We start from the raw sequence: 141,788 nt of genomic DNA, 5'->3' as shown, positions 1-141,788 counted from the left end.
TGTACTGTTCGTACGCTTCGCTGACCCGAGACGGGGCGTTTGGGTCAGATAAAAGACCATCGGCAAGGCCGTCGTTGTAGCGTGTACGTGACTGTGGAGAAGAAGTGGCATTCGTCTGCTCCGCGTGCCGAATGGACCAGACAAACGAGGAAGTTGCCCACTGAGGCAGTAGAATGGCAACGTCGCATTGAATACCGTAATGTGGTTATGACGGCGAATTATACGCCTAACACAAGCTGACAAAGATGAAAACTCTTTAATAGGCTAGCGTGTGCCCACGTGAAGGATAAAGCTCTAAAGTGTGTTAATACTCGCTGTACGTGAGAGCGAAGAGATTGAAGTCGAAGGGTTGACTCTGCTCATCTGTGAAAGTCTGTCACTTTCAAAGATTCCACAATAAACTATAGGCTTCTTGTGTCGAGCGCCAAGTCTGATCAGGCACTCTCAATAAATCGAAAGGGTTCCAGTGCGGCTTGCACCGATTGGTTGTCACAAGAGTAACAAAAAGAAAGCATGTGTGAATACACCTATGCATCATACGGTGCATACAAGTCCGATGTGAGCTTTCTAAGACAGGAGAAAACTTTTGATCGATGGCTTTGGCCGAATCTAGTTGTCACTATAGCAGCGATTCAGCTTAGCATTGGCGGAAGAGCTTACAAGTTCTAGACTGTCTACGCATTCTGAGTAAATGGATGACGTTGCACGAGGCTCCAACACACGTGAATATGCGGCTGCGACGTCCACTTACCTCAGAAAACGTCTCGTTGGGCCATGAAGGCTTAACTGATCATTGCTCAGTGTTTAGTGGGTGATGTTTGCAAGGAAGATGTTTGCAATGAATCACTTGCGGTAACTCGTAGGTTGTTGCGAGTCCTTCGCCCTGCGGCACAAATTAAAATTAAGTTCACATTCACGCTGTCGTTCACATGTCTAGTAAAACGAGTTAGTTTAAGGTCTGTATGGTGAACCTTTAACCACTTGAAAATGGTACCCACACATTGAAAATTGGCTTGCGCAACTGTTACGATGGCGATGGTCATCAATCAGTTGTTGCATATGGCGTGTACCACGCATCAACTGTAAAGTGAGAAAACATTAGAATAAACAGAGTTTTTATCAATAGAATCAACAGTCTTCACAGCATAGATAAAAAACCCATCACGGAGACAAAGATATGCGGAAAATATCATGGAACGCGTGACCGGAACCTCAGTATATGCTCACGCGCACGACGCCACAAATTCCGTGAACGTAACACATACGGTCGTATAACGAAAATTGTTGGGGCTCTAAACCCCAGAAACATTATGTGATTATGAAAGACGCCTATAGTGGAGGCTCCTGGAATCTCCGCCACCTGGGGCTGTTTAACGTTCACCTAAACTTACCTACACCTGCAGCCTCAAGCATTTTTCCTCGATCTAAAATACGGTCACCACGGCCACGATCCCATCCTGCGACCTGCAGGTCAGCAGTCAAGAAGCATAACTGCTGATCCCCTACGTCAGGCATGCAGACGCTCCTTGACTGTCAGCAACTGTTATGTGCGTCTGTCTGTTGTTTTTTTCTGTATTTTGTTTTATTCATTTCAGTACTCCCCTTCTCTCCCCAACTAGACGTTCCAACCGATTGCAAAAGCTTCTTTTTGATCACCTATTAGCTGTGGCGCATACCCACTCCAGGCGAAATTCCTCATCGTCGTAAGCTACTGCATGAACGATTGGCATGAAATTCCTTGCAAGTGTTTGGCGTATACAACGCTTCTCAGAAGAATAACAAAAATAGCACAGCGAATGCTGATCTACTACCCAGAAATCATTATTAATACCATAGTAGGTACCCAGCAAGTGTACTTGCAGCAGTTACCCGATGAGTGTTTAGAAAAGACTCTGAAAGGCCGCCCTTCTAGCTTTCGCTGTGACTGTGCTGTGCCTTCCGCGCAGACCTGGCGTGTTTTATTCTTTCGCTTATTATATTTGTTTTAGGGGCGAAGCTCCTTAGGCCATGGGTCGTTCCCTTCTCTGCTGTAGTAGTAGTAGTAGTAATAGTAGTAGTAGTATGTAGCCACTTCTAGTTTATAAGTTACTAGCCACCGCCCGATCTAAAGGGCACAGCCATATCTATCCATCCATCCATCCTTGGGAATGATATAACTAGATGGCATTAGTGGTTTTCACAGCATATTTACGGAGTGAAAGATGATGAGTGGGGCGAATCTTCCGTCCGTCCATCCTTGTGTCCATACGTCCGTTCGTTCGCCCGTACATCCACCCATCCATCCGTACTTCAATGCGTCCGTCCGTGCGTGAGTCCGTCCTTCCGTCTGTCCGTCCAAGCTTCCATCGCTTCATCCGTGCCTCTGTCCATCCGTCCATCTGGTCGCATAGACGGACAGACGGACGCATAGACGGATGGACACACGGACGGACGGACAGACGCTTCGCCCCACCCATCATCATTCACTCCGTGGATATGCTCTGATTTTTTAACTAACAATGTTCTCTAATTCTACTTTCTTCAGCATTGGTAAACAGTGCAATGGCGCCAACTTACGGATACTGGGACCTGCGCGGGCTTGGCCAGCCGATCCGCAACCTGCTCGTCTACAAGGGCGTGCAGTTCGACGACAAGCGTTACAAGTTCGGCGCCGCGCCCGACTACGACCGTGAAGAGTGGCTCAAGGAGAAGTTCACGCTGGGACTCCAATTCCCCAACCTGCCTTACTACATAGACGGTGACGTGAAGATGACGCAGAGCATGGCCATCATCCGTTACCTGGCCAGAAAGCATGACCTCGCGGGAAGGTAAGACGCACAGAAACGAGCACAAAAGAAGTGCAGCTCGTACCGAGTCGCTGAAGGCACAAATAACAGGGATTGACAGTAGAAAGCATAAGACATGCAACATAAGAAGCACTTTATCGAATGGGTCATTATTTCTTACTTTACAGTACACTAAACTTCACAGTCCTTAATGTGGGCACTGCAGAGCTGGTGGGCCCTTAGCTGGTCCTGGGTTGGCTAGGCTTTTACCTTCCCACCTGTCCCTTTCCCACCCTATGCATAGATATGCCTGATCTTTTATTTTTCGGTCTCTGTTTATTTTCATTTATTCATATTTCTCCCCGTGTAGTCGTTCTCCCGCGTTCTATCTTTGCCTTTATTTTTCTCAATTTCTCTTTATTTACATCTTTTTTTCGTCTCTCTCCTGCGCATGTTATTCTGCCCCTCTCTCAGTCACTTCCATTTCCCACCTCCTTGCTCTACTACTGCACTTAGGGCTCCGTGCATTTGGATAAATCCGAAAAGTTCGATAAACATTCAACTGTAAAAATTTTGGCCATTCGGATTGTCAGTTCGGACACGGGAATCTTTGCTCTAGCGTTGAAACAATCGACCGTGTATGGACGCGCTACTCTGAGGCTTATTGTCATGGAAGCTCGGTGCACGAAGTATTCGTGTGCTTCATATTTCAAGCCTCGCACGTGACACTGTACTTCACTAATGTACAAGTTCTCCCGCAGGAACGAGAAAGAGACCCAAGAGCTGGACATGCTCGAACAGCAGGCGCGCGACCTCGCCTGGAACCTGGTGATGGCCGTGCTTTCGCCAACCTACCCCGAGTCTCGTCGCAAGTACGAGGAGAACATGGAGAACGTGCTGAGACCCTGGGACGAACTGCTGCAGGGGAAACTGTGGGTGCTGGGAGACCGGCTCACGTACGTCGACTTCCTGGCGTACGAGGCGCTCGACTGGAACTACGAGCTGAACGCCAGCGTGTTCCAAGGTTTCCCCATACTGGTCGCGTACCTGAAGCGCTTCGAGGAGCTGCCCAACATACGGCAGTACTTCTCGTCCGGAAAGTACAGCAAGTACCCAATGCTGGGGCCCATGGTCAAGTGGGGATTCAAGAAACACTAGCTGTGCCACGCAGTTCCAGCTATGCATGCACTCTCGGCATCCACAGCTTGTACAGTACAGTTCACTGTTAAAGAGAACACTCGAGTGAGCACCCTTCATAGTGCCCGCCCCAGCGGCAAGTTGACGTGAGAACATTCTTGGTACAAGACATTATTCTGTTAAAAAGAGTCGTAACTGTCAATCATCAGTTGTATTATGCTAATCTAAGCCACTGTGCTTGTGCAAGAGAGCAATACCGGGACATGCCTTGCACACAAGTGCTCCCTTTAACGGTGAACCCATCTGTACACCTTGGCACACTGAAGAAGGGCATAAAGCGAACCTTCAAGAGAACCGCTACCCGACATGAACAACTACCGAAGTACTGCCGTCCATGGAACAGGCACAACGAAAGTGAAAATGTCCCCCAACTTCGCTCACCTTCGACGTTCTGCAGGAAAGTCGAAATAATGATACGGAAATCGTCATCACTTTTTTTATCCTCTAATGTATATCAACTCACCTGGCTCGGGCTTTGCGTCTACATTATTTGTATTCATGAGTAATGTTCAAAATAAAGTTATACATTTTAAGTACAAAAAAGGGGGCTATATCAGCCCTCAGAACGCAGTAGCAAGGAAAGCGGCAGCTTATGGGACCATTTTCTTTTGCTGCAGGAGAATATACAGTGGCTGCACCAATCTAACACGTCCAGAGCATGCGACAAGCCAAAGATGACGCACTTCGCCGCAAAGAGCCAGACGAATTTGCAGGGTGCGTGATCGGCTATATATATATATTGTGGTGTACACGTATCCCGAAGGAGTACGGCCACCAGCGTGGGTCCGGTCTTAGCGAGCCGCAGGGCACGCGTTAACCGTCGCCGTGGCGGGAAACACGATACTGCTCAAGTCGCAACACTTTATTGTGGCAACACCAAACGCAGTACAGCCCGTTGCAAAAAGGCGCGGCGGGAAAGCAAGTAGGCTTATCCACGCCACGGGCACAAAGTACTACACAGGGTGCCACGAGCACGTCTCCGCGGTAAAGGTGATCCACGGAGACACCGGGGCAAAGGGCCCGGTTGCTCGAGCGAGGGCAAAGGCGCTCGCGTTGGCTTCGGAGGGAGACGGGTCGGCGTAGCTAGGCCACGCACTAGGACACCGTACTGCCCTTCGGCCGTGAGTACGCAGCGGGGCAACAAAAGGTGAGCGTTCGCATCGGGCGCGAGGCGCCGTCAGCGAAGTCCGACGAGCCCCGAGCGACGGGACTCGACGGACGGAAAAGAATGCGTGGCTGACCGTTTGAAGTCCCGGACTGTACTCACCGCTCCCGACGCAGCGCGCGAAAACCTCTCGGGAGGCTCCCCGCGCGCGGCGCCACAGTCAACATCCGCTACCGGGTGAGGGAGTTAAACGTCACTCCGCCCTTCCCAGCGCGGCTGACGACAAAGGAGGGCAGACATGTCGGGACATGAGAATGGCAGAAAAGGCGGGAAAGCCCGCGCAAAGGCAGCGGGCCAGCCTCAATTCCCACATCCCTCCCTCCTAAATTTGCCCTTTACCGGTCTGCAAAAGGCAGCCGGGCGTCACCCATGCAGTTAAAATGACACTGCTATGAGCGACAGCTAACCTCAGTCCAGCCCTGCTACTGCTGCTAAAAAAATGATTACAAAGGAGAAACATAAACATAAATAACAAAATAAACACATAACACTATAAAACAGTTGCGAAAGGGAGCACAGAAAAGTGGGATTAGTGTTCGTGGTGCTGAAGCGGGAATAGCGTCCACTGCGCGGAGGGGCGGAAAAGGGCGTAACAGTGTCCGCTGGGTGCGATGCCCGAGTGCGAGGTCAGAGGTACGGGAGGAGGCTCACTGATGGCTCGTTGCGGGTTTTGATAAGCAGCGAGTCCGACGAACGCTGCGTCGGCTGTGCTTCGGAGGCCCCGCATTTCTGGCTCGATGATGGAGCTGGGACGTTGCACGAAGCCGGGCCTCTCCAGTGGTCAGGGAGGCCGAACCACAAGTGGCTGCGAGGCGCCCTGGCGTTGGCCGGCAGCATATAGCTGCTTTCAGCTGGCCTCGCGCAGGAGCCATGGTGGGAAAAGGCAGCGTGGCTTCTCCGGCGACGGCCGAGAGCAGAGCACCGCCAGACGGTCTGACGTCAGTGGGTCAATGACCCCCCAGCACCTCCAGCGTCCTCATTGATGGGGGAAGCCATCACGCACTCTTCGCGGGCTCGCACTGAAGCGTCACGCACTTACACACGCACGGAAGCACGCACGCACACACACCGCCGACAGCTGCGCGAGCGTAGGCGCAAAGCGTCCTTCGTCTCTCTCTCTCTCCCGGCAAGCACCGACACTCAAGGTCACACACAGCTCCCTTCGCGGTAGACGAAACGAACGCGAGAAAAAAAGTAAAAACAGAGCAAAATGACACTCAAGATCTGGCAAAAAAAAACACAAAACACAGATAACACTCAATATTAGAAAAAGAAACAAAATACACATGAACACTTGAAAAAAAAAAACACTGGCAGCAGACACGGCGGGGTCAACTTCTTTACGAGAAAAGGCCGTAAAGAAGCTAACCTATACTGAGGCTAGACAGTAATCTGAGGGCCTTCGGTTGCGGAGAAGTCCGCCGTCCGGCGCGAAATCACAAAGGTGACCGCTTCCTCAGATTATACCGGCGTGGGGTCCGAATGCGGTCCGTCGCTCCGGGTGTGCCCGTTGCTTGCGCGAAGTGCCGCAGGGCACTGGCGCGAGCTCGTCAGACCGTGACAAAGGGCTTCAGGTCTGCGATGTGGGCACGGCTGAGTTTTCCCAAAGGGGATCTTTCAGCTAGTACGCGCCACGGACGCTCACTGACAATCGGTTCATAAGACCGGGCGGCTTTCCAACCCTTGGCTCAACCGTTTGTCAGACGTGGCAGGCACGGAATAGCGATAAAAGCCACGCTTCGTGCCGGGCCAGGTCACAACATTGCTCAGTTTGCAAAAACTTTCCAGCCACTCAGGTGACCGGCCATGGATTCGTCGTGAGAGGATCGCAACAGTGCGGCTCTCAGACTTTTGGGCATAACCACCTTAAACGGGTCTATGGACTCGTCGTCAGTGGCTATATACTTCAGCAGGAGCCCGTCATGGTCCAGCAAAATGAATCCGCCGGGGACTCAGCGACACACGCTGTTTCAGCCCCCTAATCGCGCCCGCCGCAGAACAAGCAGCGTAACGGCGCTCCGCGCCTCGTCAAGACGGTTTAACGGCGCCCGCCGCAAAGCAAGCAGCGTATACGGCGCTCCGTCCCTCCGAGACTCGAAACGGATCACTCTGCTGAGCCTTCAGTAGCTCTTCGCTGCCGAAAGCAATTCCCATTCTCCCAAATGGGGGAGTCTGGTATCGCGCCCACTCAGGACCGCAGCAACCGCCGCGCGAGTCGGCGTTACGGGTTCGCTCTCGGCCTCGTGGCCTTCGGAAAGCTCCCCCGCTTCGCGGAGCGCCGCTTACCTGGTTAGCAGCCAAGGTTTGTCCGCATGGGGACTCACCCTTCTCGCCGAATGGCGGCGAAGCTGCTGTTTCGCCCCCGACGCTTGCATGTGCTAAGGCACCGCGAGCGGCCGTCGCACCGAAATCCAGGTTCTCGGCAGACAACAAGGGGCACGAGATAGCGCGTCAGCTACCACGTAGGAGTGTATTCACCACAAAAAAGGGTGACGACACAGGCGAGCGCCGAAGGGCGCCCGTCGATAGAGGCGGTGGCCTCTTGGTGCAACGCGGCATGCCACGAAGCAGACATAACGTTCGGGTAGGGCAAGAGGCCCATTCCGAAGCGACGCGCCATCTCCAAAGGGAGCGGCTAGGCGCCTCGTGTCGTCACCGCAATAGGGGGTGCCGACACGGACGGGTGCAGAAGGGTTCCCGTTCATAGAGGCAATGGCCTCCGTGTGCAACGCGGCATCCGCTAAAAGGGACAGCGGACAAAAGTCCCGCGAAGCAGCCATGTTGCGACGAGCCCGAATCGCGCAGGCGAACTGACTCGCTAAGAGCAGTCAAAAGCTAGAGCTTTTGATACCGCGTTGGGCGCCAGTGTGGTGTACACGTATCCCGAAGGAGTACGGCCACCAGCGTGGGTCCGGTCTTAGCGAGCCGCAGGGCACGCGTCAACCGTCGCCGTGGCGGGAAACACGATACTGCTCAAGTCGCAACACTTTATTGTGGCAACACCAAACGCAGTACAGCCCGTTGCAAAAAAGGCGCGGCGGGAAAGCAAGTAGGCTTATCCACGCCACGGGCACAAAGTACTACACAGGGTGCCACGAGCACGTCTCCGCGGTAAAGGTGATCCACGGAGACACCGGGGCAAAGGGCCCGGTTGCTCGAGCGAGGGCAAAGGCGCTCGCGTTGGCTTCGGAGGGAGACGGGTCGGCGTAGCTAGGCCACGCACTAGGACACCGTACTGCCCTTCAGCCGTGAGTACGCAGCGGGGCAACAAAAGGTGAGCGTTCGCATCGGGCGCGAGGCGCCGTCAGCGAAGTCCGACGAGCCCCGAGCGACGGGACTCGACGGACGGAAAAGAATGCGTGGCTGACCGTTTGAAGTCCCGGACTGTACTCACCGCTCCCGACGCAGCGCGCGAAAACCTCTCGGGAGGCTCCCCGCGCGCGGCGCCACAGTCAACATCCGCTACCGGGTGAGGGAGTTAAACGTCACTCCGCCCTTCCCAGCGCGGCTGACGGCAAAGGAGGGCAGACATGTCGGGACATGAGAATGGCAGAAAAGGCGGGAAAGCCCGCGCAAAGGCAGCGGGCCAGCCTCAATTCCCACAATATATATATATATATATATATATATATATATATATATATATATATATATATATATATATATATATATATATATATATATATATATATATATATATATATATATATATATATATATATATATATACTGCAGTGTATACGCTTAGGGACGTTGCTAAAAACGATGATAGTTGAGGAGCTAATTCATACTTTGAAGGGGAATGACCAGTGGAGCAGTTTCAGTACACGTCACCGAAGTGGAACAGCATCTCGAACGTATATATATATATATATATATATATATATATATATATATATATAAATTAGCTCTTCAACTATCATCGTTTTTACCAACGTCCCTAAGCGTATACACTCGTGTAGAAAGAGCCGCATGACATAAATACCTTATTTCTAGTTATGACGCGCGCCAGAACCGTGACCGATGGCGACAGATGATTGATTTAACGTCCAAAAACCACCATATAATTATGAGAAACGCCGTATAGGAGGGCTCCGGAAATTTCGACCACCTGGGGTTCTTTAACGTGCACTCAAATCTGAGTACACGGGCCTACAACATTCCCGCCTCCATCGAAAATGCAGCCGCCACAACCGGGATTTGATCCCGCGACCTGCATGCGGGTCAGCAGCCGAGTACCTTAGCCACTAGACCACCGTATCGTGTAGTGCATGCATACATTCATTTCCTTTTGGTGTGGTCGGGTTTCACCGGCAAAGACTGTTAGCAACGTTCGGCGCAGACCACGTGCCAGTGTTTTCGAAGCTTCGCGATTCCTTGAAATTATTTGGTTAGCCCTTTAATTCCCACAGGAAATATGCGCAGCGTCCTCAACCTAAAATGATTTCACGGCACTTATTGTTCAAACTAGCGCCCATAAAAAAAAAACTTACGTCACTACGCGCACATTTGATACGTATATATTTTATTACTGCCACATTTGATGCAACAGTAATGAGACGTTGAACAGTTGAAAAGAGGAAGCCACACATAGAATTCTTGAAACTGTACAAGATACATGAAAAAATATAAAAGCATTTCACTTTTTTCCGTGTCAACGCACAGGTAATTAAACTGAACAATTCTAGCATAAAAATCGCCTTCAAGGTGCATGACTGCCACTTGAATTTTTTTTTATAGCTATTGCCACTGGCCAGTAGCCAACCTTGTCATAACTAATACCAAGATACTACACTATGGGCTCGTTCCATTGACTTCGCCTTAAGGGGTATAAGCATTTATAACTGGATATTACAAGCAATAGGCCAGGAGAAGCATGAACAAGTCAGGAACTCACCATGCACGCTGCTTGCCTGCCGCACATGTTCATGTTATCAATGAAAGAAACGCCCCCATGGGCAACCCATAGTGCCATCTACCAAGCGTAAGTGGTAGATGCCCGTAGTGCCATCTTCTTCTCCTCAGATTTTCACTAAGAATTTTTGAGGGGACAAATTTTGAACAACACTGATGCAAATATGCAAACGCATGTAACAATGGCTGGCCGAAATATTACCAGTAGTTTTACGATCGATTGCCGATTTGAGAGCTCGTAGGATGATGACTCAAAGTTGGATTGCATTGGCTGGTGATGGCAATAATAATCATAAAATTGATGGTGAAGCTTGACTATATCGAACTTGTGTAAATCGCATTATCCTTTACATCAAACAATCTTCGAACACGACAACGCTTGCCATGCATTGACGTGAACGTTAATGCATGTCAAATTTTGTGGGTATATCAGGCAAAAAGAAAAAGAATGAACATTCGGAACCATGCATGCTCTCTGTTTTTCTTTTTTTTTATTCACCTAGACGTGGTTATCGCTTACAAAAGCTGCTACGTAACCAATATCAATCCAGTTCCTCACCACTCATACAAAAGTTTAGCCTGTTCTCGTTTCCTGGCGTCTGTATTGGTGCAGTGAATCGAGTCTTGTCGGTAGCATTCCTGTCAGCTCTAGAGTTCTTCTATCCCGGTGAGGATTTTTTTCTTTCTTTTTTTTTTTTTTGCTGCGTGTGAAGCTTACGTTGACGCGACAGCTTCGCCCGCAGGTGCCTTGCAGTCAGCCTTGTGATTGCATGCCTCTCGCGACTCCTCGAGTCAATTACATGTTTCTTTTCTTTTTACTTGATCAATAAATAAGTGAACGAATGAATAGTGACGATGACTTAAATTCTACAGTAAAAAAGTAGATAGAAAAAATGACGTTACGGACGTTGAGAGCTATAGTAGATATGCAATAAGCTTCTTTACAAACCGATTCGCACTTGACTATAGTTACATGAAGCACAAAACACAGCAGGAGAGAGAGAATGGCGCAGACATAACATGAGCCCTGCCTGAACGTCTCTCTCTCTCTCAATCTTTCACACTCTGCGCTGCACGTTACTAATTCAGTAAGAACATCCAACGAGAATTTGTCGAGTTTACGAATCACTGAACGACCCCTATCATCACCATTCGTACTACTGCTTAACCGTCGCTTGCTCTCTCCGCAAGACTAGAGTACCATTATATAGCTTTTTTTAAGGTATCACATACGATAGGAACAGTGGAGAGAGAAAGAGCGGAGATTCGTGAAAATTAGATTCTGTTTCAAATACTTGTACGTTAACGTGATCTTAGCGCGTGAAGAAAAGGTGGCGGCGCGGTGGTAAGGCGTTGCACACGAGAGGCGCGGGCGACTCTAGCTTGTCGAGATGAACGGGACAGGCAGGTGGCCTTGGTCTCCCAGGGCGCGCAGGGTGACCCGTCCAGTGGGCGCGATCTTCACCACGGAGATGCTGCAGTTACCGAGACTCATGCGGGACCAGGCTTCGGGGTGAATCTGCAGAGCCCTGCGACAAAGCGTTTGCGTTTTAGAACGAGAGATTAAGAACTTCGAGTACCTTATGTACTCCTCTATCGGAGAGCAGGCGATGCCTCCCGGTACCATGGTAACATAGTACGTAGGTAATACAAGGAAGCTAATGGGGTGCACCAATGCATGTAGTACCTGAGACGACTGGAAGGTGAAAGGCATCTTCTTGTTCCCAGTCGATATACAAAGAATCCCCCCGCCTCCCTCCGAGAAACACTCAGACCTCTTTATAACCACAATGAAATACATATTCGGGTTGCGAGAGAAAACACGGACGAAAGAGAGTACACAGTACTAAAGTGCGCTGTTTTTCGTTTTGTTGAGAGTACTCGGGACGGTCGCAAACTTCAACTGTGAAACGGAAGGACAAAGTGCCCGAATATGAATGGACATCAGCCTAACACGTGCTTATACATCAAAACAAACAAATAAAGAACCATACCGCACGTATAAAAAAACTACACTGAAAGCGCCAAACAAACAGTAGATAGTGGTATAAAATCAACAAAGATCGGCAAGGACATGCGCACTGACGTGCACGACGTGTGTCAGTGTGCATGTCCTGCACTGACACACAAAACGACTGGGTAGTACAATAAAAAAGAGTCAAAGTTTCATTTATTTGGTGTGCACAGAAAGCTAAGGCATGCACCGCGCAATCGGGATGTCAATGAAGATGCTGTAAGTGGCACCAACGAGCTCGCAAGTTTTCCCAGCCATCAGCGGGACTGCATGGCCTAAATGAGGTGCGCGAAAGGTGGACGGCGTGGCGTACGTACCTGCAAATGCAGTATCGGATGACGTTGGCGTGGCAGACGATGATCTCGTGGGAGTCCTGCTTCTGGTCCGGTAGAGCGCGGTGGAAGAACTTCCGGAAGCCAGCCTCTATGCGGTATCCATCGGTCAGGAACTGCAACGAAGACCGATGCGCACCTTCGAGTTCGTTGATCTCGTGCGCTCTCGATTTTACCCGTAAGGTTACGGGATAAACAAGAAAAAAAAAGAGAAAAGGCCGTTTATTCTGAGACACTTGCAGGCGAAAGCTTGCTTCAGACTTGGTTATGGATCGAGTAGTACGACCAGCAGACAGAAGAGTCTTGCAAGCCATTACGAGCGGTGTTGTGAGAGACGCATTAATCTTTGTCGACATGCTCAACCAATCACATATTCCCACGTGAAGTCATGGCATGACGTCACAAACTTCGTAGTGTTTGTCTGTCCAAAACCGTACAAGCCTCGTTCTTTTTCTTTTGCTGCTTCTTTGTTCCTACCAACGTTGGTAAACAGGACACGAAAACAATCTCGAAGTGTAAGTTGGTATACTATACCGATTACACTTCGAGTATGCCTTCATACTGGTCACTATTTAGCTGTATGCACTCAAGCCACTATATATCGAACACGGATATAACAAAATACTGGTTATAACGAAGTAAACGAAAAATAGTCTTACAATAGATAGTGTTAAGAATAACTTTTACAACACATTTTCTGGTATAACGAACTTATTTTCTTGAAGTATTCGACATTTGGTATAATGTGGTTTGAGTGTATAGCGAAGTAGTGACCAGCGGTGATATAGAGGTGGATCAAAACGTCAACACATCCTCGCACACTCGTGGACTGTTGCTCGTAGTGTAATATGGGTATAAGGTATATACGCATACCTTGGCTTGCGGCTTCCAAATTCCATACGGTGGCTCAGGAGGAATGGGTTCTCCTTCCCGGATGAGTTCGCACTGGTAGACCGGTACATGGGGCATGTACTGGTGGATGATGTCGGCCGTCTCGACTGCACGCGTCATGTTCGAGTGAGTGATCTGGCAGAAAGGGATGCCCAGCTGCTGCAGCCGTGCGCCAGTGAGGTTGGCCTGTCTGCGTCCTGCACACATTCGAACACAAACCAGCTGTAAAACAACCTTCTTCGACCCGTCCTTGAACCGCGTTGATCGACAGCGTATACGGATGGGCAAATATTCGGGCGCTTCGAGTATTCGAACGAATATTAAAGAATTCGAATTCACTAGGACACCGAACTTCGACTATTCGAAATTTAGAAGTATTCGAAATGACATTGACCTTGTGTAACCGCTTGGAAAGGTGGTTTCACTGCAGCAATAAACAACCTTGTTCGACCTGTCCTGAACCACGTTATTCGACAGAGTATGAATGGCCAAGTCTTCGGGCGCTTCGAATAATCGAATGATTATTACAGTGTTCGAATTGCATTCGACACCGAACTTACATTATTCGAAATTTCGAAGTATTCTAAACGATATTCACCTTGTGTAACTATCCGAGAAGGTGGTTTCACGTCAGCATATAACTATTATGCAATGAAACACGTTTTCAAACAACAAAAACAAATTACAAATTCGCACTACCGCGTAGTCACAGTGTAGAGAGAGAGAAACGAGAAAAAAGGAAGGCAAGGAGGTTAAACAAATGCTAGTATCCGGTATGCTACACTGGGGTTGGGGAATAGGGGGTTGAAAGAGAAAGGGAGAGTTAAAAAATAAATAAGAGAATGTTACAAGCTGCCACTCTAGCGTCGCCAGCGCGATGTCGGCGACGGGAATGACAGCAGGTTGGTTCGTTCCGTACGCAAGCAGAGACAGTGAAGAGATCAGAGACGTGAGAAAACAAAACAACTTTACTGTAGTGATATTGCCGCAACACCGGATCTAATACAACACTTCAATACAACTAACAAAATACATCGACACTTGGTACAACTAAAGAAATATATAACAGAAACAATAAATCAGCTTACGAGAGAGAACTATTACAAACTACACAAACTAACTAAAATAGAACGACGGAGGAGAAAGTTCGAAGATATAAACAGGTGAAGGCACACGTGTGATGACCGGCAGCGTTGTGTCCCCGACGATCGGATGCGAGAAGTCGAAGAGAGTTCTGGCACGACTGCGATGTCGGCGGTGTTGCAACGCTGGTGGCTCCGGGAGGTTAGTGCTTGCAGGTGACTTCGAGCAGGTTGAGCTAACTCGAGGCGAAGTCCCGATGTCTACGTTGCAGACGTTAATATCGCGTCACAACTAGACGAACGGCTAAGTTTAGGTGGCCAGCCGATACAGAGCCACACTAAAAACTTCTAGAAGAGATGCTTGTTGATCTGTTTCTACACCATCTTGGTCAGCGACTAGTCTGCCTAGCAGGGCAAAATCCTGCGCTTAAATCCCCCTCGTGTCTCCTCGCTCTCTTCCTTGGGGACAAGAGACCTCTACCTGGGTCCAATCATGCGCGTTTAATTGAGGGGAAACTCCGCCCCAAAAATATTTTGACCCCACCCCTTTTAATAGGGAGAGGGCCCGCACTAGCGAGAGTGACAACCTGTCGGGTTGTTGTCATACGGCTTGGCCACCAGAGCGTTTCCCACGCTTTTCTCCGTGGGAACGGTCAACCACTTAGCTCTCAGCCGGGCGTCTTGTAGTCTAATCCTTGTACGGGGTATACCGCGGCCTTCTACGACCTTGCAGACGTCGCCACGGTTACAAAAGGATTAACTGTCGGCGGCGGCGTTCTAAGGAGAGCACCCCATTTTGCACTTATCGGTTCCCTTTCATGTGCCGCCGTTTCTCACGGTCAGTCGGGGAGTACGGCGCCCGTTAATTGCCGTGACGCGGTGTCGCCAAAAATAGCCGTCCGAGACAGAGAAAAACACCGACACACACGCACACACAAAATCAGTCCACTCAGAGGCGTTCCGACAGGCCAGTAGTTCGTAAGAAGCCCAGTAGCGCTTGCACGGCTTTCTTCTGTGACGATGAGTCATGACGATGGCGCAGTATACTTTCTTCTGACAGCGGCTGGTCATCTAACCTGTTTAGTTTATTAGAAAGGTGTTGTCTTTCCAGGTTGTATTTCGGGCAGTCACACAGGATATGTCGAATTGTTTCTTCATCTCCGCAGTGTGCACAGTCGGCGGTGTCGGCCATACCTATGCGGAACGCGTACGCACGGGTGAACGCGACTCCCAACCATAGTCTGAACAGAGCAGTAGCGTCGCCTCGTCGAATTTTTGTTGGAAGCTGCATGCTTAACGTTGGATCAAGGGATCGTAATCTTGCATGCGTAAAGAGAGGCTCATTCCAAAGAGCCATGGAGCGTTGGCGAGCAAGAATGCCGAGCCTCCTAGCAGCGTCCGTCCTTGAGAGAGGTATTGACTGGTCGTTGTCTTCTGTATGGGATGAACGGGCAGCTTGATCAGCTCGTTCGTTACCGATAATTCCACAGTGGCTTGGCAACCACTGAAATATAACGTGGTGTCCTTTATCTGTTATATGGTGTAGCATTTCTGCTGTTTCAAATACCAACTGCTCGTGTGGTGTAAATTTTCATGGAAGGGAACACGGCGACGCGTGGCCTGCGCGCTCCGGCGGCTGCTGGCAGCGCGTTGAAGCGGAAGCGAGAGCAACCACAGTCTCTTTTCGCGTCATCTCGCGACGAGCAAAACATGTCAGTGCTGATGTGGAACTGCTGGCAAGGTTGCGACCCCCTCCCCTTTAAGGTGATTACGCGAGAGCCGGTAATCGCCTTGAAGGGGGAGGGGTTGCAATCTAGCCGTTCTATATCAGCAACGAATCGTTGTTTTGCTCACCACAAAATGACGCGTAAAGAGAATGTGGTTGCTCTCGCTTCCGCTTGAACGCGCTGCCAGCAGCCGCCGGAGCGCGCAGGCCACGCGTCGCCGTGTTCCCTTCCATGAAAATTGAGACTGTACATATTGCCTGCACATCGATTCATTTTTATTTTATCCTCTTTTAGTGAAAAGCGCGTCAAGAGGACTACATGCGCTAAGCGTGCTGAATTTTAGAACTCGATACCCTTTACTGCGGGTAACTTGGACCCTGTCACTATTCAAATCCAACCTTTATGAAAGTAGACTTCGAATCCCACCAAATCAAATACCACCTTCTATTCGAATCCCACCACTATTCAAAAAGCTGCCTCCAAGCCGAGTGGATGCTGTGCATGGAGGCAGCTGTCCAGCTGCTGTACCAGTTGTCACGTGATCATAGAGGGCGGGGGCGAGCTGGGCTTACGTAAAGGGCGCGGAATTTTTCAAAGCATTGGAGTTTAGAGACAATGAAGGCAAAACATACCTTAAACGAGTAGAGGTAATCCGGAGGAAGCTCGCTGATTGGTGGCAACAATCAAGGCGCGAGCGGAATTCAATCTTCTAACCCATAGTGGTAGTACTTAAGTTTACGGCTTGGTGACGTGCGCCGTCGCCCGATCTAAAGGGCACAGCCGGATACATCCATCCATCCTACGCCCCGCGACGTCGCTACAAGCACCTCTGTATGTCAACGGCATCTACCGGGTGTTCTGGGATCTACCCCCGTATACAAACACGGAATAGGTCTGTATAAAATCACGAGATCCACCGGCTTCGCTGCGTTCTGGCCTTGCGTAATCTAGCAGAAACTTGCGCATTTTAATTTTGTTTTTTTTTCTGTTTCACGGTGGTAAAAAAACACGACTTACAGCAGCGTTGCGGTACGAACAACTTACCAAGCGCTGTGAGCTTGCGTTCGCTGTCCTCGGGCTCGTACAGGTTGAAATCTCCGTGACGAATGAGGTAGAGATAGCGCGTTGCGGTAGACTTCGCCGTCTGTACGTCTTCCAAGAAACGACGCCTCTCTTCTTCAGACGAATCCAGCGGAGGCCTCGTACCGCTCTGAGGCTCCATTCTGGGCAAAAAACGCACAAAGATCGCCACCATGAGACGCCTCCTGTAAAACGTGAAAGTATATTTTTATTCGACTTCACACTTGGTAATGCATTTAAAGGCACCTAAACAACCCAGAGGTGGTGATGCTGAAGGTGTGGGAGCGGGATGGCTAGCATTCCATAATGTTATAGCTGAATCGCAAAAAAGGTGGACGGCGCACAAAAGAGACAACGAGGATAAGCGCTTGTCCTCATTGTCCCCTTTGTCCACTGTCTTCCCTTTTTGCGCTTTGGGTGTAATAAATTGGTGCTAAAGTTGGGCACGAGACCTCGACAAACACGCAGCAGCGAGAATTTTTCGAAACAGTGCTGAGTTACACGTTCTTGGTAATTCAAAAGCGGTCCCAGTCCACTTCGTCCTTTTCTTGGGGTCTTCGGTTGAGCTTTGGTAGAGACCAAGAAAACAGGTATACATACATATGCAAAAAACGAATGCCTCCTAGGTCAAGATGCATGCGTCATGGCATCGTGAAGACAAGATGAAGTGATGAAGTGCTCAATTGACGCCACTGATCTCTCGGAGAAGGTCACGGCCGTTGTTAAATGTAGCTATTTTCTCCTCAAGTTTATTCTAGTTACGTTGTAAAAAACCAACGGCATGTTGAACGGACAAGCCACTTTTTTTAGGCTGTGTGTCACATTGTGCATGTACGGGACCACAGCTGGCCTCCACCAGGAACTTAGCGGGAACTCTTGAGTCGACATGCTTCATGTTCTTGAGAAGTGTCTCAGCAACAGACCCGATGACCGACCCAGGGAAACCAGCACAAGCCTCTCTAATTTCAGATCATAATGATCTGAAATTCATAATGATCATAATGATCTGACCGCCGCCGGTCAGGGCGAGACCGGCGGCGGTCTCGCCCTGACCGCCGCCGAGTCCCAAGGGATTCCGGCCGATGGTTAAGGGGATGATTGGGGGCAGAGGCCGAAGCCTCCTCCCCCGTCATTCTAGACGGGTGCAATAAACGTTATTTCTCTCTCTCTCACCAACCTAACTGTTTTCATGCGCGTGCGTCTACCTTTTTGATGTTAAAATCGGTATGCAAGGCACAAAGGTTACCCGTCCGTGAAATAGTCTAAATCGATGAGACAGGAGCGCCAGAACACACAGCCTAGTGAGCAGAAGCAGCAAAATGGCGTCGGGCAGCGTGTTGTTTGAAAGGTTATTTGCAACAACCCATAGTGCACCACACCTATAGGGAGTTTTCATTGAAAAGATGGTGCATAGAAGGAACACACTTAAGTGCAACTATATGTGTTCCACGGTGAACGTCTGATATTCCCGCTATCCCCGGCGGCTGATACCAGTGACACTGATAAGTTGAAATAAGAGCTCCGCGGCGCACCACTTGGACAACCGGCCCCGACCTGACGATTATGGACGGTATATTACATATTTATGCACACACTTAACTCTCCAGGCGGCTTCAGCGAGTACTGTCTGCGTCAAATGAAACCCGAACAGTGGCAAGCATTCACGATGGTATATAGGACTGGCTCGCTGGATTCGGTGCTGACTGGTTGTGCCCTCGTGATCTCCGACGATAGTGCAGCTCTGGCCGACTGTCCTGACGCCGGTCCCCGACGACGACGACGACAGCGTAGCTCTGGCCGACTGGATTAGCCCTACGCCATCTCCTGTTGCCAACAAGCGCTCTCGCCAGTGGTGCCCTGTCCTCGGAACTCCTGCGACCGTGTTCACTTTTCCTATCTTAACTTCCGTCGCTCCCAGTCCCTGCGCCTCTCTCTCTTTCTATATATATATATATATATATTGTTACGGGGAGAAGGCGTCTGAAAAATGCCTTTACTTTCGGTAAACAGGCAGGCATACAATATGGAGCCCGGTCTGCACGCGCTCGCGCTAAACATCGTCCTCTTTTCTAGAATGTTCATTTGTGGCGCCCCGTAGCATCACCCCCGGCGGCGAAGGCACCGTCTCGGTGCTTGGTTGGTCTGAGTTAAATCGTTTCAGCCGAGTGACGTGAACAATGTCAGAACACGATCGCGCGCTGGTGGCGTTAAGAGGTTCAATTTCATATGTCACGTCGGTGACTTGGCGCACCACACGGTACGGACCCGAGTACGGTGAAGTCAGCTTTTCGCACAGGCCAACTCGCCGCGACGGCGTCCAGAGAAGGACTGTGTCACCTTGACTGAAGTGGACATCACGATGGCACGCGTTGTAGACCTGTCGTTGTCGTTCCTGCGAATCGCTCAGACGCCGGCGAGCAATCTCACGTGCCTCTAGAGCTCTAGAAATCACATCGCGGGCATATTCAGACGTGTGGCCAACGGCAGGAAGGAGCGTGTCGAAAGGCAACGTAGGTTCTCGTCCGTACAGGAGGAAAAATGGCGAGAAACCTGCAGTGTCATGCCGAGACGTATTATAGGCAAAAGTTACAAATGGAAGGGCGAAGTCCCAGTCACGATGGTCGGAAGAAACGTACATGGCGAGCATGTCCGTGATGGTTCTATTTAGCCGCTCCGTGAGCCCGTTGGTTTGAGGATGATACGCTGTTGTGAACTTGTGCTTTGTAGCGCAAGAGTGCAATATGTCTTGGATAACTTGTGATAAAAAGTAGCGACCCCGATCGGTAAGCAGTTGCCGAGGAGCGCCGTGGTGTAATATGACGTCTTCTAGAAGAAAGTCAGCGACGTCGGTCGCACAACTGGTAGGAAGGGCCCGTGTGATTGCATACCGAGTGGTGTAATCCGTGGCGACTGCTATCCACTTGTTTCCGCTCGCCGATAAAGGAAACGGTCCTAGTAAGTCAACACCTACCCTATAAAATGGTTCGGATGGGATCTGAATGGGTTGAAGGCGTCCCGCTTTAAGGGTTGCTGGTTTTTTGCGGTGTTGACAGGATTTGCATGAGGCGACGTAACGGCAGACGGATCGGTAAATACCGGGCCAAAAGAAGCGACGTCGAACGCGGTCATAAGTTCTTGAAACTCCCAGGTGACCAGCTGTCGGAATATCATGCAACTGTGCAAGGACAGTCTGACGCATATGTTGTGGTATGACCAACAGCAGCTCAGGTCCGTCAGGATGCATGCTGTAGCGATATAAGACGCCATCTTGGAGCAGGAACATACGGAGAGAAGGAGGAGTTGTGGGACCACTAAGCCGAAGGATTATATCTCTGAGGTGAGGATCACGGCGTTGCTGATCTCCGATGTTGCTAAAAGCGGAAAGTGCCAAAACGCAAGTAGACTCATCGCTCTCAGAAAGGTCTGCTGGGTCTACTGGATGACGCGACAAGCAATCAGCATCCTCATGGTGGCGACCTGATTTGTAGACAACCGTGTAGGAATATTCCTGTAGCCGTAGAGCCCACCGGCCGAGACGTCCACTAGGATCTTTTAAGGACGACAACCAGCATAAGGCGTGGTGATCAGTGACAACCATGAACGGGCGTCCATACAAATAAGGCCGAAATTTAGCCACTGCCCAGACGAGTGCGAGGCATTCGCGTTCTGTGATGGAGTAATTTCGCTCTGCTGGCGATAAAAGACGGCTAGCGTATGCAATAACGCGCTCGCAGCCATGCTGTCGTTGTGCCAAAACGGCTCCGATGCCGTGGCCGCTGGCGTCGGTACGCACTTCCGTTGGAGCGCATATATCAAAGTGGCCGAGAATCGGTGGCGTCGTAAGTCTACTCGTCAGTTCAACGAATGCTCTGGTTTGTTCAGGTCCCCACACAAAAGTCACATTTTTTTTAGTAGTTCCGTGAGTGGTCGTGCGACGTCAGCAAAATTCCGCACAAATCTACGAAAGTAAGAACAAAGGCCCACAAAGCTTCGAACATCGTTCGCAGAGGTCGACACAGGGAAATCTTTGACGGCTCGGATTTTCTCAGGATCGGGACGAACACCAGAAGAATCGATAAGGTGTCCAAGGACAGTAAGCTGCCGGCGGCCGAAGTGACATTTCGACGAGTTTAGTTGGAGCCCTGCTTTGCGGAAAACCGAAAGAATTATTGAGAGACGCTCGAGGTGTGTTTCGAAAGTTGGCGAAAAAACAATGACGTCATCAAGGTAGCATAAGCAGATTGACCACTTGAAACCGTGAAGAAGAGCGTCCATCATTCGTTCGAATGTAGCCGGGGCATTGCATAAACCGAACGGCATTACTTTGAACTGATAGAGCCCGTCGGGAGTTATAAATGCCGTCTTTTCACGGTCCAGGTCATCAACTGATATCTGCCAGTATCCGGAACGAAGGTCGATGGAAGAGAAATAATTTGCGCCACTAAGGCAGTCAAGAGCGTCGTCTATCCGCGGCAGAGGATACACGTCTTTTTTCGTAACCTTGTTAAGATTTCTGTAGTCGACACAGAAGCGCCAGCTGTTATCCTTCTTTCTCACAAGCACAACGGGCGAAGCCCAAGGACTTGAAGAAGGTTCAATGATGTCTCGGGCAAGCATCTTGTCGACTTCTTGCTGGATCACGTGGCGCTCGGTGGAGGAAACTCGATAGGGTCGCCGGTGTACTGGATTTGCATCACCGGTGTTTATCCTATGTTTTACGACGGTCGTTTGACCTAGGGGTCGGTCGCAGAGATCAAATACGTCTTCATACGACGCAAGAAGGCCACGAAGCGCAGACACATGCTCGGCCGGGAGATCAGAGGCAATCATTCCAGTTATGCAGTCTAATGTACTGCGCGACTGAATACTTGTAGATGGCGGTGTATCCTCTGTTAAGGCCGATATGTGGAAATCGCCGGCCGTGGCAAGGGTTGCAAGGGATATGCCTCGTGGCAGCACTTCAGAGCAAAGTCCAAAATTCACAATAGGGAGACATGCCACGTTGTTCTTCATTGTGATGATGGTGTGAGGGAACGCAACATTGAGCGAACAGAGTAGTGTAGGATTAGGTGAAATGACATAATCGCCGTCAGCCACAGGTGGATCAGAAGAGACGTCGATATACGTCACAGCTCGACAAGATAGGCGAACAAAGTCGGCGGAGCATAGCTTTGGCGGCGCAGGATCAGGAGGGTCAACGGCGTGTGGTAGGACGAGCTGAACAACACCAGCAGAACAGTCAATTAGGGCGGAATGTTCCGACAGAAAATCGAGTCCCAATATGATGTCATGTGGGCAGTGGTCCAGTACGTAAAACAGAACAGTGGTGTGACGTCCAGCAACAGTGACACGGGCGGCACACATCCCGGTGACCGCTGGTGTTGCACCATCAGCTACTCGGACAAGAGTGATCGGAGCAGGAGTGAGCACTTTCTTGAGTCGAGCACAAAGGCTGGAGTTCATGACTGAGATGTGAGCGCCGGTGTCAATGAGTGCTGCCACAGAAGTACCGTCAACATTTACTTTAATCAAGTTGTTGTGTCCGGGTATCGTGTGTAGAGGAATTTTGGGTCGGGTCGTCGAAGCAGGCTCACCTCTAGGAGCTGCGCCCGTCAGTTTTCCGAGGACTGGTGGTAGGAGGGCGAGGGGGAGCGACGTCGGTTAGTTGAGCGGGACATGCGTCCAGAGGGCGACGGAGAGCGGCTTGGTTGGGCGGGCCTGGATGGCGAAGCATCATCTTGTGCCGTGTAGATCGGCATCCGAGAGCCAGCAAGTGGGCGTCGGGTGTTGGCATAATGCGACCATGGCTGCCAACCCCAGGAAGTGCGGCAATGACGTGAAATATGGCCCACTCGTCCACAGTTGAAGCAGATCGGTCTGTCGTCGGAAGTTCGCCATTCTGCCGGGTTCCGGTAACGTGGGCGGTTGTTCGGTCCGCGGGACATATTAGGTGTACTGGGCAGTCGGTAGTCAGGTCGGTTAACGGGGCATAGCGTCTGAAGTCCGGCGTTGGCTAGTTCCTGGCGTACGACACTCTTGATTAAGGAAATCGTGGCGCGAGAGTCGTCAGGGGCCTGGACTTGGTCAGACAGAGGAGATGCTGCTTCGATTTCGTGGCGCACGATGCGCACGATATTGTCGGATGCAGCATGGGCTTGTGCCAAACAGGCGTCCTCGCAGGTTGATGTTGCAGCCGTGTTGGGAAGACGCGAAAAGTGCGGAGTGATGCGGCGACTTTTCGCGTCTTCGAAGCGTCGGCATTCATTAATAACGTCCTCTACGGTCGATGAGTTTCGATATACGAGGAGATTGAAAGCGTCATCGGCGATTCCTTTGAGGATGTGCGCGACTTTTTCAGATTCCGGCATCTTGTCATCAACCTTCCGGCAGAGGGCGAGCACATGCTGTATGTATGTGACGTACGACTCGGTGCCGGACTGGAGTCGGGACGCTAGTTCTTTCTGCGCAGCACGACGACGCCCGATGGGCTTGCCGAAGAGATCGATGAGTTTTTGCTTACAGATGTCCCAACTCGTGATATCTTCCTCGTGGTTGGAAAACCAAAGTTTAGCTGTACCATCAAGGTACAAAATAATATTGGCCAACATGAGCGTCGGATCCCAGTTGTAAAGAGCGCTCACCCTTTCGTACAGCTGAAGCCATTCCTCCACGTCAGTACTGTCACTGCCCGAAAATGTGCCTGGGTCACGCGGTTGAGTCAGGACGATGGTGCGGTTAGTTGCAGCTGGATGCGGTGCTGTTGGTGGCTGCGTAGTTGGACGAAGCACGCTTGGGGTAGTCTCCGAAGAATCCTCGTGTTCGTCTTGATCAGGCATCGCACAGGCAGCCAAGGAACGTCCGCTGCGTAGAATCGTCGTGGTGTTGACTGTGGGAAGACCCGCACTCTTCACCAAAATGTTACGGGGAGAAGGCGTCTGAAAAATGCCTTTACTTTCGGTAAACAGGCAGGCATACAATATGGAGCCCGGTCTGCACGAGCTCGCGCTAAACATCGTCCTCTTTTCTAGAATGTTCATTTGTGGCGCCCCGTAGCAATATATATATATATATATATATATATATATATATATATATATATATATATATATATATATATATATATATATATATATATATATATATATATATATATATATATATATATATATATATATATATATATATATATATATATATATATATATATATATATAATAAGGGAAAGAAGTGTATACCTAAGGGCTCGTTTTTCCGTGTTTTTAACACAATAATAATGAGATATAACAGACAGTAATGCCAAGGAATGTACAGGGGAAGTTATTAACATTAATGGAATGTAAATAAGAAGAAAGAAAAGTGGATGAAAAATTTACCAACTGTAAGCAGGAATCGAACCTACGACCTTCGAATTACGCGTTCGATATATATATATATATATATATATATATATATATATATATATATATATATATATATATATATATATATATATATATATATATATATATATATATATATATATATATATATATATATATATATATATATATATCATATCCTTTTAATCCCTCCTTACCCCCATCCCTTCTGAGCTACTGTTGAGGTGTCGCACCAGATGCAGACAGTTACGGGGCTCACTTTTTTCTTCTTTTCCCTTTTATAATCACATAAAAATATAGCGCGCGTCCGGGCGTCCAGCTATCACTGTTCACAGGCACTCGCATCCTGTTCGGCAGCTCTGCGCATACACACCTGTCTGTCAATGGCGATAAGCGGACGGCGCACACCACATCATCGCCAAGTCTTGCCGCTGTTCGGGTTTCATCCGGATGCAGATGGTACGTACAGCCAGCCACCATATCAGTGGTCGTTCAGCGATACGGCGTACGACAGTTTTACGTCACGCCTCCTGTATCAAAAAATACTCTTTTCTGCGCGATCCTGCCGAGCAGTGGCGTTGGACTGTTTTAGAAGGAGCATTTCGTACCGTGCATTCAAGTGGCCTACTCGGTACATCTTGAAAGGCCGGTTTTCCGAGTGACGAGGGACGACAAGAACACAAGACAGACACACAGGACACATGGGCGCTACTCACAATAATACTGTCACGGGAGTGAGAATATCCAAAACAAACAAGAAAAAGTATTACAGAATGTATACGGGGCGTCCTTCAGTCAAGGTGATTGGTTGATTGCCCCTTTTATTCTGGCGCAACCCACCATGGCAAACCGGACATGAAACGAGTGGTACCTTGCTAAATGAAAGGATTTGTTTATTATCTCAAAATGTCAAGCAATAAGTAGTTTTGAAATCATTAGTAAGATTATGTTACATTTGTTAAAAAACAAATAATTTTGTAGAATATGCTTGACTTTGATAACCTTAGAGATCAAATCATGTTGATAAATAAAAAAAAGTCAATGGAGCGGAACACCAACAACAGCGCGAGCCCTATCACAGTCATCGTCTTCATCGCCTCTATGAAGTATTCCTTCATGTTTGTCGCGACTTGTAAAAATAAGCCTAAATGTTTGACGTATGAAACAAATGTATACATTGCACAGCACGTCACAAAACGTGTGATTTTGCCACTTTGGGCTACCGTAGTACAAGATAAGCCCGAGCTTTAAAAAATAATAATATTAATAATGAAAGTGGAGGGGGGATGCGAACAGAATTCCCCACTGGTTCAAACAGAGTAAAAGAAGACTTAATAACACATTTGTCAAAATCAATGAGCTTAACTTCCGGGCTATACCAGACTTACCGGTCCCAGTTGAAGTCCCACTGCGAGGAGGGCTGGAGGTCGGCCGTCCAAAAGGAGCGCACCTGGTTCCTCTTGGCTTTCTCGCGGTACACCATGAGACCAGCCACGCTGCCGCAGAGCATGCCCGCTGCTTTGGCGATGTTTTCCACCATCTCGGCCTCTCGCACGCGCGCGCAGGCGGGTCGAGACAGCTTGCCGACGACCAAGTCGCCACCAAGGGTCGCGGCTCTCTGCTGGTGCTGCGGACGTCTCGCGACGACACGACGGCTAGAAGCGTCAATTCTTCTTCTTTCTGCAGTTGACAGATTTGCAGACATGTTCCTGCTCAAGAACGAGCTCGCACATTTTTTTTTTTTTTTCAAACAGATGTCCTCGTCCCCATCAAAGAACCAGGCTTCTTGTCAACGAAGGCTCCCCGAGTGCTGCCATAATCCTCTCTAACGTGTTAGCACGCTTGACCCCCCCCCCCCCCCCCCCGAAAATGTACTGCAGAGGCTGTGCCAGCCCCTAACAGCAGCCCAGTGAGGCTACCATCCTCTCCACAGCCTTTCTTTTTGTTCGTTGCCCCCTTTTTTTTCTATCCACTCGGCAGGTGCCTTCAGGGAGTATCATCGCAGTAATTTTTCGGACAGCTCTTGCAATGCTCGTACAACTGCGGAGTGCAGGTATGCGCGAGCACCTTCTTAGAACGGCATTCCGTGAACTAGAGCTTTCTCTCGCAGGAAAAACACGTTTCGGCGAACCGTTCATGAACTTTTGGCGAAAATCTGCAAAACAACTTTCGTTATTTTTTGTTTGTTATTGTTGTTGATTGAACCAAGCACTCCCAATTCACACTGCCTCCCTCCGTCTTGCTTACGTTCGTGCGCAGGCTGAGAGGTAAGAGTGGTGTGTGCACACTTTTTTAAGCATTTGTGGTATTTCCACACCTTCACTGGAATCGAGGGTGAGCGAGAAAAGCAGTACATGTACGAACGAGGGTGCTTGCTGCCGGACTGCTGTTGACTGCTGTTCGTGTTGAAGATGACTGTGCCACTGCTTACTCAATCCTTTTCTCTTCTTTCCACTTTTCTCCCATTTCCGGCCCTTCCCCGCAGGCACTGCGCCGTGCTCCCTACCGGGCTGCAGAAATTAGGTGTTTTTTACCTCTTCTAACCACCACCACCACCACGGCCACTGGACGAAAAAGCGCACTTTTTTATCCAGCGGCCGTGGCTTGACTAAAAAAAAAAGAGAGAGAGATAGATAGAGAAAAGAAGTAAAATGGTATCGTTGTTTTTTTTTTCAAACCATTCATTTCAGAAACCCATGTTGAAATAGCTGATTTATGGATCCCTTTAACGCTTCTTTTTATTAATTTTTTATTCTTTTACGGGACCGTCTCACTTGCAGCTCGAACTGTGGAACATGCTGTATAGAGGCCCGTGTGCTCAGATTTGGGTGCACGTTAATGTACCCCAGACGGTCCGAATTTTCGGAGCCCTCCACAACAGCGTCTCTCGTAATCATATGGAGGTTTTGTAGGACATTAAACCTCACATATCAAGCAATCACTCACTTTCAGCTGCCAGGTTGCTTCCTAGACATGATACACAAAAAAAATGCACCGCCAATGCTCCAGCCTTTACACTCCCTCGTACATAGACGCTGCGCCATGCTCCCCAACGGGCTGCAGAAATTAGGCGTCTTTTCTTTCCTCTAATCACAATCACCACCACCAACACCCTCGCACAGCCCAATGTAGCGGCGTGATTTTCTCTCCTGTGAAAAGGTCTGTATTATCTCTGTGCGTGTATGAATGAACAGCAACTGGCTTTAACAAGAACAACGGCATCACGCACACCGCATCAGTGCATTTTTTGTGATACGCATGTCGTGATAACGGCGGCTACATATTATCAACACTTCTCTGCCGTAATGCGGAAACTTACGTGGTAGAAACACCGCACGTCTTCCGCGACTACCACGTGTTTCATCCTGAACGCCGTTTTCTTTTAAACCCGAGAAGGTGAACGATCGAGTGAGTCGGAGCAAACTTGTCATGTTCATTTAGGGCACACACAGGAACCGAGATGGCGTTAATAGATAACGTGGATCATACCCAACGCTAAAAAACGTGTCCCTTATTGAGATGGGATAACCTCTTTTTTTATCTTGAACATTTTGAAAAGATAACAGCAGCAGGATCCATTATCAAATGTTCATGAACAAAAAATACAAGAGGAAGGTTACTAAAACGAATGAGAAATCGCAGTAACTGAAAAAAAAATGATGAAAGTAGTGTCCTATTCGGATAGACCAAAGTCGGTATTATTAAATAATTGGAATTTTGATCTCTTTGAAATAAACTTTGAAAAGAATTGCGAACAAAATTTCGCTAAGCAGATAAACATTTTACTGACTTAACTGGTACGTGCGTCCACTGCTAAGCGAACTTCGCGAAATAGAATCTGCGGATTGTACATTACTTGCTGGGAAGTTGTAGTCACGTAGATGAAGGACATAATAGCAGAGAAACAAAAAAAAAAAAAGACACTCACGTGCAATTTTCAAGGCCACGGCTTTCAGCTGCGGTAAGGATGACATCGCACGCGCGATGCTTCAACTGAGTGGGCTAAACGCTGATCAAACACAACACGACACCGTCCTCGCAAACAGTCGAACTACACTATCTGCAGAGTTCAGGCAAAAAAAAAAACCGGGGGAGGGGGTGAGTGACGTCATCGTCACGTGTTCGCGTTTGGGAGGAAAGGGAAAGGCAGAATAGGCACGAGAAGAATGAGACGGTCGGGGTACCAGAAAAAAAAAAAAAAACTCACGACGGCCATGGTTCGTCGAAAATTATCGCCAAAGATGGCCTTTCAAGCTTTGAGACGTCATGGCGATAGGGAAATGACAACACTAATGCCCCGTTTTTTTTTTGTATACTGACTCATAGGCTGTTAAGGCTCGAGCAGTAGAATTGGTGACCATTGTATGATGAGAGCATATGTCAATTTCGTTAACTATACCAAGCTCGACAATATTTCTTGGTGGAGCAGGGATGTGCATGGTGCGCACAGCGATAACAAGTAACAGGAGAAAAAAAATCTTTTGCGATAGCCATAGTCGTTGTATGAATGTTCTCTCGTTATGTGTACCGTCTTTATATGCAGCCTTTTCAGAGTTGTTTTGTTTGACATTACAGAAGCTAACCTATTTTTTTATTTTTGTATCTATTACAATGTTTTCGATAACACATTTGAGAACTATATTGTTCGAACGCATCTATATTGTTTTTGGTTGCAATTAAGCAATGGTTGCTCATGTGTGGTTCGAAGCTGCTGTATCAAAATAATAATGTGTGGTGTTCTACGTCCCAAAACAACCAAATGTGATCGAGAGAAGCCGTGGGGCACGGAGGGCTCCGGAAAATTTTTGACCTTCTGGTGTCCTTCAACGTGCACTCACACCACACAGTACACGAGCCTCTACCATTTGGCCTCCATAAAAGTGAGACCGCTGCAGCCATGACCGAACGCGCGACCCTTTGGGTCAGCGGCAGAGCATCCTAGCTACTGATCCACCGAGGCTGACAGATGCTGCTTCTATTCAGTCTGCTAAAATATCCGGGCCGTCGCAAATGCACCGTGACGCGACTCTTCACCCTCTACGCGAGTCGATGCATGAGTTCATTCATCGAGTCACGTGGCGGCGTCATTCCTTCCGTCTTGCAGGTGCAGTGCATGGTCTGCAGGTGCCACAGCCGTCGCTGCATGGTCCACGTCGCACAAAAAAGATTTCCCTCTCCTTTGTCAGTGATCGACACGCTGAAAACGTGCGACGTCCTACAAGCGCTTTTGCAACTGTTGCAAGCCGGGCAAGCAGTGTGGAATGCCGGATGACACGTGCATGTGCCACACTTTACGGCTGCTGAAACGAAACGACAACTCGGCACCAAGGAGTACTTTACTACAATATAACATCCCCTACCCTCTGAGAGGGTAGGGGATGTTACATTGAAATTGACTTGGTTGTCTGTTAGTTCTTATTAATTTTGGGTATAGCAAAGAAAAAGGAGCCCTTAAAATTTATTCCTGCATTCATGAATGGAGAACCGTGGCACAGTGCACGAGTACAATGTACAAGCATTAAAAAGCATTAGTCCATTCTAGCCGCAATACAGCCAATTGACGGTTACTTGCTGTGGCAGCTATTTATTGCGCAGAGCTCTGCAAAGACATTCGAGATTCGATCCATTTGGTGTATGTTCAAGAACAATGAGTACCGACGCCTTTTAAAACTTCCAAGGGTGTGCTCGGCGGCTAGCGCGGCAGGTTATGTGATGCACCAGAGCAGGACATGCTTAGAGCCGAAATCTCTCATTATTTCGCTTTTTTTTTCACGATAGCTTGTGACAGAATCAATGAACACTTATAGGTGTTTGTCGATGCGGACATCAAAGTGTACATGAGCTCAAGAGTAGGAACACCAGCGACGTGCCCATACAAATCGCCAAGTGCAGCTGCTGTAACGTATATCTGGCGCTCGTACCAATGAACATATGTGTGCGCAGTTTTTTCTAAGAGGAGGCCCTTTAGTTCATGAACCATGATATTTGATGACTAGGTGCACAACAGGACACAATCGCGCAAACATATTAAAATGACATACATCATCATCATCGTCATCAGCCTGACTACGTCCACTGCAGGACAAAGGCCTCTCCCATGTTCCGCCAGTTAACCCGGTCCTGTGCTTGCTGCTGCCAATTTATACCAGCAAACTTCTTAATCTCATCTGCCCACCTAACCTTCTGTCTCCCCCTAACCCGCTTTCCTTCTCTGGGAATCCAGTTAGTTACCCTTAACGACCAGCGGTTATCCTGTCTACGCGCTACATGCCCGGCCCATGTCCATTTCTTCTTCTTGATTTCAACTATGATATCCTTAACCCTCGTTTGTTCCCTAATCCACTCTGCTCTCTTCTTGTCTCTTAAGGTTACACCTACCTTTTTTCTTTCCATTGCTCGCTGCGTCGTCCTCAATTTAAGCTGAACCCTCTTTGTAAGTCTCCAGGTTTCTGCTCGGTAGCTAAGTACCGGCAAGATACAGCTGTTATATACCTTTCTCTTGAGGGATAGTGGCAATTTACCTGTCATAATTTGAGAGAACTTGCCAAATGTGCTCCACCCCATTCTTATTCTTCTAGTTACTTCAATCTCGTGGTTCGGCTCCGCGTTTATTACCTGCCCTAAGTAGACATAGTCTTTTACAACTTGAAGTGCACTATTACCTATCTCGAAGCGCTGCTCTTTTCCGAGGTTGTTGTACACTAATTTCGTTTTCTGCAGATTCATTTTAAGACCTACCTTTCTGCTCTCCTTGTCTAACTCCGTAATCATGAGTTGCAATTCGTCCCCTGAGTTACTCGGCAATGCAATGTCATCGGCGAAGCGCAGGTTACTAAGGTACTCTCCATTAACTCTTATCCCTAACTGTTCCCATTCTAGGCTTCTGAAAACCTCCTGTAAGCACGCGGTAAATAGCATTGGGGAGATTGTGTCCCCCTGCCTTACACCCTTCTTGATTGGTATTCTGTTGCTTTTTTTTTATCAAGCACTATGCATTATAACACAATGCACGGTGTGTGGGTTTTGTACTGCTGCTTCATCAAAAATGTTGTTAGAGTGCGAATAAAACAAGCTCCGCAATTGAAGCAAAAATGAAAAGCTCACTCGAAGAAATCGCATTTACTCTACGCTATGAAGTCAAGTCTTTTTTTATGAGTGAGTCATTCATCTGGTTTGTGGTCATGATTGGGACGCCTGCTTTCACGGTCTGGCGATGGACGCTGTCACCATCTAGCTCTGCCACGCGTTCTATGTTTCTCGTGCCTGGTCTATCCTCAATTCCCATACGGTCCCCTGACCATCGACACGTTTCGCCATGGCGTTTCACAGGACGATCCGAAGCTCAAGCCCCAATCGTTCCATTTCCCTTCCATGAGCTGCGGCTTCCTCTTTACGCCTGGCGGTCTCTCTCTCTCAAACGCAAGCCGCTCTCATTCTTCGGCTTCCTTACGCCTGGCCTGTACGAGCTCACAACAATCGCTAAGTCTCTTCTTATCCACGCCAGTCTTTAATCGCCTGTATGAAATTCGGCTTTCTATATGTATCATCGCCACCTCAACACCCAGCTCCTCACGCAAAAGCACTGAATCCGCTTTCCTCAACCTGGTCAAATCCATGGTCACCCAGTGCAGACTTTCGTGGCTCTGACTGCTTTGAAGGTATCTCTAATAAACACTGCCTTCACAAACCAGTACCAATTTACCCCTTTGGATAAACATCACCATCTACCCAAAACACGTGGTGGAATATTTCTACAGAAAGTGAGCACTCAACAGCATCGGTACCAGGAAAGAACTCGAACCAGATCCCACCGAATCCCGCCGCTATCAACCAGTTGATGTGACCGAGAAGCGGGGCACAGGCGGCAAGCCAGGCGCCGGGGAAGAAGGAACTCTTGCGGGGCATCTTTACTCATGCAAGAACACACGATTTATTAACATAGTTACAAGACTGAAAAACAAGGCGAGCAGACGTGACGAGAGGGCCAACGAAGGTCAGAAAGAGGGCCCCGACCGCACATGCCACGCGCTTTTCATATTCTCCATCCGTGCACGTGCATCTCCTCAAACGTGCGCTGTGTGTCCAAGCCACACTGTGGTCCCAGCCACGTCCCAGCGACGATGATGCGCGTTTCGTGCAGCGCATACAGACACCTCCTGCATTCCTGCAGGACGAGGACAGCGTTTGAACGGGACGCCGATGAGCGTCCCTTGAAGGCCATGTCCTTGCTCATTTTGCAAGGCTGCAAGAGGTCCCTCATACACACTCGTGCGTCTGCATGGATTTCTGCATTTTCTGTTCTCTGACCACTCACACGTTTTGCCTCTGCGATCTGCAACTCAAGCCTTAATTTTTCAAGGTCCCTTTTTTGGCTTAGTGATTCTTCTTTACGCCTGACAGTCTCTATTTGCTCGTCTTCTCGTGCCTTTTCCATCCTTTCTTGAATTAGCACCCAACACTCGGAAAGTTCCAATGTTGAATCCAGAATATCCGAACCAATGCAAGAACTATCAACAATCGCCAGTAGGACACGTCATATACTTGACTCCATTACGTCGTTATGACGGCGCCGATAGTTTTCTTACAGAACTTGAGTACCAAAAAAGACTGAAGTTCAGAGGCACAGAGAGGCTTGAAGCGATCAGAATTTTTTCAAGAACGTCGCTGGGAGAAATGTTTCCACTAGTTGACTTGCTTTTGTCAGGGCAACAGCATTGCCTTGATGAAGAAAAGTTCACTAGTCAAAACGCTGGCTCCATCAACATTCTCCATAGTAATTTTTAGAAGCATTTAGTCCACCACGTGTACTTTAGTTGAACTATTAAAAGTTAAGACTCACAAGTTTTTTGAAAACACGGCTACAAGAATTTCATGAGCGGGAGGATGCCTATAATTACTTGGTATCATTTGAGCTACACACCAAAAGTAAAAGAAACTGAAACTATGTAGCCGAGCCAACTCGAATTCATGTCATTTTCCCGCAACGCATTTTCCCAACAGGAGCTTGACTGCCGTCTTCACTAATTAGTCAAGCTACATTGAACTCCTGTCAGGCCAGTCAGGCTGGCAGAGAACAGGGTTTACTCACATGTACTCATGCAAAATCAATACCTGCTCAAATAGTGGTTCTAAACTCCTGTGCTCACCCGTTGCCTTTAGGAAGCGCTGAAAAACCATCGCGGAACTAGAAATCTCGCGGTTAGCACATCGCAGAGCTGCGGAATACAGTTGTTGGCCAATTAAGACATCTTTGAGGATTGTGTGGCTGACTTGTTCGGCGTTGCTCACTGCGGTTTATGTTCTCTCCCTGGCCGCCACAATTTGCGGTATTTATCTTTCCTGAAGTCCCATTGGTTGACACCAAGGATGATTAAAAAAATCGCTGCAGTGGAAACGATTGCACAGCAGTGAAAACGTGCCTATGGGAAGAATGCGACGGCGGCGGCCATCTTATTAGGGGCGTGCTAAGGTATCGCCGTTCATCGATTAAGAAAGGGAAGTTTATTGTACACGTAGAACAGAGCGTTTTCTTGGCACGCCCAACGAGTTTAATGTGAAAATTTTTTCGGGTCACATAGTGCTCCAAGGGCTTTTTAGTGTTATTAATTTTCCTTAGTAAGGAGGCAAAGTTCTTTGGAGATTCAGTCACCCATACTCGTGTCTGTGCGATATTTCGTCGGGAACAACTGTCTTTTAATATAGCACTAACGTAGCATTTACATTAACATATGAAAGCCACTTGATCTTTAAGTGGCCATGCACTACCAGAAAAGTGCATGTATCCGCAATCTTGGCAATGGCAAAAGCAGGCTTCCCTTCTGCTGGCAAGGCATTGCGGGAGCTTCCATTCCAGCATATATATTTTTTAAATCCTCCTTGGGTGACACGCAAACCGAGCGAGGCAACTGAGCACGATCCAACTTCTAATGTCGTTGAGCGAGGGGAGAGAAGGAGTGGAGGCAAGCGGTACCAACCTAGTTCTAAAAACGTTGAGCGGTACGAACGCAAGTTTATTACTTTCCGCGCTTCCCCTTATTTAAGATTCACGAAATAACGCTTAAGAAAATACATATTAACAAAAAATTACAAAGTTTTCTATTTTTTAATTGCAAAAATTTATGAAAGCCAATAAATACGATCATGAACATCAACCTCACTCTGTTCCAACGTTTTTACACTGTCTAGAAACGTTGCTCTGCTGTTCAACCGCTTCATATACGCCCGGCAATCGAAGCAGCAACCGCTACGAGCGTGCATGTTCTTTGAAACCGAAACTGGCAATGAGTTTACGGGGCCTGGCGAAAGCTGAATAATAATGATACCATAAAACGCCGTGATCACCTTGATACTTTTAGCAACTTTATGACCCGGACGCATTGTCTATAAACCCTGGAAAACGTGCGGAACGTGTTTGTTTCAGGATGCGGATCGGACGTCGCACAGTGCCTTCGAATAAAAAGAAAGACGATCTAAGCAAAAACGTAACTAGATACATTTTTATGGTTATAATTAATAATGAGAGGTATCCATATGTTTTATTTGAACTTAATAACGTGTGAACGGTAGCAAATGTTCACAACATTTTATTCAAGCGATTAGGTCCAATACACATCGCTATCAATATCAACTTCAATAAGCGCGCTTTCTAATGCGGTCTGCTGGTTCGTGTTTGCGGATAATCGAGACTAGACTGCCGATTACTTTGAGCTCAATCGGTGTGTTCGCGATGGTATCGCGTTATTCTGCGGAAGGTATCGCACATTAGAGTGCGCTTTAATGTGCAGACATGAACGTGGCCGAATCGTTCGTGAAAAGCGACGAAATCGAGGCGCAGTGCTTGGCGTTCAAGTTGCAGCTGATGAACACCGGCGAGTTTGGTAGCGAGGACTTCTCCCTAGACGCTGTCCGGAAACTTCATCGTCAAGTACAGTACGCTAGAGCGTCCGGCGTGTGAGTGTCATTACGAATTCGCGTTCAGTTTGTACTACGCGGAATAATCAGTCGTCCTTTGCTATGCCATGACGCAACTTCCGCACCTCAAGAGCTTGCAGTGATATGAATATGCACGCGTGAACTGGCTGGTTACCTGATATACCGTAACCTGTATTTGTTTGTGTGTGCGTGCATTCCAGTCACACCTATGTCACGCTGTAAACTTCCTAATCGCGCAGGCCTACGTCTTTGAAGATCGATTTGATGTATTAACCCATCTCTGACCTTGATGCCCTTTTGATGGTATAGCCGCAGCGGAGCGGCATTAAGCTGTTACAGTAACATACTCTACCGCTAGTGCATGTTTCATAGAGGCACCTTAGCCTGGGAATAAACGTGATCAAAGTTAGTATTACACGATCTCGTTTATCACCAAAAATGCTGTTTTAAAAGATGAGATGACGAACATTGTTCCCCTTTAGTACCTCAAACTTCCAAAGAGAGATATTTCAAACAAATTAATGCTATGTAAGTCGGTGGTGCAATGTGCGTTTTAAGAAGAGAGAGAGAGAGAATGAATGTTTTTGCTTATGGCACTTTACATGCTAGTCACAAGATTTTATAGCTTGGTACTCAAAAATACATGCCACTATCTTTTTTTTGTCAAATAATGTGCTTTGCATGGTATAGCATTACTAATATTTCCCTACACAGCACTGTTCTGGACATACTGAATACGCGTGTAGAAATAACCTGATGGCAGCTACTTTCCTAGCATAATCAGTACCAAAGAAGAAGATGCAAAGTATTTGTACAACTACAGAACCTGGTTTCTAATTTATCAAGCATGTTCTATCTTACAGAATTTCTGAACCTTGTGAAAGCTTGCTGTTGAATCATTTTGCTGAAAGAGGAAACAGGCACGTGGATAGTTTGGATGGTAAGGCCCGGTTTTTTGAGTTTACGAGAAATGCGATGCCGATACTTGGCCGTCAGTGCCTGATGCGTAGTCCTTTTACTCGTAGGCCTCAACAACTTTTCAAGTGCTGTTACCCACTCTGCACAGACTTCAAAAAACTGCAAGTATTATTCCATTATTGCTATTCTCTGGCTTGCTTTTTTTTCTTTAATGATGGGCTACAGTTCATTAGGCCAAAAAGAAAATTTGTCTGGTATTAACAATCAGAGTAGCTTAGGCATTAACAATCAGAGTAGCTTAGGCGGGAGCTAGTTGGTATGGCATCATTGTAGGTTGTATGGTTCCACCGCAGATAACTGCATTTGGACAGAATAGTTTACTCGACCACCCAAAATGAACAAGGCTCTTGCGTGCACACTTTTAATGTGACGCATACACAAACTACAAGCAGTGACAAGCATTGGTAGTAACCACAGAGCTTTGAAAAATTTTGATTAAGGTCAGATGGCCAGTATTTATGAACCGGTGATGCAGTTATCATAAGCAGGTCATAACTCAACTAATCAATCAACAGCTGCCGGTTATACTCTTACGGGTCATGCCAACTTCACTCTCTCGATCGTATAATGTTGAAATTAAGGAAATAAGTTGCAATTCACAGGAACATTTAAACATGATTTGAAATGAGTAACATCGGCCAGCGTTGAATTCATGCAAAATTACAGAACTCATTTTTATACTATGAAAACACACACATTTTTTTAGAAATAAAATTGCTGAATGACACTGTGCCTTAATATTAATGCATGGAAGCACATGCCTCCCGTCATTGCGATATATATGTATATTTTTTTGAATGGTATATATATATATATATATATATATATATATATATATATATATATATATATATATATATATATATATATATATATATATCTGCTCACGGCTGGTTATTTTTTCATCCGCTTTTCTTTCTTCTTATTTACATTCCATTGGTTCTAATAGCTTCTCCTGTACATTCCTTGGCATTACTGTCTGTTAAATCTCATATATATATATATATATATATATATATATATATATATATATATATATATATATATATATATATATCGCAATGGTGGGAGGCATGTGCTTCCATGCATTAATATTAAGGCACAGTGTCATTCAGCAATTTTGTTTCTTAAAAAATGTGTTTGTTTTCATAGTATAAAAAACGAGTTCTGTAATTTTGCATAAATTCAATGCTGGCCGATGTTAATGGTATACATTAAAATAGTTTATTTACTTGCGAGCACTTCAATTAGATTAAGAATACTAGTACATCACTGTTAAACTTTAGTTGAGTGAGTGTTGCAACACGTTCTTCTGATTCTTAAAACTTGGAGTGCAAAGAAATCTTTTTTACTTCCTCTTCATCTGCCATTCATTGCTTTTTGTGCGGCATCTTTTAAATTAGTACTCTTTCCTGAAACGTGATGGTTATATTTAGTATTCATACATAGTGAGATTTTTTTAATACGTTACAGATGCTGACCAGTGGCGATCACAACTTGTGAAACTGAGTGATGAGGAGCTTTTAAAATTCCTGCCTGAAGGTACCAGGAATGGCCAGCCTGTGAGACTCACCATCAATGCTCCTTGCATCGTCCTTTCTAGAAGAGTTGCGCATTATCAAACGTCAGAGGTGGCAGGCCGCAAAGGCTTTGTGGATGCGTCCAAGGGTTATTTACTTTATATACCGTTTCTTTATAACAATGGCAGAAAAATGGGCCAGTTTGTTAATCATGGTTGTCGAACAGTGGCACATAAGCAAGTGATGAACAGATAAGCACTTGTACGTCTCTTTCGTCTTCATCTCTTGTTTATGACGTGTTCTTAGACGATTATGTTTTGTGATATCCTGGCATCCTACTTCTTTATTTTGTCATGCAGTTCTTCGAATTAAGCACTAAAATAAAAAAAAATGTAGCCCTAAAAAAGAGGCTTTCATAACTGAGAAAATTATGTAAATGTGAAGAAAGAGAAAGGACACCACCACCTCAGTATTGTGGAATCGTTTCCTGCTGATGAATATTGTTTTTTTACCAACAACATAAATGAGAATGCAAATCTCATTGTGTTCAAAACTACATGATAGGTAATAGGACCACTTTCAATTCAATTAATATAAGAACGAACCCGACTTCAAACGCATTTGCCTGTTTTGGCAGTTGCACAGGGCTTCCCCCCTGTGAACTCTGCGATTCGCCAAAGGTCTTCTTGGAGCGGTTGTTGGCGCAGTACCCAAATGTGTGGGTGTGCAGAGAGACAGGCACGGATTGCATTCAGCATGACATGAAATTGCTACGCAAATTTATTGTATTGCAAGCTCCTGTCAGATGATTTGTTGCATCCTACTGCTGCGATTTCTCACTGCCGGCGCTTTCAATATTTCAGGGAATGGATGATGCCACAGACGAGTACGAAGTCCTCGTCGAAATTATGAAACGAAAGCCTCTTGTTCCGAAAAAGTCGGGCAGCTTGCCGGACAGGAGCGAGCTCTCTCAATCTTTGAGGGAAGTCGAAGCAGCTGGTGTAGCAGAGTTGCCTCTGAGGAACACTCCAACGAATGGGGCGGCCCCGCCGTCCAAATATTTCGCTGATAACTCCAGACGAACCACCAGTGAACGATTTAAAAATGGTGTTCATCAGAAGGGAAGACCAAACTCATCAGGTGTGTGTGCGCAGATATGCTGCTATTAGAATTTTCCTAATAAGGAAAACATGTACAGCAAGGCTTGCCAAGTTTTACAAAAGAAAATATTTGTGGTACTACCACTACACCAACTTATGTAACATGATCTGGCCATCTGATTTTTTCTGTGCTCGCAGAGTGTGATGGTAGACATTGCAAAACAATTGATAGTTCCTCACACGAAAATTAACATTGGATTGCCACATTTTTCATGAACCAGCAGGTTCCTGTTTGCATTTTTTCTGCTTGCTAACCTCTCTTAAATCGCTTTTAAAACATTACTTCCCCAGATGTGCATTTTTTTTGTCACCACAATTGCTGTTACTGTCTATTTTAAGGCTGGAACAGCCAGATGATGTATTGATGCATATCTTCACTGCCTTATTTGCTTATTCAAATACATATAAGAGCAATACTAGTAACACCTTCAATGCTTCTGTTTATAATTGTATCAGTAAAATTGCTGTGTTCCTTAATGGAATGGCTTTGCGCCTTCTACAATACAGAAACAGCTGAAACAAGACTTTCTTTGGCACAAGATCTGTCGTGTAGAACCTTTTTATCTTCATTTGTCTATTACTATTTGTGTGTCTTTCTCACAGATCGAACTTATTCCTTCTCAGATGCAATTCGGACCAAATTACAGCTGTCGTCAGACAAGGTCTATGCCTCCGTGCACTGGGAGAAGTGAAATTGTTGAGAGAAATTATCAGACAGGAAGCTCTTTCCTGTGCAGTCATTGTTCTTTATGTTCTCTAATTTTCTCAGCAGTGGAAGCATGAATCACTTGTAGCCGGACCTTGTATAGCCCGTGGTCCTGAAATTAGAATTTGTAACTTGCATGTTGCCTTATCTAGCATTACTTCATTGACTTCCCGGTTTTCTTTATAGAAAGTGTGCCATCTGGTGCCCCCACCTTTCTTACTGCCAGGGAACAATTGGTAAGCACTGCACAGTTTATGAAGCACCCTGGCAAAAAGACAAACGTTATAATGCATTGTTGCCTTTCTTTCTTGAACACAAAACAAATAGATTGCTTAAGATAAACCCTGCTGTTATTTTTGTTTTTTGTATTCATGCACATTTGATTCCTAGTACAAACTGTTCTGCAGTCTCTGTGAAAATTTTGTTATCTTGCAGCAATTCGAGCAGCAAAAGAACAATGGAGGACAGGGTCGCACGAAAACCTTAGGAGGAAAGTAAGTCAACTTGTTCGTGAATCATTCTTGAGTTAGCGGTGTGTCTGTTTTTCTTGCTTTTGTACTAAGTCTTTTTCCCATTGCTTGCCCCGAGAACAGAATGCCAACTTAAATAGTGCTGCTGTAAAACCACGTTTGCTATTTTAAACTTGTTAAAGGCACCGGACTGCCAGTGTGTACATATGTCTGCATTCCTTCTCACAAACACTTTCTCCAAATGTGCTTTTTTTTTTTTTTGTAACTTTGCCCCGCCGCAGTGGTCTAGTGGCTAAGGTACTCGGCTGTTGACCCGCAGGTCGCGGGTTCGATTCCCGGCTGCGGCGGCTGCATTTCCGATGGAGGCGGAAATGTTGTAGGCCCGTGTGCTCAGATTTGGGTGCACGTTAAAGAACCCCAGGTGGTCGAAATTTCCGGAGCCCTCCACTACGGCGTCTCTCATAATCATATGGTGGTTTTGGGACGTTAAACCCCACAAATCAATCATTTTTTGTAACTTTTTTTTCAGGAGAACCCTGACCAGCCAATTTGTTCAGCCTTTACTTCGATCAAATGAAAACAATTCTGGTAGCCCTTCCATCGGGTCCACTGTGGCTAACTGCAACAGCGGTGTGGAGGAGTGCGAGGCCTTGAAGAACATAGATGCTAAGCTCATTGAACTTGTCAAAAGTGAGGTGAGCAGACATTCAGACCATGGTCATGCAGATTGCAGCCTTAAGAACTGTTGCGATTTCCTTCATGAAATTGTTAAGTTCGCTTATGTTTTGGTGTATATGGTAATGTGTTTGAGCAGATCTGCATGTAGCACAGAAATAAAACACATATTGCCTGTACACCCTCCAGAACTTATGAGGTTCTTATTACTTTGGATGCATGAAACCTAATATGCTCTTCTTACTGCTCATTTTCGTTATGCTGTTCATACAGTGATCTCCACTGTTAACTAAGGTAACATAAACATTTGCCGTACCAAATTGAGAACGCTAATCACGACTTAGCATTAAGCTGCACTGCATGAAGTAGGGGGACAGGGCGATGGGGTTGAAGCATGCGGTCATGAAATTTATGATCGCCATAAATTTAATGACCGAGTACTTCTTCCTGCACAGAAAACTTGTGAATGTGTGTGCATCTATTAAAACAATAAAAAACTGAATCTGACGTGGGCTAGATGGGGTATAGTTGATGGTAGCGATCATAGGCGTGTGCAGAGTTCACTTGGGGGGGGGGGGGGCAAAGGTTTATTGCAATGGCCCCCCCCTTCTTATTGAGTATGTGGCAGGCTGCGCCCTCCCTCAGATGACTGGGGAGACGGCCCCCCTGCACCCCCCGCTCCTGTATGCTAACCTATGATAGTGTCTGAAAAGTTAGGAAAAAGGGAGCATATTTGGGTGACTCTTCTAACCGCTTTCTTTCTTGTTTTCTTTTGCTCTCGCATTGATGATTACTATCATCAATAGCAGGGAGGTCGCTGGTGTTCGTGTGTAATATGGGAAGTTTTCAAATAAAGAGGATACGTGTGATGTGGTGAGTAATGCAGGCGAGGTGTCGTACAAGGCAGTTTATAATTAGCATAAATGTGCGCAGTCTATGTCTTCTCTAGAGAATTCATATCCCACATAATTCTGACTATAGGCTTAAAATATTCGTCCCAAACTACTCCAGATAATGGACAATGGCCCGGGCGTTCATTGGGACGATATAGCGGGCCTGGAGTTTGCTAAACAGAGTGTCAAGGAAATGGTGGTTTGGCCAATGTTAAGACCGTGAGTACAACCTCGCTTTCTCTTTCTCCACAGCAATTATATGCCAAAAGATATGACAGCATGTTAAAATTGCATCTACGAGAAAGTGTTGTAGAATAAGTTGTAAAAGAAAAGAAACAAGGCTTGGCTAAGAAAAGTGATTGTCTTATGATTTGAAGCCTTGATAAGTTCAAGTGCGGAAAACATTGTAAACTTTTACACTATGTTTAAATGAGACATGGCTTAAGAACAATAGCTCAAAACACTCTTAACCGTTGGTCCGTGTTCTTCAGCGACATCTTTACAGGTCTGAGACAGCCGCCCAAGGGACTTCTCCTGTTTGGCCCTCCAGGAACAGGCAAGACACTGATAGGTATACCTCATAGGTTTATGACTCATCACATGAGGCTGTTGGCCTGCGTTACATGGATGTTGGTCTTGTACTGCGTTACATGGCACGTACTGTTGTTCTGCTTCCAGGCAAATGCATCGCTTCCCAAGCCGGTGCAACGTTCTTCTGCATCAGTGCATCTTCCCTGACATCAAAATGGGTACATTTTTACAATTTATCATACTGCATCATTTTCGCTACAGCTCACGCCTACTGTGAAATTATCTATATAACAGAGGGCTCCGTTTGTCTTGGCCAAATTTTCATTTTTTACAAATGGTTTGGCTGTTTCAACCGTGAATGCCACTATGCACAAGATTGTTTTCGCGCCGAGTGCATTAGGCGCCCTTGTTGAATCAGTGCGACAGAGATGGCTGTCGAACAGGAACAATGTGCCTCAAAAGACTGGCGTTTTAGTAGAGGCACCTATCTTTGTCAAAGGCACCTCATCATCCTTGGCGTATTTGTTTCGAAATGGTTAGCCACTAGCATCACATCACGCTGTTCCCTTCAGTACTTAGCGATTAATTTAGTAACACTCAAGGACTACCTGAAAAACTGTTGAGAGTATATAAATGCATTTCTTCCATTATGGAACCAGTGTGGCCAGTGTATACGCATACGGACGAGAAAGACAAAGAGCTGTGCTGTGATTGAGTGTGAACCCGCGCTACTGACAGTCTTTGCAGTGCCTTGCCAGGCCTTGAACTTCCGTCAATCACAACCTATCTTGCCACACGTCATGGTTGAGACGGGGATCATGTTTTACTTTACTTAATTTCTAGCCGTTTTATTCTGCTGGTATAACTGCAGGATGACAGCGTTTATCTGCATTTAGGAGCAGTCTAGTAGAACGTATAATGATTTTCACGTGCGAGCTGTCAGGACTTAAAATGAAGTACTATTTGTCCAAACAACTGTCTGCTATGCTGTCAAAAAAATTTACGAAAGTGCTTAAAGGTAAAAGTTCAACCCAGGATTTAGATTGCTTATCAAAGCCTACCATGTGACATACATTGGTATGTACCGTGACATGTTGTGCAACAGAGTACCAGAGGAATGAGCAGTGAAAGCCCTCTGCAAAGTTTTAGAATGATCGGTCTTTTCTTTTTTAGTTAGTTAATAAATCACATTTGAGGTGGGCAGCACAAAATGAACTAAAGAAGAAGAGCGAAACAGACGCACCACCGGCAAACGATATACATAACATTGATGTACGCAGATGTCAGAACCGTGGTTTTTTTTTTGCATTTCTTTGTGTAACTTTCTTTGCCTTGTTCACTGGAGAGAAAATTTAAAGTTTTTCGGTTTTTATTCTGTCCATCTGTGCAGGTTGGTGAAGGGGAGAAGATGGTGAGAGCACTGTTTGCTGTAGCAAGGAGCTGCCAGCCCGCCGTGGTATTCATAGACGAGATAGACTCCCTTCTCTCGCAACGCTGTGAAAGCGAGCACGAGTCCTCGCGACGCATCAAGACAGAGTTCCTTGTGCAGCTGGTGAGATTTCTTGCATTGATGTTATGGTCATGTAGCAAGAAAAAGTAGAGGTAGTCCGAATATTACTCTACGGCGCAACCGTATGCTCCTATGTTCTCATCTCCATCTTTACCACAGGATGGAGCCAGTACAAAAGGGGACGAGCGACTTCTCATTGTGGGTGCCACAAATAGGTAATCATCTCTTTTATCTTAAAGGGGTCCTGCACTGCTTCTCCAACCAGTGTTAAATGGTCCCAGTATCAGTGTTAATTGGCACACGAACCGGTTGCCGCAAAAATTTTTAGAATTCGTCAACAATGAGCGGAGTTACAGCGATGTACCGGGCTTTAAGCGTATCTCTGTTCTATCATCATGACGAGCATGCTAGAAGCTACACAAGAAGGAATAGCCCGGAAAAAAGAAGTTGCTTCACTTTATCATTCCTTGAGGTATTCGCATGTGCGAGGCAGAACTTAGATGATAGCGCCACCCGGAAATCACTGAAGTGGGGCGTAAAATCTGCCTCGTACGTTTACCTCCAGTCAGTGTATTAAGGGAAGAGTTATGGCCTCACAGGTTTGACAAAAATGACAGCTAAAAACCTCTTATGCTGCCTGTGAAGAATTGTTCATTCCTGGAAAGCCAGCAACCAAAGGCTGGCCACTGCGACAATCACGACATCACTTCATTTTCGTATTTTTAATCCACTGCAAAGCATGTTGTCTTTCGGACTCAACCAATGGTAAGGGGAGACAGGGATGAAAACTTTGCACCACCACTTCTTCTTAGTCGGGAACCCTGTACTCGTATATCGTCATTCCATATGCTACACTGCTGTGCACCAAAGGAAAATGCACGCCTTTCTCATTGTCGATCACATGAGAGTGCAGTAAATTAATGGCACGGGCTTGTGTAACCTTGCGCACAGGCCCAAAGAGCTCGACGAGGCCGCTCGGAGACGTCTGGCAAAGCGTCTGTACATCCCTCTGCCCGAAAAAGCAGCCCGTCGGCAGATGGTTTGCCGTCTGCTGGCTCAGGTGAAGCACTGCCTCAGCGAGGAGGACATTGACAGCGTGGCATCGCTGACCCAGGGTTACTCGGGCGCAGACATGGCCCAGTTGTGCAAAGAGGCTGCCTTAGGACCCATCCGGAGCCTCAGCTTTGAGACACTTCAGCACATCACAGCACAGCAGGCAAGGACTCTCCTCCCCTTAGTACTACACTCAAACAGGCTTATGATATGCATAGATTGAGGGAATTGCAGAGTATATTTGACAAAACAAAACGTTCTTTTAGTTCTGCACTGTAGAAACTTTCGAACAGCTGTACGTCTACAAGTGTATGTTATTGGCTGTCCAGTGAACTCTGGTAGGGGTAGCTCAGCACGCGTCTCGTGTCAAGCGATTTCTAGCAAGATCTCTTGACCTGCCGGCTCCGGCAGTGGTCTTTCAGTGAATGCTCCCCATCACGCGATTTGCAACCACTGCAGCCGGAATCCTGCCAAGTGTGCATTGACAATTGTACGGTGCTGCATGCCGCACTGTACAACTGGGAAGACAAGAGCATCTCGCAAGGAAAGCAAAGCATAAAGCTCTTGCAATAATGTACGCAACATATTTCACTAAAGAAAGCATTGTCTTGCCCTGATAAAGACAAGTGATTTTTGGGAGCGTTTTACACCACAGTTGATCAGTTTGAGCCTCTATCTTTTTGACTCTTGAGTTATAGAAGTTAGCCAGCACTGTTAACGACACATGCTCAGAGTTTTTTTATTATTAATCTGTTTCTAGGTTCGCCCAGTAGCATTCAAAGACTTTGAAGAAGCATTGTGCCAAGTGCGGGCTAGCGTTTCGCAAGACGACCTCCATGGCTACGTTGAGTGGAACTCTATGTACGGCAGCACACCAGCAGTCCAAGCGAATGACTAGACTGTCTGCACTAGGACATAAGTTAGAAAGAGCTTTTGCCTGTACATATATATACATATGTACAAATAAAGATGGAAATTTCTTGTATCAAGGCTGGCCAAAAGCATGGGCTACCACCTGTGATTTGGGTGGCAGCATTGAAATCTTTCGTAGGCACTGCTTGGAAAGTGGTGTAGAAGACTGGGTGTAATAACGAACAAGCAGTTGGTGTACTCCACTTTAATCATTAATGCCATCGTACACATCGAAAAAAAGAGGGGGCATCAGAAAACGTAAAATGCGGACATCGCAACCAAAATAGGAAAAAAGAAATGCGACTGTGGTGACACATTCACCATTTTAGCCTTGGTACGCATAAAAAATGACCACTCTACTGTCACAAGACTGATTAAGTGCCATCTAGCAAAAAACAGGGAGAGAGATCAGCACATATTTAATATTGGACCAATACAACTCGTACAGAGGTACCAAGTCTCACTGGTCTAAAACTCAGATCTCTGCTGCTTAAAACTAAGCACAACCAGGCAAATTAATACCAAAGTGCATTTGCAACGCAACCCAGGGTATTTTAGTACACTTAGGTCCATAAAAAAAAAAAAAGAGAAATTGACACACATTTACTACTGGACCAGAACAACTCTAGCAGGTGGAAAGTTCGCAATGGTTTAACTCAGATCTATACGCACAACCAGACAAATTAATTCTAAATGCATTTGAAAAGCAACCCAGCGCACTTCAGTGCACTTGGGTTAATATCTCCATGTAAATATAATATTGCACACACTGGGAAAACCATGCACGATGCACTTGACACTGCAGAAGTGCTGTCCTATAAATGAAAACAAGATGGCAACATAAATAATGTTGCGTCATGTTTGTAAACTTGCCCCATCAAACCAAACTAAATCATCATTGAGATAAAGCCAGTCTGCATAGAAATTGACTACAGTTTCAAACATTCTATGCTGTTATTAACATATCGCTGTAAAAGAACAACATGTCAGATCTGAGAAGTGAAAATGCCGAGGAACTCCCAGATCTGGATAACAACAAACATGGACAATAGTATGGAGAAAAGATGGACTAGAGGAGATTGCAGTGTAATACGAGACACTAGTGAAGAAAGGTGATGGAAAGAACTTAACTGTGATAACACTTCAACATGTTAGGTGCTCATGATGTTAAAAACTAAGTGCTCTTGCAATTCGTGGCACACAAATATAAATACAGTTCAACCGTGCACACATTCCTCCGTAACAGTCTTGCCCCAGAATGATGTAACAAAAAATATTTCACAGCGACGGGTAAGGCACAGCATCAGTTGCAATTCTCGAGAAACCGTCGTGCGAGGTAATCGAAAACTGTGCAACCAGGGTATGAAAAAGCAAAAGGGCTAGTTTGCAACTTCGCTACATCCCTCATCAGACGTCAGCTAATTCTATATGTTGAAATGTCAATTTTAATGCATTTGCTGGAGCTTCTGGGTTGTCACAACAGACAGCAATTGAAAAAATTTGTCCTCTTTTGTACGAGTTCTGCAATCGCAGATGTTGGCTTTTGGTGACCGAACACTTAAAGATGTTTGAGATACAACAACTATATCAATTGTTACACGCTTCAACACTTAGCGTTTGTGAAAAGTCTTCGATGAAGATGCTGCTGTTGAAGAACCAGTCACGTGACCGCAGCAAACACTTACAAGGTTGCAGTGCAGCTTTGACTGGAAATGTTGCTAAATGCAGGCAGTGCACTTTTATAAATGTAATTATCTCCATTACCTGCATTGCTGTGTCATTATCTTGGTGCATATGCAATCACAGACAAAGTGCCAAAAGAAGGAATTGAACAATCTTCGTCCAATCTTGCAGCTGCAACTTTCTACACCAGAGCTAAAAATACCAGAGACAGATTTGGCAGGTGGAGTGCACTGAACTCTCTTTTTTCACCGGCCGGGCACAGATGCGAACTTTGCTCGACTGAGCAGTCTGTGCACAACGTTCATATCCAACATTCCCATAACCCGAATCAGCCCCTCGAAAAGACTTTGCAGTTATGTAAACCCTCGTGACCAATGCCGTCTCTAGAAGTCTTTTGAGATCGCCAACGGGGCTCCAAGCACCACATTCAGAGCCAGTCACCATTCTAACAGAACGTAAAGTTAAGTACCTGGTTACATAGGAGAAAATGCGTCGACTTGCACAACACAACACTTAGCCCTTCCCAGACTTCGAGCTCAAGACTAACCACGGGGTCTAGCGTGCAGTGCCAATAACTAACCGCTTCATCACAGCTCCTTGTCAGTGGTCCAAACCAGAAACAGGAAAACAGTAGTACACAATGCAAGGTTTCACGCAGTGAGAAAAGCGACAAATAAAAGGCTCATGTTTCACAAAATGCCACAAAAACGTGACAAACGCAGGCATATTGGCCTGCAATGTTTCCCCAGCACAGTCGTGGTTGCACAACGTGCAGGGTAAACAAGAAATCACCACATACATGATCAGCTTAACTACGGAGCCTGTACACAGGCATGCAGAAGACAAATGCCCGGGCCACATAACACAGAATCAACACTACAGTGTGCCTTTTATGCAGGATTAGCTATACACGCAGCTCACCTCTATATGGGGTTGCACAAGGCATCGAAACACTGGCAATAACATGAAACGGCGGTAACATGCCTGGTAAACTGCCACAAGAAGCCTCCAAGCAGGCAAACTAACAACCCTGGACTAATAACACTGATTTACTAAGTGGTTAGAGAGACAGAAAAAAAAAGTGCAACAAAGTGCCATTTTCCGGGAATAAAGATTCATGGTTAAATGAGGCATACGTAAACGACTGTGTACATTAAGGTCACATTTAAAAATGTAACAATTTCACTGCAAGTGCACATGGAAGAATTCATCCACCCACGAACCCAGGCCTGGCTAGGCCTAAATAATTGGTTAATTAAACATGCTACCTTCTGTCCCATCTGGAATAACAATAACGAAAGTAGAAATAACTTTAAAAGAGTGTCGAAACCAACAGGTGGCATTAAAATGCACCAGAAAATAAAGTAAGCTCGCTTGCTCTCCCAGGACAGCTTTGCAGATGTGCCTACTATGAGGCCAATCCAGTTATATTATATCACGCATGATTGCAGTGAGTTCAAAGTATATGCAACAAACACTACCAATTGCGGTGGAGTCAGAGTGAACTAAGGGATGCAAGCAAATAAGCTCGCAGAGTACTGCACGAAATTCAAATCTTGCGATTAAAATCGTTAAGCGACAAAATATCTCGTATAACTGCGGGTGACCATCACTGAATGGCAAAACAACATGGAGACCAACGCTAGCAGTCCATGCAATGCACGGAATTCCACGAGTGCCCAGAATGCCGGTAACAGGGCACACGTGAGAGCAGCGTGGGCAGGGGCCACACTACAAATAAACAATAAAAGTTACGAGTTTCACCTACTAAAATATTACTTAGCTGAAGCGCACGCAGATTCTCACATGCTGCGCAATAAGTTTTCATGAATTCTAACACACGGCTGTCTGAACAGCTATAGCGCCACATTACAATGCTATTAACACTTTTTGTTAAACATCACCTTTAGAATAATTGTTAATCGAAATCTTACAAAACGTGCGGCAGCCCTCAAGTGCCTTTGTACAGCGAACGGCCTCACTAGCAGGGACTCGTGTTTGTCTGACAGGTCTGTGGCAGACGGCAGACATCGACTGTCTGTCATCTGTCAAGTGCGGATGTGGAGTACGACGACGCACAAAATGAGATATTGCACGCCTCTACGTAGATTTGACGCTGCTCTTGCTCAGCTTGCTTGAGTCGAGGTGGTTGGAGGTGTCGTCGGGTACAAGCGCAGCGGTGACAGGAGCCCGGTGACCATTGGTGATGCAGTTGAAGATGGGTGTCGGCGGCTTGTCCCCCTTGTATGAGAGGCAGAACATGGAGAAGTTGGGGTCGCTCGTCACGTCCTTGCGGATGTCAAGGAACGGAGGCAGCAGCTGCGGAAGGTCCTCGGGTCTGTGTGTCGTGTACGTCTCGAGCAGGATCAGACCATTGCACCTATGACAAGAAAGAAAAGATAGTTCTTGTGTATGTCTTGGTGTAGTTCTAAATCCTGTGCTTAAAAAAATCTTGCGCTAACATCATTCTTGTGTAGGTCTTGGAATAGTTTCAAGTACTGCACATAATGCAGCTCCATTACGGTAAACATGAGGAAGTGCGTCGCACAATAAACCCAGAAATTCTCTTGAAAACTGCATGCTTGTTGAGGCAGTGGCTCTTGCTTTCACAGTGCAGAACTCCGCCTGATGATGTTTCAGGAGCATTTTTAGGCATATCACTGCCATTAATTCTTGATTATTTCTGTAATTTATATTATTTTAGACATTGTCAGTGATGTGACTGGCTGAAGCCAATTTGGAGCACATTTTTGCAGTAGCCAAAAGCAAAGTTTTCGAGCAGAAAAAAAAAAAAGGCTTTTGCAGGAGTTAAAAGGTTCCAGAGAAGCCTTTGCTCAGGCCGCTGGCAGTGCTTGCCGTGTGCACACTCCACACCAAGCGTAGAGTCACTTTTTGACCGTCAGTTGCGAATGGTCGTGCAACCAGTAACAAATGTGAACAAGCTTTAAAGCACTCTTAGGTTTCTGTTTTAAATGCTCCAACTTCAACACACTAGCATACCTAGAGTGGCAGGGCTTCTTGTAGATGTCCAGCTGGAAGTACATGTGGTTCCAGAGGAAGCAACGACGCACCTTGTACACTGTGTAGTGGCTGTCATCCCGCTGGGCCAGCATGTTCTGCAAAGGACAATTAAAACCAATTCGTGACGTTCCACATCCCTTGACCGCAAGATGTTCCAAACTGACGTAAAATATTCATTAGGGGCAACTCTTGCAATTTGTCAATGGACGCTGACCTCAGTATGACTTTTCTGTGATGACTCAACAAGAAAACTGTCTGCTTGTCCCTCCGTCATGCAAGACAATCATCCCCATAAAGAAATAAAGGGATAAAACAATAAATGTACACTCCAGTGTTGGGTACCCGAGCCTCCCTGCTCTAAAGGCCTATTGGGTTAGACACCCATGCTTGCAGAATATAAATATAAGAGATTGTATAGTGAATTTCAGGTTCAAAAAGACTAGTGATTAGGTCGAATAATTTTGAATCAACTAGTTTGAATAGTACGTATCACTTATAATTTAGAAAAATGAGCAATTTTGTCATGACCGAATTAACTTGCAAAATATTATTAAAAATTGGAACTAGGCCTGCTTGAACGCCACTTTCTTGGTTCAAAGTGAAGTGGAAGCAAGTTTCAATAGTAGCAAGACTTGCATAGTAATAGAGTGCCATTAATAACAGGTACAATAGCTCGTGCTTTAAAAGTTACTACTACACATGGCAGGCCCGTCGCTGGCGAGGGGGCTAGGGGCCCGTGTTTCCCTGAAAAAAAAATCGCGCGCCTTCCGCGATTTTTTTCAAGGTGCGGGAAGTGGGTGCTTTACGCTGAATAGAGGAGGGGGCGCCTTACGCTAATGCGCGTCTTACATAAGCCCGTAAGACGCGCTTTAACCTTGAAGTGTGGCTTCGCCGCAGCGCAGATTTTACCAAGAAAGTTGTTTTACGGCATAGCCCCATACACCGCAGTAAAATTACCTTTATAGAGAGACTATATGTGCAAACAAAATAATCTGAATTTGTGTCAAAGCATACTTTAATACCGTAGTATTCATTTAAATATTCAAAGCGCACGAATATTCGCTTATGCTTAGAATATATCTGACCTATGTGAATGCGTTGTACCCGCAGTGAAAAACAACTGCGCAGAGGAGATGGAAAGCAACGGGCCCTGACCTTGGTGGTGATGGAAAAATGCTAGAGTGGCCCTTGATTGTATTACGGATGATTCTATAGGGGCTGTATTACCATCCAGGCTGCAACCCCTTGAAAAGCAATGCGAAAGAGCATGGCGCGTAACAGCGGCACTGCTCTTGTTTCTTTCCATTGCGATAGTACAAACGGAACACTTCCTATGATGACTTCATTGAAATTTTCCAGTATTGGAACAAAAGCCCTATGCAGGAAAAGATGCAAAGCCGACTAAGCGTACTTTAGTCCATATGTAACCCTTCGAAAGGTGGTTTCATTGCAGCAAAGGGGTGCTATGCCATCAAATTACCTATCCAGGTGTTTATCAGTTCGCATGTAACACACCATATAGGCATCGCTGCAGTAAAGCGGTGATAAGCCATGAAAATGTCTATGCAAGGGAAACCCGAACTGCCGCGAAGCACCACTTCAAGGTTAAATGAACATGTTGCCTGTTCGTGCATCTGTCTGTATGTCTAGTGAACAAACACTCCGAGTACTACGCATATCCACGGACTGAATAATGAGTGGGATGAAGCATCCATCAGTCCATTCGTGCATCCGTCCAACTGTGGATCGATCTGTCCGTCTATCCAGTGAACACTCCAAGTACCACCACCTCGCATCTTTTCAACATATATCGATTACATACAAGTACAGCCATCTAGCAGACATTCCAAGAACGAAACTCTCCTGTGGCACATACCCGAGAGAGGTGGTTACTACAGAGGATGATCGGGTGACGCCTTAAGGAGCTTTGCCCCTAAAATGCAAGGGTTGTGCTTTAATACTCCAGGCAAAAAAAAAAAAAAAAACAGCACTGCAGCGCAGAGCGATCATGTGAATGCTGATCCTTGGGGCATGCTGCAGCAGCTCTCATGGAAAGCTGAAGGGGCCTACCAATGCAAAACGCAAGAGAACATACACAAGGGGCACTCACAATATAGTCTCTGTGAGTGATCTGACGCTTGAGCTCGATGGTCTGGCTGTTGATGTCGCACCTTCGTATTGTGTGCATATAGCTCCAGCAATCTGAAGAGAAAAGAAGGCGAACACTGGTCCACACAAAATTCAAAGCAAGACTCCCAAGCGGATGTTATTAGACTCTATTCTATGCTCCGTATTTGGCAGGCAACACTACAAAAGGTATGCAAGAAGCACGATCAAAGAAGAGACACTGCTATAAATTCAAAGTTTAGTCATTTTCTGCCCTTAATGTTCTCTACAGGACAATTACATCACATTATACAACAACCACCAGACATAAGTAACCCTGCATTGTTTTCAAACCTTTAAGCTTATAGTATTTGACATAGTATGCCTGTTGTGTGTGCTGACCATTGGTCAGAAATTCAGTCGCAGAACTTTGTCAGATGTAGTGTATGGTTCCAGATCTGACATTTCTTCTACGCAAGAGTTATGCTGCATTGTCTTGATACATACCTAATTGTTTATCTGGTGTTTATTTTTTTTCTTCTTTTTTTTTCTCTCGTGCGAATGCAAGCAGCGTGAGAAATTCTTATAAGAACTACTTGGCATGCATGAAGCGGGGTGAAGCTATGAACAATCCCAATTGTGAAACACAGCTGAATTATTCAATGCAACTCATCTCTTAGATGAGTTGTCTGTGCAGGATTTGGTAGTATAGTTAGATAAATGAACTAATTTAGTGTCACAAGTTATTCGAATAGCAGGAAAGTATAGTAAAGGTAGGCCAATATGCAAATGCTTGAAAGGCAAGCAGGCACTCACTGTGTTGACCCCTCTTACGAAGTCTGGACTGCGCCTTAGGATTGGAAGTGATGAGATAGTCATGGACAACATCGAAGTCTTGATAGGAGGGAAATGCCTGAAAAACAGAAACGGTACACAATTTGCAGGATCTGACGTATTCAAATTATGCACTGAAATATGAAAATGCCTTCACTAGTCTGAACATTTCTACGTATGGTGGCTTTCACATTATAACTATAAGCCCTACTTACAACTGTCATGAGTAAAATCTACATTTCTTTCTTTTCATGTGCCTTAGACTATAGCAGCCTAGCTGCAGGTATCCATAAAGAACAGCTCCCTGTATTTGTCTAACAAGTAAAAGCAGGCAACTGTGCTTGAAATGCAAATAGCATACCAAAGTTATGAGAAAGTGAATGATATACGTCAGTACTATCTCATTCAGAGTCAATGTCATATATAGTTGTAATGTTCCAACAAATTTCTTTTTGCGCTTCAAATCAATGACAACTTATACGGCAAAAGTTTCTGCCTAAAACTTACGCTGTCTGGTGGCATCGAGCCAACAAGGAACTTGGCTTTATGACTGTTGGTCGCTAGCCGATCACCAATATCAATACCGATCCGGCGACAAACACACTGCAAGAGAAACGATCACGATTAGTATACTAAAGACAGGGCTACAGGATGAAGGGCTACCAATGCTCCCAGATTACTGCACGAGTCTCTGCAAACATTTTTCACTGCCGCCTGCACACACGTTACAGGGCATTCGAGACCACGTGCCTGCTCCCGTTATCTTTAAGGTGTAGCTGCATGTCATGTTGGTAGGCGCAGTCAGATCTTACAGGTTGTACGTGCTCATCAAAGAGACTATGTTATATATGCTGAAGTGTGCCCTAATGGCCGCAGTTTGCCAGTAGGCATGGCTGGCAGTGGAAAGGCGTTGGTATGTTCTTGCTCTTGCCTCAGGGACAATCTGAAGAAAGCTAGCATTAAGTTGTTAGCGCTAATTAGTGAACAACAAGTGCTGAAGATAAATGCTTCACCTCTATCAGCCGACGCACTTTGGTATTGAAGTCTGTGGAATTGTCGATGACATCCATATAGGGGTGACCAATCCACGCCTGAAACGAACACGGCATTGTCAAAAATCAGAACATTCCAATGGCTAGGATATAGCCATGCTCTCTATAAAAAAAAGAAATTAAGATAAATCTACCTTTTCCTATCACCAACTTTTATTTTATAATTAAAAGACTAAGGAGTTACTGTACATAACACTGGACAAAGGAAGGAACGAAGCGCTGCTTTGCAAGTTGGATGAACATGTTATCGGCAGAGATTGTGGTTGACCAAAAAGGAAACATTGTGAAGTATTACACTGCAAAGCAATGACACTGAAAGCCTGTGCAACATTGTATGCAGGATGGCCTTCCATAGCCTTTCACTGTACCAGAAACAGCCAACATTTACGTTAATACGTAACCATCTAAAAGTCTGTAATGTCAAAATGGCATCATTCTTCTAGCTGTTTATTTCTCTTTCCTTCATTCCAAATACAAATAATTTTTTCTGTCACAACCAAACTTTTTATGAGAATCAAGAATATAGGGTACTGCCTAGCTAGAAGCAAGAATGCTTCAACTTGTTCGAAAGTCCACAAAGTCCAAAAGATCAAAAGTTAGAGCCAGCAGATAAATATTTGTGTGTATGTGCTTTCTTTCTCCAACAAGAACCGCACGCTCATCGTCGTTTGATCAAAAGTCAGCTGCAGTGGAGTAAGCTAATCATGGCTGCTCACAAACTCACCTGAGCTGCCAGCTTGTCTCGCTCCCGTGCCAGCTCGATGCCTTCTGTACGACAGCTGTTGTCTTCGGTGTTGTAAAACTCCTCTGCTCCATTGGCAGCTGAAACCTGGAAAGTTGATTGTAGTGCGGTTGCACATCGGTGCATATGAAAAAACAACAACCTCACTTTGCCAGAATTACTCGCAGCTGCTTCGACTCAATGCAATACCCCAAACATTATTTCTGGCCACGCGGCACGCGCTTGCAAATTCAAAATCAGCTGAAAATTGCTTTTCCTTATCTCGACAAACCATGCTACAAGCTCAAAAATCGCTCATCACAGCCATTGTATCAGCGATTGGCTGATTTGAGCATGGCGCATTGGTCGTTACTGGGGCTGCGACTTTTCCATGCCAGCGTATTCGATCGCACTGAAAAGCCACACATTCGAAAGAAAAAAAAGAGAGAAAATGTGCTCAAGGTCATGAGGCATGCGTGAGGTATTTTCATACCCTATACCATCCCTCCTTTCTTAGCTTCTGGCGCTTTCCTCAGGACAAGAGAAGGGAGAATGCAATCGCAACATGCGGCAATACTTTCTAACTCTGCTTATACCAGACAGATTCTAAAAATCTTTACAGCGGTGAATTCGTGAAGCAGTGAATTCGTGAAGCGGTGAATTCGTGAATTCGGTGAATTCGTGAATTCGGTGCTGTCATCAAACTAAAAACAATGTCGATAACGTTATCCACAGAAGAAGCACTACCGCCGCGCACGCCGTCAGGACACCATGCCTTGAATGTGCTGGAAGAACAAGTCACCATTCCGCCTCGCTCAAGCGTCATTATTTCAGTCGGCGCTCCTAAATCACCTGACTTGGAAGGCGTCGTTGAGGGCAGTCAGCATCTGTTGGTCACCCGAAATATTTGCGTCGCAAGAGGAATTGCAGAGCTGCGGGGAGGCAAAGCAACGGTTATGCTCACGAATTTCAGCAATGAGTACAAACATGTGAACAAAGGAACAACGGTCGCATACATCGAAGAAATTGTCGAAGCTACCAGTGCTTTCGCCCTCGCCGATTCTGCGGAACTTGCTCAGAGGAACCAAGCCCCTCCCATAGCTTTCGACGTCAATTCCAGACTTTCGAATGATAAGCAAGAACAGCTCAAGGCCCTGCTCCTGCAATACGAAGATTGCTTTTCGTCGTCATCGAAAATTCAGCAGACCCCAACAACGAAACATCGCATCATAACCGAAGAAAATGTCAGACCACTCCGTCAGAGTCCGTACAGGGTTTCGACGCGAGAACGTGAGGCCATGAAAAAACAAGTTGATGAAATGCTGCGGGATGACATTATCCAGCCGTCCAAGAGCCCATGGGCATCCCAAGTGGTGTTAGTGAAGAAAAAGGACGGGACCCTGCGTTTCTGCGTCGATTATCGCCGCCTGAACAAAATCACAAAAAAGGACGTGTATCCTCTCCCACGAATAGACGGCGCACTTGATTGGCTCCATAACGCCAAGTACTTTTCGTCAATGGACCTCAAGACTGGCTATTGGCAAATCGAAGTCGATGAAAGAGACCGAGAGAAGACGGCGTTTATAACATCGGACGGCCTCTTCGAGTTTAAGGTGATGCCCTTCGGCCTTTGCTCAGCGCCTGCAACTTTTCAACGCGTTATGGATACAGCACTGGCAGGATTGAAGTGGCAGACTTGCCTTGTGTACTTGGACGACGTCGTCGTGTTTTCCTCGAGTTTCGACGAGCATCTTCGGCGCCTTGAAGCTGTACTTCAAGCCATCAAGACATCCGGACTCACACTGAAGCCAGAAAAGTGCAGATTTGCAGCATATCTGGAGTTCGTCCCGATCCACGGAAAACAGCCGCCATCGCCGATTTCCCGCCGCCCACTGACAAGAAGGCCGTGCGCCGATTTCTGGGCCTGTGCGCCTATTATAGGCGGTTCGTGAAAAACTTCGCCCGCATCGCCGATCCTCTCACTAACCTTACCAAGGCCGACGTGGAATTCAAGTGGGAAACGCCACAGGAACACGCTTTCCAGGAGCTTAAACATCGCCTCCAGACGCCTCCGTTACTTGCCCATTTCGACGAATTCGCCGAGACAGAAGTACATACTGACGCAAGCAGCGTAGGTCTTGGCGCCGTTCTTGTGCAGAGGGCTGACGGACTCGAAAGGGTTATTAGTTACGCCAGCCGATCGCTATCCAAAGCAGAAGCAAATTATTCCACAACAGAAAAGGAGTGCCTCGCCATCATCTGGGCTACGTCGAAATTTCGCCCCTAACTCTACGGCAGGCCCTTCAAAGTTGTGAGCGACCACCACGCCTTGTGTTGGCTAGCCACCTTGAAGGACCCTTCAGGTCGCCTCGCAAGATGGAGCCTGAGACTTCAAGAATATGACATTACTGTCATTTACAAGTCCGGCAAAAAACACTCCGACGCCGACTGTCTCTCTCGTGCGCCTGTCGACCAACCACTACCAGACGACCCGGATGACGACTACTTCTTGGAAACGATAACTACAGAAGACTTCGCTGAACGACAGCGGGCCGACCCGGAACTTAAGACCCTAATAGAATACCTCGAAGGCAGGACCGCCGAAGTCCCGAAGGTATTCAAGCGCGCACTTGCGTCGTTCTTCCTACGAAACGGTCTTCTACAAAAGAAAAACTTTTCACCGCTTCGAACTAAGTACCTCCTTGTGGTGCCTTCAGCTCTGCGACCAGAACTCCTGCAGGCCCTGCACGACGATCCGACGGCAGGGCACCTCGGTGTTTCTCGCACGCTCGCGAGGATACAAGAAAGGTACTACTGGCCACGTCTTACCACCGACGTCACTTGTTATGTGAGGACATGCCGGGACTGTCAGCGACGCAAGACACCGCCGACAAGGCCAGCGGGACTTCTGCAGCCAATTGATCCACCTTGCCGACCTTTCCAGCAGATTGGTATGGACCTACTAGGGCCGTTCCCGACGTCGGCTTTTGGAAACAAGTGGATCGTGGTAGCTACCGACTACCTCACCCGCTACGCCGAGACAAAAGCCCTGCCAAAAGGCAGTGCATCCGAGGTAGCTAAGTTCTTCGTCGAAAATATCGTCCTACGTCACGGCGCCCCGGAGGTCCTTATCACCGACAGAGGAACGGCATTCACTGCCGACTTAACTCAAGCGATCTTGGCATACAGCCAAACAAACCACCGCCGAACGACAGCGTACCACCCACAGACCAACGGCCTCACCGAGCGGCTTAACAAGACGATCGCCGACATGCTGTCAATGTACGTCGATGTCGAACACAAGACGTGGGACGCCATTCTTCCGTATGTGACCTTCGCATACAACACGGCGGTGCAGGAGACGACGCAGATATCTCCATACAAATTGGTCTACGGAAGGAGCCCGGCAACGACCCTCGATGCCATGTTACCCAACGTCACCGACGAAGAAAGCCTCGATGTGAGAGAGTACCTTCAACGTGCCGAAGAAGCCCGACAACTTGCGCGTCTCCGTATCAAGAATCAACAGACGACAGACAGCCACCGTTACAACCTTCGACGACGCTTCGTGGAATACCAGCCCGGTGAACGCGTTTGGGTGTGGACGCCGATACGCCGACGTGGACTAAGTGAAAAGCTTCTGCGACGCTACTTCGGACCGTACAGGGTGGTTCGACGTCTCGGCCCACTTGATTACGAGGTTGTCCCCGACGGCATCACGAACTCTCAAAGACGCCGATCGCGACCTGAAGTCGTGCATGTCGCGCCCCTCAAGCCGTTTCATGCGCGTTAACAAACTGAAACAGTGGTTTTTTTGTATTATTGTTTAATCGTAATTTATTCATTGTACTTTCTTGCATTTTTATTGTACCTTCATCTTTAGTTAAAGCATCGGGACGATGCCTTTTTTTTCAGAGGGGGGCAATGCCACGTTCCATTTCCCAAGTTTTCGTTATCGTCCCAAAACACCACACGATTCTCAGCGCAAACCGTGCCTGCAGTTTTCGAGAATGTTCCGGACTGTAGTAGATCATTTCGATAAGATCACGCCCACTGTGCGAACAGTGCAGATTGTTCTGGAACCTACGCCACCACCAGCGATAACGCTAGAACGTTCGACGGCAAGAGTATAAATGCCGACGCGCTTCGCCGCTTGTCAGTTGTTGTTGATCGAAGGCCGACGCTCCGTTCGCCGCTATCAGTCCGAGAGTGCTATCTGTCAAGACTGCTGCTGTAATTAGACTTTCCGTTTACTGGGCACAGGTTCGCCCAAATAAACAGTTAAATCCCAACACGAAGTTTCCTGTCTTCGGCCACGTCACGCCCCCGTGACAATATTAACCATACATCGATTAATCATCTTTTTTTAAAGTTTAAAAGCTTCTACCGCCAGCTTATATGCTCTATGTATAATAAATTTTAAATGTAACATATTTTACCGGTTATCACTTGCAATCTATGGAAAGCCAAATCCTGCTACTACTTAAAGCTGTTTAGACTTTCTTTAAACAAAGAAAAACGGCATTCATACAGAGGCCTTATTTTAATTAAAAAATATATATATTGCGCAGGTTAGTTAGGTCATGATAAATATGACTAGTTTCTTATATATGTCATATAGACTATTCGAATTCGATTTCAAATTATTCGACCATAATTCCTATTCCCTTTGAATGCACTTCGAACCTAAAATTCACTATTCACACAAGCCTAATAATAACGCTATTATGGCAAATTGTATGTACTGTGTCAAAAGGACCCTGAAATGGTTTTGACAATTTTGTAAAAACACAACGGGCCGGAATGCCAAGTTTTAAGGGTCATTCACAGACCGATTTGAGCTATCGGCATGACCCGTGTAATTTATAACAATGCTTTAAAGCTGCAAATCACTGCAGATCGCTGTGACTCAGCCATGCGCATTTTGAACCGCCCATTCACAGAAAAACATGCTCTGGTAACGCAACATCACCAAGGCTCCTGATCTGACTGGTTGTGAAATGCGCGGAAGTAAGATCGGCTGGCAGGGTGGCGGCACCTGTCGAAGCAGACAACAACCACTCCGCGATGTTTGTCTCTGTTGCCAGACGATGTGCTCGCTGCCAGGCGCACTGGGTGATGACCTCCGAGATAGTGCGCGACCTGTCGGCATACAATATCGGAGGTCTAGACTGGGTGAAGTTTAAATCGCCGAGTGCGCTGATGTTCAATCGCCGAGTGCGCTGAGTGCTCTGCGATCGCCAGCGATTCCAGCATGTTTCATGAGTTGGGGAAGCAAGACAAAGGTAAGGAGAAATGTATGATATAATTGTCCATAGCGGCCTTCAAATACGGCATGTCACTAAATTTGTGGTGCGAATGGTTTGATGGCGTCCTAGCTTAAATGCTGACAAAACTTTGAAAAATCGTTCCAGGGTTCCTTGACTCGCTTACACACAAACTTACCAGGTGAACAATCTGGTTGTAGCGGTTATCTCTGAGGTCCACCGTATGCCAGTTGTGAGCTTTGACAATCTTTTCCCAAATCTCCTTGCTAACAACTGGGAAAAAGAAAAAAAAATGATATAACATTTAGGCCTCAGTAGCTAGCAAACAACTTTATCCTATGTTTAGGAAATATAGTCTATGTATTTGGCACATAAGTAAATATAAAATCATGTGTGTGTGTCCCTTGTTCCTTTGAAGTTTCAGCGTGACTAAGAAAAACGAACTTGCCCAGTATTCAGTACTTCAAAGTAAAAAATGTGGGTGTTTACAGGAACTAGAGCTATTAATTCTGTGCAACGGTCAAGAACCAAGCCATTCAACACCTCCCTTAAAGCACACAACTCCAGAAGAAGGATGCAAATGTGCATAAACCTGACACAAGCAAACATTTGCCATTGTGTTCATGACCTAAAAAGCCCCTGTTTCATTAGCAAGAAAAGGACAAAAAAAAGGTAATATGAAGGATAATACAAATTTTCTTAAAACTCAGCCTTGTGGAATTATACAGATGGATTTCAGCAAAATTAAACCGCTACAGTGTACTGGCACTACTTCTGGCACGGTTCGTTATTACGGGAAAGCTGGATGTCCCAGAGCTTTGAAAAACAGAACAATTTGGGCCCAATAGGATGCTTTGCTTGTCGAGTTGGTTCGTAGTTGAAAAAAGGCCTGGAAAAGGGCAAAATGGGAAACATGAAGCCAGGACTACATGCTCAGTGCGGGGTGCCTGTGCATACAACAGGTGAATCCAGTTCATAAGGCCTGCTACAGATTTTGATAAAGCAGCTCAAACTCACTTTCCCATAAACACACTGACGTGTGACTGACACAATCTACGGCCTTTTTTTTTTTTTTTTTTTATGGGCACAGATTGCATCAGCCAAATGCCAGTGTGTTTGCAGTGGGTTGAGTTCGAACTGTTTTACCATAATGCGCAGCAGACCTTCTGAGTGGATTCAACTGTAGACGTGCACACGGTCACGCCTGAAGTGTATAGGGCTGTATATTTTCCTCAATTTTTTATAACAAACCATTTGGTAGCGAGCGCTTGTCCCGTCTGCTCTTTTATTACAAGAATCCTAAACTCCTATAAAGTGGCCACTATTTGGTAAGAGTGCACAATTCACAATTTTAAGCGGTGTAACCCACAGCCTTTCACCACGTGCACTGGCTGCGCTTATGACAAAAACACTGTTTGGAGCCTCCAAGCAATTTAAAATCCTGACCTAATCCTGATGTAACCTAAAGACTTATGGGATGCAGGCCTTAGGTAAAAACTTTTGGCAGAGAACATCTCACAATGAATGCTTTGTTAATGCAAATGGCAATGAAGCAATGTGGCGACACACATTATCACCATTTGAGATCACCTTGTATGAGGCATTCATGCTGCCGTGCTCCTCTCTCACGCCTGGAAATGTTGTGCCGTCAAGCAGCACCACCATATGATAGGCACATATCAAATGAGCGTCCTAATATGCGCAACATGGCTTTCCATTCAGCATGAGAGAAATATGAAGGATTTTTTTTTTGTCGTTGAAGAACAGCACATATCCAGGGCAATATGCTTGATGACTGAAGTTGGTCCGAAGGCTAGTCTCGAACCTCATCCCCTCAGCCCAGCTGCCCGATTCCCTACCCAATAGACCGGGGGAAAAAAATATTTAAAAAATCAGAGACATAGAATGGCAAGGACAGATGCACAAGAAAGTGTCTAAAGTATACTCAGAACGATAATCCCATGAAAAAAAGATTCCATCCCAGCCGTTTCTTTCCTTTCTTTTTTTGCTCCACATAAAACATAGCACAGCAATATGTTAATCACTAGTACATGCCACAGAGATTTACAAAACAAAAAAAAAATGAAAGAAAAAAAAAAATGAGGGGGGAGGGTTACAATAAGATGTTCAGCAATGTGAGGACAGTACTGACATGCAGAGGCATCCATGGTCCCACGGTCGCAGATAATGAGGCAGTTCTTGTCACTGGTCCTGGCCAACTCAAAGTATGTGTCCTCCATCGACATCATGGTCTTGAGGAGATTCTCCTGGAACCTTTCGACTGTCAAAAGGAGCAAAGAACAGTGCGGCTTTGCGGCAACGATAACACCTGTGAAGCACACTTCAGCTACATACTACTCCTATACACAACGGAACTACAATAATGCAGACACCTTTACTCTTATCAAGGTAGAGCAATGAAACATCCTGTGAAGGTAGTGGCTCTTAAATGTAAAATCTCAAGCAAGTAGGTACATAAAATGAAGAACGACAGTAGCTTACCTTCAGCAGGTGTCAGATCAGGAAATCGCACGCCGCCACTAAAAAGGAAAAGCGAAGAAATATGTTCACGCAAGTCCTAAATAAGCAAAATAAAAAATAAGAACAATAAAAACATCAAATAGAAAGAATATTTAAAAGGTGCCAAAATATATACATGTACATAACGAGTTAAAAATAGCCAATGACTGCAGCCTTCTACTATGTAGGCAGACAAGTGACTGGAACTTTAGCTGCTAGGTTCGTTATTTAAAGCAGCATGCAGCAAGGAATATCCCAACAAAGCAGGCATAAAATTTGAGCTCATCGAAGTATGAAACACCTCATTGAGCTCATTGAAGTAAGAGCCCCAACAGCTGTCAGAGCTTAAATCGTAAATGGCGGCCAGTAGACATGTACATAATCCTGCTATCATAAAGTATAGAAAAGGACATTTCATGAGGACTTTGGTTTTACCTGAGCAACACAGTGGCGGCCTCAGGCACACGATACACCTGTTAATAGAAAAAAGAAACAATATAAGCAACCACACAGCTGCACTTCAACAGCACACGGAATGTTCATGAATGTAAGTTACGGCACTCACGAGAGATATACTGTGATTTTTGCATAGCAGCTATGGGTTTGCATTATCACAATGCTACACATCATCATCATCATATCCATGATCGCCTGCCTTCCAAGGCATACTGAAAGGGAACGGCCCGTCCTATGTTTGTCTAATTTAATTAGCCCTTTCCAAGCAGCAAATTAACTATCCTTCAAGCGATACCATAATACTGATTCAGCTAACAGAGTTTCCTGATTGCACAGAGATCCAAACTAAATTTTACAGATTGTTCGATTCAATAGGTTGCCGTTCTCTAATCTTTTCAATTTCCAACACTTTCACCCGAGATGAGGCCTTTTCTTAGCCATAAAGCTACTTTCACCACGAAGCAACTCATGCAGCTTGATAGCAATACAGTATTTTGTTTTAACGAATACATACCAGTAGACTAGTGATTGGGGTTAGTCTGTAGGGTTCTACATTGCCCTTAAAATCTCTATATTGCGTACATGTATATTACTCAGACATTAAGAAACACTTACAGGAACAAACATACCTGAAGGGGAATATACGATTTAATAAAAAAAAAAAAGGCTACCCCCAACTTTATCATATGCTTATTTACAATTTCTCCAACACGTAACATATCCAGATTTTTGTTCAAGTTGATTAGACTGTTCACATCGGGTGAAATGATAGTCATACACAACCATAGAGAAAAGAATAATGAGAAAAAATTTGGCAAAACAGCACACCTTCCAGCCATAATTCTCGAAAAATGTTGACAGTCTTGCTTGGCCCGTCGTCTTCCCACTACAGGGCCCTGGAGAGAAGGAACGGTTTCTAGGCATATCAAGTCATTAACATGCACACATCTCTACCATTCATGCCGAAGCCCGCACGCAAAGAAGTATACAGCCATTGTACACCACTGGAAGAGCAACCCACAGCAGTAGTGAATACACATGCATTATTTAGGTATTTTTCGTGTGTGTGCGCACCAATTGAAATTCGTTTAAAAACCAGAGATGCCAAGGCTTCAGAGCAGTTATGGATATCGAGCGCATTCAAGTTCAAGGAGACAGTTGCTGAAATTTTTGAATACCAAGCTCTGTAGTCATGGGATAATCAGGGTGAACAGTGGAAGTGCCTCAGACAGGCTGGCCGATGTTTCGATAGAAGGACTTATCTTTGTCAAGGGCGCCTCATCATCCTTGGTGTGTTAGTTTCAAGGGGGTTAGTAGTGACATCATCTGCCAGTGGTGGCGCGTGTCCCCCTTAAAACTAACACGCCAAGGATAACAAGGCGCCTTTTGACAAAAACAGGTCCTCCTAGCGAAATGTCGGCCAGCCTCTCTGAGGCACTTCCACTGTTCACCCTGATTGTCCCCCTACGTGTTTCGTCGGCTCCCATCTTGATAAATAGGATCGTAGTCGACACACAGACCAGCATCGCCCTGTTTATCTAACCACGTTTCGCACACAGATGTAAAGCAATTTTCACAATCTCTGAGTCACAAAGACAGCTAAAACAAATTGCATGAATTGAGCAGCTGCAAACAGGGCATGTATACCAAAATGTAAAATTCCGTTAACTTTTTTTTTTACCATGAACTAAAGGCTGAGAAGAAGGAAACTTCTTGGCAACTTCTGCACAAGTCTCACCAACCTCTCCAGAACAGCAGTGACATATCACAAAATGGACAACACAATTACAAAAGAACAACTTATAAAAGCTGATCTAAATGTTTTTTTATTGATATGATATATAAGGAGATGTTGACGCACAATTATGGTGCTGGCTACTCCTTAGCCCTTGAGTGAAACTTGAACACGTATCTTAAAGTAAAACATCAGTGCATGGAAAATAGAACATTCGGGCACAGATATGCAAAGACACACTTATACGCACCTATCACAACAAAATGATAAAGAAATGTGATAAAGAAATGTTCGAAAGTCAACGAATGAAGTCTCTGATAATGTCCCTCGTTAATATTCGGTCCAACCAGCACAAAACAGCAGAGCACACGTCTGGTCCTTATGAAGATGTATTCGCTCGTGTGTACATAATAGTCGACACATCATTCACTTCAGTACGCACATATGATGGGTGTTACATGATACTGCACGTAATAAGTACATGTTTATATAAATGAAAGTTCGTTAATTCTTAGTACTTGTCACCAATTACGCTGTCTTGTAATTGAAGCTAACTTTACAAAAACTTGCAGAGGGCAGAGATGTGTGAATGCTAAACTATAAGGGTGTTGAACCATTTAAAAAACATGTACACCATGTAAAAACTCATTTATGCTAGATCCCGGCAGGACAAAAGAGTTGCATTTACGTATTTCACATGGAGTGTGGCAAGGCAATCACTTTGCCACACAAAATATGTCTCACCGGCGTGCAAAGAACTTTGCTTTGTTTAGATAGAGCCACATAATAATAATAATAATAATAATAATAATAATAATAATAATAATAATAATAATAATAATAATAATAATAATAATAAAACTGGCAACTGTGAAGGAGATCAGAGAGATAGCTAGGTCAGAACTAGATTTACAATGTTATTATGAACAAAAATAATAAGGAAAATACTGTATTGAAGATTTTTACCACATGACTTCAAAGTAAACACTGAAAGCATTCTGCCACGTGATGAGCAAGTTAACCTTCCAAACATTCTACAGAACATTTGCTGGGCATAGCATCTTAGGAACAATTATAATGTGAACATGTGAAACAGTAAAGGTAACGAGAAGAAGAAAAAAAGAGAAAGGCGCAAGAATAGCCAGCTTTCTAAAATCTAATTACAGATAAGGCTATTGTAAGGTAAGTCCCTATAAGCCCCTTCTAAGTAGGTAGACTCAGATGGCCTATCAACGCAATGCGTAGCATGATGGTGCATTAATACTACGCACAGGCAATATATACGTCTTGTGTGCTACTGATAACATTCTCTATCAACAAACACTTGCACAGTTCAAAAGTGAAATAAATATTGCAGTCACATTTTAAGAAAACCGTAGCCTTCCAAGCTTAAAATGCTGCTTGTTGGCGAGCACAAAGATATGCACATATGCTCCGCTACTGAAGGGCCATTGCACTAATGGCATTGTTAATATGCTGCTTAACTATAAGGGTGCCCAGGGTCTATAACAAAACAAATTCCTAAAACTTTCACGCATGCTATATAATTCATAATGAACTACTAACATGACGCACAAGATACAAAAACAGGGAACGAAACATGCTGGGCCCCGCCCAGCCTTTCTTTCCCATACTGCACTGCACATTATTCTACCTGAGCTTTGGCTAAGCTCCCTGTCCTTCCTCATTTATTCCTCCTCCTCTACCTGGGTGTGCTCTCGAAACATACAAAAAGCCTGTCCTGAGTGGCACTAAGTAGAAATTTTAGGCAAAACAAAAAGCCCATTTGGCATGAAAAACCTTTGCAGGCAGAGCCACTCCAAAAAGGAATGCCAAGGTGGCTCCAACATTTTCTAGAATTATCACTGGAGTGTACTACACAGTGGTGTATGCCATTGTGTGTTGATAGATGTATACGTAGTATCATACATGTCTGCAGGTGGCAGTGATTCACATGCAAAAGCGAACAGGAATCTTAAAAATGGTTATTGCTGTACCCACAACAGGCAGGTAAGCTTTGGCAGTTTGGGCCTTATTCTGACATGATCACTTTCAGCGACAGTGTTGCTTTGCACAACATGGCATCTTGCATGTCCAATGAGTGAAGCAACTTCTTCCTCTAACTAGCCAATCAGTGTGCAGTTAAAGAGATGTTTTGGCAATGTCTACAATTCACATAGTGGACTAACGACCGATAGCAGGGTAATGAACGCTTCAAGTTCGAGGTACGAGATTGTGCTTTAGTTTTACCAAGGTGAATCTTTCATGTTATTAATTCACACACGCTATTTACGCCAGGATTACGGTACTGAATCTTTATTACCAGCAACAGTAGCATCTACACATGAACGAAACAAAACAACTTAATGCGTCTGCTGTTCTCACTGAAACGTTTTCAAACACGAGTTTCACGTACACGTAAAATAAACGGTAATCATCTCCGTGAACAGCAGGTTGTCCAAATTTGTAAAAGTGCAATCTTTATTGTGGCTATTCATTTCATTTGCCCATAATTGCAAGCATACCTTCAGGTATGCTTTTATTTGCATTGTGCCATGTAGATGGCTAGGTCCTCCCCAACCTTGAAGGATTAAGGGCTTTCGAGATAAGATGTTCAGACAGTTACGCGAGATAAGAACGGCGAGAAGGCCACCGTTCGCGACCATTACGCGAGATAAGACGTTTAACAAGGGCCCATACGGCCTGGGCCACAGTGAAAGCTTGCTGCTTTGGTATGACAGCTCTTACAAGAGCGCGACTACACAGCTCATGCCTGACCGGCGCAGTATTTTTTTTCTCTGCACGTTAATTTCATAGTAAAGCCTACCAGTAAAGGTGAAATCTTACAGTGTCGTTGGAGAGCGAACTGCAGCAACTGACTCGGCAGTACGAACATAAGACTAGTTGCTACGAATAATAATAATAATAATACCAACACAGGTGTGCGCTGTAAGCTAATACGTCGAACACAAACCGCCGGATATCACCCGAGCGGTCGCCTTCCTGTTTCGGCGGCGGCGTCTGGTCTTATTACCAGACATCGCAGCATTGCTTGCGCAGTATTCCTGTTTCATGCGACGCCGGTAGGGTGCCGGCGCGTCGCGTACACGCGCGCGCCGCATGTGTCGGTCGCACTTGCAAAACGGCGCACCGCTAATGAAACGAGGCGACAGCTGCAGCATGGCTTGTTCCCTTCTGGCGGAATCGCAACAGCGGCGAATGGTGTAATGAATCACCGCGCGAAACTCATCGCAGATATCGAACACCGAACGGCGGACAGTATAATCTTTCTACGGGCCCCTTCTCGCACAACCAACGCTTAAGTCGACGCGCGCGCGCCGCAGCATTCGTTTCAATGGAGCGCGTGTCCGGAAGGTGGGCAACCGGCAACTCGAAAAATACTAGCGCTGTTGTTCTGGCTAATGAAGCGATTCACCGTGCGAGGTACGGGTGAAGCCACGGGCGAATGTGACCTGGGCTGCCGCGATCAGTGCTTCCAGCGAGTACAACAGCATCAATGACCTACACGCGCCGCACGTGATCTTGAACCCTTATTTGCCGGCGTGCGCCAGACCAGATTCGATCAATACGCTGTATGTACGACTCACCGCCGGTCAAGACCAGCTTGTAGACGATTCTCTCCCGCTTCTCCGAGTCGAGTGCCATGGCTCGGCGAAGTGGACGGAGTCGGTGGAAGTGTCCCGGTGCCGTCGCTGGTGCCCTAGTCCCACGGCCGCCTCACCATTCAACAGATTCAGCATCCGCTGGGGCGCACGGGCAACGGATCGCCGCAAACGCGGGCAAACGCGAGCTGGCAAGGAGGAAGGCGGGTGAGTGAATGCGCAAAGCCTTCGCAGACAGCGCAACACGAGAAAGGAAGGCGTGACGTCAAGTTGTGACGTCGGCATGCAACATGGAGGCCTCTACTTCCAGTTTCGGAACGGGCGCCGCGCTGCTTGTGCGTGGCCTAATTCGATTTGTGCTGCGGCCTGATAAAATGAGGCTGCGTTTTCTGCCTACCCGTCCCGTGCCTGCTACGGAAATATTGGGCTGCAATGTATTGTGGAGTCGTTAAGGATAATTCTCTGACCACAGTACAAACGAGTACATGTGCAATGTGGCCCGAACAGCATGTTTTCTCACAAATTTTTTGCAGTACACAAAGACTAGTTCTTGTCCACCTAATAACTGTGGCCCATACCCACTGTGGGAGATTGCTAAATAATTGAGTGGTTTTATGAACCAGCATGGATATTTAAAATAATGTAAGTTCTATAATAAAAAGATTACAGGCCACATATGAAATTATGGTGCTTGATCTAATGTATATATCTATTTAAAAAAAACGTCTAACCTTATTTTTATGCGTACATAATGATGTGGACACGTTAGGATAATAATTCTGATTAGTTACCAACCAATTAGTTTATTATTATAGTCCCTGAGAGCCACACAGACCTTTACATTAGACAACCCAGAAACAGAGCTAGGTTCCGAAAGACAAAATGACAGGCACAGATAAAATCATTTCAATACCGCATAAAGGTATTTCTAAAGTGGTTTTCCGTACTGTAGTAAGCTGCCTACAGTTCAAAAAGAAACCATCTATAGTTTCAAGTTCACCAAAAAACACCATGAAAGTATTCTTGCACCGCGCCACAGAATGAGCACAGTGGCAAAAGTGACTGAGTAGACCTGTGTTTGTGATTATGATATGCGGGGTTTAACAATCCAAAACCACCATATGATAATGAGAGACATCGTAGTGGAGGGCTTCGAAAATTTAGACCACCTGGGGTTCTTTAAGATTCGCCCGAATCTGAGCACATGAGCCTACAGCATTTTCACCTCCATTAAACTGTGTTTGTAGAAATTCAAATTCGGCATCTGGTAGCACAGCTTTGCGACAGCTACTTCTAGTTTACGGGTTTTACAAAAGCCTCTCCATCAGGGATATATCAGGTTGTTCTTTCTTTTCTTCTTTTTTTTTTTTTTTGTGAAGAGCTCATGCCCACTACGGTATGAAAAATGGGCCATTATGAGGTATGCTACAAACATAGCGCGTAGGCAGGATAACCGCTGGTCATTAAGGGTAACTGACTAGAATCCCAAAGAAGGCAAACGCACCAGGGAAAGACAGAAAGTTTGGTGGGCCGATGAGATTAACAAGTTCGTAGGTATAACATGGCAGTAGGAAGCACAAAACTGGGTTGATCGGCAGAACATGGGAGAGCCCTTTGCCCTGCAGTGGGTGTAGTCAGGCTGATGACAAATGATAATCTGTGTGTTGTCGCTGACCGCCTTCTTCGCAGCCAGTCAGAAAACGGGCAAGATAAGCTTCCCTAAAGCAAACAGTTGATTTTGATGCTACTTATCTGGATTGTTTCTCTTAGCCCTAACCTAATCTCCATTGGCTAAGAAAAACAAACAGCAAGAATATAAGACAATTCTCAACTGCTGCAGCAGTGATATGCCACTGCACCCCATTCTTGAGTTAACCGCAAAGGACATCTTTAAAACAGAAAGATAGCAGAATAAGAGTAGATAAAGAAGCAAAATGCTAAAAGTATTAATTACATGGAGCTTGAAAACTACGACTAACAATGTGTGTCTTTTTCAAATAAAATGGAGTTGTAAACGGTTATTGTTCTGCGGTTCAACATGTAAATAGCATGATTATATAAACCGAATTAATTTTGCCCAGCTGGTGTTCATGAGCACCTAAATGCAAGTACACGGTTGTTATTGCACTTCACCCATCAAAATGCACCTGCTGTGGCCGAACTTTAATCCACGTCTTCGATCCTCAGCTGTGCCAATGCACTGGCGAATTAGTTGCTAGCAGCTTGCTATATTTTTGCCAATTTCCCATGCATAATGTTACGAGTTCATTATGCCAAAAGATGGCGAGAAAACAAGTGAATTAAAAAAAATGGTATGGTATCAGCCGTGTGGTAATCTAGATGAATGGATTCAAGATTTTCAATATTGCATCATTTGATAGATGAGCTGTGCAACGAATAATGTAAGTGTACATTGACCAGAGTTCACTTATAAAATAGTCATGTGAGGCTCAAACTTCAAAAGATTTCCAATTGACTAAGATTATAGGTGGCTATTGCAAGGAAACAATTTCATGCCCCTGTTTGTACTACTGCACAATGAAACGATAGTATGCAAGGTTGTGTTGAAGCAATCAAAACCACATTCGATGCAATCATGACCATACAGCAGCGTCGATCCGGTCTTGCAGCAAGGAGGCCTAAAGACAAAGCAAGAGTTTCATTTCTTAAATTTCGTCACCTAGTGAGAACAGATTTAAAAACAAAACAAAAAAGACAAAAATTGCAGATGCTTCAAGATCCTGATGTCGTAAGTGAAAGGAGGATCACACAGTTCTGGAATTGCTATCTGGAATGACATCTTCCTCATGCAAATTCTTTAAAGAAGGGTTTGAAGAGCACAGCGTGTGCACACTGCATGCAGGAGATGTTACATCCTAGTAAAGAAATGAAAGATCTTTGAGCAGGGGATATGTCACTGGAGCCAAAACTTGAACATGTGGACTTGCCTTCAAGGCAGGTTCTTCGAGTCAGTCTTTGGCTAGACAAAGACAAGAAACCCTCGTTCAAATGTTAGCACCAACGAAAACACCATTTAAAGATTTTTACTCTCTTCAAACCTCCATTTTCTCTTAAAAGACAATTAGAGAAGCAATAGCAGTGCCTAAATAAGTTCTCGAAGCAAGAATTTTGTCCTTCCAGAATATTTGCACATTCCGCAGGTGACAAATGATTAAGTGAGCAAATCTGCAAATCTCACAACGTGGAGTACTCTTGTAGACGTAGAAATAAAAACAAAACACACACATAGCGATGACACGACATTAAACAAAGTTGCCACCTATGATAAATTGCACAAGAAGCCTAGATGAAAGTAGTTTCTTTGATGCATGCCTAGGGAGTCGTTAATTTAACGCTATCGGTGTGCACAAACAGATTCAGCAGCATATGCCAACTGCATTTAGTGCACATTTACTTGGTGAACTTAACCCGAAACTTGCCTGGCAATGTCAAGGAAATACCACAGAAAGAAAGACAGACTTTATGTGGAACATGCGTACTATCTCTGCTCTGCACTGAGTGAACCAATCAGTCAAGCACCTGTACCCGCTCTTTTTGCTTGACTAGTTCAGGCTGATCTAAACTTCCTTTGCAGTGTGGGCATTTACATTACAGCACAGGGTGAACAGTGAAGTACAGAAGAGGACAGATGATATTGCTGCTAATACGTGCATGCGTGGATGAAATTAAACTGAATGCTTGGGAAAGCTGAGGATTAATTTCACGATCTAGGTATACTACGTGCAAGTAGTATACCCTAGCGTGGGCACGACGTACCTAGTGGAAGTAGCTATCGCGAGCACAACGGGGTGCCTTGATGGTGTTGTGATTATACCAATAGTTTTTTTTTTTTAATTATATTGAGACAGTTATCAAAAGCTTTAAAACCTTGATTGTATAACAAAAAAAAAAGAAAACAGGCCAAAAATCCAGAGAGGCCGGTAAGTATTGAATAAAGATACGAAAAAAATAAACATGGGTTTCTTGCCATACAGGTTCACTGAGGCTGGGAAGCTAGAATAAACTGTGATGGATGAAAAATCATTGGTCATTTGACAAGGCAGACAAATATTGACAAGGCAGACAAGTGATCCATAAATGGTCTCTTTGTAACTTCTAATGCCAGATTTCCCTTTGGCAACATGGAATTCCATACCTTCACGACCCTCAGGGCATCACAAAAAAGTACCCACAATGTCAAACAAATACAGTTTACAGTTTTATTGTCTGGCAAAAGTGACACTTTTTTTTTTTTTCTTTTCACACCCTACAGTTGATCGGTACAGACTGCACACAACAGTGAGTGTCAGCACACATAAAGATGTACAACACAACATATTTGTACTATTCATTCACACACGCACGCACAGTTTCCACAATCTCACTGAAACCTTAACTAAGGACTTGCGCTAACTCAATGTAGAAAAAAGAAAAAAAAGAAAAAAAAAGGAAAAAAAAAGACTGCACTGACTATAAAACCTCTGTCAAAAGATCTACAGATATGCTTGAACTATACTTCATGTAAGGTCTTAAGCAAAAGTACCACAATCAGAAGAAACAATCCTTACATCAGAAATGTCCATGGAGAAACAAGATGAACACGAGGAACTGAAAATAAATGTTCGCGAACGGTAGTAAGCTGTGACAGTGGGCACATTCAGAAGTACGTTAGCTGCAACTGTGCTGTAAGAGGTGGGTTTTGCCAGCTATTCGTACATGCAACTACGTACACACGAAGCTACGTCAATCACACATGCTATCACTTTTATCTTAAGAAGGCATCCTTTACTTTACGAGCTAGTTTTCTGCCTCGCAATATTCAAGGTGCACAGCTCTGGGCAGACAGCGCAGCAATAAGAGGAGAGCTTTGGCATTTAACTATACTGTGGAGCCCTATTCTCACAACCCACATGCTAGTGTCAAGGTTATCTAATCTTATCTTTCTTCTGCGAGTGCAAAGGTAACTTGGTGGGAAGGGAAAGTGGCGAGTACCAGACAATCTTTACAAGCCGCTCAGAAGTCAGGACATATAAAGCACGATTCACACACTGAAACTGGGTCTCACAATTGCATTTACATAATGTCCACTGCTTTGCCATACATGGCATCATGATATATGATAAAGAAATATACCTAAAAATAGTACATTTAGATAAAATGATGTGATATGCTATAAGTAGCACGAAAAAAAAAAAGCCCCGCATACACAAATTGTGAAGTTGCAGCAACATCCACAGCACTTTATATCAGTGTTTAAAGCATATAATTGAACAAATATCGGAAGTTGTACATACCATAATTTGGAAAGTGCAGCTAACATTTGAAGGGACAATAAAGTCAAATAGCAATTTACATCAGTGTGAAAGCTCAATGTATGACAACGTCCAAAACGACAATACTATCAACAGCAGTGCCCTACTTACCGAGAAATTATGGTAAATGCACAAGAATACATGCACAGCAATAGGACATTCTCAAAATGCTCCCAATTACGCTAGACGAACTGTCTACAATTAAACACTAGTAATTGAACTAGCTGCACTAAATAAAGAACCTTCTGTGCATCAAGAGATGCAATGAAATGCTGCTTGTTCGTTTCTGTTTGATTAATAGAAAAAAGAACCACCGGACGTTACTATGGAGAATGGTGCGAGTGGTTCAAAAGTTCAATTTTCGCATGATTAAACTTGACAGGTCATGCCATCTAGCGGGGCCCAGTTGAAACAATAACGCCTGCGATCTCTGAGCGAATTGCAGGAAATTGTCGGAACTGCCGTTGTTGCTGCTGTGGCTCCTGCTGCTTTCGTTCTGCTTCTACTAGTGTCGGCGGCCGTGCAATAAAGCCGGGCAACAGTGACCCGAGACGTTCCGTTCGGGCGGGTAATTTGAAGTGCGCTAACCGGATGCTGACCACGAAAACGTGATTTTATTTCAAAATAAGCACTTCCTTGGCACAAAAGTAACACTACAAGGTTTCTGAACCGCCATTTAAACAATCATCATCAACTTAATAGTTACCTCTAGTGTCCCTTTCAAGACGCTCCAGCAATGCCACTTGAAAATAGACATTGCTGAAGAGAGGCAATACTGGGAAACCTCTGTTTTTGACAGCGATATTGAGCTACTGGTGCACAGAAAAGTAACAAATATTGTTCACTGTTTGCTTTGATATTCACTTATTACATTTTCATACCTGTATAAGTTGGAGGGAGAATGCGCTGAAAGTGCCAGACGGCTTCAAGCAGTGTAGAAGAGTTTGATTGCTCTACACAGAGATTGAGAGGTGTTTGATTACATTAAAACTTTTGATCGACATTTTGCTTGAGTTATAAAACACTCTCTAATGTTCACTGTACAATTGCCAGAGCTGAAGAAGGAGTGCTGACTAGGCTTTGAACTGAACCACACCAACAACGAGAAAGCTTTTCTTTTTCCCTATCAATGTTGCCCATTATTACTAATGCCGACGTAAAAAAAAATCCTGGCTGAGGTGCCCCACCTTCTCACACTAATGAATACTTTAACTAACAAATGCAATCCAACCCAGAGATGTTGATATTAAAAGGAAGGCACCAATGATGAAATAAAAATGAACACAAAGGGCATGTTCAGACCAACAAGTTGCCACCTGGATGACAGTATTCAAACAGCGTTTCTTGACAAAAGCATGGCTTGCATTGTGAAGAACACAGTGGTCTTGCATTAATAAGTTAAAAGTTACCACGCACGACTTTGGTCTAACATTAAAATTACGTTTGCCTAATTTCTTTTCGTGTTAAGCAGTTCCTGCAGTCCACAAAAATGCTGTCTGCTATTACTTAAATGAAGCACCTATTTATCAATGACGAGCTCCGTCGATTCAACCTCAAGCAATAGATGGCCACTGCATTCGATGTAACAGATTCAGTAGATTCAACGAGTGTTCTGAAGCAAGCACACAGTGTCGCAAAGCTCATCCTCAAAACGGCTCCTGCTTCATGGCACACAGAGTCGCAGAATGCGTAATAGAAAGAACATCAAATTAATAGCTGCCTTGTTCGGCACCTTCAACAGACACGAGTGCCATCACAGGCTGCGAATTGTAAGCACAGGCCACGCGAGTATTTGCAAGTTGTCAGTGTGAACATGCCCCAAACTCAAACACTGATGAAAAGAACCAATATTTAGAGCGCCAAATGCTACAACAACGCATGGAAAAATGTCATGAATGGCTGCAAAATAAATTGAGCAGCGTGAGTGGCACACGTCCTGCCTGCCGGATGAGCCAACAAGGGCAATCCGTGTTACATCTGCACATCATCACTTCCACTGGATACAATGTGTGCGTCGCAGGCGCGGCGATCGTATGGGAGTGCAAGGCGGACTTCCAGGACAGCAGCTGAAGCTTTGACAACTGAAGCAGAGTGGGGCTGTACAGACTCTTTACATTGATGGCATACTTTACTCTTTACAAAGATTGGCAGGCCAGCAAGCAGTCTCTTTCCTGCATTGACACAAATATGCACGCAAACATGAAGCACATTCGGTGAAGCTTTAAGCTAGAAACAAAACATCTGCAGGAACAGAGCAGTGACACCACAATAGATAGGGTGCAGCTTTGGAAGTCTTGAACTAATCGGTACTTGTAAAATTTCCGCTGTATTCTGGCACATCCCCTACAAGAAATTTACGCGCATCCCCTAGAAGAAAACGTAACGATTTGTAGATAATTTTTTTTGAAATGACGTCTATTGTTGCAAAGCTGGCTTCTTTTCACAGCTGTGAAGCCCTGCCGTGATGCCATTTTTTGCAGACCGAAATTTGCATTTTACTTTCAACTTTAGCTATAAATTATAAGCAAGAAAATATGGCATGTAGCCATTTTCCGTAGACCGACATAAACAGCCAAAGTTTAGCACACTACCTCAGAATAGAAGCCCCCAAAGAACCAGTAATTAGGCTGCTATGAATGCACAAAATGCAACCAAACAGCTTTGGAGTTAGGCACGCTTTATACAAAATACAGCGGGCCATCACAAAGCTCACACACAAAAGCTTTGCATTGACAAACATGGCAGCGCCGATTGAAGCCAAAAGCCACTAACCTAAGACTCAATTTAACTAGATCCTTGAAGCCACAAAATTTCATAAGCCATAAGGGAGAATTTGGGATATCAATTTAAATTTGTGTATGTAAGTGACAAAGTGTGATTGATAAAACTGCCTCCAAGCCGGCTGTTTATTTGAGAGCTCACAGGATTAAAGCGAAAACTGCTTGAGTGGATGACGAATGGTGACCCATTGACGGGCAAAGCCAGACTAATGGCTAAATACGGCCCGACAGACAGCACTCAAACAAGATGCCTCTTTGATGCTCAATGACTGTTTTTGAAATGATAGTGCACAAATGACAGGACCTTCAAGAAAGTGAAAAAAGCCTTTCACACGAAATAAATGCTTAAATAAATGACAAAGTGAATTTCATTTTAACAAAACAGCATGTTACTAAACAAAGGACGTGAAGAGGAGGGCACAGGACAAGCACCCAGCACTTCTTTTTTCCCGATTTAGTTAGTAACACGATGTTTCATCAAAATGAAACTTGGCCAACTCGTCCAACTTTATCTTTAAAGGGGACACTCAAGGCAAACAACAATTTACGTCAGAGTGAAAGATCAATGTTTGAGATTGTTTAAAACGTTATACTAATTATGAAGAACAGTGATCTACTTATAAAAAAATTAGGGTGAACGGACGACACCATAAGCCCCACGAGTGGGACATTTTTCAATGATACCACTAACGTCATAGGGTTCGACTACAATTAAACCTTAGTGAACCAGCTGCAGTAAAAAAATGAACCTTCCATGCATTACAACACATCATAAAATGCTGCTTCTCCATTTATGTTTCATTTATAAAAAAAAAAAAAAGAACTGCTTAACATTACCATGGGAAATGACACAATCTGTTCAAAAGTTTTGTTTGCACCTGGTTAGGCTGGATAGGTGGTGCCATCTATCAGCATCCACTTGAACTAGGCAAGCACAAAATTTTATTGTAGAAACATTGTGCAATCTACCTTTTCTGCCAATGCATTGCATCGACGCAATTACGAACGAGTTGCCTTTGAAATATTTTTTTCCTCTTAAAAACGCTAGGCAATACAAACTCCGGTGGCACTTGGCATCACAAGATGTCAACACCATCATCCATTAACCTTACATTCTTACAAGCCTTTGCGTACGTCAACAGCTGCGCAGTGAAGGCAGGCAATCTGGGGCAAGACAACTGCCATGTCAGAAAGGCCAGTTTTCAGGCGGGTGACTTCAAGTGAGCTAATGCCGTGCGGACCGCTAGAACATAATTTTATTTCAAAATGAGCATTTTCTTGGCATGAATGCAGCACTACGAGTTTTCTGGATCACTATTTCAGCCATCAGCAACAAGTTATTATTTGCCTTTAGTGTCCCTTTAACATCTTGCTTAAATAAAGCGAAGCCCTCAAATCAGCTTTATGACAAAAAGCGGCCTACAAGTATTAAAGTAAAAGCTCCTTGATTATATTCCCGGTAATTCTGAAAATAGTATAATTCCCATGTCTTTTACGATTCCAGCCAGCACATGCATTGCTCAACTGCATAAAACCCTCGTTAATTCAGTCCATTTGGCCTAGCCCGGTTCATTCGGCCGATCTTCGGAGCGTTCCAAGCGTCGTAAAAGTGCGACGCAGAAGAGCAACAAAGAGCGTCTGCTGACAACTGAAACGAGGCGGGGCTGTGCATATCGCTACCTACATCTGCTAGTGACGACGATTTTGTCTACATGGAGATCAGGTACTCAGAACCTTCATCTTCACTTGATGCAACGCGCACGATGTCACAAAACCTAAGCATGACAGTAGCTCTTGAAGCGTTTCTATTTCTTTCTGTTCCTGTCTATATCCTTTTTTTTTTTTTGCTCTTTTGCTAGTCCATGCGTGCACTGGCCGCTTGAGTTTGAAAAGCGGAGCGAAAGACGAAGAGAGTGAAGAGAGTGCGTGCCTGCGGTGATAATGTGTTGTACGGGCTAGGCGCAGCTGTGCCAGGTACTACGCGACGCGAGATGCCATATAGTACAGGCTATTCATGATGATAGTGTCTTGTTAGAGGGAACCAAGAGGTCCCGAACCTCATAAAGCTACGCTGGCAAAAGAAGAGAAAAGAGAGAGAGAAAGATGCAAGGAAAAAAAAAAAAAGAAGGGAGAAATGCTTAAGCTATCATGCGTGATGAACTGAGATTATGGAGGCACAACTGCTCTTTAGTGTATCTTTCAGTATGCTCATGGCAATAAAAAGAGAGCACACGTTCTCGCCTTGTGTGATAAATCTCCTTACACGTGATGGATTTGGAGAAATTTTGCAGCAGGAGATTTGTGAGTCAACATATATATAGCTAGGTATATTTCTAAGGTAACAAAGGCGTGCTACAAGGTGCCTTTGAAATCGAATCAGAAACGCATTGTACATATAGTTTTACGCATAAATACATATACATATTCCAAGGTGCAAGCGCTGCCGTATGGATGCTTACTTCATTTTTGTCACTCGAGCTTAGAGCTTTCAGCGGCAGAGTGGCTGAGCAAGATTAGTTCTTCTTCATCTTGTCTGCAATGAGATTCCTGATGGTGAGAACGGTTGCCGAGAAGTACTTCTTGAAAATGCCATGGTGCTTCATGCCAGGAGTCATCGCAAGGAACAGCACTGTAAGCAAACAGAGACAAAACCATCGTGAAAAAGCTGCTATCATGTTGGTTTTAAAGTAATTAAGCTAGAAATATAGAACTCTCAACATAGGGTGAAGCTAACAACCTCAAAAGTTAATAGTTAACACAGACTCTCGACAATTCAAGTTTGCAGCTAATTAAAACAAATTTCAGATTTTAGGTTCGTCCACAGTGGTTTTCATTATCTACTCAATTCAAACATTTACGGTGCATGAATCAGTCAATTCATACTTCTTGCTTGACCGTGCCTGAAAATATCAATGCTTTTGTCACTTCTGCCAGATCATTTGCTTTTTGTATTACCAACAGTTGCAAACAAAGCTGACTGTCTGCTTATGGAGTCACAAAACTAGCCAAACCATGCACACCATTGATTTAAATTCGAACAAAATTAAAGAAAAATATCACGAATTGGCCTTGATCGATATTTCCACCAAACGCTTTGCTGTTGTGCATTTGTGCCATGTGGTAAAGCACAATAAAACTATGTAGGAGCCATAGTGTAAGAAAAATTATAGTAGGAGCTAACAGCTACCACAGGGCATAGCATGAGTATTAGTACGGTCGCTGACATGTAAAATCCCTACTGGCAATCATGCAAGGCTGTCTATGGCATTTATGCAGCACTAAGGAGCTATAAACATTACAGCATAAATTTCCATGTTGTCCTGAGTCATACTTATGAGATCTTCGGATAATTCAAACAAAATCAAGAGTCTTCTGGAGTCTGAAGAATTGAGTGTCTACTGCACTACCACTAAATAGCATGAACACCAGTACTGCATACTCTCGTTTTCAAAGGTGCGCATAATGTGCAATACTTAGATGCCTGCATATAAATGTGTAAGGAGCTATTTAAATTAACGATGCCAAAAGAAGTTTGCACTCACGCAACAGAAATTCGCACCGTGCATAACGCGAGCAATACACTGCACAGTATATACACCTAAATTTAAGCCTTTCGCGAATGTACACCCACACGCTTTGTACGGAGTGGCTCGCAGTTGGACGAAAACTCAATATTGTGTGGAACTACACAATTCTGCTTCAGCGATTCGGGAAACTCGTCACTTTGCACAATACTCTTGTGTGTCTTGCACAACATGTAGACAATACCTGCTGGCAATGCGCCCATCGAGCGGCAGCTATACGCTCACTTTAACAGGGTAACCCTTCCACATACACTTTTGGTGAATTTCCTGTACAGGTGACACGCAGAAAGAAGCATTCACTGGAGCACCATCATGATGTACAAGCAACAAACTTCTGCACGAGTGTCACAGCAAGAAAGAGCTATTCACAGATTCCTTACAGAGAAATAAAACAGTGGAACAACTACAAGAACTTGCACACAGTAAGTGCATTACAAGTACGATTTTGGTATTCAATTGTAATACGAGAGTCAACTTCAGGTAGCCAAAAGCTGGAAAAAAATGCAACAAGCAAGTCTTAATTTAGTTTTACAATTCCGGCACCTCATACATTGGCCAAGTTACGCCACACCAGGGGTACAAGAAATCTATGCAAAAAAAAAAAAAGGTTCCTAGTCATACAATGGCAAAACTGATATGTCTGTCTTACACGAGCATCGTGTACAAACACTTCAAAAAAAGGGAGTCGCTGATAAAACGCTATGAAACAGTTTTCTTTTCACTGTATTCTCACCGATGAGGTAAGTGAGGAAGAGGTTGTCAAAAGCATTCCCAATCCAAGCCATCAGAAGGAGAGAGATCAGCACCGCCACCACATACTGCACACATCGAAGCACAATAATGCACAAATACATGTTCGCTTCTATGCCCAATAATGTGAGACTACAAAAACAGTACCGACAGATGGTAACAATGTGAAAGAGTAAGAGAAGAAGCTATACATCGTGTTAGTACTGCAAATCAGCGACAATAAAGAGAAATACGATACTCCCCGCAATAGTAAACTACACCTTTTAACAGCAACCGAAACCACCATTTTTGTATAGAGAATGTGTTCACAAAAACAAAAATGCCATAGCCCACTATAGCAAACCTTCGTTACAACAAAGTCGCTTTATTCCAATTATCACTTCTGTCGAAGTGCCACACAGTCCCGATCCCAATACGTGTATTTTAGATATATTTTAGACTGGATTACTCGAAGCACGTTGATAGCTTGTTCTGCTTAGAGCGAAGTAACAAGCTGCAGATCCGTACTCACGGGGGCGTGAGCGAGCGACTGCCGCCACCGCCGAAGTACCTGTGCACTTTTTCGAAGTGCCTGCGCACTTTCAGCACTGAGCAAGAGATGTTCGCGCTAGTGTCACCAGGCTAAAGTGCACCAGTGCAGATGACGAGAGAGTTCCCACGGCGCGAATATTACCCCCCCCCCCCTCCCCGCCTTACTCCAGTAAGGAGGCACTTGCTAACATGCCTAACTCGCTAACAGGCTGTAGAGTGTCTCGATGCACACGGAGGTGAACGAGCGTATTGAGGCACTCAAGCTGGCTAATCACCACTACTACATCTATGCCAGTGGTGTCACACGACCAGTACGGAGCCTTGGTGTGCTCCCTGGCCACTGGGTGTTTTCCACCCGTGTTTAAAAGACGCATGTGCGCGCGTGTTGTGAGAGGTCTGTGTGAACCCGTGACGTGTGTGCGCATCGTTTGTGTTTTGTGACCATCAAGTAAAAAATGGCATTGCTGGTGATCGCATGAAAGTGTCTGACATTTGAGCAGAAAGTTCAACTGATATCATGCCAGGTGGAAAAAGGAGGCCGGCAGAAGTATACAGTCAAAGATGGTTATATCGAACCCACATATATAAAATTTTCGAGTATATCGAACTCATAAGTTATCCCCTTGAAATTCCTTTGTAAAAGTATAGACATTCGCGTGTTTACATCGAACGGTATTTTTACTCACTTTCGAATACAGTAAACCCTCGTTAGCTCGAACTCGCATATCTCGAAATCTCGGTTAAGTCGAAACTTTTTTTCGCCGTGCATTAACCTCCCATAGGTGCTATGTATTTGCCCCCTCTTATCTCGAAACGTTTTCCGGAGGGAACAGTGGATATCTCGAAATCTTGACAGGGAGGGCAGAAGGCAAAGTCTACTCCCAACAGGAAACGAGGGCTCCGTGCGAACGCTTAGCTCTTACTATACGTGCCGAACGCAGTCGTGAAGGGCGAATTTGAAATTCCCGCGGACGCAGCCGTTTCCTATCAGCCTTGTCAGGCAACTGTGGGAGTGATCACGTGTGCGCACTTGCGCGCGACTTATGCGCGGTGGGCGGCGTGTGCAGCATGCGCCCGTCAGTACACAACCTAGCCCTTGCATGTGCGAGCTGGTATTCTTTGTTTTCCTCGCGATCTGTGCACGACGCATCTTGAGCTCAGTTTTGCTGAGTAGTGAGTGGCCTGTGCAACGGAGGACGCTTCCGTATCGACCAAGATGTCCCGCCCAAAGCAGTGCAAATCTCTGACGTTGGAGAGAAAAGTCGCGCTAATCAAGGAAGTGGAAAAAGCAAGTCGAAGCAAGTCGTGCATCGCCAAAGAATTCGGCATCCCTTTGTAAACCCTCTCGACAGTGCTTAAGAACAAACAAAAGGTTTTGGAAGGCTTCGAGCAAAGCTTCTCAAGAAAGCGGAAGCGCATTCGAGCGTCCAAATTCCCGGACGTCGAAGCAGCACTTCTGTTCGAGCAGCCAATCTTCCCATGACAACCCAAATGATGATGCAGAAAGCAGACGCTTTGGCACTGCAGATGGGTCACGCGGATTTCAGTTGCAGCAATGGCTGGTTCGAGCGGTTTAAGACGCGAAATAACGTGTCATCGAAGCCTATCCACGGCGAAAGCGGCATTGTTGACGAACAGGCTGCAGACGCATGGCGCAAGCTACGCCTAGCCGAGCTGCAAAAGGAGTACGCGGACAAGGACATCTTTAACCTAGACGAAGCCGCTCTCTTTTACAAGATGCTGCCTAACCGCACATACACACCAAAAGGCGAAGCGTGCTCAGGCGCTAAGCAACGAAAAGACAGGATAACAATTCTTTTTGGTGCCAACGCTACGGGCGATGAAAAGCTGCCCCTCCTCATCATTGGCAAGTCGCCGAATCCCAGGTGTTTCCGAAATGCACGGCTCCCGAGGGATGTGACCTACCGCGCAAATAAAACAGCCTGGATGACGGCGGCGCTTTTCGAAGAGCATGTCCGTGCGCTTGATCAGAAGATGGCAAAGGACGGTCGGAAAGTGTTGTTTGTTGTGGATAACTGCCCCGGCCACGGAAAAATCGACAACTTGGCGGCTGTTACGCTGGAGTTCCTGCCGGCGAACATGACGTCCGTTCTCCAGCCAATGGATCAGGGAGTCATTGAGATGGCCCGCAAGTAGGAAAAGCCTGCTGCACCGAATTCTGCTGTCATATGACAATAGGAAAAAGTATGAAATCGATCTGCTGGGTGCAGTCAATCTGATGGCCGAAGCCTGGCGCCAACTACGCCCGCTGGCGATTGCTAACTGCTTCGCACATGCAGGGTTTTCTCGCGCTCCGGAATCGATCAAAGAAGACATTGGCGCAGAATTCAGCGGCTGTGATGAGCTGTGCAATGAAGTGTGCAAGGCAACTGGCTGCGTGAGCGATACTGAAGACGGCGAGATCGCCTTTGAGGAGTATGCGCTCTACGAGGTGTCCCCGTTACCGGAATGCTGTCGGACGCCGATATCGTTGAGATGGCCGTGAACGACGCAGATGACCATGCAGATGAGGAAGAGCCTCGAGAAGTGCCTACGACGACAGAAACAGGTAACATGCTGTGCTTGCTCCGCAACAAGGTCGAATGCAGCGGTGGCGACCAATGGCTCATGCGATGTGTTGAGCAACTGGAGAACGCGTTTCTCGGACCAAACGCTAAAGCGAAACAGGCGAGCATCACGCAATTTTTTGGTCCTCGGTAATAAATTTTTTTCCCCTCCGAATTCTTGTGCCTTTACTACGGTAGCTGTTTTGTGCAGTGGAGCTTTTCCTAGCAGCACTGGCTTTTCTTTTACAGTGACCTGGGCGAACATTTTCGGCGTTTTGCTTAACTCGAAATACCGCCTATCTCGAAATTTTCCCCGGATTTGATGGCTTCGAGTTAACGAGGGCCGCGCGAGCTGAAAGGTGCGCTTCGGCGCTCCCCCCCGCAAACTCCGTGGCTCCGCGCGCGAGTTGGAAGGCGCACTTTGACACTCGCAGTGCCCGGTGACCTCCGTGCGGCATCACGCCAAAACCAGAAACACCCGAAAAAAGGTAATAGCAAAAAGGCTTGGACTGTACAATTTCTAACTTGCAGATCGACGTTTTCTTTAGTTTCTCTTTCGCTCTCTCATGGTTTCTCCGCGTACCCATCGGCTCGGAGAGCATAAACAAAAGAGCCGTCCTCCTCCTTTCGTCTTTTCATTATTTTTTTTGTTGCTGTTTTGCGAGTTTTGATCAGTCAACCACAGCTTGGGGCTTTTTCTATTGCCCTCGTAGGTGGTTATCGCCTTGCGAGCGCTTTGTTGCTTCCGCTGTCACGTCGCCTACCTACCACAGCATGTGCAGCATTTTTCTTTAGTGTGCGTGGTGCGCAAAGCTGCTGTGGACTCCTTGAATTGTCGACTTCTCGTGTAGCTATGGCCAGCGTTAAGAAGTGCAACACCCTCGACTTTGCGACGAAGTTGAAGGCTATTAAGCGTGTTGAGGTTGGCGAGAAATGTTTGGCTGTCGCACATGACTTCAGGATACCACGGAGCACTCGGAGTACCTCGTTAAAAACAAGGCAATTACGAAGGCAAAGGTGGCGGAGCAGCAAATGTCAAGAGCCTGTCATGTGCGCGCTTCTGCCCACAGGAATGTAGAAAAAGCACTCTATGCCTGGTTTTTAGAACTGTGAGTGAAGAACATTCTGGTGGATGGCCCGATGCTGATCGCCAAGGCCAAATGGTTTGCCGCTGCACTTGGTGAAACAACTTCACTGACAAAACACGGTGGCTTCACCGATTTAGGCAGCGCTACAACATCGTTGGCAAAACCAATTCTGGCAAAAAGGAAGCTGTCAGCAGCCAGGACATCCACCTGTGGATGATAAAGGAGTGGCCGGAAATCTCTGCCAAGTTTTCTCCCGCGGAAATCCTCAATGCCTGGCGAGACGTGAAGACGGACACAGTGGTCAACTGCTTCCGCAAGGTAGGCTTTAAGACGGCAGAGGTTGTGGAAACCGGTGAAGACGACGATGACGAGCGCATAGATAACACTTTTCGAGAGTTGTCGCCCCACTTCCTGGCAGCAGTTTCACACGAAGTGTCTGCGGACGACTTTGTGGAAGCGGACTGCAAAGAGGAGGATCGCCTGAACGAGGCGCTGGCTACACGCGCGTACTCCGCCGCTAAAGTGGCGGCAGCGTTCGGCATCATGCGCCGTTGTATCGGCCACATGGAGGGCACCAGGCTGTCGCACCTGGACAGCCTTGATAAGATCGAGACTAGCGTTTTCAACATTTCAAAAACGAAGAAGCAGGCCAAGATTAGCAATTTCTGTCATGCTAATAAATCATTCTGTTGCGGCGTGTGTGGCGAAATTAGTTGTAATTCTTGAATGCGCCTATTCTAGGTGATGATCCGCTATAGGTAAGCTCTCGGGGCCTCTATTTCTTTACATCGAATTTTTCATATATTGAACTGATTCGCGATCCCGTTTGAGTTCGATATATCCGTGTTCGACTGTAAAATCGCTAGGCGATTCGGAATACCGCCGTCAACATTATGAACTGTTCTGAAGAATAAGGATGCCGTAGTGGGAAACTTTGAGAACAGTTTCTCAGCCAAAAAAAAAAAAAAAGCATAACTGCGATTCTATGTATCCTAAAGTGGAAAGAGTGCTTCTAGAATAGTTGAAAAACGATAGAAGTGCAAATTTTCCTGTGAATGGGCCTGCATTGACTGCAAAAGTCGAAGCCCTAGCAGCCCGAATGGGCAATTAAGATTTCAAGTGCAGCAACTGCCCACTTAAACGCAAGAGACGGCACGACATGTCTGCAAAATCAATCGCCGGAGTAAGCATAGCCATGGACTGCGACGTCGTGGACGGACGGCGGGAGCATCGGCTGAGCACGTACGCCACACCGGGCGGAACCTCATCAGGATGTAAACAAAGCAAAGAATGTGTTACAGTGCTGTTTGGTGCTAACAAGACGGGAAAGAACAAGCTTCCTTTGCCGATACTGGAGGAGGGCAGCACATTTCCGGTCGACTAGCTAGCCGAAAAAATTCACTTGCTAAGAGGCCTCGACGAGGAAGATCAGCCGTTAGACGAACAGCCTAGTGAAACACCACCAGTGGCGCAAACGCAAGGTAACCTGCGTCTGTTGTAAAATAGAGTGGAGTGCGTGGGCGGCAACCACGAGCTCAAAATTTGCCTGAACAAACTGGAGCAGGAACTCTTTGCTCCTAGAAAAAGACAGCCGACTGACCTCTTCGTGCATGAATAAAGGTTTGTTTCCCTGAATATCACTTCAGAGAAGTTGTCATGACTAATTTAGCTGTACTTTTATGAGGCAATCGTGTATATCGAATTACCGCTTATATTGAATTTTTTTGCTGTCCCACTGACTTCGTTGCAATGAGGGTTTACTGTACATTAGAGTGAGCTCTGTTCTGTACGCAGTGATAGAAGTGACATTTTGATTTTTGGAGCAAAAAAAAAAAAAAAATGGTGCTTTGGAGTAGCCTTAAGCATCTTCGGAGCAGCAAAAAATGCTATAGCTGAAGGTTGTTATTGGTATTTTCGGAGCAGATTCATGTTCCTAACGAATCCTGAAGTCTAAAACATCACTTAAGCATCTAATAAATATTTATATTTATCATCATACATGCCGTATGCTGGTATGCGGCTAGTATACAAGAAGTATAGTTGGCGTAAATCATGGGAGGAGGAGGGGGGGAGGTCAAGAGAGTTTGGACTTTCCTGGTGTTCAGGCTGGGGAGGACACCCCCTGTAAGTGTTCCACTTGAGATTTAGCTTTAGCACATGATATAATTGTGTTAACAGTTAGGCATAGCGAAATGAACTTTTAAAATGATTTTTATCTTTTACTGCATACTTGTGTTAAAGGACCCTGAGCTGGGTTAACTATGGGAATCGCAAAAAGGTGAAAAAAAAAAGACCGAATAAAAGAATGCAATAACTCGAGCTCGGTCCCATGCTCGATTTTTAAATTTTATTGAAAAGCATTACTTAATTCTTATATAAAGATACAACACACATTAAAAAAAAATGGCCACCATGACCTGATATGTGTCACCCCTTGCAATTTTTCTGGAGTTACGCCACTGCGTGCCATACTAGAATGATGGTGCAGCTTTCTTTTGGTTTCGCTTAGGCCCATTGGGGGGGTGGGGGGGGGGGGGGTCCCATGATTCAACATTTTTGTTAGTTTGCCAACACCATTTTGGAGCAGGTTTGGAGCAGTTACTAGCAAATATTGCACTCTGGAGCAGCATGGAGCAGCACTTCTCTTTTGGAGCAATCGGGGTAGCACTTCTACCACTGTATACGTGAATTAGAGGCCTAACATAATGGGTCTCAGGAAATGTTTTCAAAGTAGTGTGAAGAAAATATGACAAAAAAAAGGACCAAGGAAAAATACTAGGCTTGTGCGAATAGTGAATTTTAGGAGCGAAGCGAATTCGAAGTGAATAGCGATTTTGGTCCAATAATTTCGAATCGAACTCGAATAGCATAACAACACATATTATACACAATATATATGAAAAATTGAGACAAGGCTTTTACAAATACATTTTTTTTTGCATCAAAGAAATCGGCAACAACTGTGAATAGTAGCATAATTTGATTTTCGCTAGAATGCAAGCAATAGCCTGTAAAATATGTCACTTTTTAAAATTTTCTATAATTTGAGCATATGAGTAGGTATACCAAGTTTTTACACTTGAAAAATGGATCAATGTCGAAGCGATATCCTCATTTAACCTTCAAGTGAGGCTTCGCGGCAATGCAGATTTCCCCTGGACACGTGTTTCCACGGCTCAGCAACACTACACTGCAGTGAAACCACCTTTACAGAATGACACACGCAGATTAATATGCATTTATTCGTTTGTTCCGAATTATTTGAAATTTTCAATATTTTAAATTCCAATCGAAGCGGACTCGAATACTGCATTATTCGTTTGAATATTAGAAGTATTTGAATATTCACACAAGCTTAAAAATACTAATATAAAGAAAGAAGAAATATAAATGTACAAACCACATGTACACTCTTGCGCATATTACATGTACGCAAAGCAACTTTTCGTATGAAAAAAAAAATGATCTAGAATGCTTCAATTATGAAGTCCTGCACACATCAGGTGTCACATTTGGATAATTCGTTCAGAAAGCTGATCAATTAGGAGCAGTTCATCACAGACAGCGGATTAAATGCAGTGCAACATGAAGGAGTAAAATCGTAATCGATGCATGTAGCAATGACTTTTAAGAAAGCCTTGTTCTCTTATCGATTTTGTTTTAGAGTTGGCAAACTTCATGAAAAATTTAATTCTAGGTGGGTTTGTTTTTATTTTCGACATTACCAAATTTACTGTCACTATTCCACGCCAACAGCAATTCTGTTTGAATAATACGTTTTGTTGTATAGTCAACACAAAAAGGGTAAATACAACAGCACAATACAACAGACAAATGTAGGGTAATGCATGACGTGTCAAGAACTCAAGATCACTGCGACTACAAGCATTTATGTTAACAGACTCCCCCTGTGGTGAGGCTAGGCACACCCGAGAACCTAACAAGAAGTACTGGATCACGCATGGTTTTTTAATTTATAAGAGCTCTTGAACTTTAAAACATTGCGCTGAGCACGTCATGTCATAAAATGCTTGACCCACATGAAATGCGCTCAGGTGATGAAGTAATGAAATAAATAAAACAATTTCTCAAAGCTTTTACAAGATAAATAAAAGCTAGGAAAGTTCGTGAAGTATCACGCTTAGATGCAGCGTGAAACTATGGCCACAGAAATGACTACGGAGCTTAGTGTGCTTGTACCGGTCAACATGTTTTCAACCTCCAGCTAAGTAAGGCAGGTTTAGAGCTGAAGATCAAGTCGAGGCTGAGAACACATGCTTGCACGAAAAGAAAGGCACAACTTGAGGAGGTACAAAGATCAGCGTTCACCACACAGTACGAACACAGAGACAAATTAAATTGAAATCGGAAAAGCCCATGCATCTCTTGCAGTTGTGTTTAATCGGTGCTATGAACACCAATGTTGAGCCAATATTTATGAATATCTATGCATCCGCAGCGCAGAGAGTACAACTGTCATGAATATCCATAGACATTCATGAAGCACAACTGAATGTCTATTCAGTTGCAGAGAGTACAACTGAAAAACACACCGCCTTAGGTTTGTCCTGTTTCGCCTTCTTGAGGGACGCACACGCGTTGACCACCGACTGCCACGCGTGCACCGCTTCGAGGCATATGTCGTGCAGCTGCCGCTCGTGCTGACTGGTCCTGGGGGAAAATAAATATAAATAAACAACATTAACAAGGGACAGGAAAAGACAGCCCTCTGCAAGTGTCTTCTAACACGCAGTAGACCAATATCTTCGGCTGCCATTTGCTACTGTGTTACTGAAGGGTAACTGAGCATACATGCGACACCCTTGTTATGCACGCACGCTAACCTAAGTTACGATGACCGTCAGTTAACGGTCATTTTTCTAATCGCGAAACCGAGTGTCACGCGATTTGCTTCATGACTCAAACAAAAGATAACTTTTCGCATGAAGCAAGTCTTGTGACACTCAGTTTCATGTTGAAAAATATAAGTGTTAACTGAAGTTCACAGAAATTGAGCTTAGCATACCTAAAAAACAAGGGTGTAAGATGTGCAATGATAATTAAAAACACAGCATGTTCGTTTTTCTTCATTTTAGAGCACCACTTCCAGATTTTTCAGCGAACAAATCTGTTCCCTAAATTATTAAAGAGTTTCGCTTCCCACCTGAGTGATGAAAAGCAAAATTAAATAAAACATCACGTAACTTATTTTCGTGCATAAGCTGAAACTAGCTGGCACGTATCATTGTAATTTTCCCAGTGAAGACATGCACAAGGAGTACTTAGCCGCCCAGAAGAGACAGACCCCTGAACACATATTTTAATTTTTTTTTTACATTACAAGATTTCAATAGGAAATGTTTTAAAGTCAGCCGTTTGTGATAGCGATTGCAACAATCAATGGCCATACATATGGCTATCGTACATTACAAGCTGCAGTTATGCAAGAGATTTGTGAATATTGGTTAACGTTTTTTTTCTTGTTGGCCAGACGATAACAACATGGAATGGTGCCGAAACGTTCTTTGGTTTGCTTGTATGAAAATAGAACCAGGAGAGATGTTCTGTACTATTCCACTAAGCGAACAGGCCGCTTTAGGGTGCACTAACATAATTGATTTCAAGAACCAATGAAATGGCATTGCTTGCACCAGTGACAGCACTAGAGATCCAGATCAGGCGCATAGCCGAGGGGAAGTGATTTGGATGGAGGTGCGCGTTTTAACGAGCATATTTATAAAAAAAAGGTAGGCGTTTTTTAAGGCCTTCAATAGATGCCACCCCCCCCCCCCCCAACCCCCCCAAAAAAATTCCTGGCTACAAGCCTGATCCAGTTAGTCCATGCACCTCAAAATGGCCAGTCCATTTAGTGGACTTCTGAAGGGAACAAATGGCATGCACCTGCCCGTAGCACGAAAATATGAGAAAACTCGGACGAATTTCTCCAAAATTAAAACTTCCAGGTCGATGAATTTTCCAGAATAAAGGTTGCGGGAAAGAGAGAGAAAGAAGAAATACAGGAGGTCACTCTCACCACTTGTCAGGACTGCAAAGCTGAGCGAGCAGCAGTGGTACGAGATAGTCGAGCAGGGACACCAGCATGCCGATCAGCGAGAAGGTGGTCAGCAGGGACGGCTCCATATACCACAGCAGGCTGTACAGTCATTTGCATCTGGCGTTCATACGATGACAAAAGCAAGCACCTCCTCGAACTACCCACCTGGAACATCACTTTCGTTCACATAACAAGCACTGCACTGTTTGCTTCAACCGAGTACTGCAACAAAGCAACTCGCCATTGCCCTATTTAGTCACATGATGTCATGAGCCATCCCGAAACTTCTTGGCGGCAGCTGCGAGGGCTGCCTAGGAGTATAGTGCATTCGGCAGCTGCAGTAACACTAGCAAGAAACTGCAGTTGGAGCCACTCGCACCAAGGAGAGAGAAGCGAAACATGGAAGAGGAATGAAAAGAGCGTTTGGAGCTTACATGCCAGGCATGTAGTTGCATAAGGTGTTGCCAAAATCCTTGCTTCAGTTATTATTAAGTGCGGTTTAACAAGAGAACCTGGAATGAATGCTTCAACGAGGCTCATTTGTGCCAGTTTGTCTATATATTTCATAGTGTGTTGTTTACATCTGGACTTCTAGTTTAACACAAGATCGAGCCTTACGACCTAAGTAATAAGTAATTTAATTTCAGGCTTTCTCGCAGGCTGTATCCTCGCCATGATCTGTACAGCAATCCATTCTAACTGCATGATGCACAGTACACTGTACTGCAAGGATTTGACAACTATCATTAAGTAGGCGTTCCACACTATGGGACGAGCTCCATTTTACATTCAGCGAGTAAAGCACTTTTTACAATGACCAAGATCTTCACAATCAAAGATTATGGCACATTTATTAATACTGAGAAATGTTCTACAGTTGAAGTTTTAGAACTAGGAAATTATGGATTGTTTTACTTAAGTACGATGTTAATTATTGGGCCTCCTTTGTGCTCTTTCTTGTTACATCTGTACTCTGCCATATACTTTACATGCACATAGCATAATTATTACCACTGTAAGAGAAATTTCCATACACCACTGAAATGCCTTAGCAATTTTTTCGCACAACTAGTTTGATCGGTAGCATCACCTTGATACAATATTACATCATCATCATCATCGGCCTGACTATGCCCACTGCAGGGCAAAGGCCTCTCCCATGATCCGCCAATCAACCCAGTCTTATGCTTTCTGCTGCCATGTTATACCTGCGAACTTTTTAATCTCCATGGCCCACATTACTTTCTGTCTCCCCTTTGTGCGTTTGCCTTCTCTGGGAATCCAGTCAGTTACCTTTAATGACTACCGATTGTCCTGCCTACGTGCTGTGTGGCCGGCCCATGTCCATTTCTTCTTCATTTCAACTATATCTGATCAGCTTGCTGTCCGTTCTCTACGAACTGTTTACAAAAATGATAGCTAGTATAACTAAGGCGACATTACAGTTCAATCAACCAATGGGCCAAGCAGGATTTCGTACAGGCTACTCCCCAATATTATGTAAACAAAATTAAAAATATGACAGGGGAGGATTTTCCATGGTGAAAGCTGAAGTATAAGGAAGGAGTAGACAACCACGGAAGACTTTTATTGCAATAGTAGTACACTCAAACCTCATTGTAACAAAGTTACATCTGCCATAAACATACTTCGTTATGCCCAAAAATTAATTATAAACCTATATTCATAACACTGCACCTACGATAAAGCTACTCTTCACTGACTTCGTTATAACCAATGATTTGTTATACCCAATTTTGTTTTAACGAGGTTTTGGTACACACACAATATAGACTCTTACACGAAGACTGTGGTGACAGCACCAAAGATGCACCCCGGGTAGTATGGTTGGTTCCAGAGCAGGACAGAGTGGAGGGGAAGCACCACTTCCCGCCATCCCTCCAACTTCAGCCTCAGCTTCTTGGCCTGATCCTGCATCAGTAAAAAATAACTGCCAATTGCCAATTTGGAAGACACTCTGTCAAGACAAGACTACAAGATCATCAATCCACTACCTGGTAGTTACAAGGAGCTTGTCAGAGCAGCTGCCGTCAAAACTATAATGCATCAGAGAAGGTGTTCCCAGAGAACAAAAGTGCATTTCTACAGTAAAGAAACTGACAATAATATAATTGCACTTGTCTAGAGGTGATTGACAGGATGTTCTTTACACAATACAAATCATTTATAAAAATATCATGACAATTTCACATCAGTAATTTTAGCACATGTACTATGTCGAGGCGGAAATACTTTGCCGCAACTTAATTGACAGTCTCATGACTAATTAACAAACTCATTAATCTTTCAATTATTTGCATTGATTCATGACATACCCATTAAAAAAAATCAAACTGCACATACATTGAAGTATTTGCGAGAGAACTTTATAGGCAAAATCAAAAAGTCTCACCCGGGGTGCACAAACAACTACAACTCTGCTATGCAAGACCGAAACTGCCCGTCACATAGAAGTGACGAATTTTGAGTGAAGGCGCAATACGGCCACATCTTTTCATGAAAAACTGCGAGTCATCTTACTCGTACCGACACATCTCCTTGTTTTTCCACGTGTTGCTTGGTGCTCATCTGATTCTTTAGAGCTGCACCCAATAAAAGTGATAGCAACCTTTTCTTTCTCTGGGAAGCATGAATCTTGGGGCAACCACTGTGGCGCTTATTCTTGCAGACATGTGAAATGGTTTTTCGCACCTCTATTGAGTTCTAGAAAGAAACGAGCGAGCACTGCACATCACAGGCAAACAATAAGCTGTCTACTTGTGTATTTCAGAATACTTTCAGATCATTCTAACCAGATTCTGCCTCAATTCGAATATCGTTACTTTTCTCTCAGTGGCAGTTCCAGTATGACATAGCAGAGTTGTCGCGCTTTGTGCATGTTGGGCGCGATCAGTTTCTATTTTGTCCATGAGTTTGATGATAAATACCTTGAACAACGTGCAACTCTTGCGATTTATAAAAAATTGGTATGCCGCAAATTATAACTGCCGTAAATTAACAATGGCTGAAGGCTCATAAAACTATATACAAGGAATTATTGAGACAAGTACGCCGCCTTAGGTGCATGCGAAATCTCTCCAAATCTTTGACATCACCACCTGCAATAGTCGATGTTCTAGTCGGGCCAGCCTGAATATCACACCAAAGTGCCGTGCACTTATTTTTTCAGGCAGCTCATGTGAAACAGCCAATTTCATGCCATCAAATACTCCGCCAGTTTTGCTTTGGTCAGGATGCGAAACATTAAGAAAAAAATGCATATACCAATGCCATTACTATGCAAGCAGTGAAAACTTAATGCAGGGCCTAAAGGTGTACACATCAGAAACATTCAGCCAGATTCACAACACATCAGGCATGAGAGGTATTCGAAAGAAGCAGAAGGTAAGTGGAAAAAAGAAGCCAGAATAAGTATGAAATGCATCCCCGTACAAAATTTAAAGGCATAAGCAAAGTACAAAAAGAAAAGGAAGTAAAGGAAGAGAAACAGCCTCAACATTTTATATATATATATATATATATATATATATATATATATATATATATATATATATATATATAAATTAGTTTACCGACACAGTAAACTAATCAAAAGCTCAGGTGTGAAAATATATATATTTATTTATTTTCACACCTGAGCTTTTGATTAGTTTACTGTGTCGGTGGTCTCAACAGGGCGTGCTAGTGTGGAGATAAACAACAAAAGAGCCCCTTCCCACTTGGCTCTTGGAGAGCTGCCAATCAAGGGGGAGACCTTTAAACGGCATGCGTGCCACTGTAGGCCGTCCGAGGTGTTCAAACTTAGCAACTGCAATGCACCTGCAAACCTGACTTAAAACTGGAGCAGCTTCTTAATGACACGCCATCCACTTTGCAGCCAGGCGCAGCTCATGCAAAAGCTTGCATGCATACTACGATACGTCTGATGGGGGAACATGCTCCGAATGCAAAACTGTATTTCCTTCAGTGACATTTCCTTGGTTGGGAGCTGTACTTTTCCAAACAACTGCTACAGCCGTTTGTGCAAGCTTGACAAAAAAAAAAAAAGGAGAAAGAGAAAAGAAAAACACGCATCCGGTGCTTTCTGCTTAGCATGTTTTCAGGCCACAGCAAGTGCTACTAACACCTGCTTGGAATGCCTATGCCCAGAATGAATCTGACTGCATGCAGAGAGATGTAAGAGATGCCAGCCGAGTGTGCACAGGAGTCCATTAGAAAAATGCTGAAACTGAAAATTAGAGACAGACATGGAAGTTCGAGAACAACAGTTTGAGCATGCCTGCTGATTCAAACCGAGCTGTTTAAATCAATAGACGAAAGCACCAACAGTGAGCTGCTTACGTTTCCCACAAATCTTTGCTTTTGTACAAAAAATCAAGAAAGTTTGTTCAATACGGCAGAGATCGAAACGGCAAATGTGCAAAATGAAGGGGCCCGTAGTACTATCTTAAAACCTATATAAATGTCATCATTTGTTAAAATGGGTATAAACTATTCATAATTCATTCATTTATAAATCATATTTGTAGCCTCTTGGACATTGCCCTTACAATGGTCTGGCACTATTTGCAAGGATCAGTTCCAAGAATTTAAGCTCAGGTCCATATGCAAAGAAATATGCTAGAATTGCATCTAACTGCTCAGACGTTAGACTACTTCTTAAAAGTGCTGTATGTCAAAGAGCATGTGTTTGTTGTTTTTTTATTGTACTAACATTTCAGCAATAAATCCAAGGGGTGATGGCCAGCAATTATTGCTGACATAACTGTAGAATCGACTAAATACAATGAAGCAGTAAATGACGATGCTGTATCAGGAGTTAATTATGTTTCACTTACAGCGTTTTTTAGCTTTCCTGCTGCTGATGCTAAATATGTACGACGTACGCGAATAAAAATAAACCGCATAGGATGCTATCGCGAACGAAACCCGTCCTTCCAGCTTAGAGTGACGGCGTCTAATCAACCAAACTGTTTTTTTGATAAGCAAGCATCCTGCACACAATTCGTCACATAACACTTATCTCACGAACAAGAACTTTCTCACGCCTGGTTTCACGAACGGTTACAAATCAACGCCAAATATACCGTTGGAATTTTTTTTTTCTTTTAAGCGGTGCATTTGTGCGATCAATTTCTGTAGCTGCACTGCGGGTTTATGAGAACACCCAGGAATGTAAAGCGATGCGGGAATGTCACCTTTCCGGGATGAAATTTCGCGTACTAATCGTAGGCGACGAAGATACCCGAGAAGCTAGAATGAACAGCTTAAAACGCTTACTACGAACATGCACGCATGCACTACTTCAACGCACTGAAGCCGTCCAATCAATTTTCAGCAGCACGTTCTTAGATGGTTCTCACAACGCGCGTAACACTTCGAATACGAAGAGCTTTCACATTTGAACTATCTGCAATCACGACTCATGTTAGCCAGTTATCAGCCGTCAAAGCGACGGCACTCGAGAGAGAGAGAAAAAAACACTTTCAAGGTTTCAACGCAGTATTCTTTCTCCGCCGATTTTCGTTATGACCGTTTGTTGATCCCATGACTCATCTTCGTAACCGCTCCGAGGAGGTGTGGTCGCCGGAAAGAACGCTTTGCATGAGCGCTTACCTGTTCCTGAGAGGTGTACTTTGCGTTATCCATCATGACTCACTCTTGGTTCTGAAGAAAACAACGGCAACAGCAAGCTCGCCAGTCTATAAATGGGTCCGCAACGCTTCTGCCCACTCTCCACAAAAAGCTGATCGAGGAATAAGGCAGGCCTTATCATTTAAGGAGCTTGCGCGTCTGGGTGCATAGAGGGCGCCACAAAAATGACAACAGTTGGCGGTGACCAAATTTTTTTTTTTTGCCGAGAATTTTTTATATCCTTTCCTTTCTCTCTCGCTGCACTCTTTCTCTTGCACCTTGACCATTAGGTGATTCTATCTCGCAGCAAAAAAATACGTGTTTTCGGAGAGAAACAATGATGAAGATGACAATGACGAAGAAGAGGACGAGTAGATAGTGTGCACGTTCATGATTGTAAATTCTTTATCCTTTTAAACATTTCAATACTGATATTCTTAATAATGCTAATATATTAAAATGTTAAACAATATTTAAAGAATTTCACTTAACTCTCGGCCAATCTCCTGCATAGGATAAGAGCCATGATTGAGAAAAGGTTAAGAAGCAGCAGATGATCATCCTTTGTTTTCACACCAGGGACAAACAGCCAGCTCCGCTCTTAAAAACCAAAAGAGACGTTAATATAGGACGAGGGGCGGCCTAGCAGGTGTACTCTAGCGGTGTACTTTAACACTTTAGCAGGTGTACTCTAGCGTGGCAATAGCAAAGAATAGCACCAGGTGGCACACCATAGGAATTGTGCGTAGCGGAGCGCGCGGGCATCAAGGCACCCTAATTGTGCGACGAGTTTATAGCTTTTTACCAACTACAAAGAAATACCACCATAATTCACAATCGTCTGCCACACCATAAACAAACAGAATGCTGAAGGTAGCAGCGTGTAGCAATGCACACTGCTTGAACTTTGTCTTTGTGTCAACAATCTCATCTACTTATATAGAGCATGGTAAGACAGATGCTTGGGCTAGTTGGCAATTGGGAATCAACATACTTGCACAGCACAACACTACGAGTACTTACGTCATAACTATAAAAGAAGAAACAAGGACAGAAAAGAGCACTCTTTTAGTAACTTTTAGGTTTGAAATTAATTGCGATTTGGTCAAATAATACTAAATCAAATTCGAACAGAATATATCACAAAGAAAATTGAACATACTTCCCATGACCAAACTAACCTGCAGAACATATATATTTTTTAAATCGAAACAAAACATGTGCGAATGCCGCTTTTTGGTTTGATGGAAGTAGAAGCAACTTAGAATAGTAGCAGGGTTCGACTTTTGATAGAATGCAAGCAATAAGCTATAAATTTTATGCTCTAAATTCTACTATACTCGGAGCATATAAGCTAGTGTAACAGACGTTTTAAACTTCCAACAAATTATGAATTGATGCGAGGGTAATATGTTCATTTAATTTTGAAGTAGGCCTTTGCGGCAGTCTGGATTTTCCCAGGATGAGTGCCATCACTGCACAGCACCTCTCCATTGCAGTGAAACAACCTTTACAAAGTTACGAATTAATATGCACTTATTCATTTCAAATACTTCGGGATTTTCAATAATATATATTCAAATTGGAACACTACGAATACTAGAACATCGGTTCAAATATTTAAAGCGCTTGAACATTAGCACAAGCCTTAAAACAAGCAATCTCATGTTGTTGTTTTTTTGATGCACCTACAATTCTCTTGCAGTGGCTCGAGAGGTTTATTTCCAGCCACTCTAAACCTGTGGGAGCATGTCAGCAAACGTTTATTTGCACGATGTTAGAACAAGACAAGCATATCAATCAAAATACTTTATTCCCGCTTAGAAAACAACAAACGCGAATTACAGCCGTGCAATGCCTCTTTATCTTCACCAGGAGCATAAAGGTCCATTATGTACAGGAGCATAATATATATATATATCTTACAGTCAACGCAGATGAGTGGAGGGGGAGGGTCAATCAACCACGACCTTTGTTTCCGTTAAAAACACATTTTCTAGAAGGAGCTTGGGCACGAGAAGCTGAAGGTGTCGGCAGCCACAGAATTTCAGCGAGTAATGTACAGCAACAGCAGCACCGTGCACGTCCCTATGACGAGGCCCAGAATGATGGAGTCCCTCCTCTTGCGCAAGTTGACCCTCTGCACCAAGCTGTTGATCATGGGGAAGCGGTCGTCAGTGCTGTTAAAGAATAGACTATACGCAGTCGCACAGGAACTAGCGCTGCAACCACTGAAGTATTCCTTACCAGTTTTTTATCATCATCATCAGCCTAAATATGCCCGCTGCAGGGCAAAGGCATCTCCTATGTTCCGCCTTCAACATGATCCTGTGCTTTATGCTGCCACGTTATACCTACTAACTTCTTAATCTCATCAGCCCACCTAATTTTCTGTCTCCCTCTGACATGTCTGGCTTCTCTTGGAAACCCGTCAATTGCACTTAACAACCAGAAAAAAACATCATTACTTTCGATCTAAGCGGCGTAAGAGAATTATTTTGGGAACAGTGTATAAAAACCTAATAAAAACCTAATAAAGGAAAAATAAAAAAATGGGGGGCATTGAGGGAAGCCTCACTGGGGATCACAGTTGGTATTGCACTCCCTCACCAGAGCAGGTATGGCCACCCTGGTGCAGTACTTGGCCACTGCCTTCAACAAGAATACACAAATCAGGCCTCGGCCCTCAGTACAAGTTTTTGATCAAGTGTCAAAGGTACTTTATTCATGTAATCAAAATAGTAGCAGCTAACTAGCCAGTTATAGTCACTACAAGTTGCTCACTCCCCAATACTTTGTACACACAACGCCCGAGGCCCTCTCACCACAAAGCGACATACGCCCCTCCATCTTCCTAACAAAGCCCACAGGATGATCGCATACATTTACCCACCATTCTCTTTGGCTCACTCTCGCGCGCTTTTCCTTGTAGCTACATTGTGCAGAATGTGATGGGTTTTTGCAACACTTGGACTTCTCGGTTATGGTAAAAAATTTGCTTCCTAAAAACACAAGAAATTGTGAATTAAAAGATCAACTCCTACAACAGTGAAACTTAAAGAGCCATTACACCCACAGTACATTAATGATAATAGCTGTTTAAGTACTCGCGCTCTCAGATTATTCCTTTCGAGCGTACAGCCCTTTCCCCGAGGCTTTGCGCAACTTATCACCGACTGTGTCAACATTCACACAACGCAGCACCAGGAGCAACTGTGGTCCAGGCATTAAGGTCACATGTTAAGACATATGTTGTGGCCTCACAAAGCTTCAGCGCCAATTGCAAACACGATGAGCAGAGGTAACGAAACTTATACATAAGAAATGTGGGGAAGTGCCAACAGTCACAGCAAGATAGGCTACACATGCAAAAGTGAAAAAATGCAGCCAAAGGATACTGGCTAGAGTGGTCATCTTGGTCTGAATGGCCTTCAGGGCGTTGCGCTGACTCAGCAACTCATCCTTTGTTCGAATAGCAATGCTGAAAACAAAAAACAAAAAATGCTCACAATTAACTGCAAGACAAATACACGTCTTAACAACGGTTGCATGGGGCAGTGGTAAGCAGTCTTTCACTACTCCGGAGGACCTGGAGCGAGATTAACAGAAAAAGCATCTACGAAAAAAAATTTCAATTTATATGTGCTGTCAAACAGAAACGGGAGGAGCGTAACAAGTGGGTGAGAAGGTTTCAGGCAGAAACGGGAGGAGCGTAACAAGTGGGTGAGAAGGTTTCAGGCCATATTTTCCAAGTCATTCAAGTAAGTACAGTAGACTCTTTAAGTGTGACGCAAACGGACCAGGAAAACGTCTCATTTATTTAACAGGGGTTCCGTTTACTGGGAAATGTACACAGGTACAGAACAGTTCTAGTCATACAGCATTCACAGTGAAATTATTGGTCACAGTGAAATTATTGGTCACAGTATATGTCCCTCTGCTATCCCAAAACAGACATTAACATGACATTCCTTGGCAAAGGTGCTTTTGAATCAGAACTTCCAACTGCCCAAGAAGAATAGACTCAAGCAAATATTCACGAACAAGATAAAATTATCTAAAATTGTTCTGACATATTATCCACAATTGGTCAATGAGACCTTTGCGAATTTTGTGAAGAAAAAGCGATGACTGCCTCTAAAGCATGAGACAATGTGAGAAATCTATCTGCTTCAGATTTTTTGGCAAATGCATTTTGGATGCAGAGTGGTAATTTTCAGCAATGTGTACTAAAGCATAAAAATTTGATACCTGGCCCCAAGAACTATTGCAGCTATTTTTCTCAAATGTAATGAATTTCACTTGCATCAGCTGAACAGTTACTTAATCAGAGAGAAATTGTGCTTGATTTGCACAGGACAGCCTTACGTATATTCATAAAAATTTCCAAAGGGCACTTCATGATTGTACAATTATTGTTACTTTCATGAGGCTATCATATCTGCACAATTGTAAGCAGACTCGAATGTAGGTCGACCCCCTAAAATTGCATGACAACAACAACAAGAAAGGAGCACGAGCACATTTTATTAAAGAAATTATTTATGATGTCATGAAAGAAAACTAAAATAAAGTATCGTACCAAGGTGGCCTCACGGCAGTGTTTGAAAGCTGCGTAGAAAAGCTACCTTTGCAAGAATATGCAGGGGTCATTTTCAAAAAGACTTTACGACCAAAACAGGTTGCCAATTCTAGGTTGACCCCCTAAAGTTTTAATATCAAATTAGGACAAAATGGGTCGACCTACAGTCCTGTAAATATAGTACATTTACCTCAATAAGTGCTATGCACAACAATGCTGCTCAAGACACTAGTCTACTACAAAATGAATACCATCCACAAATAAGAACAGCAGAAAGCGCTTTGCTTACTTTATTTGGTCATGCACCATCCGATCTGAACTGAAAATAAAGAGAAAGAAAAAAAGGTTTGATACAAAGTTTTGTCACACTACGATAGCATGACAGTGCATGGAATATGAAAACGAGCAAAGCATTTGTGCCCATCATCAGCATTATTTGTCAAGCTATCACAAGACAAGCTAATTTTTATATGCAAAACAATATAAGCAGCAGTACTCCTATTAAGATAGCAGAAGTATCACAGCATAGCCACATTGAAATAGGACCTCATGAAATCATGCTACAAATATAATGTAATATTTTTATCACCCCTCTCTTGTCACACACAAACACGCACACACACGCACTCATTTTACACTTCTCTATGGACTGAGCGGTCACCAGGCAAATCAGTCTAGCGGTAAAACCAACCTTTTTAAAGGAAAAGATGTCTGTCTACAATATGGCCAAACCTCGACACAACAGTAATAAAATTATCAGATAAATTATGAAGCAGATATAAAATTAGTATAAATATTTACATATTAGATGCTTTTTTTGGCATTCCCACTTAACATGAATACAGGATATAACAAGCAACTTTGCAGAGTGGTAGCAATGCTTATCAAGCGCCAATGCATATGACAGCGTAACCTAGTCTGGTGGTAATTATCAACACGACCTCACCACACAAAAACAGATGTAGCATTATCCATCAAAAACTTGTGGTTTGAAAAGGAAGACATAGAGAATGTTGACAAAAGGACTAAATGAATAACACAAGATTTAATGCATGCCTTGCTTCCTATGCCTACCTTTTTATATCACAAACCCTCAGGAACATTTGTCATTTAAGACAAAAAAAAAAAAGAACAAGACGCTAAGAACACACGCCAACCTTTTCAGGTGCTCGTGTTCTTTTAGGTAGCCCTCCGAGCGTCGATTGAGACTGGATGAATTCTTGTAAGAACTGCAACGAAGAAGGCGAAGGAGAGAATGCATGAAGTAGAACAACAGGCTGATCGAGAGGCAAAATTCTGAGCAAAGAAAGACAGAAATAAAGGCTAGAAGTTCTGTGTTATAATGTTTCTGCTTCTGATTTAGCACATCAACAATTAACACGCATTCCATATAAGCAGGTTCCAAACACAAGCTGGAATGTCAAATATAATATTAATTGTTGGGATTTAACGTCCCAAAACCACGATATGATTACCGAGAGACACCGCAGTGGAGGGCTCCGAAAATTTCCACCACCTGGGGTTCTTTAACGTGCACCCAAATCTGAGCACGCGGCCCTACAGCATTTTCGCCTCCATTTAAAATGTGACCACCGTGGCCAGGATTAAACTCGCGGGTCGGCAGACCACAGTGGCGGGTGAGTGCCCAAACTACAGCTTTTTTTTAGGAACAGAAATTTTGCGATGATTACGACACGCTGCACTGAAACAGACAACTATGTGACGCAGTACGCCCCTTTTTTCTCTTTTCACAGCTTGCCATATTTCACATTGAGGTAGTACAACATGAGGCTGCAATCAGAGCAGTCACTAGAACTGCTGGCCCGTATCTAGAATACTGCACATTATCACTCGACAATTATTTCATTTTTTTAAAACGCTGGCAGCAGATGACAGTAGCACCAGGTCGGCCGACGTCTCCTGTGGACTCCAGTTTGCTTCGCATGCTAACCATCACATCAAAGTCTGACCCCTAGAGGCACTTGTTTGCTGTGCCCACTTTCTGTAATAACAATAATAATAATATCGGGGGGTTTCACGTCCCAAAAGCACGACACGTTTACGAGACACGCCATAGCGGAGGGCTTCGAGAATTTCGACCGACTCACGTTCTTTAACGTACTGACATCGCAGGGAACATGAGCCTCTGGCATTCTGCCCCCATCGAAATGCAATCACCGCGGCCGGGGTTTAACCCACGACTACTGCTCCACACTGGTTGACTGCACTGACTTTTTGACTGTGTATAAAAGTTACTTCTGTATATAAAACTAAAAAGCTTCAAACGCAGAAGAAACACGTGATAGGCACTAGAAGCCGATTTATAAAAGAATGGTTAGCTGGGCAAGTTGGTAATAATCTATAATGTAACCGCAGGAAAAGTCAGACGGAAACACGAAAGGAGAAAGAAGGACGGGCAAGCACAGACTGTCAACTGAAGCTCTATTGCAACAACGAGGCAATATAAAGGGCAGGATAAAAAGTAAGAGAGGGCAAAGGGGGAGAAGAAAAAAAGGCACAAGAGACCAAATCAGCCAATGCCTAGGCCACATCAAGTGTTGCCCGCCAGTCATACAAAACCAAAATAACTTTTATCATATATGGCCTCAGAGAGAACACTGACGCAAGACTCGTATTTCTTGTGAATATGCGCAGCCCCAATAAGTTCGCACGCTCATTGGTTCTTATGCCGGAACAACAGTGAAGTATCGCCAAAGAGCGGAGCACAGCCGCATTTCTTAGTGGTCTGCTAGATAAAGGCCAAAGTGGGCTTTCAGAGAATTAAAATGTTCATGAAGTCTGACATTTAGACAGCGACCTGTTTGGCCTACGTACACATGTTTGCATGGCAAGGGCATGGAGTAGACAACACCGGTGATACAGGATACATAATTACGAACATGACTAACAGTGCAGGTATCTTGATAGACATTTTGCTGATTCGCCACTATTCTGTCTACAATGACTGCACACGGAAACAGTGCAGGTTACAGATACACATGAAATATAAGAAGTCTTTTGGCGTCTTTTTCTCCATTATCAATATTGCAACGTGTGGGCTGCGGCAACTTTGACTGGACTCAAGATTGAATTCCCCTGCTTTCAATGGGCATGGAAATGTTAACATATTCTGATATGTAAGCTACGTGCAACAGACCGGCAAGATGGGCATGTTTGCAAGAGCTGTTTCAGCAAAAGTGCCACCTGCTTACTCAATGTCCTTGCGCACAGAGCCGAGGAGCAGGTCCCTCTCCCGGTGGGCCTGGACGTTGGTGCGCGTCTTGTGGAACTCGCGCACGTAGTCCTGCAGGATGTCTCGGTGACGTTGCAGTGTGTGAAGAACCGTGGTGCTGGGAGCAGCCCCGCTCGAGGTCTGCACCTGGCTCATCTGGTCGTTGACCTCACCCAGCTGCACAGCGAAGGAACACATTGGACGGTTGGTGAAAGGAGGAGAGATGTTTTTCCAGAAGCAGCCTAAGTTGTACTCGTGAACAAAGATTTGTAATTTCAAGTTTTGACCTATGATAATAAAGATACATGTCCATAGAGTGTTAAATTCCTCGTACGTATATGCACAGCAACATGAAAACAAAAAATGGCAGTGAACGTTACTCAGGTGACGTACTGGACATTACCAACGGTGGTGATCATTCATTGCAATGGAGGGCCCTTCTATTTACTTTTGAAATAATTTTCCTTAGGACACTTTTATGATGTGAAGACTGCAGAGTAGTAAGTGATAAACATAAAACTTAAAAATTAAAGTCACCTTTGGCTGCAAAGGCACACTGGTTTAGGTGCTTAGCTGCAGACATGAAGGTTGTGAATTCATTCCTGGCCACGGTGTTTACATGTCAACACAGGTGAAAAAGGCCCACGTGCATAGATTTGAGTGCATGGGCCTTTATCACCTGCTAAAAAAAACCCAAGTAGCCAAAATTTTGGGAGCCCTCTAACACTGTGTGCCTCCATAATCACATTGTGGTTTCACCCTTATCATTAAAGTTATGTTAGCAAGAGAAGTCTTTAATAATTCTAATCATTCATCTATGTCCCTGACCCTACTGTAATCATCTTGATTGATTTGAGGGTTTAAAGTCCCCTGTAATCATCTTATAATCATCATTATTTCTATAATACTCATCATAATCATTATAATCATAATTAGGATTGAGCTTCGTGTTAAATGTGAAGGAAGAAGACAGGCATGCCTTTGGTCTTTGTCTTTAACGATGGCTTCAGGGGAGCTCCTAATTAGATTATCAACAATATTTAGCCTTTAGTAACACTATTTACATTGTGATATTTATTTGAGAAGTCATACAGTCTCTCCGTTTTCACCCAAAGTTAATGCCCTTAGCAGATTCAAATAATAAATACAAGACTGTGAAAAAAAAAAAAGGAACGCTCACGGTGACTAGCCGTGACAGACCTTGCATTAAAAATAAGAAGTAAATAATTTTACTTGCCTTGGATAGCAGCTGCTCAATTTCCAATGTCATTGTCTCAAACATGTGGTCCCTGCCAAGCAATGGTGCAGTATCAAGGCTATATAAATTGAAAAGAAATAACAATAATCACGTAAAAAAAAACTTTCTATGAACGATGACAAGAGTCATTGTATATTTCTGAATACCATACTTGCTCTCTTTAGTATCCTGTGATGAGAATTTACATGTCAGCACCAACAAAAACCCAAAAAAGCAATAAGAGAAAGAGAGAGAAAGAAATTCTCATTGAAAACAGTACAGGTAACCTTCAATCCTACAGGAAGTAAGCATAGTTGGCCATGAAACGACAACAAAACAACAAGAGAGCCATGAAGGCAGGCATGCATAGTGGTGTGAGAAGACATGACAAAATGCATTAAAAAAAAAAAAAAGAGCACGCAAAATTCAGACAACTTGATGCTAATCACTAGTTTGTACTAATTGCAGAATGAAGTACAGTGAACCCCTTTATAAGAGACAAATGGGTGTAACAAACACCAGCGTGCCTACACTAAAATACAGGTTGATAAGAAAATGCATACAAAGTACCCTGCTTATAAAAGACATCTCATAAAAAAGACGAGAACTGCTGCCTGGAGCATGCCTCTTAAAAAGCAGTTTAACTGTATTGTTATTCACAGTCATTTCAATTTAAGTTAAGTTCAGTACCTCTGCTTTACTCGTGTTAAAAAATTTTTCCATCTACAGCATGCAGTTTCTCCTGCTTTTATTATTGCTTGATTGCTTTGCTTCCTTGCATCGACTCCGTTTTTTTTTTTTTCATGAAAGCCCACGTACGAGATTTGCTTAATACGACCGCGAACAGTAGTAATGAACATGAATGCAATTTTTGACAAGGTAGCCATTAAACTAGCATGGTAATAAAACATCAACAACAAAAGAGACATGATGGAAGGCACATGGAACAGTATGAGAAAATTCACGAGAAATAAGGATGATGTTAACGGCAGGAGGTCATACAACTACAGATGCACAACATTCAGCAACTGGCTTTTTTGTGTGATGGAAGTAGCTGAACTTTGAAACCTCATGGTGTAATGGCAAGTAAAGAATAAAAAACAAAACAAGGTTGAATACTAAAGAGAAAGAGTTGAAGTTGAGCTCTGTTGGAAAATAAACTTAAATTTCGAAGGCCGTTGTTACAGTGCCCTAGAAGACGGAAAAATAGAAACAGCTGGAAAGCCATTTTTCCAAGTTTCCACACCAGTTCACCCCGATATTGTAAGGACTGTCTGTGCATGAACCTTGTTCCTTTTTCATGGTCCTGAATAAAGATCTACACGGCTGTTTTTAAAAGAGCCCCAACTTTTGCTCGGCCTTGAGCAAACACTGAACTCTATGGTATCGGGCTGATGTCACAAGTGGTAGTTGTTGGAACGGCATCAAGTGGCGCTACAATTTTAATGCTTGTCAGCCCCTTGCCCTGCACACCAGTGTTTGTTCTCGGTCCCGTGTCAAATATTCGCGATCTTGTATTTAGGACTTTAACACAAAATTGAAGGCACTTCAGTTTTAGTTTCTCTTTCAATAGTCAACACCCTGTGCGAAATCAATACCATATTTGAAAAAAAAAAATACCGTGTCTACTCAACAGTAATGTGAAAGTCGACATTAGGTAGCAAAAGTATGGAAAAAAAGAGACTCGTGTTACATTTGGCTAAATACAGTAGTTTATTAGTGTAGGCTGATTAAGCCTTTTCTATTTGATATCTCTTAGGTTCAACCAAGTAGTGTCGTTTAGTGTTCAACCAAAAAAGAAAAACAAGGATGGAATGGCAAGTGGGAAAGCAAAGGGAGCAATTTGGAAATATGCAAAGTAATACACGAATATTATGCACACCAATAATTACAGAGCCCACAGCAGTACAAAGTAAGGTGCATCTAAGCTACAGGACTGTGCCAGGCGATGCAGACTCAAGTGATGATTGCCTTTACTACTGCAGTACGTACTTTATCAGCAGAGGTAGCTGTTGTAGTGACCACACCCATCGAGTAATGTTAAGTTTCACCATCGATAAACTGCATACGACATTTTTTCATGGCCAGATTTTTTATGATGAATGACTGTTACATATTATGAGCAATTCTAAATTTTAGAAAAATCTGTGCACAGTCAATGAGTGTTCAGCATTGTCTGTCTTGTTCACTGCTCCCTGTGATACTGACGAGCCAACTAGCCAAATGTTACACTATTGGAAAAATCGCAAAAAGGTAAGGCAGCAAGTAAAACATTGCTGTAACCAAGTCATCCAGACTGACATTAGGACTTTGTTATAAGCAGTAATCCACTAAAAGTAGAGGAGCTACTGGAGAATTGTAAGAAATGAATCTAAAAAAAAAGTGATTAAAGCGATATTTTTGCATAGCAGATTTCTCGCACATTAAGGGGGCAGACTAGTCTTTGCGACCAAAAAGTGACAAAAAAATTCATTTTTTATAATTGACATTTGGCTTCTGCAAATATTTTTCTGTCTCTGCAAATTTTCACACACCAGGAAGTAGTAATTTCCTTGTAGTGTCATTCTAACTGTCCAGATTTTTGGTGCTGTTAACATGCAGAACCTGCAAAAAAATGGGGAACAGACTTCGAGGCTTCTTTATAATTTGCCGGTACCTGTGTTAGAAGCTCTGCTACGAATTTATGAGCACCTTTATGAGGATTGCAAAACATGAGCACCACGATTGTTGATTTTTGAAGAAGCTGTGTGTTTTCAGTTTTTTCCATTATATCAGAAAAGTCAATTTACGACTGTTAAATTTTGAGGCCTCAATATCTCTGTAGTTAGGGCAGGTACATCAATATTTCTTTTTGCAATGGCAACCTGTATGTGCGTAGAATGCAAGTATAGGAGCATAATTTAGATCACAAGCTTTTTTTATTTAAATACTCATCAAAATAGTAACATGATTGCAACTACATTTGAAAATGGATAGTTCGTTTTGCTGTAAAATACCAAAGAAAGGCCAAAAAAAAACTCTTGCATACTTTTAATATGAAGTCATTAGTCTATGTTGTCATATCTTAATTATCACTTTTAATTAAGCACTGTTTTTCTATGGTGGCCTTAAAAAATAGGGGGTGAACTTAAGTTATCTCAGGAACAAGATGAGTTACAGGAAAAACTAATTAAATATTTGAAATCAGCAGAAAAAACTGCATAACCCTGTGCAGTTTGATCAAGATCACTGAATAAACAAAAAAATGTTTAAGACCAGTCTGCCCCCTTAACAGCAGCTGCTTAATACCCAGTGGCAGAGTGATGTGGTTGTGCTTGCTGCAACCAAAACAAACTATTGCATCCTTTAACGGTGACATGTTGAAAACTGCACCTTATGTCCAGCAACGCTAGATTCTGCATGAACCCCATAATGCACAACGAGGTGCATGAGAAGATGTTTATAACCGGATTTTATAGTAATGGCAGAGCAATCTGACCTCATTACATTAAGAATCTTTTTTTTAAAGAGATCTTTTTATCATGACCAAGGCTGAAGCTTAACGTACACTGACAAAGTATTCTCAAACCAAATGTCCATATTCCTTGCTTTGGAACAAATGATTTTCTCCACGGATAGTACTGAACATGACGCAGCAAGTTCACCTTTCATTCTTGAGTTCTCTGGAACCAAAGCCAGTACCAAGCTTGCTGAAGGAAACGAGCTTAAGGTCGATCTCATTTTCGAGGTGGCGCGCTTGTTTCCGTAAATCTGAAAAAAGGAATACAAGAAAACATTCAGCCATACACCCAAGGCTTATGCTGGCAGTAATTATGGATCTTATGTTTACCGTAAAGTGCTTAATGCAGCACACAACCAAAACACATGAAAACAAAATTGTGTACATATAAAATTTATATATGAATTATGATGTCAATAATAACGAGCTATGCAGTAGGTTTTAAGAAGGCGAATTCATGAAACGTGCAACAACGCTGTGCGTTAATATGCTCTAAAATGATGTCACGAGTGGAAGTGTCTATTACAGCAGAAGTCACTGGAGTAGTTTTGGACATTTTTTTTCTTTTTTGTCCTGCTGAAAGTAGGCAACACTGCCATGGCTACATACTATAGTTGGCAGCAGCTTATCTTGTCATTGGTGGGAAAGCTAGGGAGGCGGGGCTTCAGCACATCCGTGTTGCTCGGCAAGTAGCACGGCAGCTTGTGGCTGGTTTCGATGCTGCTCGCTCGCGTCGTTAATGCGTTTAGAATATCATATGCACACGAAAATGTGAACGCGTGAAACATTTCAATGGTTCAACGTACATTTTACAGGCATATTACGACTATATCATTCTAGTAGAATTAAACAGCGAGCTTACGGCCTCACACTGACCTACTACATAATGGGAACCACGTTCACTTAGGAAAACGGTCGTGCTCTAAAATGGTGATGCTGTCCAAGAAATTGAAAGAGAAGGAAGGTATCCTTGCAAAGGGAACAATAAATGTATTTTACCTAAGACTTCCCAGAACTCCTGTATTGCCGTATTCATGAACCGACCTTATCGAGGTAAGGCTACTTACGAAAGGATGAAAAAAATATAAAAAAAAGTACAAGGCGAGTTTCAGAAACCTTTCTTATACTGTCATAAGGGCATCTTATGAAAGGCATCCTTCACTTGCCAAGTATAGGCCCTGGGTGCGGGGGTAGGTGAATTGTCGCTACAAAATGATTGTCTCAATCAGCGATAAATTAGCTTTACTGCAAGAAATAAACATTATGCACAGAAGCAGCCAAACGTAAACAGCAAGGTTTGTTTAGGCACCAGCAGTTTTCGAGGAAATACTTGTTTTTCTTATGGGCACTTTTCTGCAACTCCCATCAACGCAGGGGGGTGCTCAGGTTTCTTTTGTTATTTGAAAGTCTCGTACGTTTTGACTGTGTTTGGTGGTGTTCTCATGCTTGCTTGAGCGTTTGCTGTATTGTTTCACTTTTTTTTCTGAAATTTCATAAATAGCTTGAGCAGTTTTATAGCAGCTTTTTAAGTAGTTGCATTTTTTTGTAACGGTGCACTGAAGTGAACTTCATTGACAAAGTGGCTACGTCCTGATGGATTTTGTGAATAAGTATCAAGACGGACGGCGAGTGCTTTCAGAGAAAACGAAAAATGTGGAAGCAGCTTGCGATAGAATTCAACAGCCGACACACTGTGCATTGCTGAACGGCCAACAGAAGAACTAGAAAAGTGCTAGCGCTACTTCAGGAAGTTTTGCTGGTACGAGAAAAACTGTCTTCGCAACCATAGCAGATATTCACTGTACTGTATACTCTTGACACGATCGGCTACGAGGCACTGACAAGGCCGTCGCTCCCAAGTTGAAATGTTGATTGATTGGTTGGATTGTGGGGTTTAACTTCCCAAAACCACCAAATGATTATGCCGTAGTGCCGAGATGCCGTAGTGCAGGGCTCCAGAAATTTCGACCACCTGGGGTTCTTTAACGTACACCCAAATCTGAGCACACGGGCCTACAGCATTTCCGCCTCCATCGGAAATGCAGCCGCTGCCGCCGGGATTCGATTTCGCGACCTGCAGGTCAGGCCAGGTTGAAATGTTCCAACTCCATAAAAGCGCGATGCGATGAGCAGCTGCATGAGACAGGGCACAACGAACCCACGACCCCGGATATTTTCCTGTAGAAACAGCACAGCGAGCAGATTCTCCATCGCACTTGTGAAGCGAGAGGGGGCGGTACAAAAAGTCCTGCTTGTCGTAAATCTCAACCAGGTTCCGTCGATTGTTGAGGACTCGCCGCAGTGGTGACGTGTATGCGTATGCTGTACTTCCTCTTTGCGGTCCACATAATAAATAGAATACGCAAAGTTGTCGTCCCCCACCATGTTATTTAAGGAAGCCTGAAGGTAGGTCATAGGCTACCTTAACCGAGCCTTACTTTAGTACGAGGAAAGTTCCGTGATAAGTACAAGGTAGGTTCATGAAATGCCTTAAGGGCGGACTTATGGCTAAGGCTGACTTAAGTCACAAGAATAAATTTAAAGGCTTGAGAATACAGGGGGTAGTCTCCTTACAAATAAAGCAGCATTTACTTCAGCATGATAAAATTATCAGTAAAGGTAAGTACTATTTCTCGGCATGATAGCAGGCATGCGCTTTGGTTCTGTAGTTCTCAGAATGCTGTCAAGAAAAGTTGCCATTTTTTTTTTAATGAAGGAACTGTCATCCATTAATGTTTTGCGCATTTCATGCAGAAGAACGAAAGTCTGTCAAGTATGTTTACTGTGATTTAAGCGTCTTTACAGCGGCTAGTAGTAGTAGTACAGGCTGTAGACGTTTAACGTGTCTAATGGTAAATGCTTCCTTAATAATTAAAACTTGCTCTCTCGTTGGTTTAGGAAGCCACGTTGGTGTTACAGAGAGGAAAAAAAAAAAGCTGTTGAAATGCAGTTCGACAAGAGGTAGTAAAGCTCTGGTTTGGGCCAGTTGGTGCATTTTTGAACATACTATGCAGGGCTACGCGAAAAATGACGGTCTAAGGGAAATACTCATGACGGGTGCAACAGCGCCTGACATGTGTACTTTCCTTGGCCCGTGCTGCTTAGCACAGCCCTGCATCGTGCTTTCACGACAACGGACGACCATCCTAAACTTTTTCTGTTTTGTTTATGTAGACAGCAAGAGCCGGTAAGTACAGAACACCGAAAACAATAAGTTTCGCCGTATCTGAACGGCAACAACACAGTTCAATAGAAATACGAGGAATCACGTTTGTAGTAACGTATAACCATACCTGTATTTAACAGGTTCGTAGCGCTGTTACGGCGCCACTGGATAATAATGAAAAGGTGACATTTTCGCAGGCGCCCCTCGAAAATCGAAACATAGGTTTAGCAGCAACCATGAAATCGTTTTGTTACCGACATTTCTTGAACGAAAAAAAAAAAAAAAACTGCAGGGTCCCCGTATGTCAGAAAGGTAGGCCTCAGAACACTGAGCGCACTGAGCTAACGGGTCATTTTAATTCCCGAGGCTAGCAAAACGTAACCCAACCAAGGAGTCACCGCACGTCAAAACACGGAAAACAACACACCACGGACGTTTCATCGGTTCGCGATAGGAATCTCGCGCTTGCTCTGGTTCAATCAGACGGGAAGTAGTGCGCCCTGGCGATACACATACAGGGCGCGGTTTGACGACATCACCATTCCTTCGCTTAATTGCCGCTGCCGACACATTGGCAAGTAACAACCACGTATGCCGAATATTCGCGAGCCCAGAACGACGACTGGTTGACTATGTCACCGCCGCGCTGGCGTGCCTACATATCAGTGGATACGCTGCCGGTGCGAAGGCGATGACATTGCGTGTGTCATAAAGCGACGAAAAACAATTTGCGCGCTGCCGGTAGCGACAAATGAATGCAATAACTTACCTTCCAACGCGTAACCAGCGGACGCCATCATCAACAGAAACAAAAAGTGTGCAGCAGAAAGATCCGCTCGCGAGGTTTCGTTGACACCACTTAAAAGAAAAATTGAAGTTTACACAACGTATACGTTATTGCATTCAGAAAATGGTCATACAGGAAAGTAAAAGGCAGATAAAAATTACGAGTGACGTTTGCAGTCTACCACTATCACATTTTTGGCTCGTCGCTTCGCCGGCCTCGCTGCGCTCGGTTCGCATCGGGTTTTGAAAGTCGGTTGAGGGCGAGGCCAGTCGCAAACGTGCGTTATCAGCCAGCGCGTTTTTCGAAGTCATGTCGTCCCAAAACGCGAACGCGCGGTTTTCGCGAAGAGACGCGCGGGAGAAGACGCGAGAAAGGTCGAGGAGACTGCGAAGCGAAAACCGAACCAAGATCACCAAGTCGATCGGGACGGCCTTCTGCGCCCTCAGAGAGGTCCGAAGCACGGCACGCAAGACACTGGCGAACGTCAAATCTGTGGTCGAAAACATCTCCAACGTGAGTCGTTTTCGCTCTTGTGAAAAAGTTTTTTTTGTGTGTGTTGGCGGAATTTTATTGCGCGATCGTGGTCGGCATGTGCGCTCGTTTTGCGCCGTGCGAATGTTTTCTCGCTACCATTGTCTTTTTGACCGTTGCAGGGCGTTGCCTCGTGTCATTAACCTTTCATTTTTATTTATATGGCTTTGTATTCGCTGATACATGTTTTATCGCCGTAGTGTTGCTTTTCAAGAGACGCTATTAATTTCCGCTAGTAGACATTGGGTTGATTCGAGTGAACCATATACGCCACGAGGATGCCACAGTGAACTCACGCTACTGTTGTGGCGATTTAAATAAATTTGTATAGAATGAGGTTCATGCTTGTGTGGAAGGAAAATAAGTAAATATATTCCAAGGACGGTGGTAGATGACAGTGTCTCGAGTATGGCTGATGAATTCGCCGCCCACGTGCGCACCGCGATTTTAAAAGTTCCAGAGGCGTCAAAAATCGATGAAGCATGGGTGCCCCCGCCCCCCTTTCCTGCGCCCCCCTCAGCTGCTCTTTAGGGCAAATGGGTCGCGTCTTTTCCTTTCCTCAACCTCTCTTCCTCCTCCTCAACGTGTCTTCGTACGGTACTGCCAGGGGTCTTCAGGAAAGGGAAGATTGGGAGAGGGCTAAGAGAAAACTGGAACCGGAATGTCGTTGGAATGCATGGGAGAGAAGGACAGCCGTGGACAACTGGTCCAAGGTAAGGACCAGCCCCCCAATGTTCAGCGATTGCACCCCAACAGTCCTTTCTTTTTTTTCTACTTCTTTTTAGGGGAAGGGAGGGGGTGGCACATACTTCAGGCACCACCAAAAGCATAGCAAGAAAATGGGCCCCAGCTGCAAGCTGCCCTTAGCAGAGACTAAATAACTTATTATTATTTTACTATTACTACTTTCTTATTAATATTATATATTATGCATGTACAATCAAGCCACATAGTGAGCTGCGCATAGATCCCTCTATAAATGAAAAATGTAGGATATGTCTCGCTGCAATGTTATACACAATATAGCACATCATGAAAATGCCCCTGATGCATGATTGTGAACATGTTTGCAAATTTCAGGTGCTCTAGTAAAATTGTCACATAACAAACATTCGAAGATATGCTAATATACTGAAAAGAGTGAATGCAGTGTCAACAATAACGCAGTTTGCAGAAGTCTGCTAGGCGGCTTTTCTGTAAGGTTTGTTTTCCCAACCGAAAACACTCCATCGCCAACTGCTTTTCTCGGAAGCTAAGTACTGTACCCTCATGCAGGCTGGGACTGCCCGGCCGTGCCTCATGGTGGCCAACATAGAACCTGACCTTTTGAGGAAAGGGGGAAAGGCAAAAACACAAATGAGAGAGAAAAGCAGTCTGAACACGAGGTTTTGATTTGAAAACAAACCTTATAGGAAAGCCGCCTTGGAGATTTTTGCAAGCTGTCCATTACAATTTTTCTGAGCTGCCATAAATATCTCTGTACATGCACCACAGAGATCATTCCACTCTTGAGTACCCTGCAGCGGTGTTCTAGTGGCTAAGGTACTCAGCGGCTGCATTTTCGATTTGGGTACACGTTAAAGAAGCCCAGGTGGTCGTAATTCTTGGAGCCCTGCTCTACGGCTTCTCTCACAATCATACAGTAGTTTCGGCATGTTAAGCCCCGCACATCAATCACCACACTTGAGTGGAGCACTATGACAATTCTGGATCTATTATTGCCAATGAGTACAGAATAGACTACCAAATAACGTTCAACATAACCTTTATTTTGAGTCAACCTTCAAAGGTGACAATATTTATATCAATACTACAAGCAGTGCCATTCATATAATGTGATTGAATGGGCATATCGTTACGTGAAAAAAATATTGAAACTTGATTACAGAGGGTGCATCATAACAATAGACAGTAAATTGAACAAAGGAACAGCATGTTCTACGATGTATAAGAAGTGCGGTGTTCGTTAAAAGGGCTTACACTACCGTATTGATTTTAGTTTTAAAATAGACATAAGCTCAGTTTAGTTATTGAACGACTGGAAGGTAATCAACAAATGTTGTCATAAGTGATGCCAAGTATAGTATAGGGGATGCTATTTGCAGTAATTGTAATGTAAATTGAAGAAAGAAAAAGATGGACAAAAAGATGACATGCCATCGGCAGGGACTGAAGCATCGAACGCGCTGTTCCATGGTCGCACGCTCGGTCCCTGCTGGCGGCAATTTATCTTTTCGTCCACGTTTCTTTCTTCATGTTTACGTAAGAGTTACAACAACATACCCTATGGCATTATTGTCTGTTCTCATCAATATTGTGTAAAAAAAAAAAAAAGATGAGTCCTTAAACTTCAGACTTCTTTCCTTCATACTTGTTTAAGTGTTTCTTGAGTCCCGCGTATGTATCCTGTAAGAATAAATGACATTTGAAAGCCCTGCTTTGAAAGAATTTTCGGGCTACTGCAGTCAGCTCAAATGAAGTACCACAGCCACAAATAATGTTCCGGAGAGGCTAACCTGGTTGTCACGAATCGTACACTTTCAGAAATGCCTACCGGGAGCTCGTACCCGTACAAGGTACCGTCTTCCTCCAGGGCCGTACTCTCCCTTGCACTGCCAGACGCCCGTCAAGTTGTACTCACCTTTTGGCATTGAGACGCCCAGTCCTGCCACACCTCATCGCAGGACACCCAGTTGCCGGACACCCAAAACGTAAGTATACAATAAGGAACACGCGAGGGGGTTAACCAGATAATTAGCAGTTTGATGGTCTTGCTCCGCATTTTCAACTAAGCGGCACGAGAATGTACTTGTGGCGGAAGACAAAGTACATACATTATATTGAATAGTGCTAATGAGGTGCAGTGAGCTATACTCGCCGATAACTTTTCTTGAGAGCGCTGTGGAAGCTATATAGCCAAAGCACATGCTTGCTCCCGTGCCAAAAAATTAGTACTCAAGCTTACTGATAGTTTTCTCCATTTGCCTTGCTGGAATAAATGCTGCTTTGCTTGTAGTGAGACTGAAACAGTTGCAGGAACTTGTAGGTAAAATACAGTTATTGTTCACCTTGTAAAAAGCTTTTCTTTTAATTTCTCAGTGCACCTCTTTAGCGCACCTGTTTTCCGAGGAAACTTGGCATCCGTAATGTCAGTGTGTGGCTGCAAACATGCTGTATAGTTCTCCGAAAAAACGTGCTCTTAATAGGACACAAGAAATGTTCACTGAGCAGTCGAAATGTTTCTTTCATTCACAATTTTCATGCACCAGTTTTTCTAAACGCCTTAACGTTGCGAGCGAGCAAAACCGAAATCACCTGCTAGCTACCGTACTCGCGGAGCAACTCGAATGTCCGCCTCCATAGCCTTTGCTCCACTGTCAAGATAAGTTGTCGCCGAGTATAGTTTCTGTTTGGCCAATTAGCAGTGTTAAACGGGGTGGAGGTGGGGACGTTCAGTGTACGTTATGCTGGAGTGCTAGTTGTTATATTGATGTGATTAGTACTTAACGACAGTGTGTCAATTTCGTAGGGGGCAAAATATTTCTGGATATGACTTAATAGGTTATTGCCTTGAGTACATTTTTTTTTGTGATTAGAATATTTCATTAGGTATGCCCGTAAAATAACCTGTATTCAATCCATACTTACTACCAGCTTAGTAGATACGACTCAGATTCGACTGGAGATTTACTGTAAGGCTCACGATCCGGATATTTTTGCGCACTTTGACCAGGCTGCAAAAGGCAAGATTCTTAGCCACAACAGGAGCTGTACTGTGTATTGGCAAAAAATTCAGCCCCATGCTTTTACATGATAGTTGAGCTCTGATCAGTCCTGAAATACTGACTTGATCTTTCTTGAGTATTTAGGTAGTGTGCAGCATGTTGATTTTGAGAAAACCAGCTGCTTTTGCAGAATCTTGTCAGCCTCAATATGCTTGGAACTGTCAAACGCTGGCACACTTAACCTAGTGAAGGTTTGTAGGTATTGCTCAATTGATGCTTGTCGTTAGCCACATAGTCATCTTCATTTGCAGGCGTGCATTGGGAACGCCCGCCAGGAAGTTGAGAGAGGAATTGAAAGAGATCGAGGCGGGTATCGGAGAGCTGCACACGGTGGCCGAGAAGGTCTCCAAGAGACACGCCAAGAAGACTTGAACAGCGCTGTGCCTTCTGTCGCAAGGTTCATGGAGTATGCCAAAGCCAATGCACCCACCGCTGAAATATATGTTAAGCATGCATTTTCTGAGGCATTAGCATTTAGCCATTATCTACAAATGTATGCAACTTCATGTAAGCCACTAACATTTTTAAGCATCTGGGCTGGCATATGCAACCTATGGTTAGTTATGACGTCAGAAATAGAAAAATAACCTCGGCCGTGTCGCGTCTCACAGAAAGGTAATTAGCACAAATGCTCACTCAGTCACATTTGCCCATTCTCGTGACATTAAGCGCATCTCATGTTTAAAATGGCTGACTTTGCCATGTGTAGATACTATATGTTTGCGTTGCTGGCTTTACGCTGAAAACTCGGATATCCTGGCAAATTTTATTGTAGATTCTGAACATCACCATTCACCCAAACGTGAGACGTTGGCTAGGAATGACATTTTATTGCCTATACATGTTCCATTTATGTTAGCACAGAAAAAGTACTTGCCCATCAGATGTAAACAAGCCTGCCAGCGGATGGCAGTGAGATTGCAGACCTTTGTGCCAAAGCTATTTCTGTATGAAACGTCACGTTGTTGGCTTCCAGCTTGAAGCAGCACGTGTCTATGTAGTATGCTGCCATTCATGGGATACCTGGTTGCCAGTGTATGGCACATTTCAACCAGAGGCTGCGTTACCATGATGGCCAATATTATTTTGTTTATCCGTAGGCAGAAACGTATTTAACATAGTTAATTTTTTTGTTCTTTGATGAGAACGCAAAAAATTGGCTCAGCGAGGCCAGAGTAGCTAACGCTACAAAAAACAGTGTCTGACCGTGTTCTGGTTGCTGAGATTACACTTACCAGGGCAGTTATTGCTGATCATGTCTCAAGTAACTTACTGCTAAGTTTTAATACGCTCATAACTGCAGCTGTGCTGGCCATTATGCTGCTTTCTCAATTTTGACAACTATTTTTTTAGGACTTTTTTTGCATGTACATTGTTAACATTAGTATTTTTTTATGTATACACAAACAAAAGCCTGCTCTGCCAAATTACCAAGGGACCGACGTGCCAAGCACGTTGTAGAAGGGTTTGCAGAAAGGCGCAAGGTTGTGTCGGCCGACGCAGTGATTAGCTCAGCTAAGTTCGAAAACTGCACGTCGTGTAGCTAGTGTGCCTGAAGGCTGGCTTTTATAGTGTTACGTTGTACTTTAGACTCCAGCAATTTTATTTATTAGGCAGCTGCTGTCACATTGTTGCATGTTGTGTATGTCACCTATACTCAACGAATAAAACGTTTTACACATTCTACGTTCTCGTACACAATTTTATTAGGAGTGCCCGCATGCAGCGCGCGCGCTCTTCGAACATTCGGTACCAATGTCCGCATATACATGAGGGAAAGAAAGGGCGTCCTTACTTTGCCCGCTCTTGGTGCTTGTCGGAGGCCTAGAAGAATGGTAGGAAAGTTGTATATCTTGCACATAACACATGGAAAGTGGGCATGCGCCATCAGTACTCATGTAAAAAGTGCAATACAAAGCATTAACAAGATGACAAATGTGCAGGACATGCCTCATTATACAATATGTATCGAAGTCACACTCAAAAAAAAAACAACGTAAAATGCCTGTACAGAGACAGATGACCTAAAATATAAGATTTCCTATGTATGCACTTGTAAACAGCCTATACATTGAGAGCTCATCCAACATTTTCCCAGTTTCAGGCACACCACGGTAAACATAAAAATGCCTGCGGAACAATACCACTATGACCATCAAACTTATTACAGCTAGGAGAACACAGTTCTCCTAGCTGTAATAAAACAAGACACACACACATATATATATATACGAGGTACATCTAGTAACTTGCAAGCTTATCTATGGGTCTGGCCAACTTCTTCGATCAAAATGCTTCGCGCTCTGCTCTTCAAAGCTTTGCATCACAAATGTGGGTAAGCCTTAATTGGTAGGCAACTTCACTCGCAACTGGTTGATAGATTGTCTAGCTTCAAAAGGTTGAGGTAATTTGAATACTGATGCGTTGGAATAAAACTGGCACTTTCTGTTTCCATAACTATGATCTGTTCTACTGCAAAAACAATTCGTAAATTAGACAAGGAACTACACTGTGGGAACTACAAAATTTTCCTAGCCCTGGCTTTCTTTTGGTGATGCAAAATAGCATGTTGTCTAGGTCTCTGCGGCCAGAAAAAAATGCCGCAACAATATAACACAATTAGTGAAATAAGTGCTAGCACAATTAAAGTCTTGCAGGTGGATAACTACTAGAACACAAGAAAACAACCTATAAAACGTACAACTATAACAAAAAAGTGGAGAATAGGCTCCAAAAATAGGTTGCCCACAAAAAAAGCTACTGCTATAAGCACTTGCTGCAAGACCAATTAGAGGTAAAACGTAAACAAATGCGACCATGTATCTAGAATTGGTTAAAAAGCTCCTACATGAATTTCGAAGCGTAGTGGACGCACTCAAACAGCACCTGCAACAGATGAGAAGAAGGTTAGATAAGTGCATTGAATTTAGTTGCTATATAAAAAATTGTTTAGGTTTTAAAAAGTGGAATGGTTCGAGGATTACACGAGGTGCAAGCGATAGCACGCTAATACTGAAATCTGACCGAGGAGTGACTACATTGGTGTATCAAGGCGCTGAAAATTGCTAGTTACCATTTTACATGATTATAGGTCGACTTGTTTTATTTCAATTCGAAATCCGAAGTTGGAGGGGGGGGGGGGGGTCGACTTACAATCAAAACTGATACTACTGTATTTTCTGTAGTAAGGTCAACCTGGTAGCAGAAACTGAAACGAACAAGAAATCAGGTATGCTGCGGCACGGTTACGACATGTTTATGTTTTTGCTCCACCTGTAACATATAACGTATTTCCTCGTGTACAACCAGCACTCTCAGCAATCATTCTATAAAAATCCCCCCCCCCCCCCCAAAAAAAAAACAAAAACAAAAGAGCCTCCTCATAAAGCTAGCTTTCCTGCATAGCTTTGAACCACTGCAGCAGGTCATCTTTGCACACCAGAATTACAAGTTTTCTATGAGCAACATTGTGAGTAATTTCTTTGACGAAATGTGCTTGAGCTTTTTCTTTTTTTTTTCCTCCCATGGGATTTCAGGGGGCCAACATTTAGCAAGGTCAACTTACAATCGTGTAAGTACAATTATTTATCATACACACACAACAAACGTGACATTGTTGGAATATAAAAAAAAAAGAAAACTGGGAACACTATTTTAACAGAGTTCACGCCAATAAAATCTCAGCAGATTCACCAACTGTTTAATATTAAAGATGTATGCAGTACTTGGTGGGAAGTACATGTAGAGGCATCACTGCTGCATAACAAATTTTTTTTAATGAAAGTGGTGCATTTCTGCAGGAAACTAGATGGCGGGATAGCACATAGCACAAAAAGCCACAGAATGTGCCTGTAGTATCCTACATGCAAATGCAATAAAAAGGCAGGTTAACTTCAAGTATGGATCAAGCTGTCACATCAAACATGCCAAGCCCACAAGCAAGTGAATCTCGCATAAATCCAAGGGACCAGAGTTGCATTTGGTAACAATAGAGACAATGACAGACAGACGCTCTGTCATGCCCCACTGAATTGGCTGCAACTTTGAATGGTGCAAATGCTACCATATAATTGAGATAAAATCACTTAAGTCATGCCAATTTTTTTTTCAATACATGCCACAAGCTTCCAGCTTGCAGCAAAAAGTTTGCTGCTAGATTCTCACCTCGACCATAATGAGCACGATGATCATGACTTCTAGCCGGACGTGGTGCTTGTCCTCCAGGTGGTGGCTCAGCAATTCCATCAGCTCACAACAATGCGTCAACTTCTCATTCATCACCTGCAAATCAAGAATACAGGCTGCTGTGAACACATAAACAGGCGAATCAAGCTACCAACCCGAAAACTGGTATACATATATATAAATAAAAGAGGCTATAATGCTCAGAAGCACTGCAAAAAATGGCTTCAGGTCCATTGTGCCCGAACGAGAACAAATGTGTGGGTATTCATATCATGGCTGCCTTCTAATTACAACACACACAAAGACGACAAAGAATGAAGCATGAGAGGCACAGTGCCGACTTACAACCAAAACTGGTAGGCACTGTGGATGATGCGGATACATGTGCATTTTCAAGTCATCTTTGGGGGAAAAAAAAAGAAAATCTGGACGGAAGTAGGAAAAGTTAGTATGAAGCACAAACAATCAACAAGGCGTCCTCTAGGACATGTAGGTTACGTTATGGCGTGCAACTCTAAATGTAACAAAAGATGTAGTAATATTAAACTTTTCCATGTCTTGTCTTGTGTGCTGTAAACAGGTGGCCTTGCATCACTAACTTGCAAAGGTTTATTAATAAGCCTTGTAAATCACACCAGAATGTTCCAGACACTAAGGCAGGCACTTGAGATAAATTTGGAAATTGTACACACCACACATAGATTTAAAAATGTGGACAATCATATGCATTTAAGAGACACATAAGAGAATAAGACTTTTTGCATATTAGTAAAGCACAATTTTACAGTCCCCAAAACACCGCTCTTACTACAAGATGACACTTGGGAAGCGAGAAAACGCGTGAAAAGAAAAATGCGGGTGGAGACGCCACCGTGAGATTCCCGCAGCAAACACTGCAGCGTCGTAGATTTTGACGGCGTCTACTAGGTCCTACGCAGTTTATAATCGATAAAAATGAAGTACGTTGTCATCTGTGGGTGCCATAGACCTAACATATGAAGTTTTAGAAAATTTCATTGAGGCTAAATTGCAAAAACACGCAAATTTGAAATTTGTGACATTATGTGCAGAAATTTCTGTGCAAAATTAAGAAATGAAACTTGAACCTCGATTTTCTAAGCTGATTATGAACTTATGAAAGCGAGACTTGTGACATGAGCGAGTGTGAATTCTCAGTGTACAGATTCTCAAACAAAAGCAAGTCATCGTTTCACTTTAGTATCGCGTCAAGAACTGCCAAATACATTACAACAAGCATAGTAAACCGCTAATGTGCATAGAGGTAGTGAGCAAGCAAAAACTGCAACATGTTTTTTTTACTATTGTTCTTTTATGCTTGTCTACTCTGTTTTGATGCATTCACGTGGGTACACATTTGTTCACATGACGTACCTTTGTTCGCCTGTTAATGTTCATGTACTTGATGACTTTCACGTAGAGGCTCTCCAAAGTCGGCCGGTCCCAGTAGAAATCGGGAGTGTCCAGAAGGTCAGAGCTCAGGTTGATCAGGTGCCTGGGGACATTTAAAAACACTATGCTAGGAGAATCTTCAGATTACATGTAATCACTTGTACATGCCCCTGTATTTTGCCTCGACACATCTCAGCACATTTCGTGTTGGTACTGGGGTACTTAAGTAATGTGGTTATTTTTAGAAAACAAAAGTTACGAGCAACAATAAGTACACAAGCAACCACTGTCATTCTTCTGTCATAGTTGAAGAGGGACCCAATATGTTCAAACTACTAGCTGGCTGTGCTAATCTCCTGGAGTAGCGTACTCATACTACACAGTACCAGAGCACCTCAAACGAGAATACTACTTCATCAAATGAAGCCAACGAAAGCATCGGGGGCATTATTAGTAGTTTGTAGTTGTAGCACTGTATTTATGAGATAAATAAAAATGAAAATGGATGGGGAAAGAATGAAAAAAGAATAATTTGCCCCTCGTAGAGACCGAACCCAGAACCTTCGTCTACCAACCTAGCTATGGCGGTGACCGATTGCAGCAAATGAGTAACATTATTTCTTTTGCCAGGCGCGGGCACATGCACGTACACACACACAACAGGCCCCTCGAGTTATTCCTTTTTTGTTTTTGTTCAGTCACTGATTGGAAAACGCATTCTCACTGACTGACCTGAGAGAGAAGAGCTCTCCAGTCTTTCGAAAAACTTGCTCCCTGGTCATCCTAATCGTCCTGCCTTGCTTCATGTCCTGAAAGTAGCACGGAAACCTCATTCTGTGGAACTAAAAAAAGAAAGCATTCGCTAGTTGGAATAGACAAAGGTTGTGACCTTCAATGTGAATATTTGAGGGACAAATATTGCCACAAAGGTACGACGTGTTTACGGCAGCTCTCTGGTGCATTCTATGACACGAATGCTGTATTTAAGTTGGTTGGTATTTCAACCACACTTGTGAGGTGTACTGGGGTTGGAAAAAACTGCTCTACGTTCTAACCTATATTGTAACGATGTTGAAGGACTCGGGGTATAACAAAACGTATTTATTAAAGGGCGAACCTGTGCCCACAACTCAAAGGGACTATGGTCGTAGCACGTTACAGCAGAACGGCAAGATGTCTTCCTCTTCTACTTCTTCAAGAAGAGTTCCAAGCGCGTGGCACACATCAGCAGGGGCCAGCTGGGTTCTCGTGCTATCATCATCGTCTCTGCGCAACACTAGACGGCGCCCATGTATGTCTCTGTGCGCGTGGTGATGGGCGCGTTATTTGAATGCAGTCACTATGTCGTGGCATAATCCCCCTCCTCACACGCATCGTCCCGATGCGTCAGGCAATGAATAGATTCGTGGTAGGCGTAGGCGTCACTGGTCTTCCGGTGATCTCTCATAGTACGGCTTCATCCGGACTACATGTACAACCTCTGTAGGGTTGCGGCGTTTTGAGCTCCCGTGTATAGCGGATCTGACTTGGTAAGTTACATCGCTTACACGATGGAGTACTTCGTAAGGCCCGAAGTAGTGGCTAAAAAGTTTTTCAGAAAGTCCGCGGCGACGCACTGGGGTCCATATCCATACTTTGTCACCTGGTTGAAAATGCGCTTCGGTACGACGCTGATTGTACTGATAGGAGTCGATACGTTGTTGGCGGCGTATTCTGTATCTCGCCATCTGTCGTGCTTCCTCAGCTCTTTGCAGGAAGTCGTCTAGGCCAGGTGGATTGCTGCTTTCATCATTCAGTGGTAACATGGCATCCAGTGGAGTGGTGACTCTTCGGCCGAATACAAGTTCAAATGGTGTCACTCGTGTTGTTTCTTGAACGGCTGTATTATATGCGAACGTGATGTAGGGCAATATTTCATCCCACAGTTTATGTTCGACGTCGATATACATTGAAAGCATATCAGTCAGAGTTCTGTTCAAGCGCTCCGTTAGGCCATTTGTTTGAGGATGGTATGCTGTAGTTCTTCTCTGGTCTGTGTGGGTCATTCGCATCAGACATTTCATTAGGTCTGCAGTAAAAGCTGGGCCACGATCTGTAATTACCACGCTGGGTGCACCATGTCTGAGGACTATGTTGTTGATGAAGAACTTGGCAACTTCAAGAGATGTTGCAGTGTACAGCGAGTCAGTCTCAGCATAGCGAGTGAGATAGTCTGTGGCTACGACTATCCACTTCTTGTGTGCAGTCGATGTCGGAAACGGGCCTAGGAGATCCATACCAACTTGTTGGAATGGGGCATGCGGTGGTTCTATTGGCTGGAGGAGGCCTGCAGGTTTCACGGATGGAGTTTTGCGTCTTTGACACTCACGGCAAGTTTTCACATAGCGCTGAACTGATGATAACAGTTTTGGCCAGTAGTATTTTAGGTGAATTCTGGCGAATGTACGGCTGACACCCATGTGCCCAGATGTTGGCTCATCGTGACATGCGCGCAGAATCTCGTTTCGTAAAGGTGCAGGTACAACGAGTAAAAACTTGTCACCATGAGGCTTGAAGTTCCTCTTGTAAAGGACCCCTTCCCGAAGACAGAACGAAGGGAGCCCTCTGGATAAAGTGCGCGGGACTTTAACGTTGAGTCCTTGGAGACGCTGTATAAGCGGCAGCAAATCGGGGTCATTTTGTTGTTGTTCAGCGATTTCTGATGCCTGGACGACGCCTAGAAACGGGAAGTCTTCTTCCTCCGGCTCACTCGTCTCCACTGGTGCGCGTGACAGGCAGTCGGCATCGCGGTGCTTTTTCCCAGATTTGTATACCACAGTAACATCGTACTCTTGTAGCCTAAGGCTCCATCTTGCTAGTCGGCCAGAGGGATCCTTAAGATTCGCCAGCCAACACAGGCAATGGTGGTCACTTACTGCTCGGAATGGTCTACCGTAGAGGTACGGCCGAAATTTACTTATGGCCCAAATGACCGCGAGACACTCTTTTTCGGTTGCAGAGTAATTTGTCTCAGCTTTCGAAAGCTTGCGGCTGGCATACGCTAGCACTTTTTCTTGGCCGTTTTGCCGCTGGACTAGAATGGCTCCGAGGCCGACGTTACTCGCATCGGTGTGAACTTCAGTTTCGGCAGTATCATCGAAGTGGGCGAGGATTGGAGAGGCTTGCAGGCGTGTTCTTAACTCATCAAATGCTTCCTGTTGTTCACTTTCCCACCTAAAGGGCACCTCGTCTTTTGTCAGATTAGTAAGTGGTTCAGCAATGTTCGAAAAATTTTCCACAAATCGCCGATAGTACGCGCATAAACCCAGGAAGCGACGTACTGACTTCTTGTCTTTGGGTGTCGGGAACTTCGCGATGGCAGCTGTCTTTTCGGGATCTGGCCTAACGCCGTCGGAGCTGACGACGTGTCCGAGGAATCGAAGCTCTTCAAAAGCGAAGTGGCATTTTTCTGGCTTGATAGTCAAGTCTGCTAAACGAATGGCTTCTAATACTGTGCGGAGTCGCTCTAGATGTTGGTCGAATGTAGCGGAAAATACGACGTCATCCAAGTACACCAAGCAGGACTGCCATTTCAGTCCCGCGAGGACAGCGTCCATCATTCTCTGAAACGTAGCTGGCGCTGTGCACAGGCCGAATGGAAGCGCTTTAAATTCGTAGAGTCCGTCTGGGGTTATGAATGCCGTCTTTTCACGGTCGCGCTCATCCACCTCAATTTGCCAATATCCGCTCTTGAGATCAAGGGAGGAGAAGTATTTCGCACTCCGTAGTCGATCGAGTGTATCATCGATACGCGGCAGAGGGTATACATCCCGTTTCGTTACGCTGTTCAGTTTCCGATAGTCGACGCAGAATCGAAGGCTGTTATCTTTCTTTTTAACAAGCACTACGGGAGACGCCCATGGAGTGCTGGAAGGCTGGATCACGTCATCTGAAAGCATCTCCTCCACTTGTTTCTTGATGACGTCTCTTTCCTTTTGCGATACTCGATATGGGTGTTGGTAAATCGGTCTCGTGGCTTCTTCTGTTATAATCCTGTGTTTTGCAATAGCCGTTCGTCGCACCTTAGAGGACGTTGCAAAGCAGTCCGAAAACTCTTTTATAAGGGCAAACAATCGTTTCTTTTGATATTCTGGGAGCCTATGGTTGACGTTAACTGATGCGTCGACGTTGCAGGTCTCTTGTGGAGTGGTTGGCGTTGTCGCTAAACTGCATAGTTCAGTCGCCATGCAGAACTCGTGGAAATAGGCGATAGCCATACCTTGCGCGATGTGCTGACATTCATTCCCAAAATTCGTAAGGAGGACAACTGAGCGGCCATTCGTTAAGTGAACAACACCCCTTGCCACGCAAATTCCTTTGTTTAAAAATAGCTCTACGTTTCCATCCGCTATTCCTTCGTGGTCACAAAATGCCTTATTTTCAACAAGCACCATTACACTACAGCGAGGTGGCACTGTGACGTCATCATCAACAACGCGCAGAGCAGTAAGCCGTCGCTTTTCCGATTCCTCCACCGACATAGCTTGTTCTGTCGAAAACGTTACACTGGATCTGCGCAGATTAATTATGGCTCCATTGGCTTGCAGAAAATCCATTCCTAGTATAAGCTCCCTTGAACAGTCCGGCAGCACGATGAAGTCAGCAACGTAAGTAAAGCCTCTTATTTCGAGCCTTGAGGTGCATCTGCCGAACGGTGTAATAGTGTGGCCACCTGCCGTGCGTATCTGTGCCCCACTCCATTTTGTTACAACCTTTTTCAGTTTCTTTGCCAATTTGTAACTCATTACCGAATAATCAGCGCCGGTGTCAACTAAAGCATTCAGCTCACATCCGTCTATTTTCAACCGCAAATCTGAAGTAATCTTCGCACTGCTGCGCTTATCCTCTGTAAACATAGCATCGTCACCTTGAAACCGCAATGGAGGATCTTCGCAACTGTCGTTATCAGCGGCCTCACCTCCACAGGTCGCTTGCTTCAGTTTTCCTGGTGTGGGCTTGTAGAACGGTGCCCAGACCGTGCGGAAGAAGCACGTGGGCTGGGTGATCGGTAACGCCTGGGCGACGGCGATCTTGGCTGATGTTGGCGTGGAGTGAGTGGGCTCTGGCGCGCGGACAAGTACTCTTCGATTTCGGTTGGCCGTTCACCGTTTCGAGGGCATGGTGCGTACAACGGAAAGCCCCTTAATCCTGCCTGTCGGTAAGGGCAGAACCTATACAGGTGACCTGCTTCCCCACAATGGAAACACAAAGGCCTGCGCTCATGGTCACGCCAGATGTCACTTTTCCGGGGCCTTTGATCCACGTAGCGAGCTACACCACGGGCTCGTGGCAGGTAGGTAGCCGTCGGTTCCAGTGGACGAGGTGCGCTGCGTACCGTTTGTGGGCAAGGAGAGGCCATCGTAACTGCTGCATTGGTGTGCGCCGCGGGTTGTCTGAGTACTTCAGAGTACGTTGGGATGCGTTGGATCGGCTGTGGCGCACGCTCCGGCTCACGTATCATCTGCCTCAGTTCATCTCGTACTACGTCGACTACAGACAGTGTTGCTGTAGTGTGAGGCGCTTGCAACTTGCTGAGCTCTTCCCTGATCACCGACCTGATGAGTTCTCGCAGAGCGTCCATGTCACTTCGCTGGCGTCCAGAGAAGACATTGGCAGGTGCATAGTTTATGTCTCGATTGTACTGTCGAGCCCGCTGTTCTAGCGTTTTCTCTATGGCTGTCGCTTCCGCATGAAACTCCGCAACTGTTCGTGGTGGGTTGCGGACGAGAACAGCGAATAGCTCTTGCTTCACCCCACGCACGAGGTGGCGTAGCTTCTTGTCTTCGGTCATATGGGTATCTGCGCGCTTGAACAGGCGGATCATGTCCTCGATATACATTGCGACACTTTCGTTGGTGAGTTGGTTCCTGGATTCGAGCGCAGCCTGCGCCTTTTCTTTGCGATCCGCGCTGGCATAAGTCGCCAGAGCTAGTCGCCGAAATTCATCCCAGGTCGTAAAGGAGGTTTCATGGTTTTCATACCACGTCTTTGCGAAGTCCTCCAAAGCAAAGTATACGCGGCGGAGCTTCTCTCTCTCGTCCCAACCGTTCAAACGTGCCACTCTCTCAAAGAGGTTCAGCCAATCTTCTACGTCTTCATACGAGTCGCCATGAAATACTGGTGGCTGGTGAGGCTGATTTATCACCACTTGGGCTGGTGTTTCATGACTTGTCATGGTGGCGGCGTCCATTGACTGAGTTCCCCTTGGCGCAAAGTGGAGTGGGCTGAATTCTGGTGAATCACCTCGAAGACGGCGACTGGTCCTCTGATGCACAGGTGTCGGCTCCGCAGTATCAACTGGCTGGTGGTCGGGGCTACGCTGTCTTGCGTTCGTAGGGCTTTGATTCATTACCCAGCACGTCCACCAGAAATGTAACGATGTTGAAGAACTCGGGGTATAACAAAACGTATTTATTAAAGGGCGAACCTGTGCCCACAACTCAAAGGGACTATGGTCGTAGCACGTTACAGCAGAACGGCAAGATGTCTTCCTCTTCTACTTCTTCAAGAAGAGTCCCAAGCGCGTGGCACACATCAGCAGGGGCCAGCTGGGTTCTCGTGCTATCATCATCGTCTCTGCGCAACACTAGACGGCGCCCATGTATGTCTCTGTGCGCGTGGTGATGGGCGCGTTATTTGAATGCAGTCACTATGTCGTGGCAATATGTGATGCACCTCACAAACCTTGTGATGTAACCAAAGCACTAGACTGAGAACCCATACTTATGAAGGTGATATAACGTTCTAAAACTATATACTACAGCTGAAGCTACTAATATTGTCTAAAACTTGTGAGAGTATCCCTTTCTATTCACACTGCGTGACTGATTGAGGAGCCGTAGTCGTGACAACAGAAAACTTTTTTGATGTGTAAACATGATTTCAATAACACGTAACAATGCCGCCATGATAAGCAACCAGAATGACATGTAATCATACAATGGGCAGAGTCATAACGATACCTCATGATGAGTTAATGTGTTTTGATGCAGACGAAAAAGCATTCCTCAATGTGATCGCACAGCGATATAGATCATGAGTCGTAAGATCTGCTTTTTTTCAGTGCTCCTGACTGATAAAGAGCTGTTTTTAAACATTTTTTTTATGCAACACATACTTTTTTAACCCCAGTGATATGACGAAGTACACAAGCACCATTGAATCAATGCCCCTATGTTATAACAAACATATACATAGCCTGCCACGTAAGAGAAATATATCCAATTACGACTACCACAACCAATTAAACAAGGGTAACCCAACACAGAGCACATAGCTTCAATGGATACTCATCGTGTAAGCCAATGCAGTAACCAAAACTTGCATATACTCAAGAAAATAACAAATGCCGCACCTAACATGGCCTCTGGATTAAAATGATATGGTCTGCTTTACTAAAGCTCACAGATATTTATCATGTAATAAAGCTATGCTGAATACAGTACTCTATTTGATATTTGTTTACTACCAAAAAATAACAAAACATGTTAGCTGTAGGTGTCCATAGGCTGTTGTGTGCATCAATTTGTGAATGATTCACTAAGTGGTAACATCAATTTTATTCACATCGCTAGAGTAGCTCATTAAGTGTGCGATTTCACAGTGGTTTTCCTCACCTCAATGATGTCTTCAATACTCATTACATAACTATCCAGTGATGCCTCCCAGATAGCCAGTTTCACTGTACAAAAAAAGAAGCAAACATTAAAAAAAAATTTCAGATGAATGGAAAATATGCACTGCCAAAACTGCAATCGTGGCATAACTACAGTGATAGTCACTAACACTTGTTTAAAACTCTGATCTCCCCCTTTAAATAACTACGCGAAGGTTGTCTAAAGATATTATAAACTGCCGTTGTGGAAGACTGCCACTAGTGAGAGAAATAAAAGTGAGCTTGCTTCAACCTTGCGTCGCAGTTGCTACAGATATGAATTCTGTATAAAATGTTTTGAGCACAGAAACCAGTCTTCAAGTGTCACGTCCAAGACATGTTGTGATAATTCATATAATTTAGCTAGATTTTATTGATGCGAGGGGTTTAATGTCCCAAAACTACCATATAATTATGAAAGACGCCGTAGTAGAGGGCTCCGGAAATTTCGGCCACCTGGGGTTCTTTAACGTGCACCCAAATCTGAGCACCCGGGCCTACAGCATTTCTGCCTCCCTCAGAAATGCAGCCTCTGCAGCCGGGATTCGATCCTGCGACCTGCGGGTCAGCAGCCGAGTACCTTAGCCACTAGACTACCGCAACGGGGCCATAAAATTTAGCTTAGCATGATTAGCATGGTTGCAAATTTACAAAAACGCACTTTTCATAAAATGGCTGTCATCACCTGGCGAGAAATGTCGACATTTCCTTTGTTATAAAATTTTTGTTCACTCGAAAACAAATAGCAGTTGTGCACTGTTTCGTCATACGGCCATATTATACAAAACTATCAGGAAAGTTCAAAAACATCCTGTATATAACTTTTTTTTTATCGTGGAATGGACATGGTAAGCTTACAGAGTGAGCCACACTCGCACACAGGGATCGCTACAGGAGAGGACGATTGCGCTTCAGCACACATGCTCAGGGTCACGACGCGTTGGCGTAACGTCTTTTCCTCGTGCAGTTCCTCCCTGTGAAGCTTCCAGCGCACTTGTTGTGATGCGAAAAGAGAGAAAGTATTTCAAGCAAGCAACCAACTCCAATAACTGCTTTCGTTCTTGTTGGATCTGAGAAATTTTTTTGTCGATCGATTTTTGACGCAATGAACTTAAGTACAAAGGTTCAGTGAGCTCCGATACAAAGGTGGTTCACGACCAATTGAACAAAGGCATAACCGACTACAGACGTCTCGGCTAAGCGATCGGGAAGTCCTCGTAAAACACCTACCGGAGAGAGCAAGCCCGCTTGAAAATGTGTACTTCTCCAGGTCACCCTCGCCATCTCTGCTGAGGTAGATGCTGCCATCATGAAACTTCGTCTTGTTTCTGAAACAAAATTGTGCAACAAATTATAACTACCAGTAATACTAAGCAATGTGAATTGTGCAACCATTTATAGGTAGTCTTACCCTTGTTAAGTTTGCTATTTTGTGTTTGCTTTGAAAAAAAATACACACTGGAACCTAAGACTTGAGCAAGAAGCGATTTCCATTTTTTGAAAATATTAAATTCAAGGGCATTATGCGCATGAATAGCGGTATGATTACGAGGAATATTATCGGGAGTGCCAGACGCCGAATTGATCTTGACCACCTCGGTTTGACTAGCGCACACGGATTTTACTGCATGGTCATTTTTGCTTTCAGTCTCAACGTAGATGAGGCTAGCGTGGCCAGGAACAAAGCTAGTGAGCTTCGCAGACTTCAAACATATTAGGGTAAGACACGCAGGCTTCTGCAAAAGGCCCCTTGAGACAAAGTACTAAATGCAATAAAAATAAGGGTTATCCCAATGTGCTAAGAAAATGGCAGCGAAAGTGCAAAACTGTAAGGGGCAGACCTGCCAATTTTTCAGGACAGTGGGTAAAGGAATACAAACAATATATTTCCTGCAATCAGATTCTGTATAATAGCCTTCGAATTGTTTTACTTTCTCACTGCAAGTACTTCATACAGCATCAATTACGTGTAAGCCTGCAAAACTGCATAAATAGAAGTTTTGCGCAACTTGCAGGCTCCTACAGGACTGATTATCCAGTGCTCAGTTCTCTCAGCGCTTCGAGTTGTCCATTATTTTGCTGTCTCGGTGCCAACTGCTAGTCTCGTGCTTAGCTAGAATGGGTGAGTGACCAAACCCAAGGGCATTTATCCCGGGTTCCGATGCCATATCAAAACGAACTCTTCCGTCAAATGGGAAGCTTTCTTTCCGAGACATCCATGCCAATTTGCTTTCTAACTTAGTGCTACAAACGGGTCCATGACAATTTTGTTTTGTTTTTTCAAAGCAGAACTTCTTAAATTTTAACAGAACAATGAGCGTAATAAAATAGTTGCATCGGAGCACAGATAAATAAGAAAGAATGTGGACTCACTCGTGGTATGTAAATTCCAAAGCTTCAACCTCCTGGTTTACAAGCGATGGGCTGTAGGAGTGTTCCTCGTGTGGCTTCAGAAACTTCAGCACAGCCTTCCTCTAGAAATGAGCCGTGTGGACAGGATTCAACATAATGGAAGTGAAAAGCTGTCAGCGTAAAAACCAACTGCATTATTTTATTTTTGACTGAACTTATTTGAGTACTGTAGTACCCATTAGATATGCAATACGAGCAATGTTTCAGGGCGGTCTATTTGCAAGCTTTCTTATTCTCAACCTTGAATCATAGATAATCTCCAAGAGTTTTTTTCTTTTTTTGGCACTGCAAGCAGTGCCTAATCATGATTGTGAATGATGAATTATGCGTCACTTCCTACGAACAGCTATGTTTTTTTTTTTGTCAGTCGTCCTAAAAAAAATTTCTCCTTGTGAAGGTTTCACAAGACACACACTCTTAGGTACTTCAAATGTGACATTCTGCGAGGAGACTGCCCCACACTTGCATTACATGAAAGTAGGTTTTTCGCATGGCCAAATATTTTCTTTTTGGCAACATTTAAACGTGTACAATATCAGCTAACACAGTTAACTTGCAAGATACAAGTACACAGAAAATTGATCTTTTACAATAGACAGCGGATCCTGACATTTGGATGATGACAACCATGTTGAAAAACATGATCACCTTTTAAAGACAATAAAAGTGCGTCATGCGTCATTTGGCATCATTTTTCAAAATTTTGTTCTACTTATGATGAACACTAGCCCTATGAAAATTACAACAGTAATACTGGGAATAAAAACAGATTAAAAACCAATATTTCGCAGAATATATGCAGAAAATATGTAACCAATGAACATTAACAAAATTACCTCTATTTCTGGGAAATTCCAAAAGACAACTGATCCTTCCCTAAAAATAAAAAAAAGAAACATTATGGAAATGCCACAGGTGTATGTCATGTATTTTAACACTTCTTTTTTCAGTTTTGAGCAAGAAAGTCCTAACCTCACAATGTTGATACCCTTGCAGAAGTTTTAAAAAATAAAATAAAAGTTCACAGAAAAATGTGAGATAAAGAATTTAGTTTTCCTTGTGAAAGTGAATCCAAGGACATGCTAAAACCTTGAAGTAGTTTCATTAGATATTTGCTGTCTGAATAAACTTTTATTGTTTTATTGTAATGGGAGATATGATGATTATTTGGGACCTTATAGTTGCATCATGGGCACTGACTAGACTTGTGCGAATAGTGAATTTTAAGGTTCGAAGTTAATGGTAATTTGGTTTATTACTTTCGAAACGAATTTAAATAGTGCAGTATATCATGTAGCATAAATAAAAATGGGCATATCTGTCATCAACCAACAACAAACCTGCACAATATTAAAAAAAACAAACTGAAACAAGGCCTAGAAATAACACTCGAATCAGAAGTAATACCCGCTTATTGTAGCAAGAATCAACTGGCTTTTCCAGCATAAAGTGTTACTTAAGACGTTACATAAAGCGTTATTTAAGATAAAAATGTTGCAACAACAAACGAAGGAGAAAAAGCAGTCAACAACTTCAAGTCCAACCATCCAGACGAAGGCTGCATACCTTGCTCACCTAAAGATGAAAAGCTCCCTTGACTCTTCGCTCACTTGATACTTGGCCGAGGCATAGAGAACATCGTCCAAGTCTTCAGAGATGACCTTTTCCTTGTACAGACCTTGCTCTTTCAGTGCGTTCAAGATGGACTTCAGATCATACTCTTCGGCTGTGCTGTATGCCACGGCCGTCAGTGAACTCTTCGAGGTGCCATGAAAAGCAAATTAATCAATTAAGAAAATAAAGAAGCAGTAAAAACCAATCTTGGCAACATTGTGTCCGACTAAACCTTGAAGAAACCGACAACCAGCCAGAACGCCTGATTAGATCGTGGTTGAAATGAAATAACTGCGAAATATAGTGACACAATCCGTAATGTGTGTATAGGCAGCAGTATAGGAGCCAGACTTCGTATTGTCATTCACAACAGGAATATGCATAGTGGCATTTATTTATTACAATAATTGAGCAGCACTTGTGTTATCTAACCTAACACCTGTAGCTCTCTATTGTGGAAGAGGAGAGGAAATGGAAAGATTAATTAACAGTAGGTCATCGGCACAGCAGCCTAATTAGATCCTTAAAAGCTAGTCTCCAAATAGCTTCTACATGAAATCATTGGAGAATAACCTGGCATCATCATCATGGTCAGCCTCTTTTTATAAAATATAAAACTTGGTACTGAACTTGCAACACAGTGTGTGACACTTCTTTCCTCTGTTGAAGCCTTGTTTTGTATTTTTATAATGAAATCTCACCAGCTCACCCTGTCTGCTTGCCACTTTTGTATGCGCACTGCCAAACGAAGGCATCTACCAACAATCTTCAATTCATGTAGTGTGGTGATTTCGTTTTATGGCTGCCGTTTTCCGAGAGTAACTTGCCATCAACGTTCGTTGAAGGCGGTACACTCCCGCTTCAAAAACAGCAGCGAGGTTCAGCAATGTCCTCCATGCTATCTATAAAATCACAGTGTTAAAATACTCCACTGACCACTGGAGCTTCTGGAGCAGGCTTCTTCCGTGCAAGTCTCGTCTTTATTGGCAGCGACGACGAGCTGCGGGACGTCGTGTGACTACACGGCCACAAATACGGATCTCGTAATGAAAACAACATATGCAGACTTGTGGAGTCTCCTAGAGGTAACGTACAGAAAAACAAAGAAGATGCAAGCGTACGTTAAATGCACTCTAATTACTGATACGACCTATAACGGCCTGATAAAGCAGTTAAAACATGCCCTATACTATCATTAACGCCAGCACTGCTCCTAGATTTACAGGTAGTTCTGTGTCCTAGCATATATATCAAGAACATAGATAAACTACAAGAGGGTCTGAATGGTACTTTTAATATTTGTTACTTGAAGCGCAGCAAAAGGGAACTAGTTTGGAACATACAAATGAGCTGCCAAAAAGCAATTTTTTCTCAGGCAAACAGATGAATGCCTCAGTTACCTTTTGAACGAATTTGATATCGCATACTCAGTAGTGAAATCTACACACCCCACTATAGTTTATTGTTAATGAGGTCAGGGTGTGAGGCGCTCCAACTCAGGTTTCTTTGTTTATTTTTAAATGAAATGTGTATACACTTTGCACACGTTGAAGTTGGTGAATGCAACACTGCACATTCCCACAACAGATCATTACTGATATAATGAACAAACTTAACATCTATTACCTGTCAATGATGCGACATTCCTTGTTACCCCGAGACATATTAGTGCTCGTCGAGAAAAACGCGCAAATTGCGCGCTCGCCATTACTGAAATGGAAATAATAGGATGGGTCAGTTTTTGAGCCACCTGTATAGAGTCATAAATAGAAACAACACGCAGAGATAGCCATGAGCTGGACCTGTAAAGGTCAGGCGAAGTTCTTACAGCCATGAAAATCTTTCCAAAACTACAAACATTTGTAATGAGGAGTCCCCCCTTTCTTAACACAACTACGAGGCGTGCCTTCGTCAATTTGGGAACTATTAATAGCACAACGTACGAAAGTTAAGTCGGGCGATAGCTGCAAAACACTCACTTTGTGCTTTTGCTGTATCGTTTGACGCCTTCGCATATGTGATTAGCGGCGAAAAACGAAACAAAACTGTATTCGTAACCTATACGCAAATTAATTACTCGTTCAAAAGCGAGCGGACATGACGAACAACACGGGATAAATCTGCGAAAAGCATGATGCAAAGGGCACGGCGCCGGCATTCACATTGAAAATGATCACGCCCTGGCTTGTTTCCGACTTCGCGTGGCTCGTGTGATAATAGCAAGAAAGGATTGAAACAAGCCGAAAATAGCCAAGTTGAGCGCGCAGCCGTTTCTAAGTTTATGTGGTTCCCACGTGCGTGATAGTTTTGTTGTGTTGGGCCAAGTTTGTCGAATACTCCGTAAAATGCGTCCGCTCACGAGCGAAGAAACTCGAACATTTTTCGACAAGCTCTCCAAATAGTGAGTGCTGAAGACCAGTTGACCATGTCTGTTAGTTTGCGAGCTTAGATCGTAGTTTACTGGTAGCACGACGATAGTTAAAGCGCGAGAACAAAACGACGATACAGAGACAAGAAGGACACGAAAGACACGAGCGCCAAATAAGTTGGAAGTTAGCGCTCGTGTCTTTCGTGTCCTTCTTGTCTCTGTGTCGTCGTTCTGTTCTCGCGCTATAACTATGGTCATGCCATACCAACAAGCCCAAGCTGCCACACTTCTAAGTTACTGGTAGCGTCGTGTTATCTGCTCGATCGTACGTACTAAATACTTTCGTCGTTCTTGCATTTTTTCTACAGCATATCTGAGAATATCAAGCTTCTCATTGACAGGCCAGATGGCACTTACTGTTTTAGGCTCCATAAAGACAGAGTCTATTACGTAAGGTAAGCAAGTAAGATAGGCACTGGGTAGTGAATGCACAAAATTTCGGACGTTCGCAACACGCCTGATTGTTTGTTGCGGTCGTGCAGCGAAAAGATCATGAAGCTGGCCAACAACGTAGCTCGGGAGAACCTCATCAGCATGGGCACTTGCTTCGGCAAGTTCACCAAGTCTGGCAAGTTTCACTTGCACGTCACCGCCCTGGATTACATGGCACCGTATGCGAAAGTGAGTTAGCGTTTTCTTTTGGCTCTCCGGTTGCGCGCTATTTAGTAGTTTTAGTTGTTGCTACCGCTTGCACCTCACTGACCAACGTTATTCTATACCTGTTTTGATTTCGAACACTGGGCAAGAACTGTACTGTTGTCATTGTCCCCCCACCCCCTCTCGTTATTCAGTTTGGCCATAATACTGTTACATCTTACAGCAAAAGGTGTGGCTCAAACCAAGCGCAGAACAGCAGTTCCTGTATGGCCACCACGTGCTCAAGTCTGGTCTTGCAAGGATCACTGAGAGTACCAACACGTACGACGGTGTGGTAGTCTACTCCATGAGTGACATTCCCCTGGTGAGCAACGTTTTGCTGCTTAGTTCTCTAAAGCATTATTGTGTGTCTACACATGCAGTGGTACACTCTACCAGTATAAGCGCATAATTTCTGGGTTGCCTGCATCTATAGACATGTGGTAGAACATGTCACGAGCATTGATTAGGGCGCTGAAATAAGCAATAACTGACACTGCAATTGCAGATGACTGCATTAGGATGTGATGCGGCGACACAGCTCAGTGAGGTTTGTGGAGGGCTTTTTGAGCGTGAGTTGCTGTAAAGACAGAACATTCATGTATACCTGAGCGTCGGAGTGGAAAGTTAACAAGCTCCTGTGTTCCTTCATTTAGCATTTTCATGTTTCCATGAGTGCACTGCTTCCACAACAGCGATGACCTCTGCTTAGTCAAGCACAAGACACTCGCTTTCTTATGATTATATTTCGCATGCTGACTTTAGTGGCATAGATAGCTTGCACGTGACTTGATGGCTGAAGCTTCATAACGTACTGGTTTGCCAGCATGATGGCTTTGGTGACATAAAGAGTGCATAATTACGTTGCTGTTGACCTGCTACTCACTTCAATATAATAACAATGTGACCACAATGTTATTGGCCACTGTGCACGAATAACCAAAGAACTTGCAAGTGATGTAATGATAACATTAGCATGATGTCACAAACCTTGCATCCTACCATGTGGTGCAGCAACGTGGCAAGTTCAGTGACATCAGTGCCAGCCGGCAGAACCTGGAGAAGGGAAAGCAGTGAAGCTGTTTCATTAATGCATTTTGTGTTTGACCAAGTCTGTCATGAGTGCCTCACAAACGCAAATCCATTTGTTTAATTTGAAATATTTGTCTCTTGATCAACTACTGTTGGCCACTTCGAGTCTCCGTCATTCAGTGATCCCTTTCCTTGTTTAGCTTGCAATGGAATCCATGGCATGTATCAGCCTTCGTGGCCGCATGTTGCAGATTGGGAAAAGGGGCTTGCTTATTATATGCAGTTATTCCTTCTCGTACTTGCCACCCAAAGGTCTTGCTTGTAAAATTTGGAAGGACCAGCTGTTTCTTCCAAATTGGACACCAAGACATGCCATGCAGGGTGTCATCTGCCTGGTAGAGATGTGTGCAATATTTAGTGTTGTCCCAAGTGTACAAGTCATTTCTGTCCAAAATAATCCCGTAAAAGTTAAAACTGTTATGGTAGTTACCCGAGTTCTTTTAGTTGTCTGCTCGTGCATGACAGGTTGGGTTGGATGGAGGTTATTGGGAGAGGCCTTCGTCCTTCAGTGTTCATAAGACAGGCTGATGATAATGACTGGTTCTTACCATTGCATTTTGATTGATTGATACGTAGGGTTTAACGTCCCAAAACCACCATATGATTATGAGAGACGCCGTAGTGGATGGCTTCGGAAATTTCAACCACCTGGGGTTTTTTAACCTGCACCCATATCTGAGCACACAGGCCTACAGCATTTTTGCCTCCACCGAAAATGCAGCCGCTGCAGCCGGGATTCGATCCCGCGACCTGCGGGTCGGCATCTGAGTACCTTAGCCACTAGACCACTGCGGCGGGGCATTGTGTTTTGTTTAACTGCATTGCACTGTAAAGGGAATAGCGGTGCCTCTCACACCTGGCCCTGGCCGATTGAAAAGATGAGCATGTCTGCATTGCATCATTGTCTTTGTGCTTGTTCAGAATGAGAAAAAGGCAGCTGTAGGTGTTGTTATGCCTTTAGTAGGGAAACTCCTGCTTACTCCTGTTGCCACAAAATGGTATAACGTATCAATGTGTTGCCCAGAAGAAACATCTCTGTTCTTTCATGCTACTAATTAAAATGAATCTTATTATTATTGCAATAATGTGGAATACGCAGAATTTTACATAGTTGCATATCATCTGCATTTCAGGGTTTCGGTGTTGCAGCAAAGTCCACGCAAGAGTGCAGGCGTGCAGACCCTATGACCATCGTGGTCTTCCACCAGGCTGATGTGGGAGAGTACATTCGCTCTGAAGACACCCTCACGTGATCATCAAACCGCCATTATGTGTTTCACCTTAAAGATATTCTAAATTAACTGTGCAGCCTCATCATTCATTCTTCAGTTTTCAGACCTCTTAACAGTGAATGGTGCAGTGACTACAGTTGAACACTGTAACGGTGCACTTCTGTGGACAAATGAAAATGCACCTAATCAAGGCATTCCGAATGCAGACAACCATATCAATATCAATTGTTATTGAGTAAAATATATTCATAGGTAACTTAACTGTGGTTAATGTGAAGATGGATTTTATTCGTTCTGAAAATTTGACTCCTGAAAAAAAACAAAGGGAGAGACAAAGCAAAAGTTTGTTGTTTCCACTACAAGAAGCAGTATTTCTCATGTAGTGCTTTGAAGAAGAAAAAATGGAAAAACTCTTCTCTGAAACTGTAGGCACCAGGATGTCTATTAGCCTGGAAGTTGAAATATATCGAATACACTGTATGCTTGCCCTCTTCTCTAGAGAGGCTGCAAGCATTGTCTGCATACAATCACGAAAGCACAGACAGCCTCACCTGTGTGGTGCCCGAGACATTGCATTAATAAATTTTTATATTTGTACTTTGTCTGCTGCACAAAATTCGATGGTAGCCATAAAATGTTGCACTTTGGGAGTGCGAAAAAGACATATTGCACCTCTTTTGTGTCTTCGTTTTTGTCTTTCTACGTGCAGTTCTGCTAGGTAACTTAACATCATTGGATAAGTTGCTGATCGCGTGCAACTGTTCACAGAAGGGTGAACGTTTTGGTCGGGAGTAAAGCCTTTAGCACAAGCTGCTTCCTCAAGTACATTTTTTCTCATCACTTGCATAATGATTTATTGCAAGACCAAATTCTGGTATTTTGACAGCCTTTGTTTACTGCTAGTTGCAGCTTGAAGTATTGTGAAAATACTAAATAGCTCGGCTGAGAAAAAAATAGCTCGACTGTACTGGTGGGAACAGTAACCCTGCATTACAAAGCCATTCTCAAACACTGCATACTACTAGTTGTGTATACCAAGGT

At 44.3% G+C, this 141,788-nt stretch overlaps 9 protein-coding genes across 15 annotated transcripts in view; 4 read left to right on the top strand and 5 right to left on the bottom strand.

Moving 5' to 3' along the window:
* The window catches only part of LOC119173715 (glutathione S-transferase Mu 4), a 7,862-nt gene extending 3,357 nt beyond the window's left edge, over positions 1–4,505 (top strand). For both annotated transcript variants that reach the window (XM_037424509.2, XM_075889773.1), the window contains exons 2-3: positions 2,525–2,807; positions 3,527–4,505. In XM_037424509.2, the coding sequence (XP_037280406.2) occupies positions 2,542–2,807; positions 3,527–3,923 (663 nt within the window). In that variant the 5' untranslated portion in view covers positions 2,525–2,541 and the 3' untranslated portion in view covers positions 3,924–4,505. The remainder of the gene's footprint in view (positions 1–2,524; positions 2,808–3,526) is intronic.
* A 5,145-nt stretch (positions 4,506–9,650) lies between these two features.
* Positions 9,651–28,595, bottom strand: LOC119161058 (serine/threonine-protein phosphatase PGAM5, mitochondrial). Its single transcript, XM_075889772.1, has 6 exons — positions 28,475–28,595; positions 25,935–26,226; positions 17,132–17,310; positions 13,261–13,475; positions 12,373–12,503; positions 9,651–11,570 (listed from the first exon to the last, which is right to left on the bottom strand). Exons 1-6 carry the CDS (start codon positions 28,518–28,520, stop codon positions 11,420–11,422), a joined length of 1,014 nt encoding a protein of 337 aa, XP_075745887.1. The 5' UTR covers positions 28,521–28,595; the 3' UTR covers positions 9,651–11,419.
* Positions 28,596–35,188: 6,593 nt separating this feature from the next.
* On the top strand, positions 35,189–45,963 carry LOC119173726 (fidgetin-like protein 1). The gene is made up of 15 exons (XM_037424518.2): positions 35,189–35,496; positions 36,342–36,418; positions 36,504–36,557; positions 37,930–38,018; positions 38,840–39,116; positions 40,029–40,078; positions 40,278–40,336; positions 40,842–41,007; positions 41,999–42,099; positions 42,372–42,451; positions 42,559–42,629; positions 43,802–43,963; positions 44,081–44,136; positions 44,873–45,137; positions 45,735–45,963. Exons 1-15 carry the CDS (start codon positions 35,333–35,335, stop codon positions 45,870–45,872), a joined length of 1,809 nt encoding a protein of 602 aa, XP_037280415.2. The 5' UTR covers positions 35,189–35,332; the 3' UTR covers positions 45,873–45,963.
* A 3,291-nt stretch (positions 45,964–49,254) lies between these two features.
* Positions 49,255–69,125, bottom strand: Ttd14 (TRPL translocation defect 14). The gene is made up of 13 exons (XM_037424524.2): positions 68,890–69,125; positions 64,375–64,442; positions 63,526–63,563; positions 63,073–63,110; positions 62,723–62,851; positions 60,749–60,843; positions 55,307–55,411; positions 54,544–54,621; positions 54,038–54,133; positions 53,513–53,609; positions 52,701–52,792; positions 50,570–50,685; positions 49,255–49,949 (listed from the first exon to the last, which is right to left on the bottom strand). The coding sequence occupies exons 1-13, from the start codon at positions 68,945–68,947 to the stop codon at positions 49,670–49,672; spliced, it is 1,290 nt and encodes a 429-aa protein (XP_037280421.1). The 5' UTR covers positions 68,948–69,125; the 3' UTR covers positions 49,255–49,669.
* A 6,854-nt stretch (positions 69,126–75,979) lies between these two features.
* On the bottom strand, positions 75,980–97,366 carry Arl6IP1 (ADP-ribosylation factor-like 6 interacting protein 1). The gene is made up of 7 exons (XM_037424534.2): positions 97,209–97,366; positions 93,373–93,503; positions 91,551–91,670; positions 90,070–90,187; positions 81,314–81,398; positions 79,456–79,625; positions 75,980–76,387 (listed from the first exon to the last, which is right to left on the bottom strand). Exons 1-6 carry the CDS (start codon positions 97,242–97,244, stop codon positions 79,510–79,512), a joined length of 606 nt encoding a protein of 201 aa, XP_037280431.2. The 5' UTR covers positions 97,245–97,366; the 3' UTR covers positions 75,980–76,387; positions 79,456–79,509.
* Positions 97,367–99,022: 1,656 nt separating this feature from the next.
* On the bottom strand, positions 99,023–113,866 carry Gos28 (golgi SNAP receptor complex member Gos28). Of its 5 annotated transcripts, none has more exons than XM_075889768.1 (8): positions 113,712–113,866; positions 109,922–110,027; positions 106,278–106,329; positions 105,021–105,217; positions 102,966–103,037; positions 102,098–102,127; positions 100,625–100,707; positions 99,023–99,398 (listed from the first exon to the last, which is right to left on the bottom strand). In XM_075889768.1, exons 1-8 carry the CDS (start codon positions 113,740–113,742, stop codon positions 99,274–99,276), a joined length of 696 nt encoding a protein of 231 aa, XP_075745883.1. In that variant the 5' UTR covers positions 113,743–113,866; the 3' UTR covers positions 99,023–99,273. The 5 variants fall into 5 exon arrangements, with proteins under 5 accessions (XP_075745883.1, XP_037280445.1, XP_075745881.1 ...); XM_037424548.2 differs by having other exon boundaries at positions 106,278–106,356; positions 113,712–113,865; XM_075889766.1 differs by lacking the exon at positions 113,712–113,866 and having other exon boundaries at positions 106,278–106,356; positions 109,922–110,061.
* A 103-nt stretch (positions 113,867–113,969) lies between these two features.
* LOC119161064 (uncharacterized) lies at positions 113,970–118,639 on the top strand. The gene is made up of 3 exons (XM_037413396.2): positions 113,970–114,242; positions 116,805–116,971; positions 118,297–118,639. The coding sequence occupies exons 1-3, from the start codon at positions 114,039–114,041 to the stop codon at positions 118,415–118,417; spliced, it is 492 nt and encodes a 163-aa protein (XP_037269293.2). The 5' UTR covers positions 113,970–114,038; the 3' UTR covers positions 118,418–118,639.
* Positions 118,640–119,726: 1,087 nt separating this feature from the next.
* On the bottom strand, positions 119,727–137,478 carry LOC119173773 (required for meiotic nuclear division protein 1 homolog). 2 transcript variants are annotated; one of them, XM_037424564.2, is made up of 13 exons: positions 137,339–137,478; positions 136,986–137,069; positions 136,296–136,438; positions 135,321–135,502; positions 134,582–134,621; positions 133,707–133,807; positions 132,564–132,661; positions 131,296–131,360; positions 124,373–124,449; positions 123,623–123,743; positions 122,210–122,326; positions 120,894–120,931; positions 119,727–119,869 (listed from the first exon to the last, which is right to left on the bottom strand). In XM_037424564.2, the coding sequence occupies exons 2-13, from the start codon at positions 137,065–137,067 to the stop codon at positions 119,752–119,754; spliced, it is 1,182 nt and encodes a 393-aa protein (XP_037280461.2). In that variant the 5' UTR covers positions 137,068–137,069; positions 137,339–137,478; the 3' UTR covers positions 119,727–119,751. The 2 variants fall into 2 exon arrangements, with proteins under 2 accessions (XP_037280461.2, XP_075745879.1); XM_075889764.1 differs by lacking the exon at positions 136,986–137,069 and having other exon boundaries at positions 137,339–137,475.
* A 125-nt stretch (positions 137,479–137,603) lies between these two features.
* On the top strand, positions 137,604–140,816 carry LOC119173783 (60S ribosome subunit biogenesis protein NIP7 homolog). Its single transcript, XM_037424571.2, has 5 exons — positions 137,604–137,760; positions 138,096–138,182; positions 138,270–138,408; positions 138,608–138,748; positions 140,649–140,816. The coding sequence occupies exons 1-5, from the start codon at positions 137,705–137,707 to the stop codon at positions 140,766–140,768; spliced, it is 543 nt and encodes a 180-aa protein (XP_037280468.2). The 5' UTR covers positions 137,604–137,704; the 3' UTR covers positions 140,769–140,816.
* Positions 140,817–141,788: the final 972 nt, after the last annotated feature.

The sequence above is a fragment of the Rhipicephalus microplus genome, chromosome 3 (genome assembly GCF_043290135.1).
Source record: "Rhipicephalus microplus isolate Deutch F79 chromosome 3, USDA_Rmic, whole genome shotgun sequence".
In the NCBI taxonomy this organism is placed as follows: Eukaryota; Metazoa; Arthropoda; class Arachnida; order Ixodida; family Ixodidae; genus Rhipicephalus; species Rhipicephalus microplus.
This window is presented reverse-complemented; position numbering and strand designations above follow the sequence as displayed.

What these genes read in the sequence shown, in the direction of transcription:
- LOC119161064 (XM_037413396.2), top strand. Translation starts at nt 114,039, where the DNA reads ATGTCGTCCCAAAACGCGAACGCGCGGTTTTCGCGAAGAGACGCGCGG. An exon ending in TGGTCGAAAACATCTCCAAC is followed by an intron (nt 114,243 to 116,804) that starts GTGAGTCGTTTT and finishes GTACACTTTCAG; the next exon opens with AAATGCCTACCGGGAGCTCG. An exon ending in AGTTGCCGGACACCCAAAAC is followed by an intron (nt 116,972 to 118,296) that starts GTAAGTATACAA and finishes CTTCATTTGCAG; the next exon opens with GCGTGCATTGGGAACGCCCG.
- Arl6IP1 (XM_037424534.2), bottom strand. Translation starts at nt 97,244, where the DNA reads ATGATGGATAACGCAAAGTACACCTCTCAGGAACAG. An exon ending in CTTTGCAGTCCTGACAAGTG is followed by an intron (nt 90,188 to 91,550) that starts GTGAGAGTGACC and finishes ATTTTCCCCCAG; the next exon opens with GACCAGTCAGCACGAGCGGC. An exon ending in CTTCCTCACTTACCTCATCG is followed by an intron (nt 79,626 to 81,313) that starts GTGAGAATACAG and finishes GTTTGCTTACAG; the next exon opens with TGCTGTTCCTTGCGATGACT.
- LOC119173773 (XM_037424564.2), bottom strand. Translation starts at nt 137,067, where the DNA reads ATGGCGAGCGCGCAATTTGCGCGTTTTTCTCGACGAGCACTAATATGT. An exon ending in GGAGAGCTCTTCTCTCTCAG is followed by an intron (nt 123,744 to 124,372) that starts GTCAGTCAGTGA and finishes AAATGTCCCCAG; the next exon opens with GCACCTGATCAACCTGAGCT. An exon ending in TCGTGCTCATTATGGTCGAG is followed by an intron (nt 120,932 to 122,209) that starts GTGAGAATCTAG and finishes CATCTGTTGCAG; the next exon opens with GTGCTGTTTGAGTGCGTCCA.
- Ttd14 (XM_037424524.2), bottom strand. Translation starts at nt 68,947, where the DNA reads ATGGCACTCGACTCGGAGAAGCGGGAGAGAATCGTCTACAAGCTGGTC. An exon ending in ACAACCAGATTGTTCACCTG is followed by an intron (nt 55,412 to 60,748) that starts GTAAGTTTGTGT and finishes TCAACTTTCCAG; the next exon opens with GTTTCAGCTGCCAATGGAGC. An exon ending in GCTCGATGCCACCAGACAGC is followed by an intron (nt 53,610 to 54,037) that starts GTAAGTTTTAGG and finishes TCTGTTTTTCAG; the next exon opens with GCATTTCCCTCCTATCAAGA.
- Gos28 (XM_075889766.1), bottom strand. Translation starts at nt 110,061, where the DNA reads ATGGCTGAATGTTTTCTTGTATTCCTTTTTTCAGATTTACGGAAACAA. An exon ending in AGAGAACTCAAGAATGAAAG is followed by an intron (nt 106,357 to 109,921) that starts GTGAACTTGCTG and finishes CAATTTATATAG; the next exon opens with CCTTGATACTGCACCATTGC. An exon ending in CAAGATGACCACTCTAGCCA is followed by an intron (nt 99,399 to 100,624) that starts GTATCCTTTGGC and finishes ACAGCACTGACG; the next exon opens with ACCGCTTCCCCATGATCAAC.
- LOC119161058 (XM_075889772.1), bottom strand. Translation starts at nt 28,520, where the DNA reads ATGTCATCCTTACCGCAGCTGAAAGCCGTGGCCTTGAAAATTGCAC. An exon ending in ACGCAAGCTCACAGCGCTTG is followed by an intron (nt 13,476 to 17,131) that starts GTAAGTTGTTCG and finishes GAATGTGTGCAG; the next exon opens with GACGCAGACAGGCCAACCTC. An exon ending in TTTGGAAGCCGCAAGCCAAG is followed by an intron (nt 12,504 to 13,260) that starts GTATGCGTATAT and finishes TCTTCGTTGCAG; the next exon opens with TTCCTGACCGATGGATACCG.
- LOC119173726 (XM_037424518.2), top strand. Translation starts at nt 35,333, where the DNA reads ATGAACGTGGCCGAATCGTTCGTGAAAAGCGACGAAATCGAGGCGCAG. An exon ending in TACGCTAGAGCGTCCGGCGT is followed by an intron (nt 35,497 to 36,341) that starts GTGAGTGTCATT and finishes TCTATCTTACAG; the next exon opens with AATTTCTGAACCTTGTGAAA. An exon ending in GTACCAGGAATGGCCAGCCT is followed by an intron (nt 38,019 to 38,839) that starts GTGAGACTCACC and finishes TCAATATTTCAG; the next exon opens with GGAATGGATGATGCCACAGA.
- LOC119173783 (XM_037424571.2), top strand. Translation starts at nt 137,705, where the DNA reads ATGCGTCCGCTCACGAGCGAAGAAACTCGAACATTTTTCGACAAGCTC. An exon ending in TTCGACAAGCTCTCCAAATA is followed by an intron (nt 137,761 to 138,095) that starts GTGAGTGCTGAA and finishes TTTTTTCTACAG; the next exon opens with CATATCTGAGAATATCAAGC. An exon ending in GACAGAGTCTATTACGTAAG is followed by an intron (nt 138,183 to 138,269) that starts GTAAGCAAGTAA and finishes GCGGTCGTGCAG; the next exon opens with CGAAAAGATCATGAAGCTGG.